Genomic DNA, 123,063 nt, shown 5'->3' on the forward strand with positions numbered 1-123,063 from the left:
AAGACGCTTAAAACACAGTGTAAAGTTCTGACCCCATGCTGTTAGCATTCAATGCTAAATCTCCGTTCACGGAGCTCTGTAATGGCTGGACCAAATGTGTTCGCGTCTTCGGTACTGGCAAGTCAAGGGTAGCTTGAGCAATGAAGCTGCATGTTTAAATCGACCAAAGTTCTCCTTTAAGGACCACAAAATAAATTACACATGGGCTCCATAGAATTTGTAGTGACTGACATGTTACTAATTGGCTTGTGGAATCCACTAGATGGAGCGCTTGAGCTAAGAATATTTGACTGTGAAAATGCCCAGTTAGTCAGGAGAAGTTACAGTAGGTGTCCTTTAATCATCCCTCTTACAGTTTTTTTCAATTGCTTAAGCACGATTTCAAATAGAGGGCCCGGTTGTTCAAAACACTACACACAATTAGCACAACCATACACACAATTAGCAGAACACCTCACATCCTTTGCAAAATGAAACACTCTTGTAAAAACTATAGGCTACTTTATAAAAATGATATTTTGTTACCATATGAAAACACACACGTTTCATATCACTTAATTCTGTCTGAACCAGTTACACACTGCTGCGCTTAACCTAAAACACTTTTAGCAATTCTACTCCTCAGTTATTTGAGTAATGTAAGTGAAGTACACAGAGAAAGTGATAAATTTATTTATCTAAATCAGTCAAAATTTCAACAAAAGATGTCCATGCTACAACAGTACTGTGCACAACACCAAAAAACAAACAAAACAAAAAAAAAATACACACCCAATCAAAAAAAAAAAGAAAATATGGGGAGGGGGGAGACTGACAAAAAAAGAAAAGAAAATCCAGCAGGGAAAATATTAGGGATTATCTCTTCGCCGAGCTGGATCAGGCCAGAGAATTTCGTCGACATCACAGGCGATATCTTCATTAGCAAGACAACGAGGGAAGAACCGCCGTGCATGTCGAATCATCCTTGAATGGCTATGGCGTCAGTTTGGTCACAGGCCTCCTCCATTGCCTCAATGAGGGGCACTTGAGCCTGGGGCAGCAGATCATACACCTTCCACCGCCACGTTGAGAAGAACTCCTCGATTGGATTGAGAAATGGAGAGTATGGTGGAAGGTATGGCACAGAAAATTGAGGATTGTGCTGAAACCAGATGTGGACCTGTGCAGAGCGGTGGAATGACACATTGTCCCAGATGACAAAGTATTGCATCTGTTGTATTTGGTTGACTGTGAGGATGTTGTGCAGTTTGTCCAGAAATGTCAGAATGTGAGCTGTGTTATAAGGGCCCATATTGGCATGACGGAGGAGGACCCCATTCTGTGTAATGGCAGCGCAGAGGGTGATGTTACCCCCACGCTGTCCTGGGATGTTGATTATAGCCCTGTGGCCAATGATGTTTCTGCCTCTCCTTCTTGATTTTGTGAGGTTAAACCCTGCCTCATCGATGTAGATAAACTCGTGTGGGATTTCTTCAGCATCCATCTGTAAAACTCTGTAATACAGTGAAAGACAAGATTGTGTAGTTTAGCATGGATCTAATACACAGTAAATTTAGCTTGCAGTGTGTAACATCACAGTGCTAAAGTGAACAATACATACCTCCACATATGCATGCCGCAGTTGCCGCAATTCCGCTCAAAAAGCACTCGATACAGTTGTTTCATTTGAAGTTGATTTTTTTTCAGGATGCCTGCCAGTGTTGAGAGACAGCAGACCTGATGAACATTATTGAAAATGCCATCGTCACCAATGATGTTGACTTGAATTTCTCTGAGAGTTATTGCATTATTGGCCAGAACCATGTTTATGATTGCTCCTTCTTGTTCTTGTGTGAAAATAGGCCCCCTCCCTCCTTGTCGCTCTCGCCCCCTGAATGTGGAAAGAAATACATAGGATCTCACAGGAACCAGTATGAACAGTGCTGATATGGTACATACTAAGCAGTTGATTAATTTTGTAGAAAGAAATGTCCTGATCACAGATGCCACTGTATATCTGCTAAGATTTGGCTAAACTCTCAGTCCAGCCTCCCTCAGCGTCAGTCCGTGGTTCACCACATGGTCAACTAATGTTGCCCGAATTTCATTTGATAAATTTGGTCCTCTCCTTCTTGGGGCATGTATTCCTGCTTCCGGTCTTCCTCTTCCTCTGCCTCTGCCTCGTCCTCGTCCTCTTCCTCTACCTCCACCTCGGCCTTGACCTCTGGCATGGCCTCTGCCTTCACCTCCTTCTCCTTCTCTTTGAATTCCTCCTCTCATTCTTACTCTTCCTCGTCTTACTCGTTCCATTTTTGCTAGAAGACAGGTGAACTCACCTGCTGCCTTTTTGTAGTGCTTGAACCTGATTGTTGTGTCTGCAATTAAGCAATCATGTGTTGGTGCACCTGAGTGTTGTGTTTAACCAATTAGATAATGAGTGTGGTCATTTGAAAGTCAGTGCTTTGGAATTTGCAAGGAAGTGACATCATGACATGCATCTGTGTCTAATGTATACAAGTGTGTTTAGTGTTTTGCAATTTACTGTGTGCAGTCATTTGCAAAAAGTGTGAAGCTGACATTGTGCTTATAGTTGTGCTAATCTGGTCCGGAGTCTTGCTCCTTGAGTGTAAGGTTTTTATAATTGTGTACGACTTTTGATCTTAGTGTTTATGCAATCCAAAAAAACTGTAAAACAGACACATTCACCAGGAACCAAACACAACACGGGATTCTCGTAGTTGTTGATGGTGCTACTGACTTCTACTGTTTATTTATTTATTTATTTATTTATTCATTTATTTATCATTTATTTATTTCAGATGGATTGCATTGATGCAAATAGAAATTATTGTTCATTTGATACTCAAGTTCCCTTAGAAGCTGTGATAAAAATGTCTGTTTCCTCTGCTTTCCTGCTGCCGTATAACTATAAATGATGTTGAAATTATTCAATCATTCTTTCATTTTGATATAATACGTAAATATATTTGGTTATAGTTTATTAGAGACATAAAGAAGTCATTGGGAAAAGCATACCAGGATAAACTGTGAGTACCAAACATGTCACATTTATCAAACACTGCTCGTCTTCAGGACAGTAAGCTGTCTTCGATGGTCCTGCTGCAGCATCTGGGGACGCTCGTCCTCTCTGACAATAGATAAAAACAGACAAGATGCAGTAACAGTTAATGACATCATCAACTCAACAAACGGAGTATTGATAAACATGAGTCCCGAGAATCATGAACTATTAGTGAACATATCTTTTTAAATGAGAGGGTTCATGGTGCGCGCTGTCCTGTCTCCTCTCCTCTTGTCTCGTCTGGTCTAGTTCTTTTCTTAGTTCCTTTTTTACGTGTTTTTCTTTCCTCTCTCTAATAGACAAATCGCAGTCAAAAATAGTAACAGGTAACAAACAACCAGGGCCGTAATCAGGATTTTAGAAATACTGAGGTCATAATTGCGGCGGTCCAAAGCAAAGTTTCAGCGAGCGGGTTCATAAGGAAATGTGTATTTGTAACTGACACTGTGTGTGTGTGTTGACCAACCTTCGAGAGGGCAGGGACAGCAGAATACAGTACAGATGTGGAGATATGAAGGCAGTCAGAGCCAGTAGATGACATACAAAACTGTACACGGCCTTGCCCCGTTGTACATGTCAGATCTCATTAAACCATATATTCCAACTCGGGCACTACGCTCTCAAAATTCAGGGCTCCTGATGGTTCCCAGGATCAAAAAGAAGTCAGCTGGCTGCAGGGCTTTTTCCTATCGGGCTCCTTTCCTCTGGAATAACCTCCCAGCTGACATCAGACAATCTGGCTCTGTTGACGCCTTTAAATCTAAACTCAAAACTCACTTCTTCGATTTAGCCTTTAATTAGCCCTGATATCAACTGTAAGCTTCTACAGTGGGTCGGTGTCAGTCTCAATGAGTTCCTATACTACTAGAGTTACACTGTGCTGCCGACGAGAAACAATCTGTTTATTCTGATAAATACTGCATTTCTCTAACCTTTGTTTTTGTTTTCTGTTCCCACAAGCTGCAAGCTGTGTCACTCTCTATAGCTTTCTCCTCCCCTCCTCTTCTCTCTCCTACTTCTCTTCCTCCTCCTCCCCTCTTTCTTTCAGGCTCCCTTCTGATGGACCACGGCCCCCTGGGACCATCTACCATTTCCGGGCTCCTGCTGCCTTGAAATACTGACTGATCTGGATCGTCACACCCCGGGCTCTCCTGGATCATTGCTCTCCTCTGCTTCACTATCTCCTCATATCTTTATTTCTGTAAATCTTGATGCCTCTCTCTGTCTGTTACTAATGATCTTGTGTGGCCTGTCCTCTTCCAGGTCAACATGGTGGACAGGAGGTCCTCTGGCACGGGCTCCACTTGGTGATGTCTCATCCTGCTCGGTCGTCTCCTGGTTCCACTAACGTTGCATAACTTGTATCGGATCTTCTGTTGATGTACCTTGTAAACTGTGAATTGTTGCTCTTTTCTGTACACACAACATCTATTGCATGTCTGTCCGTCCTGGAAGAGGGATCCCTCCTCTGTGGCTCTTCCTGAGGTTTCTTCCATTGTTTTTTTTACCCTGTTAAAAGGTTTTTTTTCCATCAACATGTGAAGTTTTTCCTCACTCGAATCGAGGGTCTAAGGACAGAGGATGTTGTTCACTGTACAGATTGTAAAGCCCACTGAGGCAATGTGATTGTGATTTTGGGCTATATAAATAAAATTGATTTGATTTTGATTTGATTTAGATGGGGGCAGGCAGCCAGTCACCATGCATGTAGACTAACTGAAATTGTATGATTGTTGATTATTGACAGTACACTGATTCCAATGAACATAAATGTCCTAACATAAGCAAAGTTTCAAAGATTATCTAGCCTTGATGTAACAGGGCATAATGCAAGACAAGCTTCACTTGTCTCTCCTGCCAAGAAGGAATTAAGCAGAATAATATACACCTCCTTAATATCAACTTTAAGACACACTTAAATAACTCAAATACCAAATAATGCAAACTCAAACACAAACAGTACATGAACACAAGCAAAATGTAAGTCATACAATTTCACTATTAGATACTACTAGATATGTTGTTAAGTTACATTAAGATTGAATAATTATGATTATGATTGAATTAGATCAGAGGACAGTATGGTTTGTTTAACATCAGTGTGTATGGGACATTGATAATCCTATCCTGGGGCAGCACCTGGTCTTCTCATTCACCTTTCTTTCCTTTTTTCCCCCTCTCGTCCTCTTCTTGCCTTACTATCTTCTTCCCAAAGGGAAACAGGGTTTGTTGTGTTCTCTTCATCATGTCTGAAGAAAGTAAACACACAACAGCTCAGCTGAGTTGGTAAAGTAACTTTAACAGCGCTGGGTAACATTGCATTACTGGCCTTGCCTCTGTTAGGATTAACATTATAAAAACTAGTTTTAGAGTTCCAGAAGACACTCTGTTTGCTTGCCAAAGTCTTGACAAGTATGTTTAAAACTATGTTTAAAAGTATGTTTAATAGCCTATAATTAGTATAGGCTATTAAAACATCTGGTAGGGACAGAAATCACTGAAGTAGTAGCAGCAGCAGTACTAGATACAGTCAAAGAACAGCATAACTTCAAAAAATGAGCAAGCATGGATTATGAATTAGCGAGCTAACATCAGTCAACATGATGTATCTTCCCTCTGCTTTCAATGGCCATCCAAAGAGGGGCTCTTTTCAAGACAGCAGTATAACTACCTCTGAAACGACCATTTGTAGGCAGTTAACATTAGTTAAGTTATCACTTGTGATGGTTGATCACTAACTTGGATGGCACTACAGGCGTGAAGTCGCAGTTAAATTTAAAGTTACATGTTACACTGCTGCTTCGGATCACTCACGTGAGCTTGTCGGCCTGCTTTGTATTTACATCAACGGACACCGTGTTTTAAAGTTTGAAATCGTTTATTAAAATACAAGCAACCTGGCCAGTTTATTCCAGTTACCAATTTTGCTGTCTATCTTAGGAAGTACAGAATACTTCGGACCACAAATCCTTACCGCTGAAGTACAGCTTGTCCAGAAGTTATTTTAACAGTGTGGTGAGAGTGGCGTAGCTCTTTCATGAATAGGGCAGTGCGTCAGGTGTGCGTGAGGTGTGAGTGGGTGAGCGACAAGTGAGGGAGCGTGTGTACGGCAGACAGTGAATGAATGAGAGAGAAAGGAGTAGCGGCAGTAACGACAGGAATAAAATGTACAGTATATGCTGCAGTTAGCTGAGAATAAACGTGACGGCTCCTCAAAGGACAGCAAAGCTCCCTGGCATTATTTACCGACCAACGACATACGTGAAAGGGGTTCACCCCGAAGGAAATCATAAACTTCGGCCCTGGAGGAAACATCTCCCTGTGCGCTTCCTGACCACGGTCCGGGAGCCGAACAGGAATGGTGTAACAAGAGTTTTTAATCCGTTATTGTGTATATACGCTTACGGTTGCCAAATGCAGCTGTCTGGGCTTGAGCAGAGACAGTGGATTTTTAAAAGATTTTCCTCTTCCCGCTGAGGTAGCCTACCCACAAATCAGTGCAATGACCAAAGATGGTATATTTATGACAGGATAATCCACTCTGTAACCCAAGGTGATGATCAGACAGAGGAGCAAGTGGTTTCCGTACAAAATAAAGTTATTTGTCGGCAGTTATCACCTTCTTTTTTTTTCCACTGAGAAAAAATACCGAGGACATGACCTCGGTGTCCTCAATGGTAGTTACGGCCCTGCGAACAACTTCAGCAGCCAAAAGAATTTTCCATCTGGAGAGGAATCTGATGACCACATAGAAATGTTTACTTACTGTTTTTAAAAGAGGGGGCTCAATCGTCTTCTCAGGACTCCTTCTTTTTCTAAAACACAAATTGTAGAAGAGTAAAGAAAACAGTTAACAAACAACTCCAACAGCCAGAAGAAATACAAGAATAGATTTGAAAACATTTCTCATAATGTATGCTGTCTCTTTGGATATAACAGGGGAAATCATCTGTCTCATTGGGACTCCTCTGCACTTTCTGTAAGACCAATTGCAGATAGATATGATTAACAGTTAATAACTTAAGAACATTTGACCTCTCTGTTTTATTACAGACAATATGCAGATAAGTGTGATTAACAGTTCATAACTTGAGGAGAAATATTGATCATTTTGGGACTTCTGATAATAAGATCAAATAAATGTATAATAACTGTTTTTAATCACAGAAGTTGTAGTGCATGTTGTTTCCTGTCCCTTGTCTCTTCCCATGTCATCTCCCTTGTCTTAAAGACGAATAGTAACTTTGGACAGTAATAGTGACATTAACTCTCTTATCACTGAAGTTCTGTGTATTTCTAGCTCCAGAAAATACATTCAGTGTTATTAAAAGGAATCCATCTTGACTGTTGATGCTGTTCACGCCCGCAGGGGGCTGGTGCCTGTCCCAATACACACTGGGATAAACCCAGGATGGGGTGCAGATAATTAAGGTTTCACAATGCAGAATTCGACTCATTTGAAGAACAGGTCCTGGCCTCAGCAGGTCAACCAAATGCAGAAAAAAGAGGGAACATTTGTTAGTCATGACATGATCATACTAATTAAAAGATGTTTAAATGTCATGGTAGCTGTGTATGTATGACTTTAAATTACAATTCACTTTACTGCAGGACTTCTTGTGTAAAGCTTTGTTTATATGTTAGATTATCATGTGTGTCAAGAATATTGTTAACTCTTCTTCGTAGTGTAAATGCTGAACATAAAACACAGCATGACATTAACCAGTCAGCTTGTTTGTTAATAATCATTTTGTAGGCACTAAGCACGTTCTGCTGGTTGAGTTTGGCTCTTGGTACAAATGAAACGCTATTTAAATATCCTTCACATTGGACATTTACTTCTTTTACAATAAAGATGCTATAAACAGATGTTTCAGATGTTGCAGTAGCTTGGAGTTAAATGTATTCTCTATTTGATGACTGAATCCAATGAGTGATTCATGTCTCAACTCTATGTTTGAAGCACGCTGTAACGGCAGGATGTCAAACTGTGATACAATAACATTCAGATTCAAACACTGATTTTATATCTGTCTTTGATTTATTGTCACAACATGACAGTATGAGCTCCTTTATTAAACACGATCATTTAAGCCTTGTGCATTTAAATAATAAATAAACAAAACGATTTTAATCTCTCATTTACTAACTTAAAGTTATTTTATTTGTCAATGTGATTAAATCAAAGTTTTCTCACCACTGAGGTCTCAATGCTGTGATGCCACCAAACACTGTCTGTGTGAAAAAGAAGTGACTCACCTGTTTCTGAGCCTACTTATCACCTCAGCCCTTCCTCTCTGGCCTCAGGCCTCCCTATCTGCATTTAGGAGTCTGACCTAATCCTGACGTCACCCCTTAGTGGCAAAGACATAAATTGCTGGAAAATAAATTCAAACCATTACATAAAAACAAATGCAGAATCTCTTTAGATTGCCTTAACAGCGACCAACAAGGACACATTTATTGAAATGAACTACATTAACATTCAGAAACTTCTGTCTGTATGCTGTGGAGGAGTGAGGGCTGACCACACTGCTGGACAGTTCTAATATCTGATATCGTTTCCATGGCACGTGCCAAATAAACAACAAATAAACTTTCAGCATTTTCTAAAAAATTTCCTGGCCGCCGTCTTTGTCCTATACTTTCAATGTTAACTCCACGGGCCCCATGCTTCTCTCAATAACTCCATTAACAATCATACATTTTCTACACTTACGTCATATATTCTAATTCTTTACTTAGCATAAATCACTTTATAGAGGACTTATGTGCTCTATGATGATTTTCCATTTTTCATCCAGCAAACAGCAGATGCTCTGCAGGTATTCTCGTGGCCACTTCAACAGCAGGTTTCTAAAGATGTCCACAGTTCACTTTGTTTTTATTGATGTCCATTTTTACTGGTCAACAGCTGAGCACTTGGTCTCACAGGTGAAGAGGGCCACATCCATCCAGCTCCTAGGATGAATTATAATCATGGCTTCTGGCTCCAGTATTCACTGAAAGGAAATATTAATGATTGAAGGTTATTTCTAATTAATTAATAAATAGTCATGTATCATTTTCATGATTTTAGATTTTTGTGTTAATAAAATAAACAATCCACTGATGGAAAAGAGTTAACATTCGCCCATTCATATGAAAGTATAGTTGTTGTTGTTGTTGTTGTTGTTGTTATCAATAGGGCTGCAAATGCAAAATGAGTGTTTTCATTATTGATTAATTTGAAGATTATTTTCTCAGTTAATCTATTTTTTCTTCAGTCTATAAAATCAGAAAAATGACGGACTGCAACTAAAGGTTATTTTCATTATAGTCTTATCTCCCGTATGATCAGAAACAGGTCCCATCACATTTTACCAGAACAAATGGTGATGTCTCCAAATGTCCTTTGTATTCCAATCGACAGTCCAAAACCTACAGATATAGTTTGCCAATATATAGAACTAAAAATCCTAGCAATGAAGGAGGGCATGGTCTGAAAAATCACAAAAACTAATATCTTCAATATAGAAATAGTTGCCGATTAACTCTACGTCAATTAACTAATCAATGAATTGAGTAAAGGTTACAGCTCTCATCATTTTTATTATTGAAGGCACTGACAGTGCCTAGAAAAGTTGACTTACAAAATGGAAATAAATTGAAGACATTTACTCATTTATTGTCACACCGCGGTGAGGACTGTCCTGTCTTGGGTTTTCTGTCTTGTGAATTTCATGTTTTATTTTGAAAAGTAACTCTCCTCTCGTTTCAGATCACTTGCCCTTCCTCTAGTGTCACCGGTCTGACGTCTCCCCTGATCCATGATTGTTTCCACCTGTGTTCCCTTCCCTCATGTGTATATAGTCTGTGTCCAAATTCAGGGGCAGCATCCTTCAAGGACCCATCCTTCGCCGCCAGCAAAGGCAGGGTCCTTCAGAGAGACCTGCAGGCAGCGTCAGCCTGTTGTGAAATTGGACGGTCTACCCTTCGCAGCATTTCCTGGTTGCGTCACCAGATGTTCCCGCCCCTACCCGCACCTCACTATTTCTGGTGAGGTAAGGTCCGCGAAAGTGACAAGAAGAGTAGTTTGAAAAGTTTGACTGTCAGATCTGTTTGAGCTTCAGGAATTCCTGATTTCCTTTTTAATCCTCCTGCTTGTGGAGGAAGAGGAGAAGCGGCTCTGGTTTATCTCCGGCTGAGAGGACGGTGGAGAGGTAAACCTGTTATTGAACCCACAGTAATGTTATCATTATTATCATTATTAGCTAGCTAACAGTTTGGGCTCATTGACATACCGATACATTACGTTAATGCTGACATGTAAACTGCTGATCGCCACATATGGTTTTAATTTATATTTTAAAGGCATTGTATTTAAAATGTTTGGTAGATAGTTTTGTTTGTTGTAATTTATTATTATTATTATTATTATTATTATTATTATTATTATAATTAGAGTATGAAATTATAATTCTTGCCTCTTTCTTAAAACATTCTTAATGACATTACAGCCGTCGATCGAGTCAGAACTGCAGACCCAGTTGATGGAGGATGTGGTGGACAGAGGAGACTGGACCCCCAAACACCCTGAGTACCGACCCAGATGATGTCCCACTGACACCATCCAGCCCAGCAGCACTGCAGGGACTCCTGCTCAGCCTGTTACTGTACATCATCTGTAACTGTTTTAATATTGTTTTTAATAATAATTGTTTTTTGTTAATAGTGAATAATAATCTGTAAATAGTTATTTATGCTGTAATTTTGTAAATAGTTGTAAATGTTAAGACCTTAATAATAAAAGAAAACATTCAATCCCTTGTTGTCCCTGGAAAGTAGCACTTGATGCCGTTTGCTGTTATAAATTGTACTTAAGCTTTAAATACCGAATGGAATAGACAATGTGTAACAATAGAACAATATTTTATTTCATGAATTATATAAAATGAGCAATTATGAACAAATAATTTAAAAATAACTCATACATGTAACTAAATAACAGAAATAATGTAAGGATTGTCCTCTGGAGCAGAGAAGAGCCTCTCCATCCTCTCTGCAGCCTCATGTCCTTCTTCATCCTCCCTCCTCGAAGCAAGAGAAAAGGTAAACTCAAGATCACATTAACACAGGGATGCAAAGATTTACAAAAAGTGACATCAGGACTGACAAATCGGCTATTTATTATTTATTATTATATATTATAGCCATACTCCCGTCCAGCCGGCGGAATGTTTCGCCCTGTGAACAAATGTTGTTCTGACTTCGGACAGTGATGAAGCTTCTCTGTTTACTCCCTAAAACACGATGAAATGTGAAACACACCAAAGCGTTCTAATACAGCAAAATAATATAATCATAAGGATAATAATCATAAACATAGCTCTTTATTCCAACGTTTAACTAGACTTTACACGGATCACAGCCTGATCTAAATCTGTTCATCTTGGTCCATTTATGTACATGAAGTAAAACGAGTCTATAACATCTCCGCAGTCACAATACGATATACGATATAAGTCAACCTCTGAACGTCTAATGGTTGAAAGTAAAAGGCATTAAGCTGAGCATTACCAACGTATTTTAACTGATATTTTAAGGTTTTAAGGTCCCTTGAAGTTTAACATATCTGGCGTTTGACGCTCAAATGACTAAAAACGGAGTATAGACCCAATACTTACATTTGAATGCGAGATCTGCGCCACTTGAGGTCGCTATTATTTATTTATTTCTTCTCTTTAGGCGCGCAATGAATCTTGGGCAATTTGTAGCCGCGAAGGATAGTAGCGGTGTGTCCTCCAGGAACAGGCAAAAGAAGGAGGCATTTGTGGGGAGCATTTGGAGCACACTTTGAATTTGGACAGGCTTCGCGCGGCTTAGTGACGTAATTGCAATTCAAATACGCACTCCGAAGGATGGTGCCCCTGAATTTGGACACAGCCAGAGTCTGTGTCTTCCCCTGTCTCGTTGCCAGATTATTTCGTTCGTCTCGTCGAATACGTCCAGCCTTGATCCACAGCCTTGTCACAGAGTTTGCGCCTTAGTATTGCCACGCTTTTGGTTTCTGAATTTCTGTTTACCTCTGAAGAAGAGTGATTTTGATTTTGATAACATTTTGGTCAGCTTTGTTTTTTTGAGAAGTTAATTTCATAGTGCTTTTGTTTTCCTCCTGTTCGGAGTGACTTTGTGTTGTAGTTTTCTTAGCTCAGTGCAGCATAATTTTTGTTCTCAGCCTTTTGCTTTTTCCCTCCTCGAGAGTGGTTTTCTTTTGTAAGTAATTTTCATAGTGTAATTCCTCGAAGCATAGAGTAGACATAGAGTTTTCTGTTTCCTCCTTTGTGGGAGTGATTTTTGGTTCTTGTGTGTGTTGTTGTTGTTGTTGTTCTGATTAGATCAGAGGGGTGTACTGCGAAGCCAGTTTAGTGGGTTAGCGAGGTATGTTGAGTCTAAAGCCAGGCTTCCCTGTACTACAAAGGTGGCTCTCTTTTAACCCGGCTAGATCACCATGGTAACTTATGCTTAGCTCATAACCTGGTCCCGACCAGGTTCTGTTCAGAGTTTCAGCTTAAAATCGGCTATAAAAGCGCCGCTGTTTCACTGAGTAACTCATTCGGAGATGGCGTCACCATTCATTGAGAACCCGGTGGACCTGGGAGCAAGAATAATTCGGGCAGCACTACGACGTGAGCGGCTTCTTCGAGATCGCGCTGATCCGCTGGCATTTCCTGATGAAATTCTCTATGAGCGATATAGATTTTCAGCCGAGGGAATACGGTACATTTGCTCACTTATTGAGCTGAGTGTCAGGAATGCCACTCGAAGAAGCTGTGCACTCACTGTCGGGCAAACTGTTTGTGTAGCCCTTCGTTTTTTTGCCACGGAAACCTCCTTACATTCAGTTGGTGATGCAGAAAATCTGAGCAAGAACACACACTGACAAAATGATGGGGCAGCTTGGCTACATACCACTTTGAATGATGTTTTTGTATTTGGCTCTAACTTGCTGCCATGTCCGACTGCTGCTTCCACATCTTAATAAAATGCAATATGACATATTAATTAGGCCAACCTAGTATTTATTTGTCACAGATAATGAGTAATTATTTCTTTGATGTGGCCATGAATAAACTGATCAACTGATCAGTGTTTCACCCGTTGTAGGGCAGTGTACTCCCAAACACAAATCTTACAGGCTTGAGCTATTTTCACTGTCAAAAAGGTCTTTATTGTCATTGTACAGGGACAGTAGCTACATTTGCTTGTTCATCCCGACACAGTAATACAAAAAAAACAAAAACACACGCGCATTCTATAACTGAGATCAGTAAAATGTGAAAACAATATAGACATCATTCAAAAATTAAAAAAGATAGTTGTTGCTTCAGTGTATTTATTTTTTAAATGGATGAGGGTTAATATGTAAAAGTTGCACAATGTTGAGCTTTCAGAAATGAGAACACTAGCTTAATATAATATTGATCATAATATTAATCATTGTTAACTTACGCATTTACACGGTCAGCTATTTTCTGCCAGCAGCCCTCCCTCGCTCTATTGGCGGCGACAGTGTTACTTTTTACCGTGATGGTTTCCTTGAATTCTTCATAGTCCTGCATAATAAGAATCTGCTCATCTTGAGTAAAATATGTGGCCCGGGATCGATCCATTTTCGCACGGAAGTAGAATAATATGACGTCAAACGCCCCCTTTTATGTGAATGCGCGCAGAGCACAAAGCAGAGAACCGGACTTGACAAATTAAGTTGATAACCATCGTCGCAGTACCGTTTAACTCTATTTGGGGACTTGGGGTTTTGTTGAGCTGCATCATGAGCACAAAGCCTGGCTATGTTGAGCCCCCTTCGCAGTACAGGCCTCAGAGTTCCTTAGCCTGTTGAGTTATCACTCATTCTAAAGTCGAGACAGAAGTTTCAGAATAAAAGCCTGTCTTAACTGTTCCCCTTCCGCATCTGAGTCCTCATTTCTGCCCAGGCCTGACATTTATTTTGCATTTTTGCCATTGTTAATTAATTTCTGTATGTATTATTCATTTTTTTAAATTCTATTCCGGTCTATTTATTAAATGAAATCATTATGTATGTATTTATTTGATCATTGTTGTGATTTCATGCAAAGTATATGGAGAAAATTATAAATTGTTGCTCTAGAAAAACACATTTACATGATTTATTAAAGGATGAATATATTAACAGGAGAAGTACGGTGGCCGGGAGGTGCAAACCAAAATTACAAAATGTGAAACACTTTTACGAAGCTTGAGACAAATTTACATTTTGGAAAACATTTTTACATATCATAAAACAAAATTACATTACCGAAACAAATTTACATTTCAGAAAACAAATTTACATTTCAGAAAACAAATTTACATTTCAGAAAACAAATTTACATTTCAGAAAACAAATTAACATGATACAAAACACTTTTACAAACGCCGAAACAAATTTACAAGTGGTGAAACACTTTTACAAGTCCCAAAACAAATTTACAAATAACATCAACCGGAAAGGGAATGTACCAACTCCGGGGTTGAACCGGAAGTGATAATCCGGCAGGCCAATTCGAGTTGTTGTTGTTGTTGATGGAGTTCATGGTGAGTTCAAGATGGACAGCCATCGAGTGAGGTTTTGCCCGTTTTGTGGACAACATATGAGCCGTTTAACGCGGTTCTGTTCTTCGTGTGGTCGGTCTTTAGAGTTTTTAAGGGGCATGGACCAGATCGACGGACCAGATATGCTGCAGGCAGCAGTGCATAACATATTTGAATGAGGGACACTCGTACGTTGTAATCGTGGACATGATGTAATGTTTACACGGTGTTCACATCAGAGGGGTATTGCACAAAACTAGGAGAAGGGATTAAGCCGGGATATCTTGGTTATCCTGGCTCAATTTATCCGTGATCCGGTTGCACAAAAGCAGGATAGGGGGCAGTAGGATATGTTATGGTATAAGTTACCATGGAGATTTATTCTGTGGAGCTAGCCTGCTCCAGACCAGGCTAACAGCCAGGCTAACAGCCAGGCTAACAGCCAGGCTAACAGCCAGGCTAACAGCCAGGCTAACAGCCAGGCTAACAGCCAGGCTAACAGCCAGGCTAACAGCCAGGCTAACAGCCAGGCTAACAGCCAGGCTAAAATTAATCCTAGTGATTCACCTGTATTTCCACCGTCAATCCTGTGAGGAATTAATGTGTTTTACAGCATGTCCATGGTCTTTCTAAGTATGTTGCATCACTTTAATTATCCTGCATTAAAATATTACATATATATTGTCATTTTTCCTTTCATTTAAATCTGTTGGCTGTTTGTAATTGCGACAGTCTTTTTATATTTATTCAAGTGGTAGTTTTATTACTTGGGCCAAGTGTTAAATTGCTATGCTAATGAAGACTGCTTGCCAAATTGCCATCAGAGATTTCATAAATATGTTTTATTGCAGTAATTGAGATAACAAAACACAGCTGATGAAGTTGCAAAGGTGTTTTCAATGAAATCTGTGACACACACATACACACACGATTTTTTGCAAGTGGGAGCTTCCTTTATTCTGTTGGGGATGTAGAGAACCTCAATAAAGGAACCATTTGCTGCACAATAAGTGTTTGTATGGAGCTGAAGTCATTCAACATATTCATCACCTTCCCTGGCCACAAAAGACCCCTCCACATCAAGGAATTTTACAAGATTGCAGGTAACCTCAATTTCAACGTGCAACCATTACTTTCTAATTTGATCAGTCACAGTTAGACACTATTTTTTGTTACAGCTGGATTGTACACACATCAGGATCAAACGCCCCTCAGGAGAACATGAGGGAGATTACATTAACAGGACATCCTTCCACAGCATCAATGTTCGGGTAAGAGTGATTTGTGGTTACTATGACCTACATTAATTAATTCTGTGCAATAAATGACCTTAAACGGTTACAACTTCACATTTCAGATGATCTGTGATGCTGGCTGCCTTTTTTTTTTAGAGGAAAGTGTCCTGGCTCAGTGCATGACTCCAGAGTCTTTCGGGCTAGTCAATTTACAAGAGACTTTCACAAGGTAAGCTACACATTTTATTTGTACTGTAAGCACCTTGGACATCATGAGTGTTTAACTCTGCCGTCTAGTTTTCTAAATGATATCTTGCATTATCAGGCGAATTCTCTGGTGTGCTGCTGGGAGACAAAGGCTATGCCTGCGAGTCATTCCTCTCGACTCCCCTTGCGGACCCCCAAACCCCACCACAGCAGGCCTACAACCATGCACACAGCAAGACAAGGGCTTGAATCGAGATGACCTTCGGCCTTCTGAAATCTGGGTTTCAGTGCCTGCACCACCTGAGGGTTTATTTGGCAGTCATTTCTCTTGGTTGCTTGGATCCTGGAATAGAAAGAGCAAAAGAAACAAAGATTAAAACACTGTATTGCCCTTATGGTTACTGTGTGCACTGAAATACTCACTTCTCTTTCTAGTTTCTGGATTTCCAGGTCCAGTTTCCTGAGTGTCCCACGTTTAATTTCAAGCTCCATTTCTTGGAGCTTTCTCTTCTTCAATTTGATTTTAATGTCTGCCAGCTCTCTGTTTCTCCAGGTGCTTTGCATACAGTCTTCTGACAGTTTGTGAAGTCTGTAAAAGAAATGTCAATTAGCACAGCAGGATTTGTGCATAATGTAGATTTACTTTAGCCAATACTCACAATGTTACCAGGCTGTTTAGGGGACTGTGCAGCATGTGGGTCCTGTTACACATATTTTCTGTTAGCACCACATCACTGACTTCATACTTTATGGACTAAATAAGCAGGATATTTCCATAAAATTGACGTATCTCAAGCCTTCTGGAGTCCAGTGACAGTCTCCTCATCTGCAGAAGTGCATTCTGCAGCTGCAGATGTGCCTTCCCTCTGCCATATACATACATGTATTGAGAGAACTTGAATTAAGATTTCACAGGACATACCAACCCTGTGATTTGAATACAATGTACTAACCGGATCATCTTCTGGTGGCTCCAAAAGTGTAACTGTGTTCCCAGACACTGTAAGGAAATCCAAAGTCAGACAGTATAATATATTTGACTGTGTTCCAAGTGCAGTAGTACTACAGTATGTACCTTGGATGAACCGGACAGTTTCTGCGGCTGGGACAGAGTCTGTTACTGTCCCTCCCTGGATCCCCTCCATCACTGGCCTCCCTTTATTTAAATGGAGTGCCAGCTCCTCTGCTGGGGTCGTATCCTGGCTTGGTGGGCCCCCCTGTGCCATTTAACTGCTACAATCATACAGACAGTCAACATGTCAGCAGACACCTAATCTATTCACCTCATTTGTTCACTGTTATCTACTTTAAAGTCACCAGCCTGCAAAATGTTCTTGTATTTAATTTTAACTTGCTGCCAGGTCATTTTGTAGCCAGACAAGTTTGTTCTTTATGAAGGAGAGAAAGATAAAATAGATACAAACATAACATGAGAAAAATAGATTAAACGACACACGTTGTGGATAATTGTTTGCACTTAATCATACTCTACATTTCCTGAGTAACATGCAAAGTGTACAACAGTTGATTAGTGGACTTTAAAGGTATCTCCTTTAGTCCTTTAATTGTGGCCTAATTATGACAGTTCCAGTGGAGCACTGTTTATTAATTGTACAGTTTTGAACTACTTACGCATTAAGCCGGTCCGCTATTGTCTGTCAGGCTTTCTCTCGTTCTTTAATTATGGCACTGGTGATGCCTTTTTTTCTTATAATGTCTTTCACCTCTTCACAGACCTCCGTCAGGAGCTGTTGTTCAGCAGCCGTGAGATATGAAGCGCGACTCTTATCCACGTTCCCATCGGTGATTCTGTGAGCGATCGCGAGGTCCATTTAAGTATGCCGTGAACACGCACTTATCCAGACTATCTACACCTGGCTTGACATAGCCGCGCCTTTTCATCCTGGCTTGGCAAACGTGCAACCAATTAAGCCAGGATGCGCCGAGCAGACTAGATCAAGCCGCGATTGCTCAGTTATCCTGGATTTCTTTATCCTACTTTTGTGCAATAGCCCTCTGGAGTAGAGGAGTAATCCTTTCTGCGATATAACCCGGCTCCATTCAGTTTGCTTTTCAGAGACCTCAAGCTGATGTGAACACCGTGTAAACATGACATCATGTCCACGATTACAGCGTACGAGTGTCCCTCATTAAAATATGTTATTCACTGCTGCAGCATATCTGGTCCATCGATCTAACCCGCAAGCAGCACTGAAGTGCTCAAATGACGTTAAAGCACACCCTCGAGGGTAATATTGCGATTATACAACTAATACCAACACAAATAAAATGTATAATCAAAATATATCCATGTTGATGGACAATTTGCTTGTCAATTTTAAAGGTTTTTGCGAGTGTGCGTCGCGTTTCCATCGAAACACATGGGGTCTGACTAATAACTGAAACAAAATCAGTCACGTCAGTTGACTCATATGTGTAATGGAACGTAGTTTACCACTCCATCAAATAATCCAACCCTTAGTAACGACCTAGCAACAGAAAGGATTTTCTAGTCTGAGCTGACGTTAATGTTTTATCGCGATCTCGGAATTTCCCGAACTAAATCAATACTGCACAGATAAACAGAAAAGGCTTATTTTTATCGCCCAAGTTATAACAAAGATGTTGATTTTAGTTTATTTTATATTTTTTATAAAACGTTTTCACCGCGGCCACAATAGTGTCTCTCACACTGAAGGGAAAATAAATAATAGCCGGGGCATTTATTTGTTTCAATCACTTAACAGACAAGGCGTTTATTTGGGACCAGGGGGCAATTTGGGACAGGCGTTTAATTCCTTCCTCTCAAAAATCCGGGATGAAAATGTCACAAACTTCGCCAGCTTCTCGGTGAATTCTCTGGCATCCTGCTGGGCAATAGTTGTCTTCTGCAAGTGAAGTTGTTGCGGCGGAGGAAACGATTCAGCCGACCAGCACTCGCAGATAATGCATCATTTTGTGGGACACTCTCTCGTGGCGTGCCCGTTTGCTGATAACTCATTCCCGCATGTTTATCTCCAGCTCCTCACTAGCCTTCCTCCTCCCTCCAGCAGGCAGCCTGGCCCTGTTGCTGTCCTCCTCGGGCAGCTCCGTTTTTGTTTTTTTTATCACCAATCTCTCACTCTTTTGGGGTCGACAGAGAAATGTCTAGCGGCTGCTTCTCCCGAGTTTTCCTCTGCATATTTTACGGCAGAAAGTTTGAATTTCAAGCCGTACTTTTTTTTTTTTTTTGCTCCAGCTCTGACAGTTACTATGTTGCCATGGAGATGGATACACTATTGCCACGGACTTGGCGGAGTAATATTTTGAGTAATGAGTCAGGCGTGCTGTCATGCTGATTTGAGCACGGTCAAAATGTCTTGTTGACCAATCAGATTGCTTGGTCGGAACTACTTGTTGTATAATTCCGGTTCAACCCCGGAGTTGGTACATTCCCTTTCCGGTTGATGTTATTTGTTAAACGGCTCATATGTTGTCCACAAAACGGGCAAAACCTCACTCGATGGCTGTCCATCTTGAACTCTCCATGAACTCCATCAACAACAACAACAACTCGAATTGGCCTGCCGGGTTATCACTTCCGGTTCAACCCCGGAGTTGGTACATTCCCTTTCCGGTTGATGTTATTTGTAAATTTGTTTTGGGACTTGTAAAAGTGTTTCACCACTTGTAAATTTGTCTCGGCGTTTGTAAAAGTGTTTTGTATCATGTAAATTTGTTTTCTGAAATGTAAATTTGTTTTCTGAAATGTAAATTTGTTTCAGTAATGTAATTTTGTCTTATGATATGTAAAAATGTTTTCCAAAATGTAAATTTGTCTCAAGCTTCGTAAAAGTGTTTCACATTTTGTAATTTTGGTTTGCACCTCCCGGCCACCGTAGAGAGGAGGGGAGAACATTATTACTATTTGGGACAATTGACAAACCAGTCAGCCAAATGACATTGTCTCAACTCTAACTTAACATTAACAGTAGGGCGAAGTGTGTGGTTAGGAAGTCTGGTTGGGCAGGTTAGAGTATGGTTCAGAAGAAATGTGAAGGTCAGGACAGACACACCGACAATGCATATTTTTTTGTTTGATGCCATTATTAGACAGCAATCGAAGAAAGAGATGAAAAACATGCAACAAAGGTCCCCCGACAGACTAATGTAGTGGTTGTAGTTCACAGTCAGCAACTTAATCCTTAAACCTGAAATGACTATTTTCTGTTCTACTAAACCTACATTAAGATATGTTAAGCTTGGGTCAAGGTTAGATCTTTGTCGAGGTCCTGGTTACAAGAAACCAATGCTGACAGTTGGTAGGAAAGTTCATAAGACACATCAGACATCCTGACTGAAAGCAAGTTGATCACAAAAAACATGTTTAGTAGGGTCTTCATTTCTTTTTTCACACTTGTGATAAAACCTTTGAAATGAACATCTTTGACATGCAAAACTGTTACCAACAGACGCACACCAAAATTTCTGCGATTTCTTAGTTAGTTTGAGGACTTCATGAATCATCTCTGATACTCTAAGTTGCATTTTAGGTCTCATGAATTCAACTCTATATTTTCATTTATAAGAGGAAGAATATATCTGAATTCAAAACATATTTGCTTTAGGTATTTAAACAAACAACTACTTCTGTATGTCCTGTGAGGGTGGTTTTCTGTTTGCACATCTGACTCATAACTGTCCACTGATACTACACACCAGGAAAACAAATGTACGATCTGGAAATGTGCCACACCAAGACAATCCAGAAAAGATGAACAATGTTGCTATGAGTGAGTCAAACCTATTTCCCTAGGTCAGAGAAACACGACACATTCTCTCATCACTTGGTAGCTGAACATTTCTGTCACTGTGTGTGTTGAGCATTCAGTTTTAGAAACGGTGTAAGTTATTCTCTACAGCGGAGCTGATTCTGCCTGTTAAAACTGACATAGAGACTCTGAAGAACCAGACGCATATTTTAACCTTAATGCAGGATAGAGAGGTTCAGTGAAGGTGCTGTGGAAGGTGTGGAGGTGGATCATTGTGTCAGAGGGTTAGATGGACAGAGTGCCAGCAGGCCAGTCCAGACACACTCCCACTCTGCCACACTCAAAGGAGGAGGGGATCCCTCAGATGTCTGTTGTTCTCTTACTGTGACAGGCGAGGTAACCAGTCCCAGAGCAGAAGAGACCCCAGGACAAGTTGTTCTCACCAGGACGACAGCAGTCATACTCTCCTTTACATTTGATTCCTCTGTTTATCACCCCTACATTCACCCATCCTTTCCACTCCGCCTCCAAGTACCAGCTACTCAGACCTTCCCTACAGAGAACCTGCTTCCAGTGGTGAAATCTGTCTGGATGGTCGGTGTAAGGCTGCTCCCCTTTTCACTTCTGTGACCTCTCTGTTGTCTTCAGACAGACAGAGGTATCTGTTTGCTGTGTTTGGGTCCAGCTTGACTTCACAGGCATCCAATGATGAGAATAAGACACAACACAGACAGATTTTAGCTTGACAACTTCTCGTTAATTCTTTGGTTAATTAATTAGTTGATGATATAACTTACTACACAGAATATAACTGATTATGAAACAGTCTTGATTTACTAAAGACGCCTCTACATGATCCACATAAGCCAACAGGACTATCAGTGGAAAGATTGGCTAGTTCTGTCAATACAGTTATCGTAAACGTCTGTCCCCAGGTTGGATTCTAACTTGGGTTGGATAAATCACGTAATTACAGTTGTTTTCATCCAAAGTGCTGTGGATGAATTAAGGGTCTCACAGCTGCAGAAGCTGCTCTGGAGTCTGGTGGTACAGCACTTAAACAAAGTTTACTTTATTTCACCATTATCATATTTCAGTTGTTGATAAATATTCTAGATGGATTAGATTCTAGATTAGATTCCTGCAAACAGCTGTGTTTAAAAAGAAAAACATTATAAAGAATATGCTACATCTCACTTTCATTCACTTTCACAACAAAATGTAGGTGCTTTAAGTCAGGATCTTTAAGTCAGAAAGCGGGTGTGCTCATACCACTATTGTCCACACGGGCCAGCAGCATCAACAACAAATTCATGTTTTTGTAGTCGCTTAAACTGTGCCAGTGGGGCTGTGCTTGATTTCATTGTCTGCCTAATTAATAGCAGGTTATCTCAAAATGTGGAATGTGATTACACTAAATGTGATGCTTTTCGACTGAATGTGGTCATTAATAATGTTGAAGTTTATTTATATATGAGTGAGAATTGGGGCATACTTATAAACCATTATATTACACCACATTTAACACATAGAACATACACGCTGTCTTACTGTCTAAATGTAAAAATACTGAATTCTGAAGTGTTTCATCTATTAACCTCTGTTCACTTTTATTCTCTCATGAAGTGTTCACTGAATTGTTTTCTTACTTTGAATTGCTGAATGATGCTGAAGATCTTTCACAAGATGTCCGCCTCCGTAATGCTGTCCATGAGACTAACTAAACTGTGAAAATGTTCTCTGGATCATATTTTATCTGATCTTGCAAAAATTCAAATTCACACACAGTTTTTAAAGCTTACTTCAAACGTTGTAGAAAGAAGGAAGCAACAGGAGGCACATGAGGTGACACATTTTGCCACGTTTTTTGTTGTTCTTGTAAATGATAAGTGGACACACAAAGAATGGAAGAAAGAAGCCATATGTCATCTCCTGCAATGATCTGAATGTTTTTTGTTTGTTTTTTTGACTCTGAACAAAATGCGGCTGTCATGAAGATGACAGCATAATTATAGATTTACTGTGTGTCAGCTTTACATCATTCGAAATACTGCAGTGGACTGTATACTGAATCATACTGATACTTCCTTTTACTTTAATCTTGTTTTTTTTAATGCTGTCTCTAAAAGCTTTTTATTGTGCAACCTTGGTGCATATTGGTACAGCATGTGGTGTTATGACATATGGCTTGCAATATTGTGATAATCTATTCAAACAGTCTGATTGAATGTATTGTCCGTTAAGAATAAATCTGCCACAGTGCTTTGAATTAAGGAATGCTATACAGTATTAGTTTGTTAGGTGCAACAGTGCTATCTGGTGGACAGAAGGAGCAACACCCTCTCACACCACTTCTCTGATCTTCACACCAACTCACTTAGGGCGTTTTCACACCTATAGTTTGTTTGCTCTGGTCCGAATGAGGGACCAGCTTGTTACAATGTTGCATATTGCCTCGAGTTTGGTTTGTGTTGACACAGCAGCATTTACAAGTGGACCAAAATGTGTAATGCGCGAGGAAACTGCTCTCTAATCAAGCACTGAAACAACAACAATTTGACATCCGGTTACTTTTCAAAATAAAACACTTCGTGTTTACACCAGCACACAAATCTCAAAAAAGAGACAAACACAAGCTCTTCTTCTGATCCTTCGGTCGGGAACACTTCGTGTTGTTGTTTTTATGACACAGACCTATAACTGCGGTCGCGAGTGATCATGTGATTATCGCGGGATCTCCTTGGCCTCGCGACGCCAGCTGCCTACCTACTGCACCATGTCCGACTCAAAACGCAACCGGGGTTTACCGGACGGCGGAGCAAAACACCTAATCGGGCCGTAACGCAGCGGACACGTATCCAGTGGAAATTCGGGGTTAAGCACTGATGCTTCCTGCAGTTGGGTCGGATCGAGTTTGGATCATGTTCTCACCACAAACGAACTGTACCAGAGTTTGTTTGGAACCGGACCGAGACCACCTCTTCAACAAGGTCTCGGTCCGGTTGTTTTGGTCCGCACCCGAATGCGATTGATGTGTTCACACCTTCCCAAACGAAGTGCACCAAGGGGGTAAACGCTCCAGGGTTCGATTCAACCGAACTAAACAAGGCAGGTGTGAAAACGCCCTTAATACACAGAAACAAAGGAATCTAAGTGGGAATTTCTGACAAATTTGAAGAAATTCCTTCAGGCATTCAGGAGATATCACACTCACAAGAATGGGACAGACAATCTGAAAACATAATGTCTCCAGATGCAGCCATCACCAGCACAGATGCATGAAGGTGACAATTGTAATAAAATACATAGTTTTCTATGATTAACTGCTGTCAGTACGATAAATATCAGGTTATGCCTCTGTGTATTTTTAAATAACCATATCATTATTATATTATACATGCAATGTTGGTGGTAACATTCAAAATAAAACTTTAAAACCCTAAAATAACCATCATTAATAAATGGTAGCTTTAGCTGATAGTTATTCAATTGTTAAAGCATCTGTGTACGTTGAAGTTGTAGTTGAATTAAAGGTGCAATATGTAAGAATTGGACACCTGTTGAATTTATAACTACAAGATGTCTTTCATTTCACTTTGGTGAATCATGCAGCCTGTTGAACTTGTTGCTTCACTGTAAATGGACAGTGGATGGTCTGGTAGAAAGCTGCGTTGCTCTGTTTCCTGGCTGGGATCGTGAGCTACACAGGCTTTCAAACCCATCATAGATTTATGTGTGATTAATGAAGCACACTCAAAGATCACAAGGAGGCGAGAGGGTCCGTTTTCTTATCTTTTAATAACACATTCATATCTATGCTCTGTTTTGTTTACAAGGAGTTTAAAACAAGTGTTGATGAGGACTAAAGGAATCAGGCAGGCAGAGGGTGAAAGTCCATATACTGTAAAGACCAAAGGCGCCATCTGGTGGAAGGAGGAAGCCTCAAACCCTCTCACGCTCACTTCAGCAGCTGGGCCGTGAGCCAACAGTCTTGTCATGGCTGCACACTCAAATAATTTCAGTTTGGGAGGCTGAGCCCAGATCAGATTAGACTATTTTTTCTCCAGTTCAGAGTGGCACGAGAGGTACAGAAATGATGCAGGGCCTTCCTCCTTCCACCTGCAGCAACAGTCAGCTAAAACAACAGGTCCTTTTTGCTTTTTCAAACGACTCGTTAGGAGTGAAAATAGATCATTGATTAGTGTAGAAGGTCCTCGCAGGGCGCTCTAATTAATGTAGGCTTTTCACAGAGAGAAAGAAAAATGCTAAATGCACCCAAACACAAGAGATACAATCTGCTGTCATAAAAAAAAGAGAGAAAAAAATAAGAAGTCAACCAAAATAAAACATGACGATAATTCTGAAGTTTAAAAAAAGTGTAAGTTTAACGAAATGAACAAAAGAAAATGCAAATTGGATAAAGAAATCTCATTTATGTTGGGTTTTTTTTTTTTAAAGAAGAAAATTAAAACAGGTGGTAAGTTTTTGTCTCCCCCTTTAAGATCATTATTCAATTTCAAAATCCTGAAAAGTAACTATGAATGGAGAAAGAAAACAAAATCATCTTTGGAAGAAGTAAACGTTTTTCCTTTAATAAACTATCCACTACAGTATATGGAGATGCCGCTACCCAGTTATTCATTTACCTATATTTCTTTCGAGCAACTTTTTTTTTGTTATTTTTGTATTTTTGTGTCCTTTTTCAAAACATTTTTTACCATTTACCTATTTTTTCCCAAGAGGTAGATCAACAAAACAATTACATGGTTACAGGTGTTGTGCCCCTTGATTCAGGAGGTGAAATCACAGGGAGGGGAAGTGGAGCAGCAGGGCAGAGCTGAATGAGGATTGTGGGTAATTTTAGCGGTCAGACGCAGGTTAAAAAAGTTGAGGTGTCAGGTTCTGATTCAGAATGAGTGACTGACTAGAAGCAGCGATGAACAGTTAGGTTGTAAAATAGAAACTGTTCCCAGAACAAAGATAACACCTCATTATGACTGGGCCGTGCATGGACCATGTTACCCATTATTCCACCCGACACATGAAGAAAACCCTCGTCCTGCCTGCCCACGCCACCCCGCATCACAATGTGTCCATATTGGGTTTTTTTGTCTTTTTTATCGTTTTTTCTTATTTACTCATTTATTTTTACAGTCCCATCTCTAAGCTGGAGAGGTAAAATTTCAAGACCCGAAAAATAAATTAAAGTTGAAGTGGAAAAACAAACAAAAAACTGTGACTATAACATAGACTGTCCGTCCTGTATGTCTGTGTGTCTGTCTGACCGACTGTTTGCTCTTGTCTGTTCGTGTTCAAAGAAAATAAAAGAAACAATCTTCTGGCTGAGTTTGCTTATGTTTTGAGGTAGCGTTCCTAGTTATGTGTCAAGAGGTTTGTTTGTTTCGTCTCGACATGGTGTCCCTCTGCTGAGTTTTACTTGAAAATTTGTCGAGACTTGGAGCCCGTCTCTGTTCAGGGACGGGGCGGGGGTTAACAAAAGGGAGGAGTTTGCATCGTTTCATTGCAAACTGTCCTCGCAAGAGCTTGGAGTCTGTCTGTCTGTCAGTCTGTCTTTTTTTCTGTCTGTCAGGGCTGAGCTACATGTTGTAAAGTTGAGAAAGCAAAGCTGTCCTCAAACAAGAAGTTGGGCAAGATAGTTTACCCAAAAGTCTGAATTTACAAGCTTCCAAACTTTTAAAGAGAAAGACAACAGCAGTGAGTTCACCGCACATATTTGACATTAGTGCTGGGCATTTTCTAAAGCACGCTGTCTGGACCACTGCCAGCTGAACAGCCCTCATAAACTGTGCACTGCCTGCGAGTGACAGGAGTGGACATTTAGCAATAGCAAGCTATTGTTAGTTTAAAAATAGAGTTCACCAACATAAACTTAATTCACTAATGCCTTCCAACCCAACACAGCAGTCCCACAGAGCCCATTTATGTGTAATTATTTCAAGTAATTCATATCAACAAACTATAATAACACCTTCCGCAGATTTTTTGCCTGGTGGGAACCAAAAGCACATTTTTGCCCAAGGAATGGACACTATCCCAAATATGGCATCAGGTTTGGACATACATAGTATATGATGTTTTAGAAAATGCTCAGCTGTAATTTATAAAATATGGGATAAAACATACACTGGTATTGCCCTTTAAAAAGTTTTGGAATGAGCTTGTTACAACAAAAGTTTGATGCTTACATTTTAGCGTGTGGCAACTATAATGATTATTTTTTTACACTGTGTGGCACCTCACACTGCCAAACTCTGTCCTAACTGATATAACTTATCAGTACATCACTCAACTTGCATAAAAAAGGACAGAGTGTTCAGAAATGATCCAGATCTGATGACACACCCCAAAGGCCTAATGATTTCTGTCCCAGTCAGGATGCAGGCTTAGATTTGTGTGAGCCGTTCTTACTGCCACAGAGCAGGAGTAGTATACATGGTGTGTGTCTCAGACACAGCAACCAGAAACGTATTATATCTACTGTACATACAAAAACAAAGTGAGAAGAGTTCAGTTCCAAGGTGAGATATCACCATCTGAACGTACAAATCTTCTCTCTGAATACTACTGAAGTTATCTTAAGACCTTTTCTATTCATCCAGTATTACAGGTTATTTGCTCAAAATGGCTCTATACTGCATTTTGGACTGAGCCACCTCCTGTGTGTTTGGCACAGTTACTGTCATGTACTGAGCTACATGTTAGTAGTTCATTGTATTTAGTAGTTGTTTTGTTAATAGATTTGTGCATTCGAAAAAAAAAAGAACAAAACGTGATCAAATTAAACTATTTTTCATTTTCCAAAAAGAGTCAAAATATCGATTGTAAAAAAAAAAGTAAAATAAAAATAATTTTAAAGTAAGAGATTCAAAAGGTCTTGAACAGAAGTGAGCAAAACGAACACGATGGAGACCAGCGCAAGAGAGGGCGAGGGACCCTCGTTCCCGCCCGCTCCCAGAAATGAAATGATTTTCTTTAATAAAAGGAAATAAAAACATCTCACTCTTCTCCTGGAGTACAGAAAGGTCAAAAACCAACCGGGAGAAAGTTTGAAATTCTTTTGTGGAAGGACTGAAGAGGAAACAACAAGAATCGAGGTGATGGAGGGAGAGGGTTTTTTCAACACCTCATCCGACTCATCCTCTTTTCTCGCCTCCTCCCGTTCTTCCTTCTCCTCTTTCCTTCCCTCTCCACCTTTCTTTCTTTTAAAGAATTGCATTAGGTGTTACAGGACATTCTCAGTCCTTATGATAGTTTGACGTTGTTGACATATTTCATCAATTAGCGCAACAGTACGTCCCAGATGTCATGTCCAAATAAAGCTTGCTGTATTGTCAAAACTTAACATAACCAAAAACAAAATAAGAGAAATGAATCCTAACCAATCCAAATGGCTGCAGGCTGAATAATGAATCCTTAATAGCGTGTCTTGGTGGTTGTGAACAGAGCTCTATGGTTTGGAAAGAGGTGGAAACTTAACACAGGACAACCATGTTGATCTGTGAAGTTACCATCTCTGGACAAAAATGGAAGCATAGACACAATAGAATAGACTTTTCCCTGTTTGATGGTGAGCTGGTGGTGTTGCTGATGACCACTGGCGGTGTATGTCACCGAGTGCAGGTGAGACATTAAAAAGATTGTGAGTTATCTGGCAGTGTCCTTCAGTGACTTGGCTTGGAGCAATCTTTCCTGTCTACACAGCTTTTCCCAATCTGATTTTTTATGCTTTTTTTCTCCAAAAATACAAAAAGTATTGTGATCACCTTTTTTTCACATCTTATGTACAGGTTTGAATCCATTACTTGGCTCTGTTATGTTGTTTTAAAACTCTTTGCTTTTCTCTTTTGCTCCCATTTTTCAAAGCGTCTTGGATTTCTTCCTCCGCAGCCAGTTGGAACGCAGACGGAGGGCCATAGGTTCTCGTCCTACTTTTTTCTGCTTTTTCTAAAGTTTCACCCAACCATATCCCGACAAAAATGAACATTTAAAACCAGTTAACACAAACGCACGCATGCGCATGCGCACGCACACATACACACACACACACATTCACATTCTATTTCTATCTCTTTCACTCTCTCTCTCTCTCACACACAAGCACGCACCAAGCACACATGTAGCCAAGAGGGAGCATCTGAGGTGTCGTGGTCAGTGCACAGGTAATAAATATTCACATTCAGAGAAGTCAGAGCTAGTTCAGGCTTGTGTGTAGGTAGAATCCTCTTTTCTGTCTCCATGCACAGTTACACTGTAGATGGAACTCTACTGCTGTGTTCAACACAACTCTGATCTGACAAGTTCCTGACCTCCAGGTGAGAGGGGCAAAGAAACACTGGGTGTGAAGTGGCTGAAGCTCACTCTCACGTGTCTTCTTTGTGGGTGAGAAACTTAACTTCTTGAACACTTAAAGCCCTCTTATAATGTTTGGCGCTTCATGATGATGTCATCACAATAAGGCAGGAGAGGGAGGTCATTCAGGGCACAGGGTGGGCCACTTGCCAAGAGAATGGGCAGTCGCAGTGACATAATTGCAGTCTGAGGTGTGTGTGAGAAACATCAGTATCACCCCTGTGATGACATGAGCTCCGTAAAAGGAACACCCATTGGCATGTTGGGTCACCGTGTGCACTTCAGGACCCCCCCTCGAGTTAACACCACTCCCCATAGACCAATGCTCCGTTTCAGACAACGGCTATTCCAATCACACTTCAGGAAGACAGAGAGTATGTTTCCTCACCTAAAAAAGGCAAAATGGCACTCAACCCATTTCCTCTCTAGACCAGCATTTTATCTCTCTCTGCTTTGGGAAAAAACACAGCCTCCTCGTCATCCTGAGCTCATTCAACCATCATCACACCAAAAAAACAGAAAAAAATAACCAAAGCAACAAGACAATACCTAAAAAAAAATACTTTTTTTCATTAAAAAAATAAAAAATATTCAGGACTATCAGCTCTTATTTTCTTTTTTTTCTTCTTATATAAAACACCAGCAAGCAAAAAAAAAGTTAGTAATACTGAGGTAACTTTACCCTGAGGTAGGTTTTTTCTTTTTCATTTCTTCTCTAATCTGATCTAATCTTGGCGAGAGCGTTCAGATTTCGACCCCACCCCTCATTATCATACGCAGGCGGGGTCTGGAGGCTCCGCCGACAGGCCTTTGGCAGATTGGGAGAGAGAACGAGGAAGCCGCTCCCCTTCAGACTGATTTTACCCTCTCTGAGCTCGAGGCAAGGAACTTTGGAAGCCTTTGTCTGTTTGGTTCCCGCACTCGGCCAAGGCCAGTCTTGAACATTTTTTTTTTTAGCAATACAAACATGTTGGTCCAAATGAACAGGAATGGCTTAAATGCCAGGATGGTCTCTAAAGAGAAAGACATCCTGTCCAAGACTGGCCTTGAATATCCAGCGCTGGAGGAAGGCAATGAGCAGAAATCATCTCAGACACACCTTGTCTGTCTGTCATTGCAGGACTAATTCATACAGGTGTAGCAAATCCTCACACCTGACCTGTCCTCGCTGCCTTCAATACATTCACCCGAGGGGCCGGGCTAACTCACATATCATATATATATAATATATATAAAATATGCCGTTTAGGTTGCGGGCCGCTAGCCAGCTAGCATAGCTACTGGCTGTTTTTATAAAGTTGTTTATAAAGGATTAGCATGTGTTAGCTAAGCCGCTGCAATAGAACTGCAGGACCCGCTGCGACCTCCGCTCCCCTTGCTGTCTCTTGCTGCGCCTTCCACCACACGGCAAAACGTGGAAGGGGGTGCTCAGTGCCTCCCCAGCCCCTGGCCTCGTTGTAGGCTACATTATGCTACATATCATAGACAAGGGACTGGGAAATATACAGAAGACCCCTTTAGAGAAAGGCAAGGCGGCCAGACGCAGCACTTCTTAACATTTACATGAAGATTATATTTACAACCTCATTTTCTCCTTTTTTTCTTCTTATCCCTCCGCTATTCGGAGAGGTCTTTAAAGAGCAGTGTTAACATCTGCGGCCCCTCTGCTAGACTTTCATTGGCTAGGAGGTTAGCAGTGGGTGGGGCTAATGCCAGACCTGTGACCTACCCCCTGTGCCACTGCAGCAGTTTCCCTGCTCCCTCTCCCGGCTCTGCCTCACTGCATTCTATCAATAATAGCTCTGAATAAAACATTTCTATACATATATCTCTATGTTTAAAAAAACCACCCTTAAAATATAGGACTGACTGCAGATGGTTGGAGAGGTGCATAGAAGGTGACAGAGGAACAAACGGGCCCCTGCTAGTGTGTCTCAGGAAACAAAGATGTGTTCAGCCAGCCTCTCCCCTCTGCTGTACATCTGTACCCATGTGGACAGGTGCAAACAACAGCATAAAGGCTCCATCCTAACAAGGAGAGTAATGTAGGTCATATTGTTTAAACCTGCCTGATCTGGATCTGTTACAGCTGCAGCAGAAGAGGACCTGGCTTCAGCCCTATTAAGGCACACTGGGAGGACGCCGCCCCTCCCTCTCTCCATACCTCCTTTCCTTCATCCCTCCATCCTCAATCAGTCTCTCTTCTGGCCTGGCATCTGGTTTCTGTTCTCAAGTTTCTTTTTTGTCGTTATCCTCTTTTTTAATTCATTTCTTCGTTGTGATTTTATTCATCTCCTCTCTTTCTCTCTAAACTCTGATCTTTCTCTCTGGCTATCGGGCGTACTCCCTCCCTCTTTATATCTCTCCCTGTCTATCGCTGGGTCCGTGTGTCGCTCTCCTGTGTCCGTCCATTCGTCTGTCTATCCGTCCGTGCATGTGTCTATCCGTCTGTCCGTCAGGTGTTGGGGGGCCCACGGCATGTGAGGAGGTTGGGGGTACCCTCACTTCCTGCGTGGCTGTTGATCCTGAGTCAGTCCTTGTGTAGGGCTGCCCATCTCTGTGAAGCCCTGGGGGTTTGAGCCAGAGCCCATGCCCATCCCACCTTTCTGTGGCTGTTTGACCTGGGTCAGGATGTCCCGGATCTTTCTCTGAGCCAACTGGAGGACAGAGGAAAGAGGAGAATGTTTTGTGTCATATTGAAAGCCACACTTGTAACAATCTGTGAATAAAAATACACCTCTTATCAGCATTATACCAGTTCAAAATTGTAGACGGGTCCGGTGAACATAGTGGAACAGTAGAAGATTTAAGTGACAAATATTTTTCTCAGCAGGTGATTGAGACCAGTTCAGACCACTGTCATGTCAACTTTATATGTTAGTGGTGTACTGACATGTTAATGCAAGTTTAAGTTGGAGAAAATTATATAAGTAAGGTAGAAAGGAATGTACAGTTGAGTATCATCTGCATAAAAATACAATTATACTCTATGCCTAAGAATGATATGGTGAAGAAAAAGCTTTTAAAAAAATACATAATGGACCCAGAATCGTCCACAAATCAGTTTGGTAGACAAGGAAATTAGGCTATGAAGAACCACAACGAAGCACCTGTCAAAAGCCAATTATTATTATTGTTAGTGTTATTATCTATGACAGCATTTCAGTTTATCGGCTTATACCGGTAATTTAAGAAGATTTTGACAATAATATGAATTCATAGGTGTTCTTCTAAAATGTGGTTGTATGTTGTCATTAGATATGAATATGATTTTTTTTTATTATAACAGCTTTTATGACAGTGACATGCTCTTAAATTGACACAGTTATAGAGCATGTCTATTGAGGCAACAGCAGGAGTACCTGGCTTGCGTAGAAATGTCCATTGATCTTGACGATGACCTGGTCATTTTCATCTGGTGTCTGTTCCCTGGGGACCACCACTTCAGCTGCTGTCAGGTTCTGGAGCTCATTCACCTGGAGACACATTTTGAGTACTTTAGGAGGAAGTAACTGTCTTAAGGTAGAACACTGTAGGTTTGACAGCAAAGGAAATTAGTTTACAAAGTTGAGAATTGAAATGTTAAAGACACTTCAGTGATGAGAAATCTTGCTGTGGCTATCAATACGGGAGGAGACTAAAGGGAAGGGTTCAGGTGGATTACCGTCTTGCCCCCCTTGCCAATGACCCTCCCTGCAGCGGCAGCAGCCATCTTGATGTGAGTCTCCAGTTTGACCTCCTCCTTTGGTCCAAAGAAGTTTTCCTCCTTCAGTTTGCCATAAATTCTGCCCTGAGCCTGCAGGGGGCAGACAAAGACTTTGATAATCAATTTTAATACCATCTTAACAGCAGTTCAATCAGGTACCATGCTACATTAATGGGTTAGTATTTTTCAGCTGGCAGTGTTTTGTTAGGGTTTACCTTAAACTGGGCCTCAGGGGGTCCTGTCACAATCACCATCCTCATTTTAGAGTCTGGAGCTTCAGCTGGGGCAATCTGGAGAAGAGGAAACATACATCACTGAACTTCAAGGGTGTAGGTTAGCTTTAAGTAATTGGCTCTTCAACCAAAACATATTATTGTACTTTTCAGATATTAGTAGTCTAATGTAATTACATAACCAACCCTACTATTCAACATATTTATGTTAATTGTTAGAGACCTGTAAATAATGTCGGATTTGCTTCTTTGCTGCCTTAGAAGATTTCAATTTCACATTTTCAAATGCTTCATTCTTCAGTGGGTAAATAAAACATTAAGTATACGTTCAATTTTTCAATTCCCTGTAGAAATTATTGTGTGTAGTATGTCCCTATTCGGCATGTAGGATGTGTGATAATGATGTTGAGCACACACCTTGATGGAGGCCCCAGCGAAGCGGCTCAGCTGTTTGATGTGCTGCCCTTTCTTTCCAATGATGGCTCCCACTGCCTGTGCTGGGATGTATACGTGGACAGTCTCCTGTTCTGGAGCCTGAACACACACAGAGCAAAAATGTCATTTTATACAAGGAATACCTATCATGGGACCAACACTAATACACCTGTACTCCCACTCATTTGATACAAAAAAATCATTCTAGTTAGTTTCCAGTGTATCAGAGGCTTTTTAAAGATTTTTTTGTCTACTTAAGAATTTTCTCAAACCACATCTTCAAATGAAGGAAAAACATGACAGCAAAAGTGGAGTTACTCGGTTTCAAAGGACAAAACCAATGTATTAAAAAGGTGATGTTCACTGACGTCTGTCTCAAGAAATCCATAGAGCAGGTGTTCTTACCCCAAAGCAACCATAGGGAGCACCAGAGGTGGAGTTTCCAGGCGGGGGTGGCGGCATGTTGGAGGAGGAGGGGAAGAGGCCCAGAGCACCCAGGTTGAGCCCAGGTATCAGGTGGGTCTGTTGCTGGAGAGAATAAGGCTGCAGGTTGGAAATTATGTGGACGTTTACAAGCGTGTGTGTGTGAGTGTGTGTGTGTGTGTGTGTGTGTGTGTGTGTGTGTGTGTGTGTGTGTGTGAGACTCACATTCATAGCAGCGATGTCGTTCTCATAGGCCTCTCTGACCTTCTTCATGACCTCCACCTCAGCTAGGCAGCAGGCTTCAATCGGGCCTTTGACTGTGATGGTTCTCTCTGGATTGTACAGTGTCAGGTCCTGAAGACTGCACACATTAGAAAGGGACTAGTTACTGATACATACAGCCCATCGGTGATCTGCTTATTTGTTTGGTTTTATGTATATATTTTCTCATCCCATAAATAGCTTTATAATCCATGAGAATTCCCTTATGACCCTAATACACAATGTTGAGTTAGGTTTTTGAGACTTACTGTGTGTGTGTGTGTGTGTGTGTGTGTGTGTGTGTGTGTGTGTGTGTGTGTGTGTGTGTGTCTTACGGTGAGATGGTGATCTTGGTGTCTGTGTCCTGTTCAACTTTTTTCAGGTTGCGTCCCTCCTTCCCAATCAGGCGTCCAACAAAGTTATTATGAGCCAGAATCTTTAGAGGAACCTCATCAGCACTGCAGATGGATACCACCAGTTTTCAGTTGAATATTTTCATCGACAAACAAATATTCCAAATATATCCCTTCTATATAGAATAACTGGGCAGAATTATGTGATGCTGCCTCATCTTAATACAACATGTTGGATTGTTGTTGAACACCTACGTCTTGGTGTCTTTAGCTTCCTGCTGCATGATGTCCAGGATCATGCGGCAAGCGGCCGAGCAGCCCTCAGGGGTGGAGTGGATGCTGATCGGCTTCTCAGCAGCACCTGCGTTCTCTTTGCGATGCACGTCAATCCTGCAGCAAACAAAAAAGATCAAAATCTCTTTATCAAGTAACCAAGGTTCAGTACTTCCTGAGTTACCATGGTAACATCGTCAGACACTTTAGCAGAATAGCCAATACGCATAAATCTACAAATTAAGAGACTTCAATTTGCAGTAAACTGAAGTTCAAATGTGCTTTAATTTGATGTAGGAACTGTGCCGAGGCTTGTTCACTGGATTGAGCATTGTGTGTAAGAGAACTGAATGTCTCCGGTGTATGTTATTTGAGAATAATATTGGAGTCATTCTCTTGTGTATGTGTATGTGAGTCCCAATAAATTTTGATTTATATATTTGTGATATCATTCATACGATGTCATTTTGACAAATTTTCAGCTCTATAGCATAGTGGATTGACGGCAACCTTAGCAATACATGTATTTATTATCATTATCATCATGTGTATATATACATATATACATATATAATATATACAGTATATGTATACATATACACTACTCACAATAATTTAGGGATATTGTGAGAGACTCAGTGGATTTCATACATACGGTGTTTGTTTCACTTCAGAGAGTTTTGAGATAGGGAGGCAATTGTATTGGGGTGATAGACACACCTCATTTTGTGTTTTCCACGTAATGGTCTCACTGTGTACAGTGTGCCTTACATATTGGGGCCAATACCAAAAAACTAAAAGACAACCCTTTTCAATGTGGCATCAATTTCAACATTCTGTGGGTATAAAAAGCTGGTATTGTCAGTAAGTCATTCCAAGTTCATCATTCAAACAGCCATGAACACACAACGTCACTTAACAGACGAGCAGCGCCACCTGGCCATAGTGCGCCTTCGGGTCGGTGGCAGGCAGTCAGATGTTGCTCGTGAACTTGGTGTGTCTCAAAGTGTCATCAGCAGACTTGCATCAAGACACAGAACTACTGGCAGAGTTCATGACAGACCCAGGAGTGGAGCCCCACGAGTGACAGACCGCAACGATGTCCAGTACCTAAGGACCTATGCACTCAGACATCGTCATGCAACTGCCACACAGCTGCAGGCCCAGTTACGAGATGTGAGGGGTACTAGGGTTTCCAGACAAACCATTCCAAACCGACTCCACCGCTTTGGCTTGAATGCCAGACGACCGTTGCAGGCGACTCCACTGACACCAAGACACCACCGTGAACGTTTGCAGTGGGCACAAGACCATGTGACCTGGACAATGCAGCAGTGGTCTACCGACCTGTTCACTGATGAGTGTCGGGTCACCTTGCACAGAAATGATGGCGGTCAGCGTTGCTGGAGAAGGCGAGGTGAGCGATACGCCGAGGTCAACATGGTCCCCAGGGTTCCCTTTGGTGGAGGAGGTGCAACAGTCTGGGCAGGCATCACCAGTCAGCGCAAAACAGATTTGGTTATTGTAGATGGCTCAGTCACTGCACGTTCTTACCTCAGAGACATCATAGAACCCATCATCATCCCCCAATTCCGCCAGCACACCCCCAACTTTCTGTTCATGGATGATAATGCTCCACCACATCGTGCCAGAATTGTCACAGCTCTACTTCAGGAAGTTGGAGTGCCTCATATGGTATGGCCAGCAATGTCCCCTGACCTGAACCCCATAGAGCACGTCTGGGACCAGCTGAAGCAGAGACTGGATGTTCGTACCCCACCCCCTCGTGACCTGGCAGAACTGCGTGTAGCACTTGTGGAGGAGTGGAACGCATTGCCTCAGAACAACATCATGAGGCTAGTGAGGAGCATGAGACGTCGCTGTCAAGCTGTCATTGGGGTAAATGGTGGAAACACCCGCTACTGACATTGTCAATTTTTGTTATTTGGGGCTATCCTTGTTATTGTCAAAATTTTTGGGGTAATACATATTAAACTAATGAAAATGGTGTTTCTTCTCATTCATTATTAGTAATATCAAAGGGAACTTTTACTTATTTCATTAAAATTCAGACCAAATAGGAAAAGCACTCATGTAAATAACAATATCCCTAACTTATTGTGAGTAGTGTATATACACATATATATACACATATACATATACACATATACATATACACATATACATATATATATATATATATACACATAAAACACTGAGATATATGTATGTATAGATAGATAGATATCAGATAACAGATATATTTCAGATATTCTGTCAATGAAATGTTTAAACTGTGATTTAGTTGTTCTGTTCTGTCCAACAACATGCAACATCCCTGCTCTGTGGCTCTTCCTGTCGTTTCTTCCATCTTTTATTTCCTGTTTAATGGCCACTGCCACTGTGATTGTGACTTTGGGCTTTATAAATAAAACTGATTTGACTTGATTTAATTCAGAAACAAAAACACATACAAAACAGGAACACACCGCAGACATCATTCCTGTCCGTGTTAAACACACATAGAGTGGGCACTCACTTGCTCGCTGTCTGCTTGGTGATGTTACGAATGGTGGCTCCCTCCTTGCCAATGATGGCACCGACGTACTGTGTGGGTACCAGCAGTCTCAGAGGGATGTCTACGTGCTGAGCTTTGGCGGGCATCCCTGAGCTCGGGGAACCACCGCGGGGCCCGCCTCGGGAGCCATAGCCAGGTCGACGGCCATAATCGGACCCCCTCTGGCTTCCCTCCAGCTCAGAGTTCTCATCAGGGATGTAGGAGACACGCAGGGCATTGTTCTCAAACTGGTAACCATTCAGCTTCTGGATGGCTCTGAGAGGGACACAGACAGAGGTTCATTTGCTGCATTTGGCATGTATACATGTGGCATCGTAATAACTTTCACCGGTATCATTCAAACATTTTTAGTCTGCATATTGTTGCTTCTTTTGTTAGGTTATAGAACTTATAGTATAGTACAGTTATAGTAATAATTATTATACACACATACATAAACAAACTAACAGTAGCAACAATGGCAATTACAGAAAGAAACAAATTGGTGCATTAAATGAAAGTGAAGTTAAAGGAATATATAGAAATAGTGACACTGCTGGACTGTTTCCACTTTATTATCTAAAATATGTTCTTAACAGCTGAATAATGTTATTCTTTAAATAATTAATACTTTTTTGAATGTAATGTCTGAAAAGGCTCCAGATTGTGTATGTTTTATTAATCTGCACTTTCCTGTTCAATTTTTTACATATTTGTATGCTACTTTATACTTATACAATTATAATTTTCTCTCCACAACATTTATGCAGCAGCTACTCTGAAGAGGAAAATGATTGTTAAACATTAAACTATTAAACAACACAAAGAAATTCTGAACTTCTTAGAAGATTCCTAAATAATCTTTCTTTACTTTCAGTGTTCAACACTGAACACATTATATTAAGTACCTCTCAGTGGCCACTAGATGTCACAAGTGGACTGACATATACACATACAGTACAAATGACAGAATAAGTCAACATCTTTTCATTGATATACTTATATAAACCACAATTCTAGGCACCCTTGTCTATTTTTGAACTTTGGTGAAATACTTTATATCAGGACTGCCTAAAATGGAGCCTGCAGGCTGCAGTTGGCTCACCATAAGGTTCAATTTCACCTGTCAAAAGTATTCTCATCTTTAAAAAACACACTGTAAAAAACAAGAAAACAAACAGGTTAACTGGCACCTTTTATAGAGACAAGAGTACAGATATGGACTGTGTGAAAAAGACAGAGAGAGCCCACAGGAGTTAAAAGAAGGATGTAGGAACTTACTGCCTGGCATGCTCCCGGGATGCATATGTGACATTTACCACAGCAGTCTCACTCTCTGTGTTCACTGAGAGAAATAGGAAAAAGAGAGACTCTTAGATGCATTAATTATTAGATAAATAAACAAAGATTAGTATAGATACAGCATTAATTTGCTTATCAATTGGTCAAAAAAGATTTGGATTGCTCTGAAGTCTCCGATCAGGTACAAGAACTCAAAGAAAGCTCTAGATGTACCAAATAAGGCAGCTGGAGAAAGAAAATTCATCCTCATCAAGGCTGCAATTATGTGAGATTTACTGTACAATAGCCATTTCAGAATATATCACTGTCTCACATTATATGGCATTACACATTAACAGCTATTATCATCATCAGTTAAAGACTTCTAAATTAATGGAAACAAAATGTTTTTTTGGTTGAACAAAGACACTTACTATAATTTCCCAAAATATTATGTCAGACCAAAATTGAACTTGATATATTTTCTTCACAGCACTAACGTGTTAGATTTCAATACCACCAATCAGCAGATGTACATGGTATGATAACCATCAGGTTTCCAGATTGAAACCAGTAAATCACTGCAACCCTTATCCTCACATTCAATCAGATGCTCATTTAGAACAATTCAATTCTGTTGTCGCATGTTCTCTTGAACTTGGCTCGATGAATTCTGGTTATGGTTTGTTCTACACAATTTTTTTTATCCTGTCTAGGACAGAAAGGCAAGGCCACCACACAGAACAAATACTATAGAGAGGTCAGAATCTAAAAGGATCGTCTTGTACCTGGTTTAATTTGTTGATTGAAAAAAAGATGTGGGTACACAATAGAGAAAAGTGGTATCAAAGTTATGTATGTGTATGTTTATTTCTATTTAATATATCCAATTTATGTCAATCAGGTATGACAAACTGAGGCTGAGTTGAGCTTCTCATTTTGATGTTTTGTATAAATGTGTGCTGTCGTACGTTATTTTTGTTTTCTTTGTCTTCATTTTGTCATTAATATCATGGAGCTTTATGGGTTTTGTTTACGTTGAAGAGAAAAAAAACTTGGAAAAATATAAATGAAATCTTTAAAAAAGAAAAAGTTTAAAATACTGTTGTCACTATGGTCGTTGGTGGGCAAATCTTCTCTGGAAATCAGAGCTCAGTGAACAGCAAGTCAAATGAAATTACTTTCATAAGTGAGTGTGTTTTCTCTGTACATTTAAGACACACACATACAGTGCATTAAAGTGAATTTGATAATCAATCATGTATTATTTATTTATCTTATATAAACATGTTTCTGAATCAATGTAAATTCACATTTTTGACCATATGTCAGTTTAGAGGCCCAGAGCTCAGCTTTGTCATTAAATACTTTAGAGGAGTGAGAGAAGAGCTTTTACTTCTACATATTTTTTTATTTTTATTTTTTTTTTGGGGGGGGGGGGGTCTTTTTGCACAATTCAATGCAAATAAGAATGTTTATTTATACTTCAAATTGAACACAAGTACACACAAAATTCATTGACACATATAAAACAATGGAAAGACACTAAATTTAATACTGTATTCAAACAATTGAAAGACTGAAGGACTGTTGTCGGGTCAAATCAAACACTTTCTGATGTCAGGAAATACAAAAAGTGCAAGTGCTTTAATTAATCTATATATCCGAGCTAAACTGGCAGAGGACACCAGACTTTACACTAAGCTCAGCCAAGCAGCTACTGGCCTGTTACTGTACAAGGTATACAGCAAGGAAACCAATAACAGTATTTTTGAAAAGTCACATGTTTAAGACATGTTTGCATAGATTTATCAGGATGTCAACATTAAGGTAAAAATGGAAGTAAAACTAAAACATCTGGAATGAAACCAAACTGCATTCAGTTTATTTTACCTACAATGCATTTCTGATGGCACCAATTTTACAAGAAAGGTGTGTCCTGATGCCTCTTCAAATGGAGAGCACGCGGTTCCTATCTTCTTATACATCAAATTTAAGGATGTTCCAATTACTTTCCTGGCCCAATGCCCTCAGATTCAGTGACCACACATGGTATAGTATGAACCATGGATCCAAGTTAATTACTATTAGCTAGAGAAGTTCACAGAATTTTTTCAATGTTTGTTTTTAGTTATAGACGAGAAAAATCATGACAATAACTTATTTTCAGTTATTTTTAAGAAGTAACATAAATGTCAACCACAGTGGACAAAGAACGTCATGATAATACCATGATCTATTACCTTTTCTGCTATTTCAACTAAATAAGGTATGTCTTCTAGTCAGATTTAACTATATTCCTCTTCATTTTGATTTTTTGTTGTGACTGAAAATAGATCTGTATTTGTGGCTGTATTATACTTATACGTAAGTAAGAAAATATCAAAAGAACTATTCTTTCACAAAAAATGTAAATTTACTCACTTTCAGTGACTCATGTCCATCTATATCTATTTTCCAGAACTTTCAAGGCCTTAATTCTCCCTTTTAAATTTCACAAACTTACAAGGATTCCAAGGGCCTGCAGCAACCCAGCTGAATGACTACCTAAAGCTCATGCCTGCAGGTGTAGGTTTTGGTATCAAAATATTAACTCAGCTGCTGTCAGGGTTAGAAATGTAAAGTGCCACATGTGACTACAATACTGCATGGACGGGAATGCTGTTGAGTTAGCTTTAATTTCATTGTAAAGAAAAGTCATACCTTGTTCACAGTTCTCGACGGTCCCACACTGGGCCAACAGACCATCCAGCACCTGAGACAGACAGAAAGACAGACAGACAGAGACGGGAAAGAAGGAAATAATACTGTCAGTTCACGTGAAAAAGACCAAACATTCTAGAATACACACAACCCAAAAAAAAGGCACATTTAGTGTTGTAATTTAATTAATTTTCTTTTCATGTATTTCAGTGTGGTACACACAAAAGATAAATTCAAAATGTATCTTTTTTCCTCATCATTACAGAGAGCAAAGATTCAAGCATAAGAACAGATTTCTCACTTATTATATCTGCATTAAGAAAAACATATAAATAAACAGTCTGACGTCAAATAATTGGGACTGGATGGACAGAGGCTATCACAATGAAACTAAATACCAGGGGCCCAAGCATGGGAGGGCCCTGATGCCTTTCAACATTTTGCTGATTAACATAAATCACTATTTTGGACTATTTTTTTGTACTTACACAGGCACTATGTAGTTTGAGGATAATTCAAATCCGAAGTTTAATATCTATACTTTAAATGTGGTACTTACACAATCTCAGAAATATGTATGTATTCCATACGAGAATAAAGAAGCTGTTCTGAGAGGAAAATAAGGTCCCAGAACACTGCATGAAACTAGAAAGTTGGCAGGGTCGGCCACATATAAACAAAGTAAAAAAAATCATCCAATGAAGATCTTTCTCCTCCCATTAACATTTCGCGACCATAGTGCTGCTTTAAACCAGAGGCAATCTAGCACATGTTGCCTTTTTTTGGACTTTGATAATCTAGTCACTATAATAAAGGCTCATAAATATCTCCAACCTCATTTGATCCATGTTATACTTGGATTGGTTTAAGTGCCTTAAGTCCTTTTTTTCCGAGAGCACCCGACAAAATTGTAGCAACCAGTCATTTCCTTTACTTGACTATTTCTTGTGTCTAAAAACAATAATCTCTAAGCCCTTTGAGATGCACATAGCTTGGTCCATTCATGAGTTCATTCAAAATATTTCGCCTTTAACTGCAGTCATTATGCTGCTGCTGATCAAAGATCAAAGAAGAATTACACTTCAGAGTGAAGAGCCAACTAAAGGATGTTCTTTGGCAAGTTCACGCAATAAGACACTTACATGAAGTGACTTACAGTAAAGTGGGAAAGAAAAAATTCAAAACCACCTCTCAAGTGATCACATAATTAGCCACATGTATGATCAGATCAGGAACAGCCAATCAGAGAAATCAGATCCATTATTCATTATTTAAACTGTGATTGTAAAGAGGAAACTGGATGAAAAGGAAACAAAAAGAAATCTGGAGGTGGAAATATATCTGCAGTTGGTATATCAGAAAATTGTGTATACAAGTATTTAGCATAAAAATTAGCTTTTAAATGTACATGTCTGAGTAAAAGTTTTGCTCTTTTTAGGTTTATCTGTAACTATGATCCAAAGTCTAACTGTTTCTGACAGGATGATTCCATATATATATATATATATATATATATATATATATATATATATATATATATATCTATATATATATATATATATATATATATATATATATATATATATATATATATATATATATATGTGTTTCCTACGCCGATCCTCATGCTCAGCACCTCTGTCTTACATGTTTCTGTATTAATTCTCTGGATGCTGCTGAGACATCTGACCCTCAATAACGCTCAGCAGCAAGGATATGAAACGTTGCAATCAGTTTTGCGGAGAGACGTCGCCCTCGTGTGGACACACAGAAAGAGAGGGAGATGATCTGGCACATATTCAAATTCACACACACACATGCTTGCTTGCTTGCCAAAAGGAGGCAGGCTTTGTGCCACACCCTCACACAAAACAATAACGGTGCACATACGCATACACACACTCGGAAAGATTTACAGACAGATTTTCCTTTGTTATCCAAGAAAAAAATGATCATGTTTATTTCTTTACTGTCTTGTTTCTTTAAATATGGCATGTTCAGAGCACTTTGACAGTATTTTTATGGTGCTTTCCAAATTTTGCCAATAATCTAGTTTTGGTCCTAGAGAAACCTTTAATCTATATTATTATATTCAAATAGTTATAGTCTTGTTGTGTCTGCCACACAGCTTCACAGTCTTTCTGTATCAGTTGAGAATTCATGAAATTTTGAATGTTTCAATGTGTATGTGTGTGTGTGGGAGTGTGTGTGTATGTATTGGTATGTGTGTGTGTGTGTGTGTGTGTGTGTGTGTGTGTGTGTGTGTGTGTGTGTGTGTGTGTGTCTATATGTATGTGTATGTGTACGTGTGTGTGTGTGTGGGTGATAATGCTTGCTAAATACAAACTACATTTAAGTTAGAAAAGGTTAAAGTAAGTTATTTTGTGCTATAAATTGAGTATAAATGTAGGGGCATCACAATTTTCTTTCTAATTCAAAAATCGATTCAAATGAGCTTATCAATTTCTCTCCACTCTTGACAGAAAACCATCACTTCAAAGACAACACAGCTGGCTTACTGGCCACCTGCAGCTGCACTTAAAGACACTTATCCTGTGTGCACTACCATCAACTGTCTGGTACCAGAGGTAAGTCCAACAGTGTCAGAGATATTTTTTCAGAGATCCATTATGGATTTGTTTAGAGAAAGATGGCTAACTCGGGACAGATTTCGGAGACCCAACATTTGAACAATTCCTTTTCATATTCATTTTTTGTTTAGTCAATGAAGAATAGTACTTTTTGTTGGACTCTTGAAACTGTAGTTTGACAGTTGTCAAGGCGTGAAACTAATGGGATGTTTTTTTTAATTCTTACAAATCCAGATGTGATAGAATAATAATGGCCTGACTGTCAGTGCTGTTTATTCTGTGCATGATGCTGTGACGTAAATAGTACTGTTTAGTGTGCACAGGGGCAGGTCTGCAAGCTCAGATCTGCACGCTGCTAACCCATGTTTGTCTGTATGTTTGTAAGCATATTGTGTTTTACAGAAGTTCATGCACACACCGGTCACTGATCAGGATCAAGTTCACCCTGCAAATCAGCTTCCTGTGGTTGGTAAATATTTCTGTACTTGGTATTAGACATCTAGCTGAAGTGAATACATAACTGAAGCAATTAGAGACTAAAAATCAATAGGTTAGTGCTGACAACAGTTTGCCCATAAGTAGATCAATATATGACTATTAGTTAATGTGAAGTTCTAGTCACTGGGATCCCACTGGGTTCATCTCCCAGCTCTCGCTCAACTAAAAGTATCTTCTTTTTGGTTGGAGCAATCATATATATCTACACGGAGATGTGTGGCCCATTATTCACTGCCAGCCTGCTGAGACAAAGGCAAATAAGACCAATAAACACCACACATAAACCCCTCAAGGACATGTTGGCAGCAGGGTCAGCCCGGCTGGCAATACAAGCTTTACTCCAAACCTTTCTGTATCGGTGACACTGAGCCAGATTCTCAGAGTGGGTAGCTAGCATAACTTCCTCCAACCAGAGAAACAATGTCCAATGCAGGTGTGTGTGGCAGTCATGGTTATCACTTCTTTGACCAGATGACTCATGTGAATCTCACATTTCTGGCCATTAATTCCGATACAGTCATGCTATGACTCTTGCTTTATGCTGCAAGTCAGACACGTTTAGGCTTTTATTGCTTATGTCACTCCTCTCCCTCTGCTTCACAAAGATGGATATTGACTGGCACTTGAAGTCTGACAGTCAGAACTTACACAATTGTTTTGTTCTTTAGTGTCTTGAGTGGAACCAAGACTGATTATAGTTCTTGTTAAACAAATAAGCAAACAAATGTGTTCTCTCCAAAAGAACATCCTTAGTGTCTGGAAGAATTGTAATTATTTCAAAACTGTGACAGAGACATTATATCAGAATCTGGAATAGTTCTTACAAGTACTGTCCATACAGGAAATAGCTTTGTTAAAAAGAATAAAAAGGGGCTTGTAAGAGAAACTGAAACCCTGCTTTCCCCGCTTCAACACAGCTGACTTAACCCTACATGACATGGCTGTGAAAATCAGATTGACTCTGTTGGAAAGTTACAAACCCTTAATTAAACATCAAAAACATGTGAAGGGAGAGGATTTGTAAAGTGATTCTATCATATGGCAAGCCAGCCCAGTCAGCAGAATAAAAACAGTGACATGTTACACTTGTGCAAATGTTTAGATTTTCATTTTTTCACACAAATCATTTCTACATTTCTACAATACGTATTGCATGACATTTTTATTACATGTATATGAGCTGACTTGTCAGGAGTAGAAGGGATGGTGACAGCTAGGCGAGAAGGCTGCCTAGCCAGTAGGGCTGCACGAAAAATCGTTTAAAAAATCGCGATCTCGATTCACACATACACGTGATCTCATTTCCACACATAGCGATTCTGAAGCATTTTATATCTCGAGCTGAATCACAAACAAATGCTCCTATTTTCCTCCCGGATTTTTTGAAGCGCCCTCAAACTAACAGCACTTGATTCAGTGGAGGAAGGCGGCCTGCAGTTGAGTGTTTGGAAGGAGTGAGTGAGAAGCCGTTTTAGACAGGGCAGAAAGCCGCCAATCTGCCCATCCTTTTGGCGGCTAGGTCCGCGGTTTTAGAAAGAGGGCGGCAAATTGAGGGTCTGTTTTGGTCCGCCGATTTGCCACCTCAGAGGGTACACTTATTTCCACCTCGCCTGCTAGATGGGCAACTGGACAGCCGCTGAGATCCGGGAGATGCTAGGGTCTCCTGGATCTCTAGCTTGTTGTTGTAGTGCAAGCTAGGAACGGTCACTACTTTCAAATTAAAAGCCCCCTGCTAAGAACCCAGTTCTAAACTCCAATGGGGTGCAATGTAAAGCTCTTATTTTGAAGACAAATTCGTTGTCAACTGTTCACAGCCCAACTTCGAGCTTCATGTCACATCACATGGCTTTTGGATAAGGAGGAATATTATGCCTCTGTTTTAGAAAGCCGACCACAGCAGCTATCACATATCACCTAGCCAAGGATAAAAAAAAAAACATTGCTTTGCATACTACAATGTTTTTGGGTTTTTTTGTTCAAGTTCATTAATGCAATAAACATTTTGTGAAAAGAATCGTGATCTCAATTCTAAGCAAAAAAATCGTGATTCACATTTTTTCCAGAATCGTGCAGCCCTACTAGCCAGTGACCGCAGTTTCAACATTTGTAAGTGAGAAACCACTGGATATATTTGATGAGATGTCAGGACATCTCCAGCTGTGTTTGTGGCAACACAACTAGGTATTTTAAGACACAACATGATCTTTTCCTAACCCTAATGAAGTGCTGTTGTGAAAAAGCAAAGTGTTGTCACAGACTGTTAAACTTAAGCACACCTGTTTTTAAGCAAAAGGCCAAAATACAACCTAATCACCAGAATAAATGTTGGGCATGTATGTTTCTGTAAAAAAAAAGGATATATGAATGTTACATTTCTTTATGTTGTAACTTTATGAATCTTTAGGTTAAATTTTCATTTCTATGTTCTGACAACACGGTGCTTATGACAAAGTCTTTGGCTTCTGCACAATTACAAAAAACAGTAGAGTTTGTGCTGAAAAAAAAAAAAAAACAGCTTTTGCCACCACAAAATCCGCTGGAAAATGTCCCGAGATCTAAAAATAACCAGGGGTTTCACGCTTACAAATGTGAAATGTGGTGAACGGCTTGACAGTTGCTGGCTTGAGGGCTTTTTCTGTTAATTGTTTTTTGGGAGATGTAGGTATCTGTATCACTGCTTGTTTGGTTTGGAAACACAGTGTAGCTATAGCCACATGGCTGGAAACAGACTGTTTCAAACAAGCACAGCTGGTACAAAGGGCATTGGTTCATTTAAAACACTGAGTAAATATATGATGTGAGGGGATAGTTTTTGTTGTTTTTCAGCTATTACACTGTTAGACTTTCTAAAATGTCTGTGTATTAAAGATAAGAATCAGAGCTTGAATTAAAGAAGTCAGTGTTGTCAGTCAGTGAGCTGGCTATGGAAATGGACATAAGTTAGAATGCTGATTTGAAGCCGTTTTAGTTGATTGTAGTCACAGATGCTTGGCTGAGTGTTGTTGTGGTTTTGTTTTCTCAGAAAAATTACATCCATACAACTTAAAGCACATAATTTCACAAGTGTTGAAAAACTGTGTTGTGATGTGGTTGCTGGCAATTCACAGTAGCAGACTGTACACTCACACTTGGCCCAGTTGCTCTGTACCTGCTGAAGTACCATTGTCCCTCCTCCCCAGTCCCCTACTGGCCTGCACTCACATTGCTCCAGTCACTACTGGGCCTGAGCACAGTTACCTCTTGTACATCGGAATCAGAATCAGAAATATTGTATTGATCCCTGGGGGGAAATTGCTAGCATTACAGCTGCTCCCATTCAAAGTCAAGAAATAGGCCAGAAAAAATAAAAATGAATAAATAAATAAATAAAAAATAATAATATAATAATAATAATAACCGTGCCAGGGCCAAGAAAGTGTTACATGCTTGAAGACGGTACGGAGCCCTCACACTAGTCAAACAACTTGACTATGGGGGTCAAGAGTGATTGGGCACGGTATGGATTGCCTGGTTTGAGTGTGCCCTAAATCAGTGGTTCCCAACCTGGGGTCCGGGCCCCCACTAGGGGGGCGCCAAATATCGCAGGGGGTGTGCAAAACTTTGTCTGCTCTGAGGTTGTGAGGTAACTAAAATTATATTTTTGCACATTAAATTTATAAAAATCCCAATAACACAGCCAACTGGATAATCAAAACTCTGTATGATCCAAATTGAAACATATTTTTGGTCCACATTTAAATTATTAAAGCTATTTATCATTAACACCCCTATGAGGTAGGCCTATTCTGTTAAAAAATTAAACTGTGTGTGTGTGTAGTTGTGTGTGTGTGTGTGTGTGCGTGTGTGTGTTTGTGTGTGATACACCTGATGATACAAAAAGGAAGAAATGTATCTATATACATTGTAAAACAAGGAGAATAAGAGCAAAAACCTACAACTGTTGTTTATTTTGCAAATAAAAGTTTGTAATTAATCGCTTTATTCTTTTAGTGTATGCGGGTTGGGGTTGGGGGGGCCTGGCTTGTCTTGGACACAGGCAAGGGGGGCTTCAGGAAAAAAAGGTTGGGAACCACTGCCCTAAATGATCCCAACAAGAAAAATAATGGAAGAAATAGGGACTAACCTCCCACTGCAAGTGAGGTGGAATGTTTCTGATCTGCAATTTCCTGGTCCTGTGGAGAGAAGAAGAAAGTGGAGACGATATTAGCGAGTTAAAAAGGTCTGGAAACAGAAAAAGAAGGGTCTCAAACCTTTTGAGTAATAACAAATAAAATAAGCCATGTAAATAATCCAGAAACACAAGCATGCGAGCACAGTGCATATGAGAAATATACTATGTGGGTGTGTTGAAACGGGACACTAATTACAGGTCTAACACTCTGCTGACAGTCAGTACGTTTTATATGCACAGCTTTGTCAGATTACAGCCATAGTTCGACTATGCTACTCAATCAGACAACTGCAATTGTCCGAGTATACATGCCAGTGAGAAAATCGGATTATTGGCCGAAGCATGTCATACCCCGGTACGATAAGTGGCGCTGTACCCATTTCAACTAGTGGTAACAGAGCCACCTCTGGCTGACCTCTTTCCGTCACCAGCAACAAAAAAACTGCCTCGGCATTAGAGAAAGACGGCGTACGAAGAGCGAGACGAAGCTACATCTTTGTACATTTCGTATATGGTGTACATGATAATTACACAAACTAGATGCACAATGGCGCTCTTTCTTGCGGTTATTTCGGAGGAAAGACGCCGCCGCCATCCTTCTACTTCCGGCTCACGGCCCCGGGAAAGAAATCTCACGCCTGCGCAGAACGTGAAAATCCGATCCAATCCGATGGAACGTATACATGCAGGAGTAATGCAACTTTCAATCGAATAATCTAGGTGTTTTAATTCGACTATGAGAAATCTGATCCGGTCCGATTTTAGTCAGACTAAGGTGTATACATGCATCTTAAAAATCCAATCATAGTCGGAATAACCCAGTAATTCGGTTTCTTGAGTGCCATGTAAACACACTGTGTGTTAGGCTGAGGGTTCAGGGATGAAAGTAAGTGAGAAGAAGAAGAGGCCACTGAAGGAAGCCAGAACGTGTCTTGAGAGACAAACAGGTGGAGATAGGAAGAGAGTCTTTTTGAAATGACTTCCTTTGATACCAACACTAAATCAACCCCACCCCCTCACTCCATCCATTAGCTCTAACAGGTTAAATTTACACACAAGCCCTGTGTATGACACAGGGCGCTGACCACAAGTCCAACCACATTTGACCTATTGTGTATGAAGCTACAGCTGACTTTATGAATGGTGACCTCACTGTTAAACAACACCATTATGTTCAAACATTGTGAAAAAAAAAAAAAGTCTGAATTGTTGTTTTTAATGCTGTTGTAACTTGTCTTTGTCAGCCACCTGATGAAAAGCTGAGGCCCAGACCAAACCAAAAATTAAAAAAAGAAGTAACAATGAAGACTAGCCCCTGTGTAGACACTGAGCAGCAGAATTTCAGAAAAATTGGATTGGGGTTCTGTCTGTCTTGGGGAGATACTGCAGTGTGGTTACCATGTGGTCCTGGTATCCCCTACACCATCTGTACCACTATCTCTCTGAACCACGATTAACTGCTAGAAACGTCTTGTTCTTAGCTGCTGTATGGATCCTGTTTCTGACCTTAATACCATCTCTGCAGGTAGGTGAGAGTGCAGGGGTGCCCCAAAACTTCCCCAACACCCTTCATCCTACATCCCTGACTGCTGTAGTCTACCATTATAGGGCTTGAGCTCCAGTTGTTGGAGAAAACCACTGAATCAACAGCAAGCAGTGGGACAGCTTCCTGCTCAACCACCCACGCACACAGTGGGGGATGGGTAGTCCACTGAATAGAAGCATGGCAGTTGTGTTTGTGAGCGAGTGCATCCTAATCCTGTATCATGTATATTTTTGCCACTAAGCATGTTTGTATCAATTTTTGAGTTTTGGTGTGAGCAGGTCTGTTGCATGCCTCTTGTTATTACTGAAACCACTTTTTTTTTGGGCTGGGTTTCTTAATAGTAACACATGGACTTCCACAGTCATTACCCTCCTCCCCCTTTAGCATTCAATACATTAAGAACACAGAGTACTCCTTTGGTTTCTGGTAACCTTGTTAGGTTTCGTTTCTTGCGATTCTTGATAACTATCATACTCCCACTAGGATTTCATCAACTTTGGCTTTATCATTAATTCTGCTTTTCAATCAAATTCTTGAGCATCGTCTTTGTAGCTTCCCGTTTGGCAAATCCTTAAAAAAGGATTCCTTCATATTTCATAGCATTTATTTCAACTTTTTAATCTCTGTTGTTCTCTGTTCCAACAAAAAATCCAACTCTAGGTAAATACATCTAGGTTCTTGGAAAAGTGTTCAAACTAAAAAACTGAATTATTCTCAAGAACTGGACATTGAGTCCAGTTGAAAGCCATCCCTTCACAGCACAATTTTTACATCTGTTGCATTGGTGTTGCACCTTTGACCATTGGCCTTCTTACTGACGCAGCTTGTATTGAAATGTAGAAATGTGAAACCCATTTTTACCACCCATTACCATCTTTACCACTCCTTATCCAACCCCGCACCCACCCAACTGAGCATCAATGGCCCTAAACCCCAACAACAACCAACCCCCATCTCTACCTCACATGCTAAACCCCACCCTAACCCCCGGGAGGTTCCAGCACAGATGAATAGTCTTTTGTGCATCCAAAATACCTGACATCCCCCATGCAAAAAATGGCAAAGCCCTTTGATTCTCAATCAATACACAGCTATAATCACCAGCTTCACCACACAACCTGCCAAACCCATATTAAACAAACCTGTTCACCACCCATCCACTAGCATAACTTCCACCATACACATCAAAACCTTCATGACCCTGACACACACACAAATGCAAAATTCCACCTTATCAACACATCAACTCCCTATTATCCTCTCCAATGCCCCAGTCCACCCCCCACACACTCACATCCCAACCCCCATCAAGCCACCAACAGTGAACTTGTTTGACCCCTACCGTCGCCGCCTGCCCACCCATGGCCTACCCAATTGGCTGAAACCATGGCAACAGGTTAGGAATGGGCGGGCAAAGAAGATGGATGGGCGGGCAGATGGACGAAAAAACAACATACTTCACATTTTCTTACTCGCTTGTTCACTCGTTTCTTTTTTTTTTTTCATTTAAACTATCATTGCCTTTTACCAACATGGGGTGACCTGCCATATTAGGTCTACCACCCGCTTTCAACCTGAGCGAAATGTTAAATATTCACTTCAAATCATAATTTTCCACTTTTTAAATTCCAAAGTCCTGACATTTCATTGTATTAACAGGAAGCAATGAACACATATTATTAACATCAGGCGTATCACTAACATGTAATGCCTCAACAGTGATTATCAATGTTGAATTCCCTGGATTTTGATTGTATATATACACCTGACAAATGACAATATAGCTTAACAAAATGGAAGTGAAAAACATAAGTGTCAAAATGTTCCATTTGAAATAAATTTGAGCCAATGAAACAAGAATCAAAAGTCTGCTCTGAGACTCTCATCCCTGACTCACTGTTGATATGCAAAGATGGAACACATTGTCAATGAAGCTTGAAAATGTCTTAAGTCGAACGTAAAAACTGGAGCTGTTAAGGTTCCCTCAGCTGTGAAGGCATTAAATCCATGCTCAGCTCCAGCCTCCAGCAGAACAAAGGACCAGCGAGAAGAAAGAAAAGAAGCCAAGAGAATGAAAAGAGTGTGGTCCTCAAGGAGAAGGTGGAGGAGAGGAGAGAAAGGCTATGCTTCTAGGAGGGGTCAGAGGCCAAGGGTTAGAGCCCTTCAGACCAGACAGAGGGGCCCCTTGGACCACAGCGAGGTGTGTCAGTGTGCATAAGGGCCTTGTCCTACACTTTCACAGCCACAAAATTCAACAATATATACATCAGTATTATCTTTTAAAAGCGAAATTACCATCAACTTACTTTCCTTTCGGCTTTATTATTCTATGTTTCCTTCTAAATCAATACCTCTACCTAAATTTAGTCATGTCCACAGTAAGGACCACACTAACAGGTTCCAACTCTGTCGCTCCTTTTACTCATGATTTGCAGTGATACACACTCAACACTGAAACAGTGACATGGAGCTAATTGCTGATTACACTGCCAGGCTTGGTGCAACTGCAAGACTAATTGCAACAGCACCTGTAACTGACAAAAGACACAGATTGTTAAACAGTGACAACCAACGAATGAGGACCTTCCCCCTTCCATGCAGAGCTATTTTGATCGCATTAACAGGGCATTCATGCAGCAGGTGATGATGTGTTGTTCTTTACCAACTTCATACGCATTGTACAACATCTCAACAATATGTGCCATATCACATTCACATTATATGTACATGAGCTCATGTAGCGAGAAAGGAGGGGGTGGTAGTGGTGTGACAGCTGCCAAGCATGAGACCACAGTTCGAGATGACATTTAAACATCTGCGGAAACCACTGGATAATTTCTTTACAATATATCAAAACATTTTCCAGATGTTTTAGTGGCAATACAATCATCTCCTAAACCTAACCAAGTTGTTTTGTGCAAAGCCCAAGCAAACCAGTGCTGTCACAACATTTATCTATTTTTTATTTAACATGAAGAAACGTCAATTGGCAACATAAAGTTTCAACAAACCCACTAACATTTGTTCTGGAGATTACACTTTTAGACAAAAAACTGTGTAAAAGCAGGTATTTTAAACACAGGTAAACTTGTGATTAATGAGCAATTAACTCTGTTCCCATTGCCAGCAGACAAGTTTGCTTTTCTGTTTTTTTCCCCTCGTGTGTCCAATCCGTCATCACAAACACATCAGAAAAAGAGGGAGCAATAGGCAGCAGCAGATCATATACCTCATCAGAATACATCCAGGAGAGGTTTGACTTGTTTAAAAAAGTCTGAATCAATAACATTCTGAATTAGACAGTGTTAATTCAGTAACGGAGGTAACTAAGGAGTGGGACATCTCGCTTCTTTCGAATCTCTGATGAGTTGCACACAGTTGTGATCAGACAGCTGACAGGCTCAGACCATACAGTAGCCAGTGCCACAGTTACTTTTAAACATTGTTTACTTCAGTCTCTCCTTCAAATTCAGCACCCACTGAACGATGTTCAAACTGCTTGACAGCAACAGCTGGAAAGATACTAACAGGCCAACGCTTTAACTTCAACACACATCAGGGCATTGAGAAAAATGAGTAAATTAGTGTGTTCACCTGGTTACAGCTGAGCTGGCTTTTTGCAGCCCACTCAGCAGAATAAAATGTTGTCTGGTTTGCATTAATGCAAACCAGACAACATGAAACTTCAATGAACACAATATGTTTGATTTGACACAGCAGATTCTTACTGCATTTGACAATAATGCAATAATGAATAAAGCCATTCTTAAAGGAGCACTCTGTAGTGTTTGGTAGGAGATATTAATGAGAAGAGAAAGATCTTCGTTGACTGATTTTCTTTTTCTGCCTGAACATACTAAATAACCAAATAATGCATACATACAATAATAGATTTACATTTCTTGGGGTCGTATGTACAATATTGACATTTCCACACAATGTGTCATGTCACGCTCACATTACATATATATGAGCTGACTTTCATGTTGGGAGATGGTGGGGATGGCAGTGGCATTACAGCTCAGCCAGATGGCTGCAAAGCCAGACACCAATGTTCAAAACGCTGTTTCAACATTATATATTATAAAGTAAAAAACAGTATGAATTGTGTTGTCCTTTAAGGTCAGTTTGTTTATTCAGTTTATTCAGTCATGAAAACAAAGAGAGTTTGATTATTTAGTATGTTCAGGCAGAAAAAAAAAACACTACAGAGTGCTCCTTTAAGAATGGCTTTATTCATTTTTGCATTATTGTCAAATGCAGTAAGAATCTGCTGTGTCAAATCAAACATATTGTGTTCATTGAAGTTTCCAGATAACAGGCTGCACAATAAGTCAAACAGACGTCGAGATGATGCAGCTGGACATGGCTGACTCTCTGACACTGGGACTACCAATCCCAGTAAAAGGAATACAAACAGTTCCAGCTGACAGCTAAACAAATGCTCTTCGATACATCGCAAAGCCTTTTATCCACAGTTTCTCTGCACTGAGCATTAGCTGCTGTCTGCAAGGGTCTCAAGTGACCTCACCAACAAGCAGCTTGATAAACCACAGTGCCTCCGGTCTGCACTGAACAATTCAGCACAACAGACTCAATAAACAAAGTGAAAGAACGCTGCATGGTTTAAGGCATCTCCGGCATGGCTCTGCACAATTTCAAGACAACCGTCTTCCGTCAATGTTGACACTGAACCTATCCGTCACAGTTTAAAGCTGTATGTATCTCATCACATGATCAGAAAGTCTGGATCAATAGGAAAATGTATTAACCCAATAACACATATCTGGTCAGTCAAGCCACATTTGGAGGTTGGTAGTGATGCAAATGACCACTTGGGATATGTAATGCACCATTCTGAGGGTCAGGCACATACACCTGCCTATACCACAAAAAACTTTAAACACTGTTGGTTTGCCAAGTAGAACTGTTTAGAGGTCTGTTCTCAAGATATCAAATTGTCACCACGATTCTCCTGAAAGGCCCAGCACAAACACACATTTTATTGTTTGGCTGCAGTTTCCCTACAGACAATCAAATATGGGCAATGCAGCAAAATCCTATGAAAAAACAATGACGAGGACACATACAGTAGTTGGTGACAATGTTCACAATCTTTGAACTGAAATTAGCAAAATAATTTGAATCAGGAAGATCACTCATCAGCTACCATTTCCAGTGCAATGAGTTAACATGTATGTAACTTAAAAAACATTGATCAGTCTGCATTGAGCTTGAAAGACAGACTGAAGTAAAAAAACACTGTCCTGTACATCAGAACCTAAAAAAACAATATTTCTAGTTCAGAATGTTATTAATTAAGACTTCTTAAATCAAGTTTATCATCTTCTGGATGCATTCTGATGAGGTATATGATCTGCTGCTCTCTACAGTCCCCTGTGTCTTTGGCAACTTTGTGTCATCAAATATGACACACCCCAGAAAAAAATAAAAAGGCAAAAAAGTCTACTGGCAGTGGAAAGGTAGCAGATTGCCTATGTTTAGTAGGCTTACCAGAATTTCATAACCTCTCATGTGTGGGCTAATTTTGGCATTTACGTTGGTTGAGAGAAACCCTCAGTAGCAACATGGTGAGAACTGCCCTTCAAGAGGAAGTTACTAGATAATTCTATGTCTGGAGGTTTTGACTGCTCTCTAACTACTGTCACATTAAAGGCACATGAAACGCATATCAAGGCCGAGTTGTCCAGTGCAGACATTAGCTGCTACCATTACAAAATCCCTACAGCACAGCTTGCTCTCAAATGTCCCCTAATATGATGCAAACCGCTGCTGCAGGCTAGAGGAGCACAGAAGTGCAGGGGGTTAATATTTTATAAGAGCTATCTAGCCAGCATAAAATCACAGATGAATTTTTTATTGCTAATGGTGGTGAACGAGTGGGTCGAGGCAACCAACCAAAATCATCCAGTGTGCACACTAACCTCTTTACCAGCCAAATTCCTTTCATCCAATCCCACAATCCATCTTCTCTAAAAACCTTCATAACTCCACCCAGTGACCCTTCAAACCTTCACCAGCATCCTCACTGTGGCGTCTGTACTGCAGAGTTCGCCATTTCAGCAAGTAAATTAGATACTGCATGAATTATGATTGGTGCAGAGGATAGAGCTGAGGTCAGATAAAGATTAGCCTCCATTTGATTCTACTACAGATGATAGAGAGGGAAGACATGTATCAAAACACTTGCCATCAAGTCACTTTTCATCCAAGTTATAAGAAACCTGGATGTAACCACAACACACCACCGAGAGGCACAGGAGGGTGTTGGTTCTCTTTTTATTCACTTATCGTGTTGCGCCACCTCGTGAAAACATATAGCAATTAGAGGAAACGTGTTTTCTTTTTAGACTTTGCACATTTATATGAATTGAAAGCGTCCATTTCCAAGCAATAGTTTCAACAATTGTTTGAATTTCTGCACTAGCAAGAAATCCAAACTGGGTCTCATCTCTCTCATCTCTGTACCTCTGACTCCATTGCCTCCTCCTATTGCCTGTCTTCTTACCCCTTTCTGCATCTCTACCTTTTCCTTTCTTCCATTCCTATCTCCCCTCCAGTCCCTCTCCTGGAGACTCTCCTCAAAGCCCTCCCCCAGTCCGCAAAGCTGGAGGGAATATTCCAGTTGATGTAACACTGTATGAGAGCTTTAAATAGACAGTAGGGGCAGGAGAAGGAAGGAGGGAAGCAGGTAGAAAACAAAAGGAGGTGGTAGGATCAGGGGTGAGGGAGAGGAGGGAGTGTAAGGGAGGAGGAGGCACTGATGCAGCGGGACAGATTCAATGCTGGCTAACCTGTGTGCAGCTCGTCAGTCAGTGACTGAGGAGTAAAAGGCTGTAAATATGTGCAAATGCACGAGTGTGAAAAATAGAGAGTGAAAAGAGCAATTGTGCATTTAAAGGGGGAAATCGGCACTGAATCACAGGAAAAGACAACTGCTGCATTAGTCTCTATGGGCGAGTGATGTCTGACAACTGATGTCACAGACGAATGACCCACATGCTGACCTGTGTGACCATATACCATACCCCTATCAGTAAATCAGAGCTCTAATACATCCTTTAGAAGAATTTCTGGAGTAAGTGCATTACTTAGTCAGCTCAGCGTCTGTGCCTTCTCTTTAAATCAGTCCACATAACCACCACATCCCCACAACAAGTATTAATCTAATCCAGCTTCATATAAGAAATGTTACAGCCTTTCTTAATATTCTGCATGAGTGTGGAATAAAATAGACAGACAGACAGACAGACAGACAGACAGACACAGAGGGAGAGATGCCCCATCATAGCAGTCATTGCTTCCCGATTGGTTTACATTTATAGGGGAAAGGTCATCTCACACACTTGCTGCAATCTCATTGGTCTGCCAAACCCTACTTAGGGGTGAATCCTGCCAATCAAATTTTAATAATGATGCGACCGTGAGTATTGTGAAGTCGGGACAGCTCAATGCTCTCTGCAGAGGCACTCAAGTATACCATATGTATGTGGCTGAGTGTGCAGCGTGCGTGTGTATCTTGAATATCTTTCCTTTATGTCTTCTGTACTTTAACACATTTATTATTACTGCAATACCTCTCCACTATGATATATGATTTACTTAGCTCAGTATCATTAAAAAAAAGAATATGGAAGAAAAAAGGCTCAGCCTATAGCATTTCTCTCGGGCAATGTGCATAGATTAACAAATCATTAATTTTCAGTATTATCATGACTATAATCCTTAATAGACTGATGGTTATTATTACTGATGCTACTGCAACAGTCACATGACGGGACACTACATAGTGTGTCATGTAAATACTGTCTGATGATATAGAAGAATGCAGAACCTTGTGGTAACAAACAGGCAGACACATAAAATTAAACTAAATACTCATAAAATGTCGATTTGTGTCCATCTTTGCGTTACTTTGCGCTACAATAGCAGTTAGAATGTATGATGTTGTGGGTGACGTGTTGGCTAGGGAGGCTGCAGTTCTGGAATTCATTTGGGGTAAAAGAGAGGAGGGGTGCAGCGGTACGGGCCAAAGTTCAGGCTCTGTTCTCCACTCTGACCCCGCCTGCAGCTCGTGCGCCGGGCCTCCATTTTGGAATACCTACGATCTCCATTTTGAGGAGATGGAACTGAATCCGCCGGCCGTTCTGTATTCACACACACTTTACGCATTTAAAAAAATAAATATACGCAGCGTCCAGCTCACGGCTCGTTTTGTGATGTTAATACCGAAGAGAAGCCACAGACTAGTATACATTTTTACAAACGGGTCTGCGCATACATGTCGTAACCTATGTGGACCTGTGCAGACGTCGAAACATCCACCGTGAGAAGTTGACAAAATGTTAAAAAGCTGAGAAATAGTGCACTGTGGGCTTTCATTCCCCCCGCCTTATTTGAAACCCGTTAACTGAAAGCGTGCTGCTGGAGAAGTGCTCCACACCTTCACCAGCTCTTCCACCAGCTCTTCTACCAGCTGTGTTGCGCCTCCCCTCTCCCAACTCGCCATTTTGTGATGCCTATAGCCATTTCACGTTACGGGCTCAGTCAGTGCTGGGCGGGGGAATAGCGGGCTCACTCGAGGGCAGTGAGTCTATACTTGTGTTTTTATTTTAAGCGTAGATGGTGAGGGTCCCTCACCGTTCAGCCCTAACATAAGGGTTTATGTTTTGGTGCCACTGCGCTCAGTCCGAGTGTGGACTTAATATTTCTAAAGTCAACTTAAAATGTCAAAATGACACTTAAAGTAGATTTAATTTAACTGCAGTACAGGCGTCCAGGATATAAACGGGAACGCGGGTGTGCGGTCTGTTTCAGAGAGCCTCTCGCAAAACAGTACAGTGTGCATATGTCAAAAGTAAGGTGGAGGGTACAGCCCCCTGGCTGAGGCCGACCACTGCTTTAAATGCCTTTGTAATCTCAATCTGGCGCATATCTTCCTCATTCCTATTTCTTTATCAGTGACTGACAAACTGAATGCCGATAAAGCTCGATACGAGAGCTGGACGAGGACGGATGGTTTCGATAAGAGTTTGCGTGTTTACCGACTATTCCCCGCATATAGCCAGGATATCTGATTCAATGTACGCCATCTCTCTCTCTCCCTCACACACATAACATACATGTGAAGGCAAGTGGGCGGCCATCTTGACCAACGCCCATTTACTACAATGAGTGTGCAGTCACATGACAGCGGAGAATCCACCAGAACAGAGCACATAGGAGGAGGACGACGGGGGGAGGGGGGCGAGCACAGCACATGAACATGGGATCACACAGGCGGTGTGTTGGTGTGTTGGGCTGTGGGTCGTCTCAGCCAGTGCAACTACACAATGCCTTCATCTGAGCCATCTGTTTCATCTCACAGCTGCCACCACACCGGTGGCAGTAGGACAGTGGAGCAGATAGGAGCATATATATATATATATATATATATATATATATATATATATATATATATAGGCTACTCTCAAATGACCACACAATTGCTGGAAAGCACTAAAGTCACAGCTGTAGTCTACTATTCGCCGTGCAGGGACACACCTCCCTCCGCGTGCGCATACAGACACGCGCGTCGTTTTTAATCTCTCAGTCTGAAGCCGTTCAGAAACAGTCTGTGTTCAGATACAGTCTGTGTGTTCAGGTTTTATTACAGCCCACTGAGAATATTCTCTGTAATCGTCTGGAAACGGACATTTTCTCTCCGCGCGCTGCATGCGTGGAGGAGAGCGGATGGGCACGAGCGCGTTCCTCCATTCACAAAGTGTACAAACTACTCACGAGTTACTACAGCGGCTCGAGGGAGGATGGGAGGGGCTGGCCGCGGCGCACAGCCTCCGCGAGGGAGGGAGAGTTATACTATAGAATGTGTGCCATTAATGCTCACGACCTGAAATACAGCATGGGGGGTTTGTGCTATAGCGAGGCAGCGCAGAGGGAAGAATACAAGAGTTCCTCTCTGGTTTGAGATAAGTGTCGGGTTGTCGTCTCGTCTTTAGCAGCGGGGGCTGCGCTCGCTCCCCGCGGCGCTCTCTGTTACGGCAGGTAAAGGTTTTCCGTAGATTCCTACATGAAAACTCAGGGTGTAGCACCGAGCGTGACGAGCTGAATGAAGCGGTTGGAGGAGACAACATTCGTTTCCAGTTTGCAGGCTCAGCCGACAGAGCTGTGATGTGGCAGAACACTGAAACCGACGTCGTTTAAAAAGAGATTAAAACAATGAAGTGACACAAGAGTTCTCAAGTCAGCTGCGAAGACAGCTCATCCGTCTTTAAATATCAGAAATGTTTCCAAACCCACTGCTGAACCTTAGCAGTCATAAAGAGAACATAAAGCTGAATGAACCAACAGCAGTGCAGCTGTGGTGACACTGGTTTTAATTAGGCGGAGCCCTGCATACTAGGCTTCATTTTATTAACTTCATAACAATGACAGACAGCGTGTAGCTTATCATGTGATGTGTTTAATGAGAGGGAAGGCTTAGGAATGAAATCTGTGAGGATAGGTGATAAAAGGTGTTTGTCCTTGAAAAGAGTCAAAACTTCTTTCTTAATTAAAGCAGCAAGGTGACCAGTATGGTCTGGAGGTCAGGAAGTAGGAACGGAACAGGCCCCACCCTGCTGCAAGAACGAATAAATCATGTCGATCTAAATTCATCATTTGAATTAGATTGTTTCCTAAAAGAAAGTCTGACCATGTGATGAACACATAGCCTATTATAAAAGGAAATAGAATTTTCTTTAGAGGAAGACTGAGGTGTTAACAATGATTTTGACTCCCAAAATGGATTAATGGTATTTAGCCAATGTGCCATTTATTTGTAATCTCATTATATTCAAATCATTGATCAGAGGAATCTTTTTGAAACAAGGTACTGACATTTTGCAAGACAAGGGGCTAAAACAATATGGAGATATCTCACAGATAAGCTGAGGATATAACAAATAAATAGTGCGTTAATACAACAAAAACATATAATTAAAGGACTACAACTAAAACGGTCCAGTCAATCTGAATTCTGTTCCATCATTATTAGGACGGCATTATTGCTCACCTATAGGGTCAGAAATCAAGTTATTCAATTTTAGATAAATTATTTAGGATTTATTTCAAAGCCATTTTTTGGGTACATTTTCAGTGTTTGGTCTCCTCACTATCATCGACGTACTAAACTTTATTTAATAGCGTAGAGTGAGTTTTCTAATGGACATTTTGAAGGAAGTAGTAGGAATAGTAGGAAGTATTTTCCTGTTGGAATGTGAATGATAAGTTTGTCATCTTTGAAAGATTTTACATAATGTAGCCTATAAGTAACATTTAAGTTATTTAAGGGCATTTGTGGAAAACAATTCAAAGAGAAATGATTCAAAATGTATGATTTTTGCCACATTCTCAGACAAACTTTAGGAACAACTGGACACATTTTAATTGTTTTAATGAAGAAAATACAAGTTTACTAAGACAAAAAGACTTAAAATTTTATAATATATTTTTGTGTGTGAGTGACATTAATAGATGTATATAATTTTTAACTGTATAATTATTTTAATTCTTACCTTCAACTGTATCTAATAAATCAGTTATAAATCAAAAGCTAAAGAGAGTCTCAGAAACCCACTCGTTTTTTTATGTTTAAGATTCAGCAGGAAACTCAGAAAAAGAGTGAAGAAAAGCAGTTCATTTTTCTGCACAATTAATTTTAACGTATCAACTGACTTTACTCCCTGTGAGGGGGTCAGAGCTACTAAATTGAGCTTTGTAGTTTGATTCAGAAAATATAAACAAACCATGTTTTGTGATTTGGAACGAGAACTCAAATGACATTTGATGAAGTTTGACATCCAGTCATTTAATCTTTTACATGCACAGTTTACTGATTGATCTGGGTCTCACTTTTCTGTAATATAATATGATATGTAACTTAGTGAAACAGTGTAATGATAAAAAAAAAAACTTTTCTTTACCAAGAAAACTTTACTAATCCTACCAATTCTATAGTTAGATGGATTCAGCCCAGTGTAAATTGTTTTTAATATTGACAAATAATTAATCTTTATTGAACACATTGATTTGCAATCATAAGCTGTACCCATAGTGTCTAATTTTCTAACTGATTAATCTACAATAAATTCTGGTTGAAAATGATTAATTATGAAATATTTATGAAACATCTTGATTGATCTTTTAGAAGATTGCTCTAAAGAGATGATTATGATTTAAAGTACACTTCTGCCATTCACTTCTTAATAGCAACACAGTCATTTCTTCAAAGATGAGATAATGCTTGTGTCAAAATAAAACAGTTGAAGAAGGTGTGGCTCCAGGACTGAGTGGGTGGAAAGCGGACAGGGGCCCGGCCTCCGAGCGCCCCTCTCAAAAAACAAAATGGGGGAGAAGGAGGAAGACGAGAGGGAAGGAGGGGTTCCTGCTTTGTCTAAATGAGAGCCAGCGTGTGCGTGTGCATGGTGTGTGTGACGTCAGCCTCGACTTTGTTTTGAATTGGTGAGGAACAGGGCGGGACCAACAACAGCCAATAGGAAAGCAGCAAGGAAAGGGGCCCGTCTCTAACACACACACACACACACACACAGCAGCAGCAGCAGCCTCGCCTCCTTGGATTTCATTCCCTGGTTTGCTGCTTTGAACAGCAGAGGGCCGAATGAGTCACTGTGCTCCTCTCGACTCTGCTCTACTGATGTGACTTCAGCAAACTGACTTACTGCAATGTTACTGAGGAAATGTTCATTTTGGGGGATACCAATATTTAAATAGATATTTTCATTTTGAAGGAGAGTTAATTTACCTGAGCAGGGCAGAGAAAATATTGACGCAAATACTACAACTGAGAGCACAATTACTGCTGTACTGCTACAGTAATAACAACACAAATCCCATAACAATGTACAACAGCATCATCATAGTTTACTAGAGTAAAGTCCCTGTGGGCCTTTTCACACATTGTTGAAATCATAGACTGAAAGTGTCAGTCCAAACATTTACAGGAGATTTGGGGTGGCCGCTCCCTGGTGTCACTGTAAATACAGTGTCATCATATAAATTGCCATACAAAAGCATTTTAACTCCAAGGCCTCCTCTTGGCTATTTTCCAAGCGTTAGACTGTTTTTTTCTCAGTGGATGAGTTTGCTCAATAGCTAAATATTCTTAAGAACCTAATTTATTAAATTTTTTTTGCTTTGTTTTACATTATATTTTCGTATTTGTTTAATACCATCACAGTCTTTTCACATCAAATTTTTCTTGTGATCATTTGTGTTAAATTGGTTTTCTTGTACATTTTGTAATTTCCAACACTTTGTACATATTATCTAAATAATGAAAACATGTTTAAAATAAAGGATCCAATCCATACACATTTAAAGACATAAAAATACTGAATTATAATTGGTGTCTCGTGTTTTTCTTCTCAACTAAAATGTTCTCAGACCTAGTTAAACACATTCTAAAACTTAGATTCCATTCTGATCTAGAAAGCCACACTATGACAGGTGACAGATTTTTGTTTTAAAAATACCATCCTGGTGTAAGTACAGGAGGTTTCAAATTAGCGCCTCACACTTGTGTAAGGTGCATACTGGACCATGACTGGCTTGCTAACTAGTTGAAATGGCACAACATGTTGCTCAAATAATGCTTGTTTGTGAACTTTCCCCTGTAGAAGATGAGTGTGAAAACAAACTCTGCACTACATCATTTCTGAATGGTGGAGGACTTTGAATAAAGTTTAAATGAAATTTAGAGCATTTTGTTTTCTTTCACATTTTATGTATTAACCTGAATATAGATGTATTGGTAAGATACTTGCTGCCTCTGTATCTGCAGAACAGATTTAGTCCAGTTGTGCCTTTGACTGAAAATGCTTTCTCAAATAACATGGGACAATATTATTTAACACTTATTTCAACATGTATTGAATGATGAGGAATTTCCAAAAACTGAAGCTGTTGGCTGTAGATTCAGATGCTTAATACCATGACACCAGTAGAGTGTGGTGTATGGAAAAGGTAACATGAGAATATCAATAAGCAACAAGTCTGTAAGAAAAAAATGACTAATGTTTTTCAGATCAATCTTTAACTAAATAAAAAGAAAAATTACAATGAAACTAATTAAAAGAAATGGAAAGTAACATCTGTTCAACAGAGCCTCCTTCATTAACAACTACATTCACTAGAATAAAATAATAAGTGAAGCTCTCATTATTGTTTTGTTTGGGGGCCTCTGCTCATAGTAGCTCAAGCAAAGCCATGTTGTACAACATTTCTCTTATTTTTCAATTTGTACAAGAGCAAAGACAAAAAAAATAAACAAAACAAAAACAAAAACAAAAACAAATTACCAATTATCAATTGCACAGGTGTATTTTTCATCATCCACAACATGTAACACCTGTGACAAGAAATGCTGTTTTCAGCTGCAAGTGGGTCTGAGGGGATGAGAAGAGCGAGGGTGGCTTTCACCTTTCTTCTTCAAAATTGGGCCATTATCTCGACTGGTGTTCTACTCTCTGTTTCCCTGCCAGGTCAGTTCCAATACGTAGACTATTACCTCACATATACACTTGGACATCTCTTTAGTAACATCATGGCTTATCCAAACAGTAATCCAAAAAATGACAGTCATTCCTTTAGCTTAATTATACAATAGTTGTAAAAATAAAAAATAAAAAATTTTTTAAAAGTACAGCATTTAATCAGTAAATATGCTGTCAGTTTGCCAGTCGGGCTACTTTTGTTCCTCAGTGGCCTAAAAATAAATTTGTGGTAGCTGTCAGTCATCTTGTCAGAGTAGGTGGTGTTTGTTTCTTTCCCTCCCAGAATAATGAATCCTACTGTTAGAACAAGTGCTTTCATTTTCAGATAAGTGAGACCATCAAATTGTCACACACACACACACAGTATTTTCTTGAAGGTTCCCACTCAGCATCACAATGTACAACTACTGCGACACCTCCCTCCACACACATACAGACCTCCAAAACCACGTGAGTGAGTGCAGTGGATGTGATATGGCACACCCCCGGCTAGCACACACCCACTTTGGAGAGAGGGGGAGGGAGTGTGTGTGGGAGGAAAAGGGAGGTATAATCCATTACAGCACTGGGGGAGGGGCTCCTCTCTCTGTGTGTCTCATCCCATCTTCTTCGCTCTTTTTCCCTTCACTTCCTCTCACTGCAGCTCATACATGTCTGCATGTGTGCGCGCAAGTGTGTGCATGTGCGTATGTGTGCGCGTGGCCGCAGCACATGCCTGTGTGTCAGACATGTGACCAGCAGGCAGAGCCTCCATTTTAACTCTTTGAGAATCCCAGCGTAGAAAGAGAGAGAGAATGAGGAAGGAAGCTGAGAGAAAGACAACAATAGGTACAACAGTGACACACTTTGTTTTACCGCCTGTCATGTCATTAACGCAACTCTTTACATTCGGACATATGGACGGGTGACAAATTTCAGAAAAACGCAACACAAAGTGTCTTCATAAGGTGTTTGAATACACATTGGCATTGAATCACTCAACAAGAGCGCTGCCAAACATGTCGGTCCAAATTAATCCATAGGTGTTCAGCTGGGTTGAGATCTGGTGACTGCGAAAAGCCATAGCATTGACTCACATCATTTTCATATTCATGAAACTATTCAGTGAGCCCACATGCTCCATGGATGGAGCAAAATGCCCCCACAGAATAACATAGCTTTTTTCCACATCTCTGTGTGTCTATGGCTGTTGTGCCACTTGATTCTCAATTGTGCATTCATCTTTGTAATGAGGGGTTTATATGCACCGCAGCCTTACAGTAATATACCATCTCTATGTAATTGTTGACAGGCTGTTCTGATTGGCAGTCTAATCATGTCCTATACTAATGTTTTCCGTCACCTGAGTAAGAGCTGGTTGCTGGTATTTTTCCTTACATATCTCACTTATGCACAAGCACCTTTACCATAGATGCAAATGCAAATTTAGTCACGGTTCCTATTGAAACATGAGCCAGTTGAGCAGTCTGTGTGACTGGATCTCATGCTATCTGTGCCACCACAATGAACTTATTTTCAAAGTCAAGTAGATCTTCTCCTCCTGCCATCCTGATACATTATCAGTATGTGTATTCAGCCCACAGAGTACGATTGGACATTAAATGCTGTACCTGGCACCCAGCTGTATATAGGGGTCCCACTGATCAGTAATTTATCCTACTGCAAAAAACTATCTAAAAATTAGCCACCTTAAGCTGCTGGTCACACCAAACGAAGGATTCAGCCACGTTATCTGAATATAGCATCAGTATTTTGAACTGAGAAACCATGCGTTGTACTGCTTATGGATTAAACTTTTTTTTTAAGGAAAAACAGGGAATACACATCTTTCGGCCCTCTGTGAACACTTCATTGTTTTTCAAAAACAGCCCACAGTGGATTTATCAGGAAACTCTTTGTAGTGCGGGCCTAAAAAATGACAACAACAATTTATTTAAGTGGACACCTTTTTATGCTTCCTGTCACTCTCTCAGTGAGCACCAGTTCTGTGAAGTTTGAGAAAATACTAAACATTTCAGTTTGGGCTTCACATTTGAACATTTTAAACAAAAAGCACATGTTGTGAACTTAAGGTGGTCTTTAAAAGACATGGCCATTTCTAGGCAGTGTGGGTGTAAAAGAAAATCAAAATGGAGTTGCATTTTGTCAACTGTAGTATCCAGTTTGAACCAAATTAGGGACTAAAAGTCAGGATATCTCAGCTTTTATTGTTACCCAATGCTATGAAGGTTAAGTTCTATATCACTGGAGGGTACCGTGAACTGTGATGTTTTTAAAAAGAAGGGGATTTGTTTGTCTTCTTAATACACAAATTAGTGTTCGCCTAAACAGGTACAGTAGCATTTGGGCTGCAGACAATCACAGAGAATATGTAAATTAGAACAAAAAAATAGGGAATTTGGCTTTTATTTCATTTAATTTAGAAGACAGGGTTTACAGAAAGCAGGAGGGACCCAAACAGGGATAAGCAACCAGTCAATAGACAGGAAGCACAATTCTGTTGTTTGCCAACAAAGGTAGAAAATGAAAATAATTTTCTTTGTTGTTTAGGCATTTTTGTGTAAAAAGAGGACCGAGGCATACACTGCATTTCAAAATTGTCTGCCCACAAAAGGTAAATACCATCATCCCATTTTCACTAAATTTTCCTCATCCATTTCTCATTACAGATGTGTTGCTGCAAAAATCCTGACTCCTAAACAGAGCCATAAATTAAAGTTTTTAATAGTTGTTTTATGGAGTCTCTGCAAACCCATTACACACTGTCATTATGTACAGCATGAAGGCTTTACAGATAAATCAACCACAGATTTCATCTTTACTCAAACAGATCTTGCTCTCCTGTTCCTTTTTGTAAATCTCAAGCTGATGAACCTTGTGCTCATGCAGACTATCAGCAGCAGAAACATGCTGGAGATGAGGCACAGACAGGCAGACGGTCATGGTGAAGCATGTTAGAGTAGCCACACATAGTGAGTCATCTGAAACTACAGAGACCAAGATGCTACACGTCCATTTTGGACTAAAAAAACACATCATTCTGTGTCTAAATATAGAGAATCCAGTCTCAAAGCATTTTGTGGAGCAAAGACACAAGTTACCTCCTGCTAACGTTACAGCTATTTGACTATTATTTTGTCTAAAGAGACTAACATTTTCTACTCATGCAAGTTGGGAGCATTCTGCAGCTCAATGATACTCATCACAATGTACTGAAGGAACCTTTTTTTTATTTGCTTATACGTTCCCCATCTTCATGGAAAAACAACAGTAAAATAGATGTTGTACCACTTTAAAAACACTAAAAACATCCATTCAGCCACACCTTCTATTCCCATTCTCACCTTTCAAATTGAAACATATTCTACTGATTTAATCTACAAGATCTCCTGCTAATCTTTACTGAAACATGTTCAGTGTTAGCTGCCAGTCACAGAGTAAAGAACAACATGTAGATATCTCTTGTGAGACATATTTCCATGTGGAGCATTCCTTCTTTCAGATCAAAGCAATGAGCAAACAGTCAAAATGTGTATGTTCTGAGGAGAACCCTCAGATGGAGGCAAACAATTATAGCAAATGATTTTGGTTACTCTATGTTTACTGATAGATAATATTGCTGTTTTATAAACCTCTCACAAAACATATTTAATTGCAATTCTAAAGACCCATAATCCTTCAGTGCTAGACCATTTTAGCCGTCAGGCAAGAGATCACCACAGCATGTGACCCAGTGAAAACGCACGGGGATCATGAGAAGCTGCATATTTTCAATAAAAATGAATAGATGTCTTTATGTCCTGTACGATCTCTGTAATCATGAGAATGGATTTTCAAGCTTCAAAGCAACTAAATATACTTTATTTCACAGACTGACAGCTCCTGCAGACTCCTCAATTTTATGTTTCTCTTTATGACTACTTCTTTTCAGAATATTAGTAATGTTAAATTTTTCGCAAACATTCATTAGTTACAAGTACAAGTACAAGTATCCTACTAAAGGCCATTTCTGTGCAAAGCTGTGATGTTTTTAAAAAGAAGGGGATATAAATCCAACGCAGCATGGACGTGTCATCCATGCTGCGTGTTCTTAGTACAGTCCTTTTCTTGTCATTCCAGTCTCCCTCTCTGTCTGTTTCCATCTTACGCCGTTACGTCTCGCTACGTCTGCTGTGCATGAGGTGCACTGATAGGCTGATATCAGTCTTGTGATGCTGGGATGGCGGCGTGTATTGACGCCAAATGAAAATAATCCAAAATGTGAGGAGGAGATGTTCAGATATTTGTGTTCAGATGTAGGGAGGGAAAGACAAAAATGGTCAGGAAAGTAAATACTGTACCTTTAAGCACAGATACCTGAAACATTTACTTAAGTACAGAAATTAAGTAGCTATTTGTGTTTAATTACTTCCCACCTCATGAGATTTGACATTTTAGATGAAAATCTCTGGTTAAGAACTTGGGTGTGGAGTTTAAAAGACATGGACCTTTAATTCCTTATGGCAATTAGGATCTGACGGAAACATGCCACTGAGTTTCATCATGGGAAGTAGGATATAGCATTTTTACAGCTTGATCCACACAAGGGACTATAAGTCAGGACATATAAGTGTCTTTGGACCATGCTATCCTAGGGGTGTCACAATTGCAATTTAATTCAATTCTAGTATTGTAATGAAAAGCAGGATCAGTGACTCTACCAATATTTTTTTTATTCTCTACCCTCACCTAAAAGTGTGCATCTGGTACACTAGGTGAAGAAACTCAAACTACTGTTGTACAGTACCCTTCTGCCATCGTGTGACTCTGTTTGTGCTTATTAATGTGTTACTGATTGACTGGTGAAGTACTATTAAATGTAAAATTAATCATTTAACTGTGATATGGCCTTAGTGTGGTACATTCCCCTGTCTGGTGGTTATACCAGACTTACACATTCTATAGTCTAACAATGGCCTAGTTTAAATGAGAGTTTAATAATGTGTAAATGATACAGAAATGTAGTTTATATACCCTTTGATAAGCTTATGGAAGGCATGAAGATCATTATGATGTGTTATTTGGTAGGTTCAAATGAATGTATGTAGATTTTGTATTTGTATATTTATGTTTTATTAAATCCTACTGATTTATTGGTACATTTGCATCTGTTTTTGGGAAACAAAAGACTCATTGTTTCCTTAATTCCAATACCACCCTCCATCATAACAAATTAATTTAAATTAGGGAAGCATCCACAAAATACAAACTCAAACAGTTATTGCTTTACAAAACCAGATGAACCAACACAAACTTATTCTTTATCTTAAGTTACACTCAACCTTTACGGACTTCACTCTTACTACAAATGTCCCTGTTAGCAGGTTAATGCAAGATGAGCTGGGAGGAAGAACTCAGTTGTTGAGAAAAGCTGACTGTTGGCTAAAAACTGACACTCAAAAAAGGCACTGTGTTCAATTTAAAGTGAATGCAAAGATAAACAATGGGTCAGAAGCATTCACATAAAAAACACTTCTGAAAGTATTTTTGGGTTGCTTTGGTTTTATTTCTGAATCAAGATGATTTCATCTGTAATGATGGGAGGAACTTCTTGCAATCAAGAAATTCAAGAGATCAAGACCACAAGAGGCAAAATAAACAAAGACAGTCTGGGTCAAACAGACAAATTGCTGGAAGGCTGGCAGTTAACTGCTCACTCACACACACAGCAACCAGGAAGAGGATGGGGCAGGAAGTTCTATATGGAAAGAGCAACTATAGAACCCCTCTCAGCCAATCAGAGGTCAGTATGGTAAGCCTCCTGGCGAATCAGAAGCATGCATTCTCTATAGGATCCTTAATCTCCAGTTTCTTTCTCATTACTGCTGAAAAAATGTCAAGAATTTGGGTCCAAGGTGCATGCCCCCCTTCCTCCCACGAACACACACATACACATACACATACACACAGAGAATCCTAATGTAAGACCCATGTTGTGGTGGTCTGACCGGGGGAGGTAGAGGGTGAAAGGTCAAAAACAGGAAGAATAAATGAAAACTGTAGAGGAGATGAATGAGAATTATAATTCTGACCAGGGATTAGTTTTCCTAATTCACCTAATTTTTCAACAACAAAGAAAATCAGTTTATTTAAGAGGGTTAAGAAACAAGTTTAACAATTATTTTTAAAGTAAATACATTTCTGCATCAATTCAGTGGTTTATTTTCTGTTAAATCCATTTAGGTCCAGAAAGTTTGATTAAAAGAGGTAAAGTGTAGCATTGTCTAGTTGTGTGAATACAACAGGCCCGCTGAAGAAACATGTCTCAACAAGTTTAACTCAGATTTATTTCCATAAACAGAAAGGAAGTGAAGTTCAAGTAGATTACATGAATACTAAAACAACACATTTCTCCAAATTAATAAAAAATCTAAATCTTGGAGCAGGAATAAAGACATTTGTTTTCAGTATTTATGTATAAATAATGCATAAAAACAAAATCTAAAAATGCTAAATCTGGTTCTTGAAGTTGTCTTAGTCTCTCGACATTTATGCCAGCTGAAAAAATCCTTTTGTCTTCATATTTCTTCTCAGTGTTCACGACAAAAAACGATTGGAGTTATGTTTGTGTAGCTCCTGAGCTAAAGTTTTCCAAATGTCTTCTTGTGTAAACAGATTCCACAAGAGGAAAACGCCTCTGATTCTTGGTCTATTTGGCTGAAACTTCCAACAATCACAAGAAAACGGCTGGTAGCAGAATCTGACAGCAGCCAGGGAATAAACATCTACCATCTTTTTTAGTTAAAATAGTTATCACCCTCAATGAACAAACGATTTATTTCCCTTTAAATCTCCTTTTTCATACTACTTAAATCTTGCTGTACCTGTAGTGTGAAATGAAAGCTCCAGCCAATGAAAGCATCAGTAATTTTAAAACAATCCCGCCCCTCTATTGGTGCAATCCAATCAAACTGCTTGCCCTTCGTGACTGATATCCAATTGGTTTATACTTTTGGCTGGTTCGTCCCTTCTCATTTCTCACCCGACCACATCTCCTGGATTACAATGCTGCACAGAAATAAATTACATTTACCAGATATCTTTTTCTTTTTTGTGTCCCATTTCCTGCTAAAATATGATCTCTTAACGTATGATTATACACAACATACTATTTGCATTTACTGAAACCACTTCAAGCTAAAAAGTGAGTGAAAAGTCTGACAATAACCTTTGTCAGAATTCTGAGTAAGTGAGGGTCTTTGTTTCTATCTAAACCTGGCTCTTCAATCATAAGAGTAATCACAATCATTATTTACATTTACTTATTGAATTCAGAGCTGAAAAATGCTAGTTGACCTTTGGCACGATTAGTGTAAAAGAAATTCCAAAATGTTGGCGGTCAGGAAGCCAGTGAGGGATCATGTCCTTATTGCCACACCAGGGACTCCTACTAGTTAAATGCCAAAACCTAACCACACCATGAATATGAAATGGAGAAAAATGAAAAACATGAATGTTTCACAGATAAAACCTTTAGTTGTTTCCGGAAAAAAAAACATACTAATATTACTATTGTACTCTAGAGTGAATGATAGGACAAAATGTTGCTAACCCCTCTTTTAGCATTAAAGCTATGAAAGTAAAATGTTTCTAAAATCTAAAATCTAAAATCTTGTGCGCTCCATTCTATTTGTAATTTTTTTCTGTAATGAAAAGTCAAACAGGGAGACAGCACTATAACGGCAAGGTATCCTGTTCAATCCTCACGTTCACTGTCCACGGAAGGTAAGACTCAGTCCATGAAACCAGATTTCTTCAAAAATGTGTTTTTTATTACAGTGACTCTGAAGGACCATGAGATGTTCATGCTACTATCAATGAATGCACAATGTCAGTGGATTAAATGGATAACAGGTTTGTTAGTGTTGGTGCATTGTCAAATATTAAATTATCAGTCAGGCTTTATCCTCCTCTATCCCCATGGTAATGGTTTTGTAAGAATATACTTGAGACCCAAAAATGTATTTTATTCAAAATGATTTTAGCATTAACAGTTTCTTTCGCATCCCCAAAAGGTCTTTTTGGTTTTGCTTTGTGTGAAAGGTGACAGTCCAATTTAAAGAGGACCAGCATTTCTTTTTCACAAACATGCTAATGGATACCTGCATCAGTATTGGATCAATATTTTTAGGATTAAGTTCAGATGAAATTATTTTGTTTTCAGTTGTTAATGGCATCCCTTAATTAAACAAAAAGAAAATGGTAGAGCCCATACCCCTTTTACTACTAAATCATGTGTTTATACACATGGGAATTTCTAAAGAGATGTGGGAGGAGTGACTATGAAAGCGATAAATTACGACACAGGTCATTCTGGCGCAATAGAGAAAAGACTGACAGTCATGTCATTAATGGGGTGTTTGTAGGGTAAAAGCGTGTATCCATGCTTTCCTGAACATTTTTGACTGACTTTCATGCAACAGGATTTGTTAAATAAGTCTTTTCAAAATGTGAGGGAATAGGAGTTAAACCCATGGGGACATTATAATGTACATTTAGGTATTTCAAGACTTGGCTAAGAAAATAGACAATTGACACTGAAGATGTGGTGTGATTGAACTTCATGCAGATAGTTTGATTAGTCACAATTTTACTTTAAATCCCAGAACGATTTAAATTTGAAAGAAAATGTAGAGATTTTTATTTAAAAGGTTTCAACAGTTAACAGCCTATTTTTCAAGAAAAGGGGACAGATTTCATATATTTGAGCCTGAACTGGCAATATGAACAAGGAATAAACGCAAACACTAAAACATTTTCTCTATCAATATACTCCTACTGTAATAAGGGAATGGTATAGAAGTATTAGACATTTGGTGATTAATCTTTGAAACCCAGAATTGACCAAAAAAAGAGCCTTCATTCATTAAAAACTCTTAATTGTGCACAAAAAAAGCACACCTTCCAGTATCTCTGGACAACATTACTATATGCCGCAAGGCGACTCTCCTTCATGTACATGCACACATTTTCTTTACATACACACACACACACATATACATATATATATATATACACAAGGGGCCCCTTCCACCATGCAGACCCAACCCCTGGGGCCCCAACCCCCCTACAACCCTCCCTCCTTTCTCTCTTCATTTCTTGGTCTTTCCTTCTTCCCCTTCACTGCTAATCGCTCCTCATGTATGTGACGGTGTGGCATGCACGCACCAGGTGTGTGTGCGTGCGTGCGTGTGTGTCTATGTGTGTGTGCCCAATTTATTTTTAGAGAGTGAAAGAGCAAGAGACAGCCAGAATGAGGGTGAAAAAACAAGAGCAGGAGACACAGAGGGAGAGTAAGAGATGGAGAGAGAGAGAGGACAGATGGTTTGAACCAGTGAGAAGAAACAATCAGAAAGATGGGGCGTAGAGGAGGAGGAGGGTTAGGAGGAGAAGGAGGAGGGGGAGGTGGGGTAGTAGGTCTTCTTAAAGAGACAGGACTCACTTACCCCTTCACCTACATAAGGCCTCTATGTGTCTCTGCTATCCACTCTCCTTCACCTTCTCCTCGATGTTGTCATTTCTCTCAACATTTTCACACCATCTTAGTGTCTTATTTTGGCTTCTGGACCATGAGCCTTTCTTATCACATTCTTCCTTCTAATTTTTCTGTGATTAGGGTTAACCATCTGCCCTTTTCTAACGCTAACTACCATTTTTTAAGTTAATCTGCAAATGGAGACATTTTCTACATTTTCAACACTTTATACTAACCATCATTAATGACAGGTTAACTTATACTACTGATAATAATGATTAATAGTTATTTCACTGTCAAAAAACAATACAATGCTTCATAAACTATTTAATAGCAACTGTAAAGGTTTATAAAAAAGCAGCTAACACTTTGCAATGAAACGACTGCTTAAAGAATGGGTTTACAAAGGGTTCTTTTAAAGTTGGTGAATTCAAATTGTAGCAGCAGAGGTGGCGATATCCTGAATTTTAGGCCCTGGTATAGGTCAAGCTCAAAAATCAGTGGATACTTAATGCAACATGACAGCATCTTTTAGTAAACCTTCCATGGTTAACTCTAAATCATTTGAGCTCTACGCTCTCAGTTTGTAACATCAGCTGTCTATCACGAAAATGTAGTCAAACCTGAATGACCGCACTGTGACATCATCAAGGTTTTTTTCTCAGACTTGGATGGTCTGCCGCTGGGGTTCTCTCAATTATAATAAAACAAAAAGACATAAGTAACAATAAATGTTAGTCTCCTTCTCTGATTTCTTCCTCACTCTCTGACTCGCTCCTGGATGCAGGTGACCAAATGAGTAAAATTTCTCTGGCTTGAACACTGTTGGAAACATTTGGATAATGAAATTACACAACTCAGGAAGGTCTAGTTTTTTTTGTATGCAGAAAGAATAAAAGTGTCAACACTGAGATCCAGTTTGAGACAGAACAGAAAATCCCAACTAGGAAGTACAACACCTTCACACCACAAAATGTCCACAGTCATTCCTTCTTTTCCTTGTCCTGTATGAATGCAACACTCCTCTCTGCACTGACGCTTAATGTTGCCCTAAAGTAGACCCAGCAAAACAGACATTTGTTAATAGGAAAATGCATTTTAGATTTGATTAGATAACTTCATTCATCCCCAGAGGGCAAACTAGCATGGCTGTCCATGCACATTGACAAATAAAAGACACAAAGCCAAAAGGTCACTGCGGACCGCACATGAAAGACAAAGAGCTATTGCAGTGACCATCACAAGTGATGTAACTTAAATCAAATCCAACAAGATAAACATAGGAAACAAAAGCATTTTATGGCTCAGATTTGCTCAACCACTGCTCCTGTTCAAAGCCAATCCGATACTGACACGACTCCACACTGTCTATTCTGTGCAAAAATACCCTCCATAGTTCAGTCAAATTCTAAAAATACTCCATTACAAGTAAAATATCTGCATTCACTTCTTTACTTTAATTAAAGTAGATAGGTATGAGTAACAAAATGTACTTGAGAATGGCCCCTCTAAGAGTTTTATTACTGTTGTTGTGTTTATTGTTATCATTAGTGTGAGTCTCATTATTGTTGATGATTAAGACGAGTTACATTGTAAAGCTGCAGCTGGTTAAGGTGGAGCAAAATTTTAACTAGCTACCTGCTAGCATGTTGGGCATTTTCATCTATATTAGAAAGTTGTTGTTTTTTTTTATTCAGATCTGCATAAAATGTGGATACCATCCAGCTAAATACATCAGATTTTTTTCTTTCAACAACATCCCTGCAATATAATTAATAATAATGTAAATAAAAAAAAAAAACCTCCCCATCTGGCAATGTTAAAGAAAGTGAGATAAAATGGAATCACCTGGATCGCTTTGTTCAAATCTGCACCAAAACTTAATGGGGTCTATTCTGGGCTAGGACCCATCCTCCATCCAATTTTCATGGAAACCAGTTCAGTAGTTTTTATGTAACTCTACTGACAAACTGACCAAACAGACACAGGCAAAAAAAATAAATAACCTCTGTGCTCTAACTAACAACGCATAATTGTTCTGTAAGATAATGATGCATATTAGTTTAACTCTCTTGTATTCCCCTCAGAAATTAGCTGGAATGGAGGCATAAAGTAGCTGCGAATAACCAGGAAAGTAGAAGAACTATTTTCACTCAAGTAATTCAATACTACATTTTACCATACCATTAATAATACCATTAGGACTGCAGGTTATGATTACATGTATCAAGTATTTATCTGTTGATTATTTTCTCAAAAAAACATTTGTCTGCTGGCTACAATTTCCCACAGCCCAAGGTGATGGTAGTAGTAAAATTGGTTATCTAATTCGACCTACACTATAATCCTACTATCATTAATGAGAAAAAAAACATTGAATCCTCACGTGAGGAGCAGGGAATTTTGTGTCAGGTTATAGTCTGTTTAGGATCAAAGTCTGTCTTTATGTTTTCACAGACTGTGTGTCCTGGCTGAGCCATGACAGAGGCTAACTTCCTTACTGCCTGGAAAAAATACTGGCAATAAAGATGCATGCAGGATGAAGATACTCTCTTGATTCAACAAACTCAGACTGCTTAATTCAGCTCAATTTTAGAGAGCACTTCTGTAGAGGACAGAGACTGTGAATTCTGTTGCATATTTTGTGCAGTGTAGTTTCTCTTCACAGCAAGTATAGACAGAGCGGTTCATAACTCAAGAGTTTTAAGACTGACTTCAGAATATCCAAAACTATTGTTTGAGCTGATTGCGCCACTTCTCTGTGCACAACCTGGCCAGTTTGCAGTGGAAAACCAAAGATGTTCTGTAGGAGCTGAAAAGCACAGCTGGAAAGAAACAATCCGCTCTGTCCTATTCACTGAATCTCACAACTGAGACAATTGATGGTTTAATGCAAATACTGGACACAAAACTAAACCACAGAATACAGTGACTGACCACAGACATGCCACTAGACAAACATGCAGAGGAGCAGCAGTCTGTCTAATCAGATTACAGCTCGGCTATCGCTGAAACAGTTTGTCCAAGATGCTCGAGAAATGCAGTTCAGCTGACGTCAAATTTAAAACACATGCATCTATGTTTCAGTCTCACTGGATCCCCTCATCTGTCTGCCTGCCTGCCTTTCTTTCTATTGCTTATTCTCGGCTCCCTTGCAAAAACGCTGGAATGGTGCAGAGAACATGGCAGCATGCCAAGGGAGGGAGAGAGAAAGGGAGGGAAAACAAGAGAGAAAGAGAAGGATAAAGTCAGAGCATGCATGTGGCTAAGAGAAGCAGGCAGGGAGGGAGGACTTATGGGTTCCTCTCCTGTCTGCACAGAGCAGCCACCTCCCTCGATGCTCGCAGGTAATGCTGCCAGACGATTGGTCGCACCCCCCTTGCTCCCTCCGCCCATCGTCCCCTCCTCCTCCTCACCAGCCATGAGAGAGGAGAGGAGAGGAGAGGAGAGAAGAGGAAGACTAGCCATGGCGTGCTGCTACTTCTCTGAGCCTTTCTCTCTGTGTGCTGCTGTGTGAACGCCACACACTTCCTCACAGGCATGGCACAGGGCAAGGGTTTTTAGTGCATTTAAAGTTGCGACACACTTTACATGATGCACAGAAAGAGAAATAAAGAACACAGCTACAGAACAGAACAGAATAGTTGCAAAAAGGTTGCAAAATACAAACTGAAATAGGAAAAAAATAGGAAAGAAGACAAAACCAGCTGCCAAGTAAAAGTGTTGAGAAAGAGTCTGATTCAGGGGACAAAGAGTAGGAAGACCAACTCTTACAACACTGTGATTTTTTTGTGATTCTTACAACATGGCTGCAGACCAGTTCCTTTAAATGACAAGACGTACATACATCCAAGCTGCTGTCTGGTGCATTTTAGTAAGTTGGAACAAATTACACAGAAAATCTGGTTTCTTTGGCCACCGATTGAAACTGAAGAAATGCCTTCTGCACAATATGTGAGAGAATCAGCCTGATGTTGCAGTCAAAGTGTATGTTCAAACACATTCGGAGAGCGTTTTGGTAATAGAGCAGAGATTAATAAGATACAATGATGTCATGAAATCATGCAAATGGCAGCTATGGGAAAATCCTGGACATCATCTGGAACGGATATTTATACTGTCACTCTCAACACTCTCTAATAACAGCAGACATGCTGTGGTTCAAATCTGGCCAGGCTGTTGAGGTTTGACTCACATGCTTCATAAGATTATCAGGATTCTATGGCTTTACAACCAGCGTTTAAGCATCCACACTGCTGAAGTGTCCTTGAGCAACACACTGAATGACCACCAGCTCCGAGGGTGCAGACCACTCTGACCTTCATGCTCCAAAACAACATGGGAGCAACAGTCTCCATCAGACAGGAGCAAGAGTGAATGGAAGTCAGCGAGGGTGGCATGCAAATGAACCAAAAGAAGAATGAGGGGCAGTATAATAGACCAAATGAGCATGTTAACAAAACAGCATGGCAGTGCATCACTGGTGTTTTTACTTGTTGCTTTCACAGACAACTGAATGACTGCCACTTCTGTCAAATAAGGTTCTTAAACTCAGGTTGCAGATAAGTGAGGTCACCAGTTATGAATCATGAGAAAGGCACCCCAGAGATTCTGATTGTGATGTGGACAAAAAGACACTTCCTGCAGCATTTGTTGGGACAATAAATGCTAATTTAGAGACATTTCTTGACTTAGACTTGCTGTGCATTTGCATAGAAACTTAGAAAAGGTGGAATGAATAAAGTACAGCAAAGCTACCATCTGTATCTGTACGGCAAAAGCATGTGTTATTATTAATTAATGTGGGACTTGGGGGGAGGGGGGTGTTAGAAATCAGGATTTGGTAATTTTCTAACTTCAATGCCAGTCCTTTATACTTGTGATTTGGATGTTAAGCTGTTACCAAAATACAGAAAATAACAAGGTTTGTGTTTGAATGCCACATAAGTCTGAACTGATTTGGAATAGGAACATAGGAACTGTGCTACATAAGTGTCCAGGGGACGTGCATAATGGAAATAGAGCAGTAAAAGTGAGAACACACAGGTCGGAACTCCAGTGAGCCACATGACATGATGTTTCTTGTAAAGCTGGTCTGCAGTGTCAACAGGAAAATTGAGAAATGTTGTGATAAAAATATGATCTTGGTCATTTTGCATGCCTCCTTACTTCAGCTAGTCATTTCTTTACCACTTACAAGCTGATGTGAGCATCAGTGAAGCTTTATCTTACACTATATAAAACATATTTAATACCTCTACCCTGAAATGAACTGACTTGCCTACCATGGTCCTACACTGGCCACTACTCACAGATCAGATCAGATCTTACATCTTGCAGTGACACTCAGCGTCTGCATGACTCCAACCTGTTCAAAGCCTGCTCTAGTTGTATTCCCTAGCTCTATCTCAAACCATCAATACACCATATTCTAAAAAAAAGTGTGTATTATTATTGACCTCCCAGGGAGTCCTGAGATAAATTAGAGGATGTTGTAGGATGTTTAAAGGGATAAGATATGAGAAAAATATTTGTCTTCATCAAAAATCTGTTTTTTTCTGATTTGCCCCTGACTTCTTCTTTTCTCATGATATGTTAAGCATTCAGACCTCTTTGGGAGCCTCAGGAAATCCTTCAAATGAAACCATCCAGTGAGAATAAGAAAAATCACTCTGCCCTCACTACGTCTACAATCCAAGATGACGGTGCAAGCCAGACACTGCTATTGTCATTATCACAAAATGAACAGCTACACATCATATGATGCCATATGAGTTTTAAACACGGCTTTTAAGTTAAAGACTTCTTGCCAGACTGATCTGCAAGTGCAGCACTGAAAGTTTCTGGATGACTTGTAGAAAATGAGTAGATGACTCGTAGCTGATCTCAGTTTTCACACTCTCAACTTGCTTTTCTTTTATTATTATTGCAGAGGATGAGAGGATTTTGTAGATCTCCAAAATGGGAAACTATTTTACTATAAAATGAGGTCCACAGTATTACGGTTTGGCCATTTGATGTGATGGTACATCTTAGGTTTAAATATTTAATTCAGTGCAAGTTACACATACAGTAGCTTCACTCAATTGCTGGAAAAAACTGAAGAAGTATACTGATTATACTGTCAATCACAATACATAATGCCATTTAGTAGGCTACTTAAAGAAATCTTGTTAGTGTATGAAGTTCTTCATCTGTCCTCCATGTTTTTTTGTTTTCCAGTTAGCTTCATCAAAGCACACTCATAATAAAAAACACAAAACAATAAAAATCCAGAAAGATCCTGATGGCAGTCGATATGTTGACATGCCTCAAATGTTATAGCTCTACTAGCACACAACCAAACCCCCCAAAGGAGACACACAAGCAAATCATTCCACAGAAGCTTAAAAATTACATTTGACAAAAAAAGGAAAAAGCAGCAATATCTGCCGAAGAGAAGAGAAGAGAAGAGAAGAGAAGAGAAGAGAAGAGAAGAGAAGAGAAGAGAAGAGAAGAGAAGAGAAGAGAAGAGAAGTGTGATTATGTGGAAATGCTGTCTACATCTATGGGATTAATGGGCTGGAGATGATGGAGGGAGGACAGAAGGAATGACTCACTAAACCAAGTGGCATTACTCTGGTGTGTGATGATCTTTGATTGATTGATGGATTGGTAGGTGGGAGGGAAGAAAAAGAACCAGAATCAAGCCACAAAATCATTACCTTGGCTTCGATCAGATCAATGCACAACAAATGTGTTTTTAAAACTGTGTTTTACGTCCTCATCATTTGGGGTCCCACAGATCCCACTGCATGGTGTTCAAATAATTGTAATAATTAACAAGTATTGAAGCAACACTTTACAACATACTTAATTGCATATTTGATTAAGGCGATTCACAGAAATGATCAAAAAGCGTTGCCATTACAAGAAATAAAGAAAACATTTCATCTTTTACACACTACATAACATATGTAGGAACTAATCGGCTTTATATCATTTTTTTAGCCAAGACTGTGATATTAGGTGAACTCCTGTCAGACTTCCAGTGTTATAAAACTCCAATCCAACAGATTGGGGATGGCACTGCTGTGCAAACAATATCGTCAACGTCTATCACAAAACATTCAAAGCAGGTCTGAAGTGTCTGACACCCATTCATTTCTAAAGCGCACTACTGAAACATCACACATCATTGGTGGTTCAAAACTATGTTTATAAATAATTATCGAAAGTCATGAATGTGATGAATCAAGCAGACAAAGTAAATTAGGTGTGTAGACATGTTAAAAAGGGCTATCCGAATGCTGCTCAGTCCAGCTCCTGTCCAGGTGCTTTGTGCTATTGTTTTCATTGTCTCTATACAGGGGTAGCCATTATGAATCAGGCCACAAGCACAGGTACATATAAACAATTCAACAAGAAAACTATAGTTTTCAGGCAATGCTAATAGGCCTGAAGCATAATGTGTAACAGCTACAGTCAGGGAACATCCATGTCACTGATTTGTTTCTATTAAAAAAAGACATTGATTTATCTTATCATCATCAGTCCATCTGCTCAGTGGGGAAATCATATCAACAACAGCTCAGCTGGAAACACAGACAAAAAAATAAAGATATTACATTGATGAGCAAAGTGCACATCCTGAGGACACCCGAGCCCCATTTTCACAAAGTCACTTTTAGAATCAAACTGTATAATAATAATTACTGTGTTTGATGTCATAGCTCAAACACTGTCATTTTCAATTCCTACATTCTGCTGCAAATACCTGTTCTCAAAGAACAATTCACTTAGCAGTATACACACATACTGACAGCACAGAGTAAGTGCATTCAAACATGCATCACTGTAGAAACAAAAAGCAAAAGCAAATAGAATCCAATGAAAACTCTGCAAATGTAAAATGGGATATAAAATGATTTACAATTAAGTATTTTTTTTCAGTGAGTGTATGTTGTGCCACATTAACACTGGGTACTTTGGCACAAAAACTCTGACCAAGCATATTAAAAAAATCTAAAAAGTGTATTTCATATGCTTTATAACTGCAACAGACTGGACAGCATTTTCTCATTTCTATTAAATCAAAAAGGGCACACTCTCATCAGACAGACAGTTTAAAGGGAGCCCTGTTTGTCTACCCCTTCTGTTATTTATATTCTTAAGCTGTGGGGGGCTTTTAATGATTTTTGGTAGGCATCTCTGCTGTTGTAGGTTTGCTTTACACTCACTCACTCACTCACTCACTCACTCCAGGAATTCGATACATTTTTCTGTTCGGAGAGGATGTTCCCTTTCTGAAAAACTCCCCCACCCCCAGTCACACACTTCAGTCCCCCGACTCCTGCTCTCCTCATAGCTCTTCCCTCTCCCCCTCTACCACTCTTGCTGACCTCAGCCTGACACACATTTCAATCAACTTCGTGATGAATATTACGACTGTCTCTGAAATGTAAATCCCTTCCATCTTCATTTTACAGCGGACATTTTTTGATACACACACGCACGCACGCACGCGCGCGCACACACACACACACACACACACACACACAAAGCGTACATGTCGCTATATGGCCAAGGGTCAGGGAGCAGCCATGGGCGGCGCCCCCTGTAGACTGTGAGGGGCTCCGCACAAACACTTATAGAACAGAGAGAAGGAATTGAACCTTAGAACTTCCCGTTACAGGACTACCCCCTCCCCCCTCCAACACAGGGGTTTGTTCCCATTGAATAGCCGACCCCTCCCACACCAACACACACCTCCATTGAGGATCCACATCAGAAAAAAACGGTATTAGAGCCACTTTGTGGCGTTTATGTGACCATATAACATCATTGGTGTTTTTTAAACAAATACCAGAAATATGGTGACTTCAAGAGGGCAACGTACCACCCGTCTTGCACACACAGCAGCAACAATACACCTGCTTACATGACTGTGATGACACCACGGTCACATTAAGAGGAAACCGTTCATATGTGACGAAGGCGCTCGTTAAGAACCGGAAAGACATTAAATACTGAGAATTATTAAACTACTCAATCTAAAAGCACACATCGTCAAAAATCACATCGTCTGTTTGCGCAAACGTTCATTAAAAAAATCTGCAACTCATCTACTGTTGTTTCACAGCTAAGACATTTTAAACATTTACATAATAATTTAAGAAATTCCCCTGAACTCAAACTGACACATGTAGATGCTGTGGCTCGGCAGCTGGTTGACATCAATATTTAAGCACGATCATTTCAGACATAATTTTGATAATTGGGCTCTCGCTGACTGAGTATATGAACGGCCATTTTAAGATTGGGCTTTCAAAAATTGGTTTGCGTCATATGAACCCACTCATGCTGCGTCCGTTTGTATCTTGAAACACACAAGAACACACACACAGATGGAGTAGCCACTTGTGCTACCACAGGGTGAGTCGGGCGCTCAGGAGACCCGGAACTACTCAGTGTTAAATCAGCAGCCTGTACAGTTATCCTGCTTCATTCAGAGCTTCGCCATTTTGCCCTCACTGCCTGACGTGGAGTGACTCCACTCTGCGTGGACGCACCACGTGTTATGGAGCCACGGAAGGCCTCGGCTCGCTCACGGTGGCCCCCTTCTCACAAGTCATCTTTATCATTATTGCTCTTCAAGGTTATCGCAGAGAAGGCGTGGGACACTTCGGACCAACACAGCGCCATCAGAATAATTTACCGACCCGCTGGGAGATTAGAAGAAATTACAGCCTGCTGCCATGTTGGTTCTCTGAACAGGGCGAGTGACCTGCTACTGTAGCCTGACAATAACTGACATCCAGCCTCGCTGTATATCGCTGGCAACCTACAGAATCCACACACTGCAGGAATTTCTGCGCTACAGCCATGTTGTAACACTTCTTCATAACCTCCTCTCATGGCGCAGGGCGCGCGCCCCAAACCAGGTCAAATTCAAATATCTGGTCACTTTCGCACAAAAAGCGACGAACACTGATTACAATAAATATCACAGTTTATTTTTAGGACAACGATGAAGCCATAGGATGTAATCTCCGTTCACTATTCTTTTTGATCAAGGGAAACACATATTACGCACGCGTGTGGCCAAATGGCGGAACATGGAGGACTGTGCTCACTGCTCACCGCGTATCTGTGCCAAAGGTTACAGGCATGAATGATGATCTATAGAGTTCCATAATACTTGTAAAAGCAGGTCAAGTCAGGCTCCTAGCATTGAGCAGCTGATTTACACTGGACCCCAGTTTATCCTTTGGACCGAGCAAATGTTCCAGTCGAAGCTACAGGTTAATTTTGTCAATTAAAATTCTTTGGAATGGCAACAAACCAAATAGATTGTTAATGCGCTGATAATTACACCACTGTCCAATTCTACCTATTACTTATTTCACGGCTGGCTACAAAAGCACGAAAGCTCAATATAATATTTTTTACAATATTATCCATATAAACTCAAAATACACAGCTGAGTATTTGCAAGAAATCAATACAATTTAACAGAACATTTATGCTGAATTACTTCAACATTTATAAACAATTAGGACTCTGTTTAATCGAATTAACTTAAACGTTTACATTTTGGCTGGAGCAATTTTACAAGCCAAAAAAATACTATTAATATTATCATCATCAATATCATTATTCAGAGTATTAAACGTGACTCCTTCAATGAAGTATTTTTATTTTTTTTTTAGCTAGGGATGAATGTGATCTAAATATGTACACACACACACATACACGCACGCAAACACACACACACACACACACACACGGAGGGGGGGAGTACTAAATTAGTGCAATAAATCTACATGCGTGGAAATAGTGCACACGCAATTAATGGGATATAAATTCCACTTCCGCGGAGTTTAAAAGTTGCAAACGTGACCACGGAACTACCACAGGTAACACATTTATGAAATGCATATTTCCCAGTTTCTTTCAAAACCGTGTTAAATAAGTAAAAAGTGTAGATAGATTAAAGGCTGTTGGGCTGTAGGACGAGCTGGTGATTTTGATACAAAGAATGTATCAGTACATGTTTACCGACCTCCCTCAACCAACAGCAGCAGCACTTTCAATTGAAGAGAAAGCCCAGAATGCTTCTCACAGCACGGCAGGCAGCTTCAGCTAGCTGTCACCAGTTCAGTTTCACAGCAATGGCCGACAAAGTTGAGGCTCCACACAGCCAAACCAAAAAGCACAACCAAACTAGCTACGACTGCTCCGAACGTAGGCTCCAATGGGCTTTTAGCACAATGTGGGCACATGTGCACGTTTCAAAACAGTACTTACTACCCATTAACCAGATAAATAATTGTGTTCGGCTCTAATTTGATGAAAGAAAGGCCTGGACAAGGTGATGCAACACATGAAAGGGGGTTCACAGAGAAAGGGGGAGGGGGGCAGGATACAGAGCTCAATACTGTTCAGTACCTTTGCTTTTTGGGGACGGAGTGCTCGACTTCAATACGTTTCCCCTGAAGTTCCACTTTACCTGAAAAAATACAAACAAAAGACGGAGAATCAGAACACACTGTGGCTACATGCTAACTGTTTACTAGCTGCTGCAGGCCTATGAGAGAATATGGAGTATTCATGACACAAAGCTAAAGTGGAGGACTCCTCATAGCTAACTTTTGTAAACCTGCAGCTTAGGAAAGAACTACATTCGAGCAGAGACGCAGATGAGAGGGGGACAGGTTCAGAGGGCCCAAAACAAGGCTGAAAAGTAACAGAGCAAGTGGAATGTGCAGTCACGTCACTTGTGTCCCATAATGAGCTACTTGGACATCACAGATGCACAATGACAACCAAGCGGTTTATTATTTTTTCCTCCGGGACTGCTGGTGTGTCTTTAAAACATTGCAAGTGTGTGTAAACGGGCCGTCTCTGGGCTCCGGCTGTTCCGTCAGGTTTTAATGTAGAAGAAGCAGAGGGAGCTGACAGGCATGGCGACCTTGCCTCCTCACGTTACATGTAGGAAATCATGAGAAATAGGCTACAAAGCCCTGACGCCATGAGTGAATCGAGCCCCAACGTTAATGGTGCTACTCAACGATTATTTTGGATTCGTGGTGGTGTGAGGCCTGTTTTGGTAAGTGCACAGGGTAAGGTGTATTTTTATATATCTTTGTCATAGTGGAGTGCCGGCTTAAAGGGGGAGGGGAGCAGCGAGGCTTCATGCTATATCACAGGCGAGTGCTCAATGCAATGCTAGGCGTGCAACAGAATGCACTCACATACACGTATTAGCCCCAAACGCACACGCCTCAATCATCACTGGATTTCAAGTGGTTGTATTAATAACTTGGTAATTATTATGAAGGGGGAGTGCTGTGCGTTCGCCATGGGCTGCAGGCTCTACCGTATAGCTTAAGGCTACGTTTATACTACGTGTGACCCTCCCCCTGCAAAAGTTGACTGGCTCCCCAGGGCGTACGGTATCAATAAAATAATTGTGGGAATATTTTTATCCGGTTTGTACATGTAGTAGCCTCGGAGCTGGAAGGACCGTGAAACTGGGCTACACCGCCGAAGGTGGGCATGCAGCCGTGGCTCTGTGTACCGCTTCTTTAGAATGAATGAAACTAAAGGTGGAGGGGGTGTTTGGCGGTCAGAGGTCCACCTTAACTCACCAGAAAACGTCTCGATAGCCTTCATGGCCCACTGATCGTCCGGACAATCCACAAACGCATAGCCGGTTTTCATTAGAAACTGTCCGGAGTATGGGATCTTGTGGTCGTCAAAGGTTTTCCCTAAGTCCTCAGCAGTCACGTTGTCGCTTAGATTCCCAATGTATAGCTTGTGCATGGTGGAAATTGTTTTTCCAAGTCCAAAAAACGAAGAAAAAAAAAACAAAGCCCGGAAATGCTAGAATTTAACCCAGCGAAAAAAAGTTTATCTCCTGAATCTGCTAATAGCGCAACAAGATAGTGTCACACTAACTGAAAGTGGAAATCTCGCTAGAGGGCAAGAATATCTCAAAAATATTTTTAAAGAAACACAGAACGGAAGAAACGTAAATTCTCGTTAGGAAAGTAAAATAAAAAAAAAGAGATTTTAGAAGTGTAAAACCAGATGGTAACGTTGAATTTAGCCGTAAATCCAGTAGAATAAGTGGAGCAGGAGGAGAAATGAATCCCTTGACTTGCAGCCCGGCCCCAGCAGACGAATAAAGCAGCAGCCTATAGCCTCTCTATCGCACTGTGGAGGAGGTGGGTTGTACTGGATGGATTTGGTGATGGGTCTGTGGTGGAAGAGTGGGAAAAACTATGGCGGGATCAGATCGGGAAAATGTTTTCCTCTCTCTCCGCCTCTCTCTCTAGTTTTCTACCCTTCCCCTCTTTCACCGATCCGCCTGCTGCCGGCAGCGGGGTGACGCCGCCCCTCCGCCGACTCCAATTCGCGTTTTTTTTTTTCTTTTTTTTTTTTTTTTTTTGTTTGCAAAGAGGAAACCACGTGGTCTATTTGGAGTAGGTTAGAGAGAGGAGGAGGGGGGCATCCCCTTCTCATCCTAGGGTATTCACCAGATGAGCGCGTGTGTAGTCTACATGGGCGCGCGCATGGGCACACAGGCAGAGACCCCTGGTTTGTAGTACTGCGCTCGCGCCAGTCTGTACTGTACTTGTGCACTGTGTGTACTGCGCTGGGGCTTTTATGCAACACGACGAGGCCACACATGCGCTTAATGAGATCCTGCTCGTGCGGGTAAAGATTATGCCATATAGAGAGACATGGCTTCCTCCATAGTACAGTCATGGTGGCTAAAAGCTAAGGCCGAGAGATTTTTTTTTCAGGCTTCGAGCTGGTTGTTTGCCACAACTCACTTCGGCCCATAGCCTTGTCTTTAGTAGCTGAAAGTCGGGTGGGGAAAATAAGTCCCCATTTAGATATAAAGGCACCGCCTGCTAATTCTATAGCCGAGTACCCCCACCTCTCTGCTGCTCCCACCCTCTGGGCGAATATGATGCGTAGCTACTTAAGAAGTTAGTCGTCATGATGTTACATAAATGACCTATGGCGAACCCCAGTTGTTTGGAGCAGGGGAACAAAGGGTTGAGGGCCTCAGTTTTGTCTCAGGGGCCGCTGCTACTGGATCCTACGGAAACCCTCTCCCCCACCCTGCAACACATAGCCTTCACCCACATCCACATCAACCGAAACAATGTGTCAGATATGGCGGCGACGCAGTGTAGCAACGGCAGAGTCCACGCTGCTGTAGCAGGGCGGGGGTCCCTGCAGCTCCCAGTTAACCTGCACCGCCTTCTGCTTTTAAGACACCTAATTCAATTGTTGTGAGTGTACCTGCTCAGTAACGTCGTAGCTTCCAACAGGCGACACCTGAGTCGAAACATAAAGTTAGCTGAGTCCGCCCCACTCTGGCAGCCGTGTTAGTTTTTGTTTGACTGATTTTCTCACATTACACTGCGTGGAGCGCACAGGAGACAGCAGAATGGCGCAGTCGCCTGGCTACAGCACTACACACGCGCGCGCCCCTCTGCGTGGATGGAGCATTTTTCAAAATGGAGGCGCACAGGCCTGCCTCTCCCCCACACGCATCCACAAAGTGACTGCGGCTCATGATGGCGCTCTGTGTGTACACTGTGTGCATACATGACGCCTTCATGTGTTGGTAAAAAACATTCGACAAGTGTGGAATTTTATTTGAAATGACTGTTCCCCCTATGTGAGACACCATTTTAGACTTTATAACCATAATGTAGACGCCCGGAGGTGACGCGTCACTCTCCTGTACGCACTGGGTTAGAAAATGGCTCCTGTGCACAAAATGATTCGAACCCTCAAACTGTTTTAATGGTAACACTTGCTTCGTCATGGGTGACACCTACAAACGAGATAATTTCATTATAAAGCATAGCTTCTTTTTTTTTTTATCTGCACATAGGGAGAAATATGTGTGACTTTATTTGGTTAGTGTGCATTAGACTTATCAACAAAACTCAAATTCTCAAAATATTCGCCAACCAGCCCTTGGTTTTTAAATTTTCCTTCATAAGAATGTCTGTTGTTGCACCATATATTAACCCTGGAAGCATACAACTAGCTTGTTGTGGGACATAGAATAACATTAATAGACTTAACATTTTACCATATGTTAATCCTAGATTAATTATCATATCCAATATTAAAACCCTAGTTATGACACAGCTTACTCATGGTAGTATATTAGATGAAACAGCCTGAGCAGTAGTGTGGAAAAAATTAATAAGAACACTTTTTGGAGGAATACTGTAATTATGCAGTAATACCAGCTCCAGATTATGATCATATACTGGTAAAGCCTGACACACTCCTCCTCTCTGTTGCTTTGAACACACACACACACACACACACACACACACACACACACACTGGTCACAGGGGAACTGACAAGGTCACAGGCTAGGGCCTCCAGGGGTCGAATAACCTCATAGGTTGCAACATATTTTGAGGCTTCTGCAACAAAAGGAGTTTGTGATTTTTCTCAGGTATTGTAGCAAAAAACTGATAACATCTGTTTCATTAAACGGGCTGAGATTGCAAACTAAAGAACCTAATTGAGCTGCATTTGATGGAGTTTGTCCGGATTGTACATATGCTACTTGTGCTGTTTTCAGACTTATTGTTTTTACAAAGGGTTCCTACATGTCCCCTATGGATTGTAACACATTGTAAAAGTCTTTGGTGATCATTAAATTGATTCTTATGCTTTCCAGTGATAATGTTTAACCTGTGGTAGTTTCCCTATTACGAAGTGCAGTAACTATTCTAAGACCACTCTCAGAGCACATTATTTGAAACCAGATCTCTAAAAGTTTTCTGCATTGAGAAATAAATTAAGCTCCTCCGTGAGACTCTTGACCATTATTTATCATTACTTATTAGAATTATGTATATTGCATAAGGTGAAACTTGTGACACTGTTGTTCTTTCTGCACAGCAAGTTTCCCAAAGAGACAAACGCAGAATGAAACCCATTGTTTTGGAGTGTGAAGTGACTGCTGATAAGACGGACTGTCCCTGACCACTCAGAGTTACTGTCCATGTGCTGTGATCTCAAACAAATCAGCACCTCCCGAGACGTTTCATCATAGTTTCCCTCCTCCCTCACTTCTCATCCTCCCCCTCCTCTTTTGGCACTGATTAATTCCTCTCCTCTTATCTTTCCTTCAACCTCAAACAATAGCACCTGTCCCAGAAAAACCTGTCTATGGTCTCCCTTTCTTTGTTAATTATGATCTATAGACAAATCACAAATTATGTTGTTGTATCTTCTCTTACATTGGCTGAAAAGGAAAAGCTTCATTTTAAAATTTCAATTCCTCAATTACTTCAGTTAGATGTGTACTGGCTGAGTCCAACTCAAATACATGGTCAGAAAACAGACCAGTCATGTACAATGGTGGAGCACATATGTAGATCTTTTACTGAAGGAAAAGTTGCAGTGTTAAATCAGCCAGACAGACTTGTTTTTACCTTTCCTTTATTGTGTCATGAGGCATTTCTGTGCACGAAAAAGGTCTGCAAAGTGAAAAAGCCCAAAGTCCACACCAAAGGGAGTTACTCTCTCCCATAGAAAACACTGCTCCTACACTGCCTGAAACGCCTGGTTTGGAGTCAAGCCTTTACCTCCGTAACGTATGTGAGTCACTATGTAACAGGCGTTATATATATTTATACATTTATACATATCTTATGTATTAAATGTATTTATATATTTATTATAAAATATATACATTCCAGTCAGTCAGCAGAGACACAGTTGCTACTGCTATAGTGGTTATTTTAGATCACTCTACCTTGCTCGTCTGACCAGCCCTAGTCTGCCTCTGATTGGCTACACCCTGCCCATTAAGCAATGTGCAACTCTCGCCAAAGATTGAACAGAGGCGAGATGCCTCACTCTGTAGCTAAAACAGAGTTTTCAAGCACAGTGTGAGAGGGAGGCTGCAGCAATGCACCATATGAGAAAAATAATGTGATTTTTGAAAATGACTGTATGTAAACCTATTCGACGAGGACCCCCAGAAAAAAGTATGAACCTGAAAATTTGCATAATATGACCTCTTCAAATTAACAAAAATAAAGCACTTCTATTGTAGAGCAATGTGCCACTGTGAGTGTTGTACTGTTATATTAAATTGATTATTATTACTGATGTTGGTTTTATAAGTAGCATTTTAATGTTGAAGGTGCTTGAGGGGGAGATTTTTAATAAGGTGCAACTAAAGAGGATTGTCATAAGTGATTAATCTGCCCTATAAAGTAATAGTTTATTCTCTAACACATCAGAAAACTGTGGAAGGAAATGGCAATTCACAATTTCAAGGAGCCCAAGTTGAAGTCTCTAAATTTCTTAAAATCTCAAAAAATATTCATTCATCGTAATATAATGTTAAAGGAGCACTCTGTAGTTTTGGGGCAGAAATGTTCATGTGAAAAGAGAGATCATCATTAGTTAATATTTTTCTGCCTCAAAAAAAATAAATAAAAAACGTTCTTTGTTTTCATGATGTAATAAACAGAGTAAACAAACTGACCTTACAGGATAACACAATTTCATATGGTTTTGGGTAATAATATGTATATCGGCACTGAATTACAGTATTTAACCCACCGGACATAATTTCTTACTCAAATAGGAAATTAATTTTTTATCAATTTTTTTTACTCATGCTCCTTAACATTGGCATCATTGGCATCATAAGATTGTGTCAACAGCCTTTTCTTTTGTGTGTGTTTCTGTGTGACTGTGTGTTTTGGGGGAGGGGTGTATAGGTCAAAGGCTGTGAGGAAACAGGTTGAATTGGGCGGGAATGCAGAGGGAGGAGACCAGGAAATGCAAATTAGTTCATGCTCCTTACGTCATGGTGTTGCATGTGTTACTTAAAATAACTTTCTTGCATCTTCACAATGCTGTGTGATGAGGTAATTATGCCATTCTATGACTGATTGACATTCACTCTTACTTTCTATGGTGCCTCCAAACCAACCAAACTTAATCAACACAAAGAAATGCATTGAAAAGAAATATTTAGAGGACAAATGCATTCCAGCTAATGCCTTCCTCAGTGTACAGCTTTCAATGTGAAAGAGACATTAAACAGCAAGCATGCTACCCAACTAGATATTCAAGACAGAATTACATTCCAATAATGGCTATTAAAGGCCAGTAAAGCGCACCTGGAAATTGTATGGATATTTGTATGTTTGCTGGTGGTCATTTCCCATCCTGAATCTATTCTCCTGACTGCCAGTGAAGCAACATAATCAAATCCTATGTTCATTTCTCACAGAGCTGAGCCATCAGAGAAATTGTAAACTCAAAAGCAATTGTAAGCATTCCAGTTATGTGCAATTTTTCACCTCAAGATCAGAAGAATCAGACTACACAGAGAACAAACACCTGTCTCTAAAGAGTTCAACATTACATCTAGACTACATATAAGCTTGGTGATTCTTCATGATTTTCTTACTGTCATCAAATCCCTTGAAACGACCAAAACCAGCACTGACTGTATCTACTAGTGTGTGTGTGTGTGCATATGTGTGTGTGAAATCCTGGTATACATTTTGTTGTCCACATACTATTAAAACACATCTGTGAACCACACTGTTACAGTGGGGGGCATCTTCCTCATTACCATGAACACACACCGTCCTGCTGCTCCACATTCTAACTATAGTGCCAGATGTGGATAAATCCACTACTGAAAATAGCCCCAACAACTGCACTACTTCCTCCTGTTTGACTAACATTTACTTAAAAGTACAGGAAATTAAATCATGAAATGTATATTTGTGAGGCATTTTTAATGTTGCCAACAATAAAAGTGACGCAAGTGTCAGGGTCACATGTCTGTGGAATGAGGAGTGTTTTTAGTTGATGGGGTGTGAAGTGTTAGGTGAGGCAATAATGGAAGCAAAAAGCAAGTCTAATTGAAGCAACAGAGTTTATAGCAGTGAGGTTGATTTACAGGTCAAAGTGTAACTGAAGTCAGAACTGCTCTTTTATAAGCTATCATCTCACAATGACAAGAACCAAGAAGAGCCATGACAGACCATTTAGAAAATTGCACAATGGCTGTTTATAGAGGCTCAAATGAGCTTTACATTTAAGGGTATCTTAATGCTTTAACTACATGACAAATCTCTATTCAGATTTTCCCTCTGTGGCACTCCTTAGCTCGGGGGTCTTCGTCCACTGCCTGCTGGTAGAAAATGTAACTTGTAACTTCCATGCCTTCCTGCAGAACCAAACGAGCCGGAGACAAGGAGTCCTCGTTAGATGACCTGTGCTGTAACGATGAGGCTGCTGAGGCAGGAAAAAGTCACATAGTCAGGGAGATCATAATAAGATCCAGGCATCATTTATCTATATCTAAACAACAACATTTGACAGTAGATTTTTATGTTCTATGTTTGATTGAGACTATAATGGATTTTGTAGTGCCTGGTCCCAGTTCAGCTAATTGCACAGATCGGCTTATATATTGCATGTTGATTTCAAAAACGTGTGCTCTCTGCTGCATTCTTTTAAAGAAGTGTAATGTGAATCAGGCTGATTATAGGTAATAGTTTTGTTTAGTCTCAACACTTTGATTTGCTCTCCATTGCAGCCATTTTCCTGTTAATGGACTTCCTCTTTATCTCCACAGAACTTCCTCTAATGCTAAGAGAACAGAAACACTTTATAATGATCATGAATAAAAGGTAAGTTTGTAGTTAAACATCAGTAATTTGACTGTTATAAAGTATGCATTTATAAAGCAACTGTTAAAACTGACAAATAGTTAATAATTACTGTGTAGTTATTCTAAAAATATCAATATGGATCGTCAACTGACATTTATAAACCTTTATAAATGTTTAATGATTGCTATAAAAAAAAGCATTTCATCGTAAGTTAACAGTGAAAAAACTATTGCTCCAGTTAAATCAACTATAAATGTACAGTTTATTAATGCTGGTTAGTATAAAGTGTCACAACTTGCATGTGAGTCACGTGTGAACACTTCCTGTCTGCTGCTCGTAGATGTTGGTTGAACGTATACAGATACTTTTCAGCATATCTTCTCCCCAGCGACCCCTTATAACATGACATCAGATGTACAACCTCGTGTTGGTTTCCTTTCCTGTGATGTGTTTGGTCAACGAATTGTCAGAAAATTATGAAAAATGTTCATTTTATTTTGTGTTTAGTGTTCTGTTGTAGAAGAGGAAAAACATCAGATAATTTTCACATTTGAGGAGCAGAAAACAGAACATTTGACACTGCTATAGTTGGCAGTTATTTTTATGGTTTACAACAAATCAATAATTTCAATTCAATCGTATCAACCGGCATTTTCTTCTTTACAGCTCAAAAAATGTGTTTTGACTAACGGCATGCATGAAATGGCTTTAAATGATAAATCACAAGAGAATGAAGAATGCAGTCTACTCCACCAGTGGTTGTAGAAGCTTTCAATCATGTCACAAGATCTTTATCTGCAGTTGGATACAGCGAGAAGTCAAAATTCTCCGGTTCACAGTAAAAAATTGCATTTCAAAATTCTTTCAGTGACATCAGGGCGTGTGTTGATGAAGACCATGTGATACGATTGAAAGATTCAGAATATTTTTTCCTGGAGCTTTGAAAAAAGGCTTCTCTTTAATTTGTTCAACCACATGGCCATGAGAATGTAAATAGATGGACCTTGAGTTAAACTGACCATTGTTACGAGTTGACTAGTGTCTACAAGAGAGGGACAAATAAGACCAGTGGAAATAAAAGCTACAACACAAACTTCTCTGTCTCATTCCCTCTGAGATAATAGACATCACATTTAAGCTGATCAGATATATAAATCAAATTTAACTCGAGTTTAACATCTCCATTAATCTGACAAGTATGATGAGCACTTTGACAATCACATAAGTTATAAGGGATAACATCTCTGTAGACATTATTAACCTCAGCCACGATTTGATACCTTAAAGTGTTGAAAGAGAAATGTAAAGAAAACTTTCAAAGTTATGGCAGCATGATAAAATAAGCCCCCTACACATTGCTTTAGCTTTACACACAAATATTAAGAAATCATGTAAAACAAATTACATTAAAATGATTGCAGGAATGTAGTCCTTTTATTTCTGATATTGGCTTAGTACGGCTGTTTTATCTGAGTAATGATCAACCAAGCCCTGTACAAGGCCACACTCTCTCTTTGTTTAACTAAAACATGTAATTATCCTGCTTGATTTAATTAACATGTTTGAGAACAGAGCTGAACAACAAGGATGACACAGAGCATAAGACACAGACAGGGTGAAATAACACACTGTCCCTGGATAACAGTGAACTCATTGTCAGCACATTATCAGACAACCTAGAGAAAGTGCTCAATATGGAAAACAAGGTCTATTTATTACTCATTACAAAGTAAAGGTAAAGAGTGAAAAACTGCTCATGTCCCACTGTTTCATGAAGTGATCATTCCTTGGATTTACAGCAGTGTTTCTTATGCTTTTGGACTGTTTGCTTTCGCTACATACACCTGATATGTGTTAAGAAGCGGTAATAAAGACCAGGAATTCATCTGTTTGTCTCCTACCCTTTCCTGTTACAATGATAGCCCTACAGGTTTAAAACCTGTTAGAAACTTTGACATCATTCACTGCGGTCAATGGCTTGAAGCACTTTTTGAAGATCCCCTCCAGCCACATTTTAAGACAAGAAAATATTCTTGTTTGAATAATTGATAGTGATAGTTGTCTTTATAAAGTGTTTTTCCAAATAAAAGTCAAATAACCAGATTGAAAATGATAAAAATCACACCTGTTTTTTTTTACCTCAATAGAAAAATCCAGAATGTGTGCATATGCTAATGATCTAAATACAGTTGGACAAAAGATTTGTGTGGTATGTCCAAGTGTTTAACAGAGAGTTCAGTTGAGCTCAGAGAATGTGTGAAAACAAAGCCATCATTCTGTAGAGTGATGCTCAAACATCACAGTGAAGAAAAAACAAGTTTGACTGTAGAGGGATCTCATAGTTAAATCACACAGGAGAGGGCCACTGACCTTACTCTCACTGCAGCAGACAGATCAGTGAGGCCACCCCATCCAGCCGACTGAGGTGCCCTGCTTGGTGGGGACTTGTTGGGGGGACGGTTGTGGCTAAAGAATGGGAGAGTGTTTATTAATGTTCTACTTTTTTTCCAAAATGAATAGGTAACTTTTTTTCCTTCTCTTGCAGTTACACAGAGATGACAAAGATTGAATGGGCAGTTTGTTGTGAATAATGATTTAGAGACAAAAGTGAGTGGCGTTTGCTTTTAAAGGAAAGAGAGTCAAATCATTAAAGGCTGGCAAAAAGTCAGTAAGTGGACCTTGAGATGGGAAAAATTTGTGAAACAGATTTCAAGTTCAAGAATGACCTTTATGTTATCAAAATGTTTTCATTTGTTTTCTTTTACATCCCCATTTAGTTTCACTAAAACAGAGCCTGAATGTTTAATTTAGGCTTTTTTTTTTCATCACAAACTGGAGTTTGCTGTATTGGTATATGTCATGCTCAGACAGAATTCGACATGCTTTCTTTCGAAAATGACCAAATTGTTACATTCATTTACTCCACAGGCCCTGGTTTGGTCTGAGGGTTTCTATCATCACTGCAGCCTCAAAAAACACAACCAGCCTGTTTTTCATGTGGAAGATCCAAACACTCAGGACTGGAGGCCGAGATTGTTCTTATCCACAGCAACAATCCAACACTTACATGTATTTTTTAAAAACTAAATATGTTTAAATGGACTTGAGGGAAATGTGACTAAAATGATATAAAGGTCGTGCAGAACATTTCGCCACACAAATTGAACAATGCAGAATATAAAAGTTTTGAAATTCTGCGAATTGGAAATAAAATAATTGAGGTTGAATACGGCAAACATTTGAGTTCAAGCTATTTAACAGGATGGTCTCACACCACTTTGATTCAGTCGGAGAGGTTGAATGTTAACAGCAACACTCTTAATCAAAATACTAAATCAAATAGCTTGTTTCTGCTCCACTTCCTGCGCTGACGGAAACAGGATGTGCTCACAGCGACCGAGTGGAGCAGCCTCACTTGACAGAGAAAGTCATTGGGCATATTTTGTATGCTTCATTCAGATGCTGTGTTGTACAGGTGTTTGACAGAAATGTGTATAAATGTGTTTCCTGAAACCAGCAGCGTGGACCTTTTTCTTATCTATCACTTCAGTGTGAGTCAAAAGTGTCGTCCACTGGATAATATAACAACAAAAGTACAGAAGCAACTTCAGAAAAATGTTCTCACAGTTAATGTCCAGAGAATTGCTCACTGTCAGTGGTTATAATTTGTATTTGTGTGTGTGTGTGTGTGTGTGTATGTATATATATATATATATATATATATATATATATATATATATATATATATATATATATATATATATATATGTATATGTATGTATACATACATATAATAGCATTTCACTTCACCATATTTCCAGTGTCAACCTGCAAGTAACTATTGACTGTCGGTCAAATCCAAATATCTCAATATAACAAACTGCTGCCTCAGTCACAGTTGCTGTAACATTCACTTTGCTCCCTGCAGTGACAGAGAAGAGGTTTCCTCAGTTGCAAAGTTAAAACATCAGTGTTTCACATTCACTGTTTTTTCAGGTGAAACACAGCAACACGTGTTCACACTGAGCAGAGTTCGCTGATCACACTGGGCTCATGTTTCACTGCTCACAGACCTTCATGTCACCACAGAACATAGTGCCAACGTTTCTAGAGGAGAGCTTTCATGTAGATCAAGTGTTTTTAATCAAGAAACATGAAGAGTCAGAGCTGAACGCACTTCTGTCCACACACACATTATACACATAAAATAAAGAGCGAGGATCAGTGTCAACGAATCAAAAGCTCCAATTTAGGTGCGCACGTGGACAACATCAGAACGAATGAAACGAGTGCCTGTGTGTTACTCTGAGAAGGACCCGACACACACACACACACACACACACAGAGCGACATCACAACGTCAACATGTCCAACCACGAGTGAGGACAGGAACAAGAGGGCCGGTTAGAAGAGCTGCATGTGATGTGAAGTGAGGTGATCTCAGTGGGTGATCTCACGCAGACACGTTCGGGATCTCTGAGGAGCTCACTGCGAGCAAACTGAAGCTGCAACCACACATTTGAACAACGAATAAACCGTGAACTGCTTCAAATCAGTCAAAAATCACATATGCTGCACACCAACCTGCTCACAAAATCCCCGCTGAGTTTCTCTATTTCTAATGACCTCTCCACATCTTGGATCCACGGTGTTCTGATCCAGTCGTGCAGCCCGGGCCAGGTCACACGGTTTCATTACAGCCGCTTCGAAAGGAGGTAAAACTCACATTATTTCAAGGAGTTAAACCATTTGTGCATCGGACTCACCGACCACTGGCTCCATTAAAGTAAAAGTCCAACATCCCTCATGTGGCAGACAGCGAGAAGACCGGTGCTGCTCCTCCACTGCACACAAAATGGAGAGAGTCGTCTGAGCGGCCCCGCTGTGTGGAGACACACCAACACAGTCCTGATGACAGGGACAGTGTCCATGTTCAGGCTTTACAGGTGGAAACTGAGACAGAACATCAGCTGCTGGTGAGAGATGGAAAGGTTGTCACGACGTCACAGATGATGGAAGAAAACAGTGTTTCTGGGTTGTAAACACAAAGAGGGGTTTCTTAAGGAGTCACATTCACCCAGGCTACCTTTAGCTCTACCTTAGACATGTTCTATCAGTTTCTTTAAATTGGACTTCAACTTTGGTTAATGTCGCCTAGCTGCACATAGGCTGTCCGTCCTGGCCCATGTTAAAGTGGCTGTAAAGTCAAACAGCTGACAGTAAAGGGGGCTAAATGCCCTTCTCCCTTCCAGTCCAGACAACTACCTCCACCTAGCGGCCGAGCCGGGTCACTTCAGCCGAGCCTGCGGTCCTGTAGTGTTGGGGAGGCCGGGGCCTTGGGCCGAGAGGCCGGCTGATGCGCAACAATAATCCAACTATTAGTAATATAAATATGACTTTTTTTAGTTTGAGAAAAATATCGTGATTTTTTTAAAAAATTCTTTCAACTAATTTAATCTTCTTATGACTGTGCTTAACTTTGAAGCGACCCTCCTCGGCTGTCGTGTCCCTCCTCGTTCCTCTCTACAATTTGTTTTTATTATCAATATATCATCAATATCATTTTATAATTGATGTATACTGGAATGTGTGGATTTAACAGGCCTATTCTGGTCTAACGGGAAACAAAGCCTCTCGTTAAGAGAAAATACCGTTTCCGGCTTGACACCACCAATCACACAGCTGCTATTATTTGGCGCATTTATTATGCAGACTGTAAACGTCAGAGGTCACAGACAGCGGGCCAACCGGCTCGAGTCAGCAACACCGCCGCCGGCTGTCAACCACCGGGGCTGGATCCGCAGAGGCCCTTGGAGGCCGAACCCGAGCCTGGCTATCGAAAAGGTGAACGATTTTTCATCAATAACCGGCATCGATCATGAACCAACGCTCCGCCCACTGACATGTGGATATTAATTCTCCGCGATCCGCACCCGCGGCCCGCGCGGCGGAATACTTCAAAGCCTGTAATCGGCCTGATAAAGGCGCGCGTGTCGGCTCATTCATCTCTTTAAGGGCTGAATTATAATGCGCGTTCCCGACGCACGAGCGCACTCTGATGGAATATATGGACAGTGAAGGATTAAGTGGACGAATCATGTTCCCACATGTTGACTACAGGCTAACAGATGAAAACAAACACGCGTGTCATTCCATATTAATAACTTCAAGTCATAATCAGCTAGAATGATATCAACAGCAATTATGATACTATTCAATTGCATCAAATATTTTGATTAGAACCAGTCAAATCTGTAATCCGAGTAACCTGCTGAAGTTTTTTTTTCTTTTTTTACTTTTTAAGATAATTAAATAAAATAACATCAAAAGTTTTTTTTTTTTCCTTTTATTCTTTGTCCTCCTCAGATGGGCTCCCCATCAGGAAGTTGGATCAGATGAGATCATATCATAAAGGGTCGGTACACCTATCAGAGGACTGATAGGGTTAAAAACAATCATTGTGAATAACCAGATGTGGGGTGTGGTCCACAACTGCAGCAGTCAATCCATAATACTGTTTTTTCCTTTAAGGACAATTGGGTCCCACACATGAGGGTATTACTGACCAGTGAAGATGAGATTGAGACACAAAACACAGTGTGTTTTTGGCAACCAGCAAACTGAAGCAGAAACACAGTTGGGCATTAACACCTTGGATGAAGCACAAGGAGAACAGTTTAAATGTATCTTTCAGATTTTGCACACCATCATCCTAACACAGAATGACTGTGTTCCAAAGAGTTTAATCATTTTTCACCTTACAGATTTCACTCAGTTAAGGAGACCGAGTCCTCCAGGCAAGTCATAATTCTTCATTCATCATGAGTGACTCTTGCTTGAACACTGAGACTTGACTCTGTATTTGGAGGTTGTGGCTGTTCACTCAATGCGACCTGAAGAAGCCTCAACACATTTGGAAAGAATGGTAGAAACTGCTGCTAAATGCTCAGCTACTAAATACCAACTTGGATTGGATGACAACACTCATTTAAATTTATATTTTAATAAAACAATAATTAGGAGCCTAATTGCTCTGAGGGCTTTGAGTGTGTGTCTATGCACAATCTTACCCTGCACCTGCAAGAACTGATGGATTTGTCTCCTGATGAATGCCTGTGCTTCGAAAGGTCAAGTCTTATATGATTGAAAGGTTGATATACTCAGTTTGTATCAACAGCATAAGTTCTCAACTATCTGTCTGTACACAATAACCAGTGGTTTCAAGTCTGAATGACTTTTTAATTATCATCTCTTTTTACTGCCTCAATGTCTATTCAGGCTATTCCAAATTCCAAATTGTCGCCCTCTGGTGGCTTTTTTTTTTTTTTTCTTTCAAAAGCTTCCCCACTGGTAAAAATAACAAAATCACTCTACATTTGGGGTTAGAACTATACGTTCACTTCCTCCTTTGTTCTGATGGTTTTGCCCTAATTATGGTCTTTATCGGCAGATGAAATTGGCTCACAACTTTGAGCATGTACACTTTACATTAGCCTATTTGGAGTACTTAAAGGACTTCATGTTGGCTTTAAACCTGAGCCTAATGTTCATTCTTGTCCATCAAAAAAAGTCTACTTTGCGCAAAATCTAGACATGCATCATTTTAGTTCTCAAAAAATATCAAAAGACTAAAATAGCAGTCCACTTTTAATTAAATCGACTGATCCAATATTAAACCCAACAGCCCTGTATCACACTACTTGTTTAACCACCCATAATGGCTTAACCATAATTTAAACTCGCCAAATTTAGGAATGTGTGGATCCCAGCTATCTTAAAATGCCTATTTTTTCATTAATATCCATGCATTATTCAATGAGAAATTTACCAAAATATTTAAAAAATGTGTTCAGTAGTTTTTTGCGTAATCCTGCTGACAAACCAACCAACCAACAAACGACAGGGAAAACAACTTCACTGGTGGAGGTACTAAAGAATATTGGCAGGTAACAGCAATCATCTCATCTTATACATATGAAGAGCAGCACTGATGGTGATAATAATAAAACATTTTATTTGTATAGCACTTTTCTAAATACTCAAAGACACTTTACAAGGAGAGAGAAAGCAACAATGAAAACATGTCATGAATAAAAATAGAAACAACTTTAAAAAGAGATAATACAATGTCAGTAGAATTGTGGGTATTTCAATGAACACCATGTTAGCGAGATAACGTAACAGAACTACAAACTGGATCCATGGTTAAACTGTTATTCGTCAAAATTACAAAATTCACTTCATCTTTTATTTGTTTATTTGGAGCTACCCGGCCAACTGTGGCTGGCTGCTTATTGAAACATCCTGCAGGTAGGTGTTATCTAAATCCATCCTGGGAGCAGTGAGACGTAGGCATGACGTGTTCTACAGAAAAAGCAACACTGGAGGGTGTGTTTGAGCCGAGGTGGGGCTGGGGGATCCAGAGCTGCACACATACTGTATTTTGGCCACTGTAACTTCCAGACACAGCCGTGTTATGGGCTTGAACCGGCCCAGTACTGCTGCTAAGTCACTGGTGATCATGTGATTTAGTCGTGATGAGAGGTTGATGTAAGGCAATGTTACATCTTTCCAGCCGACACAGCTCTAGATAGTGAGTGGGACAGACAGTAATAATTATACAGCACTTGTCTTAAAGTGCTTTAAAGTGAAAGGAACAAACATGTTAACAGTCAGTTCTGAACAAAATGGGATGGAGACTTGGACTGTTCTCTTCTAGATTTGATTCCCAGCCAACAGATTATTAAAACTACAATAACAACAAGCCACCAGTCAGATGCAAGTTTAGAAAAAAGTGAGTTTTCAGTTGTGTGTTAAAAGAAGATAACTGCACCAAACTGTCCATGTTGGTAGTTGTGGCTGGGGAACACTGAGGTCCTTCTCAACAGCAGGGCTTCAGTCTTCAAAACACAGAGGCCAAACTGGCACGTACATGTAAAAATGGTTGGCAGAACAATAAGTTGTTTCTGTCGTGGTCCTTGCTGTTAATGCTCAGAGATGAGAGGTGTGGGTGCTGTAACGTCAGAGAGAACAAAAACAGCTTTTTGAAATAGTCATGACACATCCTAACGCACAATATACACAACCTTCATTCTGGAGCACGCTGAAGGGGTACGAAAGAAAAAAGAAGCAAGTCATGTTTCCACTTCTCCTTTCCAGAAGCCTCATTTCACAAAAGAAGTTGGGTTTTATGTTGAAAAACATATCAGACTGAAGGGAAAATTTTGTCACATTTACTTGGACAACTCAGTGTCCTGGAATCCCTCATCTGTCAGGGTTTGGAACACACGCTTGATAAAATTAGCCTTTCGTTTCATTTAACATATGGAAAAGAGGGGAAGGGTGGGGAGAGACACTATTCATAATGGGAAGGATAGATATTTTCATAACTAGAGCAGGAGAGGAGGATGGGAAGATAAATTCTTAGTGAGAGGACAGACAATTTAACTTATATCCAGTACATGGCATAGATCATACATGAGGGTCAAGGCAACACATTTTTTAAACCTAACTACTCAGTAATCAATCTCAACTAGTTCTCAACATGCCTGTCCCCGCTCCCAAACACAAAGTTCCAAAGGAGGGGTGAGGCGGTGGAGGGTCGTCCCAACTCCTCCCTCCTTGATGCTGGGTCCGAAAGAGGTGGAGAGAGGAGGAGGAAGAGGTGGGTGTGAGGGGGTGGTGGTGGACGCGATGAAGAGGGGGGCGGCTGGTTCCCGGGGGTCTCATTGATTGTAGAGAGAGCGCTGCTCCCAGGGCATGGCCTGGATGGTGCGTGGCACTGGGGAAGGCTTGAGCGTGGGAGCTCCGTTCGGATGGAGGGAGTGGCCGATGGGGTTGATGGTGGTGAGGGGCCGCTGGGGGGCCAGAGAGAAAGTGTCCTGGTGCTTCGGCTGTAAGAGGAGAAGAGAGGGAGCCAGAGAGAGAGAGAGCCGATGTGAAAAAAAGGTAGAGAGAAGAAAAAGAAGACAAAGATTGGGAAGGGAGAGAAAAGGGGTAGAAAAAGAAAAGGACAAGAATCAGTGTCAGCGTAGTGACTTCTCAGATTGATGCACTGGTAAAGTTCAATGGGTGAGTGAAAGGAGGAGTTGGGAAAATATAAAACACACACGAAACCAAGAGCAACAATGCAGAAAGCAACAATGAAGGTGTAGTTTTGAGTGAGAACCACACAGGAGAAGATGGAGAGAAGGGCAACACCGCTTTTAATTGTATTGATGTGGACTCAAATCTGTGTGTGTGTACGGTATCTGCAGTTGAAAGTAGAGCTGTGCGATATTACGATATATATCGTAGTGCGATATAAAAATGTCTACTGTAGGATATAACCCTCTGTTGTTTATATCGTAATTTTAACATGTAGGCTACTTGATTAGCACTGTTGCTACCCTAACGTTAACGTACGCTACGGTTGTAATTTAATACGCCGTCTAAAGCACAACTCAACATCAGAATGACCGTTGGATATCGACATTTTGAGTTCAAAACAAGTTTATTGTATGAAAGCGAATGTAACTGCAGCAACGCTGCTGCTTTGTGGTAGCATTCTTACATCACCCGCAAGGACTTGTTTCCGGCACCGGTCGCTCGGGAGTAAACAGAGGCAAAGCAGCATGGCGGAGACGGAGGAGAGCGCAATGGAAGACGAAAATAACGCTACTAGTAACGTTACATCAGACGCGGATACAGAAGCAGAACCCCAAGAAGATTTGTGCCGAAAAGGAGGAACCGGAATTCCACTTCGTTTGGCTTTGGTTTAAAAAGTCAGACACCAACCAGACAATGGTAATCTGCAAAACATGCCGCCAACAACTTGTTACTAGCGACTCAAACACATCTAATCTTTTCTACCACTTAAAGACACGCCGGGATATATATATATCGTTGTTGGGATATAAAATTAGCTATATCATGATATAAAATGTTGTCCATATCGCACAGCACTAGCTGAAAGTCAGTAAATAGTGGCAGCAGTTCATGAATTTTAATGACTGAATATGTAATAATTATGTCTTTCCTCTAACCACTTGGCTAATGTCCTCTTCAAAGAGCCAGTTACGCATTATGATGTATACAGATTTGCTTTTATTTTTCTTGCCATGAAAAGAAAGAAAAGCTTTTTTTCAGACAAACCTATTTCATTGTTAAATTAAATTTGTAGCATGAATTTGTGTAGTCGAATTTTACACATGGACTTGGAATCCGCAGATTTTTCATTTAAAATAGACTAACATGAATAATGACATTTGAACCCTAGTCTCATTTCTCAGAATACCAGACCTTTGAGATGACTGAATAGAACACCAGACTTTGAATCAAGCACTTTTTGGACCTGCAGATGCCAACGTGGAGATTTAAAGAATTCAATTCAAGCCAAAGATATACTTGTTTGTAACAACACGTTCATGTACATATGGCAGGGTTTGTACACATTTTTCAAGGTCAAATTCAAGCACTTTTCAAGCACTTTTAAGGGTCATTTACAAAATTTTCCAGCACCTTATGGCTGGGGTAAAATACATATCTACAGGAATATATATACACTCATGATTATTTTTTTCACTTTTTATCACAATTATGTACATTGTATTATAGGGCTGGGTATCACCAGGTACCTCGCGATACGATACTATCACGATATTTTGCCCACGATAATGATAATATCACTAATAATAATCGATATATTGCAAGGAATTTCATCCACAATACATCACGATATCTGTGTCACTGAAGAAATTCAGAATTTATTGACTGCACTGAATCCATTTCACAGGAATTACAAAACATTGTCAATCAATTTCACATGAATGACAGCCAAGTAAACAAAGAGTATATTGCACAGTGTCTCATCTTAACACACACACTGACTACAACTATCATTAAATATCAATATGTGTGGGTTTCAGAGCTACTTAAACAATTTTTTTTATTTTATTTGGTTGTTTACCTATGTTTGAATAAAGATAAAGCTGTCCTCCGAAGAGGGGTTGTGGTGGTGGCCCAAAAAATATATTTTTTTTTTACATTTTTAAATATCGATATTTGGCACCAGTGTATCGATAACGTACCTCAAGACAAAATATCGCGATATATCGTAGTATCGATATTTTGGCACACCCCTATTGTATTATGCTGTAAACATCTAAAATGATGTTTCATGATAGGAAAAACTTTAGAAATTAAAGGAGAACACAAAGTTTTATCCAAAAGAAGGGAAGCCACTTGGTGTTCTTCAGGTACACTTGCCCCGGGACAAAGAGAGACCTGAGCGCACCCTGTAATTTTCTTTTTTGACATAAACTTTTATAAGCTTTTCGCTTATTCATCAAAGTTTATTAATATTGAACGTGTCATCAGTCCAAATTGCATCAAATTCACCTTCTCCTCAGCCATCCTTCTCTATTCCTACCAGGCTGCGTGTGTGACGACACACACACACACACACACACTGATTTTATTTCTCCTTGTAATGAGAAAACCATCCAGTCTGATCCCAATGTTGCCAAGACACAGAGTTATATTGTCAAGCACTTTCAAGCACTTAAACTAAAATCCAAGCACTTTTCAGACCTTGAAAACACAACTTTGAAATTCAAGCACTTTCAAGGATTTCACTAACGAACCCTGAACCCTGATATGGGGGCTGTCTCGCATATTCCGTGTCGTAAAGAGTGTCGGTTGTCCACATCGTCAGAAATGAATGCTATGCGTCTGTAAGATGCAGTACACACGCTAATGATAGGGCAAGTTAAGGGCAGGTATGGGGATTTGGCAGGGTCTGGAGTCAGTCAGTACGTTTACATGCGCATCTTAGTCAGATTACTACTGTACGATAGGTGGCGCTGTACCCATTTCCATTTCTACTTCTGGCAAACAGCCCCGGGAAAAAAATCTCGAGCCTGCGCAGAATGCAAAATCCGAATCCGATCTGATGGAACGTATACATGCAGGAGTAATGCGACTATCAATCGAATAATCTAGGTGTTTTAATCCGACTATGAGAAATCTGATCCGCTACGATTTTAGTCAGACTAAGGTGTATACATGCATCTTAAAAATCCGATCATAGTTGGACTAACCCAGAAATTCGGTTTTCTCGAGTGTCATGTAAACGCACTGAGTAAGTATGTCAGCAGCAGCAGGGACAACGAGCTAAGTTGTGCCTCTAATGGAATCCTCCAGTATACAGGCAAGTATGTGAACACCTACATTCAAAACACTATCAGTTGACTGTGAACACAGGGTTAAAAAGCAAGTACATCTCTAGCCTAATATATTAAACATGATGCATGTTTTCTGTTTAACCAGAGAGGGCATTATGAATAACAGTTTCAGCAGTATATGATAAATGTGCAGCACAAACAACAACAACATCATGTGCAACACAAAGGAGAGTGAATGATTAGTGTCAAAGTGTGAAAGACAGGATTAAGTTAGCAGCACAGCCCCAAGTTAGTAGTGTTCGACCACCAGAGAGGATCCACAGTTCAGAGGAAAGTGAAAGAATAGGTTTTAGTCAGCTGGTTTGATTTGCTGGGTACTGGGAGCATTGTTCAGGGAAGGCATCAACCTTAAACTGCACTAAAAGCTACTTATCTTTCCGATTGAACCTAGTGGGGCTACCATCAGGCTTATAATGTGCCCAGAGTTAGAGTGAGACTGGGGGTCAACTGGGCCCATTGGCACTTGAGCTCTGGACTCGCTTTTCTTGATGAACAAAGGAAAGCACACCCTGCTGTTTTTCCTAGGGTTTAACTGTGCCAATGACAAATATTTGTTCAGTATTCTACTTTACCTGCAACACCAAAGGGGTCTTTAAAAATGATCATCGTTTGTTTACTATAGCATACCAGTACTAGTCATCAGACAGTATGCGTCTGTATTGCCTGTCTAGCTACCACATAAGATGGATGTTTATGTATCAGGGCACTGATCTAATCTACTTCTGTGATGTTGTAGAAAGCCCTTCCATTCTGGGCCCCAATAATAATTTCAATGAAAACAGCAGACTAAAACCCAAAAGATTTGACAAGAGAGCTACGACTGTGTCCACCGGGCGTCTCTGCATACAGAGGACAGACATGAGCTGTAAGCAGAGACTCCCGGTGGATACGGAAAGCCTTTAAATAGGAGTCCCTCTCTCCTGATGTTAGTAGCCAGACAGGGAGAAGGCAGCTAGGCAGCTAGCCAGCAGACGGCAGATGAGTGGAGGTTCTCTCTCCTACCATGGGGTTGGCGCTCAGCCTAGTGTATCCCGAGCTCATCTCCTTTACCTCAGGCACCAGGGGCTGGAGCAGGGAGTAGGAGGAGGACGGGGTGGCGCTGGAGGAGGACACGTGTTTGTTGGAGGACGAGCTCCTCATGCTCTGCTGGCTGCTCTGGGAGGACACCGAGCTGGGACGGCCCTGCTGGGAAAGACCGGGGATGTGATTGGACAAAGATAAAAAAGCAGGAAATTATACGGCCCCGTAGCGGGGGGGGGGGGCTGGTATGTAATGCTGTTACTATGATGATAAATGACACTTAAATATTGAATCTGTGTCTATAATAACTACACCCTGACATGCAAATGTGACATCTGTCTTGGTTCATTTAATTTAACTTGACTGCATAATATATATGAATCAGAAACAGAAATGCTTTACAGCAGCTCCCATTCAAAGTCAAGAATATGCAGAAAAATAGTAGTCGTAATAAAAATGATAATGATAATATAATAAACAATATATATGCTGCATATTTAGAATAGAAGCCTACTGCAACTGTACTTTTTTTTTAACCATTAAATGTTATTTATAATATATTTACATGTTCTGTCATGGAGTACATCACTTCACTGCTAACAGAAAAGAGAGCTGCTCACTGCCAGTTACAGCTTCTTATCTTGATCTGCAGTCTTTGTTAATTTTTTGTCATGATTGTTATTATTAGTGCTTAGATTATCAAAAATCACAGTTACATGTCAGGATGTGGTTATTATAGACAAATTCAATATTTAACTGTCATGTGTCATCACAGTAACAGCGTTACATACATTAGCAGCTGTAAACACATAAACACATTATAAAACACATCATGTGGTCCCCTTTAAACGCTGGGTGGAGGTGTATATTTTGGTAAATAACCGCAAGTTCCCAAATTAATGCCAAGTCTAATTTATTTAAAAAAAAAAAAAAACACCAAGGAAGAAGACGTGACCAGTGACACTGCAAGATTTTTTTCTTCGCCTTTTTCACGTATCGTGCTTGCTTTCTGTCAGTCATCACACTGATGATCGCCATGCAGAGGAAGACCCCAAGAGAGGGAGAGATTGGCAAAAAAATAAAACAGAGCTTCAGGGTCTGTCCGAGGAGGACAGCAAGAGGGACAGGCTGCCTGCTGGAGGGAGGAAGAAGGCTAGCGAGGAGCTTCAGATAAACATGCAGGAATTAGTTATCAGCAAACGGGCACGCCACGAGAGAGTGTCCCGCAAAATGATCAGGACGACGGTGAAACAAATGTACGCCACCGTGAGTGACAGCAGAGATGAGGAGTTTGCAGCGAGTGCTGGTTGGATAATTGTTTCCTCCGCCGCAACAACTTCACTGGCAGAAGGATGCCAGAGAATTCACCCAGAAGTTGGAGAAGCTTGTGACATTCTCATCCCGGATTTTTGTGAGGAGGGAATTAAACACCTGGTCTGTTAAAACCTATTAGTGGTTAATGGCGGTATGGCGGTCTGGTGGTCCCCCCCCCCCAAAAAAAAACCAACAAAAAAAAAAAAAAACGCGGATTTGCATGATTCACGGGGTCACATTTTCATGTCGAAAAATCCAGATTTCCAGAAAAATCTGGAAAAATCACATGCCTGAAAGACAGTAGTTCAAAATACACGCACACACACACGCACATCTCCAACAGTGCTATCGATTCCCCAGCGTTTGTCCTGCTCCTTACCTGGTGGGGGTCAGGCACAGACTGGCTGCTCACACCAGCACCCTGGGACATGGGGGAGACGCAGTGGGAGGGCAGGGATTCCTGCTGGCCGTGTCCTCCATGCTGCTGCATCATTGAGTTAGCACTGTTCTGCTGTTGCTGCTGCTGTTGTTGTTGTTGTTGTTGCTGCTGCTGACGACGAGCATTATTGGAGAAATTACGACGTCCGCCAGACTGGATGGGAGGAGGGAAGAGGGGAGGAGGTGGAGAGAGAAATATAGGAGGAAGAGGGATTTTGTAAATCATACTTGTCTTCATGCATATTGTTTGTGTAACATGCATGCCAGTACTGCTCACAGTTGTGACCAGACTGGGAGAAGATACAGTGGAAGAGAGGTGACGGATGAATGTGATGAACTGTGAATCAGATCTTTAATCCTCTTGTGCCACTCAGGCGAAATCAACCGTGTCTGACAGACTAATTACCCTTCACTACCCTATCCCTATGTACACCTATTCATGTGAGGAGATGGAGTGGTCAAGTTGTACACACTTACACACACACCCTCACACACACACACTCACACAATAATTCTACCAACCATCCACATAATTCTACATATATCTTCTGGAACCATTACACCTATAGAAGAGACTTGCCATATCAACTCATACTCTAACCAAGAGAACTCTGTGATTTTGCTGATATAGATGTTATGTGAATGTAATTTAGCCTCATCCTTCCTCCAAATCTGCATTTTCTTTCACAACCCTGGTCTTACCTTCATAGTTCTGACAATCATTCATATCTGTTATGTTTATATTTTACTACGGCTTGGCATTATATTAATATTATATTGTTAAAGTAAAACTCTCGCTAAAATGCAACTTCGGCTTTTTTGTGAATGTATATGAGTCAAACCTTTGTGTAAAAGCATAATTACGACAAAAGAGGCACTTTTAAGATTTAGCATATTTTCATTTTCAGGTCAAGATCATTTTCTGTGGGAGTGCTTGGAGCAAATTAGCGATTGCATCAAAATCGCTATTTTTAAAACAGTAAGAAGGCTCGACACAACATGAAACGTTGCTCGTAGTATCACCAGGGTCTCTACACATGAACACGAGCATTGAGAAAATTGTTTGTGTACACAGAGTTTGCTAAAAGAAAGTTTTTGAACAACTCATGTTGTTCAGATGCTTGTTCTGCTAGCCGCCGTCATGGCAACCGAGGAGTATCGATCTGCGAACGCGACTTCACATGGAGGACAGTTAAGGTGGACCGCTGCTGTTTTCCGGCAACAACTACCTCACGCGATATCTCACATGACTTTTACAGCTTTTGATTTTAGTATCGTTTCTTATATGAGGCTCCTTTTTCAACTTCAGTGAAGGTGTAGGTGTTACGTCGCATTTGGAGATTGATACTTCTCACTGGCAGGATGGCAGCGAGCGGAGAGAACATCTGATAACATGAGTTGTCCAAAAACTCTCTTCTCAGTAAACTCTACACATGAACACGCGCATGGAGAACATCGTTTGTGTACAGAGACCCTGGTGATACTACAAGCAAAGTTTCATGTTGTGTCGAGCCTTCTTAGTGTTTTTTTTTTTTTTAAAGCAAATTTGATGCCATCGCTAATTTGCCCCAAGCACTCCCATTGAAAATCAGTTTGACCCGAAAATGAAAATACGGTAAATCTTAAAAGTGCCTCTTTCGTCGTTATTATGCTTTTACACGAAGGTTTGACTCATATACGTTGACAAGAAAAGCCTAGGTTGTATAGTGATATGACATGAGTATTGTATTTATTTTTCCAAGCTTGAAAAGCTGCATTACAGTAAAATGATGTCAGATTCTCTGCCAAGGCAATGTGATATGTAAAATACATTTTAGTCAGGTTTAAAAAAAATCCAGTTTACAAGCTCTATTGGATTGGTAAACTGATTTAATGCAAAAATTAGAAGGCACTACATTTAATGGTAGGTTAAGGGAGGTCTTTCCTAAAAACTTTTAAATTTTTAGATTTTAAACTTAACACTTAATTTGTCAAACTGCTGGAGCATCACTTTAGCTTCAGCTCAGCTATTCAAAGTCGTAACACAGGATTTTGTCCCTCGTCACTCACACTGGAATTGTTGATGGAGGGGATTTGTTCACAGTAGAAACAGTTACAGTTTGTTAGTAGTTAGTTGTTGTGAGCTTGCACCAATTAAAGAGCATATGCTTAAATTATTCACCACCCAACAGTTTAACTCAGGGCCCCTGTTCAAGATTGGGCCTCAATATTACATATGCAGTTGTTGGGGGGGTGTCAATGGTCTCGTTGCCCACTTACCACAGTTGTTGTACCAGCCTTAAAACTGGAGGTCAGAAATATATAAGTAAGTCCGAAGTTGCAGGAAAAGTGAATTTTCCTCACTCTGATGAGCTTAAAATTATTTCAGAAGTTGTTTTTGTTGTGCATGAGTTTCAAATGTAATGGTCAGACACCTGCTGTGACAGCCATCAATAGTTCACATTTGCTTTTATGTTAAAAGTCAAGGAAACACTGCCACCAGTGCAGTAACACTGAGACAGAGGGCGGCGCCAAGGGACAACACTCATTATTGCCACAGCCACATGACGCCTTTAAATCAGAAGTGTACCAGTTTGTTCCTGGCCATGACATCTAAAGCTCCTGTACAAGTTGGCCCTTCCTAACAGCTACAGTTCAATCTGCTGCACACACGCAACATACACACTACATACACACACATGCTCACTCACGCTCACACCAACCTGGTTTTTGGCCGCGGCGCTGCAGCGGTGCTGGGCCAGGTCCAGCATGGTTCGGTAGCTCTTAAAGCAGGACGGGCAGTTGAACCGGTTCTTATGAACCAACCCCCCCACACACACACACACACACACAGACACACACACATACATAATTTGGATTACTATACTTGCGAGGGAAATTCACTGAATTATATTAATTCCTTGACGTCTAAACCCTGAGTCTTTCCCTAAACTTAGCCTAACCCTGGTCTAACCCTGACTGCTTAGCATGCTCTCTCTACAGGAGGGCTGGCAAACAGAGAAGACAGAGGGTCAAGAAAAATGTGCTTTAATGTTACATGCACACACTTCTAACAAATAATGCAAATATGCCTTGCCCCACCCACCCACCCACACACACGCGCACACACACACACACACACACACAGTTTCTCCCACATAAGGCATCAGTCAGTACGTTTACATGCACAGCTTAGTCAGATTACAGCCATAGTTCGACTATGCTACTCAATCAGACAACTGCAATTATCTGAGTATACATGCTGGTGAGAAAATCGGATTATTGGCCGGAGCATGTCATTAGGGCTGCAACGATTAGTCGACATAATTGATTACGTCGACAATAAAAATTTGTTGACACGGAATTTGTGCGTCGACGCATTGTGTTTATTATTGTTGTTATTATTTATAATCATTTGAAAAAAAAAAAAAGGAAAAAGATTTGAGCCGGAGCAAATCGCTTTAGCACCGCTACTAGAATGCGCACCACAGTGTGGCATAGAAGAAGAAGACAGTTCGGCAGCAGAAGAAGAATATGAATGATGGCGGAACATGTTGAAGAGAGCAGGAAAGCGAAACGAAACACGTCCAAAGTTTGGGAACTTTTTCGGGCAGTAACCTCCCATCTTCTATATATGACATTAAATTTACGTGTGATTCTGGCCCGGCCCGGCCTCAGAACGAGTAATCTACTGCGTTAATATTTCCAAACCAGTAATCAGATCAAAGTTGCTTACTAAAGTCACTGTGCGTTACTATTATTCTGTCATTTTCCTCATTAAAAATATATATTTTTGCTTTTTCTTGCGCCTCGAGGACTGAGGTCACGTGTGCGAAAAGTCATGTTTTCAGCACGAGGAGAACTCACATGTACACCACGCAGCGACAAAACAACAATGGAGGGAGGAGAGAGATTTGCCCTTTTGTAGCTGGAAACAGTCATTATTTTGAGTTATTTTAAAAAAAATAGCCTACAAACCTACAAGCAAATCAAACTGAAATGGATTTGCATTTTTAAGACATATTCATCCATTAGTGTGCAACCAAAAAGTAATTTATTAAAGTTCATAGTTATTAAAAATGCAACAGATCTCGAATGACAACAAGTGTGGTTGTGCTGCCCCATGTGTCATCAGCCAAGAGGCCAGCTGGAGACAGGCTCTTTAATACATTCAATCAATTAAAAACTGTAATAATTAGTATTAATTAGTTCAGTTGACATATTAAAAATCCAGTTGTTTCAAAATATTATGTTTTCAAATGCATGTTTCATGGGTTTTTAATTTGCTCTGAGAATATGAAGGTAAAAACCAAAGTAGAAACAGATGCTGCCAAAATAATCGTGACTAATCGAAAAAATAATCGATACATTAGTCGACAACCAGAATAATCGTTAGTTACAGCCCTACATGTCATACCCCGGTACACTAGGTGGCGCTGTATCCATTTCAACTAGTGGTGACAGGGGCCACCTCCGGCTGACCTCTTTACGTCACCAGCTGCCTCGGCATTCAAGAAAGATGGCGTACGAAGAGCGAGACGAAGCTACATCTTTGTACACTTCGTATATGGTGTACATGATAATTACACAAACTAGGTGCACTCTGGCGCTCTTTCTTGCGGTTATTTCGGAGGGAAGACGCCGCCGCCGCCGTCTGTCTACTTCCAGTCCGCTGGATTTAACTGCGTCTTCGGTACTGGCAAGTCAAGGGTAGCTTGAGCAATGAAGCTGCATGTTTAAATCGACCGAAATTCTCCTTTAACTAACTTCCTTTCATAAGAACTATATTATTAAGTACAGTGAAGCTGTTAACATTAGATGCCAAACCTTAGTTAATTATTTTGTTTGTTCAATGGGGCTTTGGCATCGATGTAGATGCCTTTTTTTTTTTTCGGAGATGAGGGTTTCTAAAAAATAACCAAAGACACCTTCAATGAAGACATTAATTACCTTCACCAAAGAGATTATGTTTTTTCACCTGTATGCATGTTTGTTTATAAGAGGGGTTACAACCTTCTACTGAAAGGTTTTCCATGAAACTCGGATATGGAGGATGGGAATACAAACAGGGACTGTTGGGTTTGACTATTAAAATATTACTACTTTAGAATTAAAGTGGGACAGCATCAAAATTAGTTTTTGGACATTCTGCATTATGACAAAATAAGCAAAATAATATCAATCATCTATTTACTGTTCATTATACTTTTAAAAATCAATTTAGAATTTGTTTTTAATTAACTTTAATTCACTCATAAGTGAAATGTTGCGGTTACAGTGCAACAGAGCCCGTTTCTTATCACAGTCCACAGTGAAATGGGTTTAACAGAAACAAAAACAATGAAATAAATCTTGTCGCATGAATTGAAACTCAACCTCTGCAGATATTTTAACAAACATGCCGATAAATTTGAGTTTGAACTTGGTCAGACAGAAGTCTTTTTCCGTGAATTTCTGTGTCTTCCAATTCCTTCTATGATCAGTCTTTAGTCGGTCAAACTCCACATGGTCTCTAACGTTAAATGGCAGCACAAACAAAGCGTGACTGATGGAACAGACCAGGAGAGCAGTCTAATATTAACCTGGAACATTAAAGTTTAAAATGTGGCTGCTGTATTCTTCTTTACTGCCACTCAAGAGGTCACTGCACAAGTGCTCTGCCTCCTGCAGGGTATAGCACACCACCCCCCACCTCCTCTTTTAAAAACAACAACGTGTCAGACACAGCATGCTACACAGTGAGAAAGCAAAGCCCTACAGCAGGTGCAGGAGGGGGACAGTGCTGTTGTGTAGCACTAAATAACCACATCTCATTCATTTCATCATGACGGTTGAGTGGAACCACAACTTTTATTGGGGGTTCACACCAATAACTGCAGTGATTTTAAAATCCCAAGATTTAATAAGGGCCCCCCTTATCTTGTGTTAGGGTGCTCCCATGAATGGAGGCGAACTTAATTTTGCTTTTGGTCACCCAATATTTAATAATCCATAACAAACAGTTTACTTATTAAGAAAAGGGGTGAAATGACAAGAAATACAACAGGCATTAATCCAGCACTGAATTGACTTAACTAGCTCCTGCAGCTTCTCATCTAGGCTGTCTGACATGTATTGGTGGGGAGGCCCTGATTGAGGTGCACACTACTGTCGATTATTTGTCAACAATTAAATTATTCAGCAAATACTCTAATAATTGTCATTATGGCTCGCAGTAATTGTTTAAAGAAAACAAAATTGTCTATCATTTGATTCCAGCCTAGGGCCCTATGATTTCCGCGATCACGGAATCGTGGAATTGGCCGATTAAAACGGAATCTACTTTTTAACGTGGATTGACATAATTAGACTGACAAGCTGTTTGTGTGGAAGAGGAACGTATGTCTGGGAAAAACTGCACGGAGGGAAGCAAATCTGGGTGGCACAACAAGTCGCCGCCGTCCCCCTCCTCCACAGACTGAGCTCCCCGTCAAAACAACGTAAGCATCGCGAAACGGCTGCCCATTGCTCAGTCTTCATCGGCGAAAAAGCTGAGAAACTTCACATTAACCCCTCAGTACAGAGCCGAGCAGTTCCCGCACAACTTTTATTTGTCAGGTGAGGTGTTGTTTTGCAAAGAAGCAGACCTGAGAAATCATAATTAAAAAGGTGTAATGCGTGAGAGTTAGCCACCTGTCCGATTCATATTATCTGCATATAATACCAGAGTGACTGTTAACTGCTGCTAACAGTAGCCGTTTTTAGACAGAGCACCAAGCCGCCAAATTGGGGGTCTGTTTTGGTCCGCCGATTTTCCGCCTCGGAGGGTACACTTATTTCCGCCTTGCCCGCTATCTAAAAACGAGGCGGCAATGTGCCGGCCTCTGCTTGAGGTGGGCAGAGGTGTCGATGACGTGCACTGTTGTGCGACCCACAGCCGGGGAGTTTTAAAACCAGGAAACAGCTGATCACAGCAGTCAGTCCATCATTTAATCCGCGGACATTAAGATGAACAACTGGACAGCCGCTGAGATCCAGGAGATGCAGCGTCTCCTCGGTCTCTGTAGCTGATTAGTTGTGTTAGCTTGTTGTTGTGTCCGCAAGCTAAGACCGGTCGCTACTTTCAAATTAAAACCCCCCGCTAAGAACCCAGTTCTAAACTCCAATGGGGTGCAATGTAAAGCTCTTATTCTGAAGACAAATTCGTTGTCACTGTTCACAGCCCAACTTCGAGCTTCACGTCACGTCACATGTTTACGCCTACCTCAGAGGCGGCTTTTGGAGAAGGAGGAATATTACGCCTCGGTTTTAGAAAGACAGGCCGGCACATTGTCGTCCTTCCCTTGAAGCAAATGTGCTGCCTTTTCTATCTAAAAAGGCCTAGTAGCTGCTGTTAGCTAGTTAGCCCCGTTAGCCACAGCGCTCTTAGCTGACTCTGCCTGGGCTGGGAGCTCAGAGGACAAGGGGAGGGTTGCCGTTTTCACTGCTAGCTGGTTAGTATGCTAACTTGACATAACGTCACGAGTGTAATTTCTCATTTTGTTGGTCATCTTTGCTAATTTTTTTAATATTTACAACTTCAATTTTCAGAACAATTTTGTTAAGCAAACATTTACTGGATCTGCCTGAGAGCTGACCATGTTTTTATTCAATGAAACCCAAATGAAACCCATAAAAACACAAAATATACTACTGTATGAAGACATGATGAAGTCAAAATGTTTTTGATGCACTTTAATATACTGTACGGTACAGTACTGAAATGTAAATTTAAGGTAATTTCTATTTAATTTGTGCACATTTTAGTCATTTACATTAAAAACACACAGTTTTTGGTAGTATAAGAGTAAGAGGAAAAAAAAATGGAATTTCCAAAAATTAAAACGGAAAAAACGGAATTTGGGAACAAATAAAACAGATTTTATAGGGCCCTGCCAGCCTCATAAATATGAATATTTTCTGGTTTCTTTCCTCCTCTATAACAGTTAACTAAATATATTTGGGTTGTGCACAAAACAAGTCATTTGAAGACATCAACTTAGGCTTTAGGAAAAGCTGAGCAACATTTTGTACCAATTTCTGACAATTTATAAACTTAAAAAATCAAATAATTGAGACAGAAAACAACTGTTGGTTGCAGCCCTCCAACAGCTGTATTTCAATATGTCTGACACATTTAGACAACAGTTAGGCAAAGTAAGTCAATGCTGGGAAGTTTGTCAGTGGAGTTTTACAGCTCCTGTCATAACAATCAATGTAACTGTGTGTAATTTCAAACAGTCTTCGAATTGTTTTAAACCTGTGTAACATTTATTCATGTCAGGTGAAGTTCTTCTGTGTGTGTATTAATGTACAGCTGCAACCAGTCCATGAAAATGCCCCCCCCCTTAAAACTTAATTTGATAAAACAACATTGACCCGCTGTTTTTGGAAACGACTGATCCCTTAAAAAATAAAAATAAAAATCACTATGTATTTGTAACCTGTTTTCAAAGATTTACATTGTCATCAAGCACTCATTACATAAATTTTGCTACAAATATTAATGCTGCCCAACACCCACCATCCTAGGCACCATCAACTCTACTCCCAGTACCACCTCACTCTGACCCACCTGGTTGGTTGTAGCTGCAGTGCAGCGGTGCTGTGCAAGCTCCAGCATGGTCCTGTAGCTCTTACAGCAGGAGGGACAGTCGAAGCGGTTGGGCCCATCATCGTGGATCCTCTGGTGGTTGCGGAGGTACCTGGCTAAACGGAAGGCCTTCCCGCAAAGGTCACACATGTAGCGCTTCTGACCGTGGATTCGCATATGGTTACGCAGGGACATGTAGTTGGTGTAGGGCTTGCTACAAAAGTCACACCTGAGATTTGGAGACAGAATTAGTGTGGAAGTTAGAGGTGAATGGGGATAAGTGACCTTTACCTGATGCCATTGAAGAAAGAGTCAGTTGGTAGAAGCGCTGTGTCTTATTTTACAATATTTTGGCATCTTCACTGACATAAACTGAAAAAGGGTCCATTAATCTTAATAATAATTGATGTAAAAAGAATCCTGATTGTGCACCTGAAGTCTCCAGTCTTATGGGTGAGCTTGTGGTTGAGCAGAGAGCTGGCATGCTTGTAGGCACAGCTGCACATGTCGCAGACGTACGGCCTCTCATCTGACTCCATGTCGTCAGATGCCGTCGTTGCCGGTACTGGCGCCGGCGCTCGGGACTCCAAGGAGAGACTGGAGCTGGAGAGTGATGCTGAAGAGAGACTGGAACTGGAGAGCGCTGCTGAGGACGAAGGGAGCTGGTCACACCAGCTGATGGTCGAACTTGGCTGTCACAGAGGAGAAGAAAACATTAAAGCAGTGTATGACAACATGCATATAATGTCAAGTCTATTCTTCAATGTTTCATTACTAACTACTACGATTTCATTGTTTCCTGGTTAACTTAAGCTTGTCTTATTCCATTAAGTGTTTTCAGTATAAGGATTCTGCTCACAGTAGAGGCACTGCGTGGCAATGACACCTTTGCAAATGAGTGCTTACATGACGAACTATGAGGGATGTGTTCAGGACAAATTATTTTATATAGCCTTGATAAGATTTTACCTAAAATTTAAGATATGGTTTTGCACTGGCAAGCCATATAACACTGTTGCACCTTGTTCCAAAGAAAGCACTGTCCGACATGGATTTTCTTTCGAAGACATGTTAGGTGGAAACAATATGTAAATGTGAGAAAAAGACAGCTCATCACTGACGGCAACTGTGTGTACATTAGGAGCTACATGAGCCTAAAATTTACAGCAAACTTGGCCCGTAGTAGTAGAGTGCTGAAGACCCAATCGGACCACACCTGACAGGTGCTGCTAAATGCGGGAACAAAAGCTGCATTTTTTGATTGACATTAATCCAGTGCTGACCGTTGGATAGCCAGGCAGGCTAACTAAACATATTGGCTACACTCAAGTCTTTTTAATGCTCCTTTCCATAGGCATTCAGTATCATCTTACAATATTCAGATGATTTGCCCAGTCATACAGAAAGAAATTCACAAATTACACCTTAAGCTTTTCATGCCAAAATGGCCAGAAGCAGAACTCTAAATCACATCACCACCACAGTCCAGTGTGCAAACTCAATCCTCTCCCTGCCCAGCTCTGACATGTCTGTAGATGCATATATTCTCCCACAAATGTTTTTCAGGGGATGGCACCATTTTACTGAATCTTTAAAAAAACACTTTCTGCATATACATTTGTTTACTATGCAGACTTTTGGCAGAGCGTAACCAAAGAAAACAAATTCAACAGTACACAAAAAAAGAGATCATGTTATTCACTTTAACAGCACATTCCCTGGCCACTTAATTAGATACACTGAACCAATCTACCCAACTTTTACCTAATTAATTAACACACCTCCCTGACAGCTACAATCTAAACATGGCTCACATCAGGTAAGTGAGACCTGTTAAGTGCTGCCGACCCCGCTAAATAATAACACAGTTCTGGGAATAACAAACAAATCAAATTATTCGGAAATTCAACAACCCAAATTAAGAAATCTACACACTCACTATAATTAACTCGTGATGAAACTGCACAGCGAAAGCCCACTTTCAAATGTAGAAACATGTTTTAACATATATATTAATGTGTGGGTGTCTGTGTGGGCTGTACATATAATCTGCCGGCTGAGAGCAACCATGAATGAACCGTACAGTCTGGCATCACAAAGAGGTCTTTCAAAGTCCTCCGCGGGGCGTCTTCCGCTCCCGTTTCCTGTGGGACAGCCTGGTCGTGTTTACTTTGCGCTGTTCGCTAACAATATTGCAAGCCATGAGCATACACTGCTGCTATAACTGCTCCAATTACTGCCGTATCATTCACTACAATGGAAGACACCTTTGCAAAGCGCCGTTTTCTACACGGCTCCGCTCAAAACAAACCCGCTGCTTCTCAGCGCTGCCTTGTTTTGCACGGGCTCTGTTAGCCGACCGCACTCGGTGTTGTCTGATGTTAGCATTAGCTCGGTGATGCTTGGCTAAATTTAAATGAAATTTCTTCACCACTCGGTGTCTCCAGACAACACATCGCTACCACAATGCTGGGGACACACCCTCAATTGCACTTAAACTGTTTGGGAGCAAAATATATACAAAATACAAGACATAATAATTACAAGCCATTTAGCTCAGAAGCTAAAAATCAAACTAGGCCATGAGCCGCTCAGCATGACGATTGGTGCGATAGCAGGAAGCTAACGAAGCTGTTCAGTGTCATAACTTGCAGCTTCAGAACACACAGCGCTGCTAAAATGCGTTCAACTCCCCACTCAACTAAAAACCCCATTAAAAAAAATACACTTTGTCAAATCCTTAGTCCATAAAATATGGCCCCATTAGCTGTTTGTTATAGCTATTGCTTGGCTGGGCTCGCTAGCTAACGCTGGTGGCAGCTGGCTTTCTTACTCCGGAGTCGTTCGGATCCTTTTTCCAGAACAATTGTGAGCAGTGGCCGAAAGACTCTGTCGATGTCACGTAATTCACTCCATTTCTGTCCTGAAAGTCTCCATGTGTGCTGCCGGTATTTGTCCTGGCGTACATCGTGGGTTTTCGGATTCTTCGACTTTATCTGGTTGAAAAGAAATAGGGCCGCTTTGTGGGGATCTTCTTCCGAAAAGAAAAATATTTCTTCTGTGAAATGAGCGTTTTGGCGGCTGACATATCGAAGCATACGAGGCATTACTGCCGCCTGCCGGACTGGAGTGAGACAACAAAGATTGTGGTCGACGTATGAGTTTTTCAGTTTACTGTTTTGTTATCAACATTTTTTTTTTTTGTAAAAGTGTTTATGCTAGGATGAGATAATGAAGCACCCTAATTTGTACAATTGGACATTGTTTGAAGTTCTAAATAGCAAATATATATTATATATTAAACATACATTCAATATTTTTTATTAAAAAAACAAAACTGGATCTCAGAGCTTACACAGCAGACGAGCTGTATGTAGCCATTTTATGTTGTCATTATTTCATTACATTTTGAAACAAATAAAGAAGAGGAGTATGTAACACACAACATACTGGGAGGCGGTCTGTTGACCTGTACACAGTGAACATATTTCATCATTAATTTCTCTGATCTCTTGAAGATTCAAATATTAACCATTTATGTCCCAATATTTTATACATTATTTGAATTTGTTATGGTTTATTTATGATTAATCTTTCATTTACCATATTGTTTCTCTGCCATTTATTTTCACTTCTTGTCTCCGCAGGAAGGTCATTTCAACATGGGAAAGGTACTGTGGCCAACATGTTAATATTATTATTAACACCACCTTTTTCTTTAAGTACTAATTCTACAAAGAAGACAAAGGGGATATGGAATGGATGGAAAATCCTGATAAAATGAAATAAAAACACTTGTGAGGTGGTATGTTTATGTGCTGCTCAGAATAGAATCATACAATTGTCTTTTTTTTTTCAAAGATTTCGAGGCTTCAAGACTTCTGTTATCAGTTACATTTCAGCTACTGATAGATGCCTTATAAATCCATCTGATATGTGCTTTCTGACCTCTGATATGCCTCCATGGGTTTTGGACTTTACCTAAGCTATGTCACAGTTGATCGTTTATTCTTACTTTACTGTGTTTTATTTTTTTAAGGAATCTTGTCCATATTTCTATCAAAAGTGTATTCACAGGTTAAACAGTCTGTAAGTGTGTGTTTGCATTATATGGTCATTTATTTAGATAAAGAGCGCCCCTTGGTGGTAAGCAAAAGAAAGACACAACATTCTTGAACGAATTATAAGAAAGTAAACATTTGTCAGGTTTACATACCAACTGAGGACAGGAGGCTCATACCAATGTGGACTCTCACACACATACATAGTGTTCAGGCTCCTTTCCTGATTGGCTACAGTTTGTTAATAAATGTGTCCTGTGAGATTGGTTCAATCCAGCAGCCCTCTGGAAAATAATAACACTTACATATTATACTGAAAATTGAATGAAGACAGTAACAATTCAAAAACCTTCCACTAGAATAAAATGTAAGCACAGTGCAAAGCTGT

The 123,063-nt window shown here is 40.3% G+C and overlaps 2 protein-coding genes and 2 long non-coding RNA genes across 9 annotated transcripts; 1 reads left to right on the plus strand and 3 right to left on the minus strand.

Annotated features, from left to right (window-relative positions):
• Positions 1 to 24,628: 24,628 nt before the first annotated feature.
• Positions 24,629 to 87,708, minus strand: igf2bp1 (insulin-like growth factor 2 mRNA binding protein 1). Of its 3 annotated transcripts, none has more exons than XM_030407930.1 (15): positions 86,970 to 87,708; positions 85,768 to 85,828; positions 48,657 to 48,705; positions 41,445 to 41,496; positions 38,742 to 38,805; positions 37,443 to 37,736; positions 34,886 to 35,020; positions 34,613 to 34,735; positions 34,242 to 34,377; positions 33,999 to 34,115; positions 33,576 to 33,692; positions 33,141 to 33,215; positions 32,884 to 33,015; positions 32,582 to 32,695; positions 24,629 to 31,876 (listed from the first exon to the last, which is right to left on the minus strand). In XM_030407930.1, exons 1-15 carry the CDS (start codon positions 87,142 to 87,144, stop codon positions 31,721 to 31,723), a joined length of 1,800 nt encoding a protein of 599 aa, XP_030263790.1. In that variant the 5' UTR covers positions 87,145 to 87,708; the 3' UTR covers positions 24,629 to 31,720. The 3 variants fall into 3 exon arrangements, with proteins under 3 accessions (XP_030263790.1, XP_030263789.1, XP_030263788.1); XM_030407929.1 differs by having other exon boundaries at positions 33,999 to 34,121; XM_030407928.1 differs by having other exon boundaries at positions 33,999 to 34,136.
• On the plus strand, positions 86,081 to 97,531 carry LOC115575693 (uncharacterized). The gene is made up of 3 exons (XR_003982713.1): positions 86,081 to 86,428; positions 93,993 to 94,047; positions 96,958 to 97,531. It is a non-coding gene; the product is annotated as an uncharacterized LOC115575693 (long non-coding RNA).
• Positions 93,269 to 99,202, minus strand: LOC115575692 (uncharacterized). Its single transcript, XR_003982712.1, has 2 exons — positions 98,614 to 99,202; positions 93,269 to 93,649 (listed from the first exon to the last, which is right to left on the minus strand). It is a non-coding gene; the product is annotated as an uncharacterized LOC115575692 (long non-coding RNA).
• Positions 99,203 to 102,017: 2,815 nt separating this feature from the next.
• Positions 102,018 to 121,693, minus strand: LOC115575861 (zinc finger protein 646-like). 4 transcript variants are annotated; one of them, XM_030408244.1, is made up of 7 exons: positions 121,448 to 121,693; positions 119,047 to 119,306; positions 118,597 to 118,843; positions 112,727 to 112,816; positions 109,966 to 110,178; positions 108,255 to 108,434; positions 102,018 to 103,922 (listed from the first exon to the last, which is right to left on the minus strand). In XM_030408244.1, the coding sequence occupies exons 1-7, from the start codon at positions 121,580 to 121,582 to the stop codon at positions 103,755 to 103,757; spliced, it is 1,293 nt and encodes a 430-aa protein (XP_030264104.1). In that variant the 5' UTR covers positions 121,583 to 121,693; the 3' UTR covers positions 102,018 to 103,754. The 4 variants fall into 4 exon arrangements, with proteins under 4 accessions (XP_030264104.1, XP_030264105.1, XP_030264103.1 ...); XM_030408245.1 differs by having other exon boundaries at positions 108,303 to 108,437; XM_030408243.1 differs by having other exon boundaries at positions 108,255 to 108,437.
• Positions 121,694 to 123,063: the final 1,370 nt, after the last annotated feature.

The sequence above is a fragment of the Sparus aurata genome, chromosome 23, assembly GCF_900880675.1.
Source record: "Sparus aurata chromosome 23, fSpaAur1.1, whole genome shotgun sequence".
Lineage (NCBI taxonomy): Eukaryota > Metazoa > Chordata > Actinopteri > Spariformes > Sparidae > Sparus > Sparus aurata.

Bases quoted from the DNA above. Each gene is read 5' to 3' on its own strand.
- igf2bp1 (XM_030407928.1), bottom strand. From the start codon at position 87,144: ATGCACAAGCTATACATTGGGAATCTAAGCGACAACGTGACTGCTGAG. The intron at 34,736-34,885 runs GTAGGTGTTCAA...ATCCATCTGCAG, and splicing joins GAAGCTAAAGACACCAAGAC to TGCTGATGAGGTTCCTCTAA. The intron at 32,696-32,883 runs GTAATCCACCTG...ATGTGTCTCCAG, and splicing joins TTGGCAAGGGGGGCAAGACG to GTGAATGAGCTCCAGAACCT.
- LOC115575861 (XM_030408243.1), bottom strand. From the start codon at position 121,582: ATGTACGCCAGGACAAATACCGGCAGCACACATGGAGACTTTCAGGAC. The intron at 118,844-119,046 runs GTGCACAATCAG...TCCAAATCTCAG, and splicing joins CATAAGACTGGAGACTTCAG to GTGTGACTTTTGTAGCAAGC. The intron at 112,817-118,596 runs GTGGGTCAGAGT...TTGGTTCATAAG, and splicing joins CTGCAGCTACAACCAACCAG to AACCGGTTCAACTGCCCGTC.